This window comes from Triticum urartu, chromosome 2 (genome assembly GCF_003073215.2).
Source record: "Triticum urartu cultivar G1812 chromosome 2, Tu2.1, whole genome shotgun sequence".
Lineage (NCBI taxonomy): Eukaryota > Viridiplantae > Streptophyta > Magnoliopsida > Poales > Poaceae > Triticum > Triticum urartu.
Genome location: NC_053023.1, coordinates 734,190,677 through 734,334,855, shown reverse-complemented (window position 1 = coordinate 734,334,855; position 144,179 = coordinate 734,190,677). Strand labels below are relative to the sequence as shown.

Genomic DNA, 144,179 nt, shown 5'->3' with positions numbered 1-144,179 from the left:
AGCACACACATTTCGTAGGCCCAGTATAGCAAGTCTTAAACTAATAAAAGCATTGGGACATCAATTAAGCATTACGTTGTACATTACGAAACATATTAATTGGCAGTACTAACATGCACTTAAATCAACGGGCACTAACAGTACAACGCCATTTCAACAAGTCTTAGGTAGTACTCCCTTCGTTCCTAAATATTTGTCTTTTTAGAGATTTCAATAAGTGACTATATACGAAGCAAAATAAGTAAATGTACACTCTAAAATATGTCTACATACATATGTATGTTGTGGTCCATTTAAAATGTCTAGAAAGAAAAATATTTGAGAACGGAGGGAGTACTAAAGAAAACATCCAAACAGTCCAACGCAAATGCATCCTCGTGCTTCTTACACTTGGCCACCATCTCAATGTCATTGATGTTAAAGATGATCACCTTGAAGCTATCGGGAGTCAGCACCTTGAAGGTCGCAAGGTACCCGATCTTTAGCTGATGAGCTGCAGAGAAGAGGGCCCACTCTTTATAAGGGGTGAGCTTGTTGTTGACCACTCATACCATGATTCTACAAGCACAACCAGAGTTCATCATTAGCATGACTTCCGGAAGGATCGTGATAATGCACTTGGTGAAGTGAGTGGGCATTGAACCTTAGTTGAAACAACTCCGGCGTGTCACATATCATGTTAATATTCCCCAAGATAATCACAAATAGATGTTGTGCTCAGTTTAGAAGAACCTACGATTCAAACCGAGAGTGGGATGATTAATAACATTCATGATTCAAGCACTGCAAGAAATTGAAAATAGATAAAGTTTATAGTTCAACCAACGAGTCTTACCCATCTTGCGAGCATATGGGCGCTTCAACTTTCTAATTGGCCAATCGACTCCTAAAATCAGATAATAATCTTCGCTCTGTACCGAAAGCTAAGATTATACTATTGAGGCAAACACTGCCAATATATCCTTCTCCATGTGACCAAGTGTTGGATGTTTAGGAGAGTTCATCTTCCATCAAGAGAGGATATCAAAATTGCCAGCACGAGGGACTGGGGCATTGCCAGATAATGTCTCAAGTTTCGTAGTTAACACACTTGCAGAGCAAGCTCTAAGGTTCACATATCGATCCCAATTTGCCATTGCTTCATTACCATTACCATCCATATATACATTAGTTCCTGTTGTACAAGCTCTGGACTATTGTCATCCATTTGAGCATATTGATTGAACAACCCTTGGAACACCTGCATAACTCTCATAATCGTCCTTGATTCTACATCATCACCATATGCATGCTAGAAGCGAAATTCTAGTTATGTGCACTCAAAAATTAGAGATATCATCCATTTGGGAAAATTCTAAATTTTATTGAAGGAAATATGCCCTAGAGGCAATAATAAAGTTATTATTTATTTCCTTATATCATGATAAATGTTTATTATTCATGCTAGAATTGTATTAACCGGAAACATAATACATGTGTGAATACATAGACAAACAGAGTGTCACTAGTATGCCTCTACTAGACTAGCTCGTTAATCAAAGATGGTTATGTTTCCTAACCATGGACAAAGAGTTGTTATTTGATTAACGGGATCACATCATTAGGTGAATGATCTGATTGACATGACCCATTCCATTAGCTTAGCACCCGATCGTTTAGTATGTTGTTATTGCTTTCTTCATGACTTATACATGTTCCTATGACTATGAGATTATGCAACTCCCGTTTGCCGGAGGAACACTTTGTGTGCTACCAAACGTCACAACGTAACTGGGTGATTATAAAGGTGCTCTACAGGTGTCTCCAAAGGTACATGTTGGGTTGGCGTATTTCGAGATTAGGATTTGTCACTCCGATTGTCGGAGAGGTATCTCTGGGCCCTCTCGGTAATGCACATCACATAAGCCTTGCAAGCATTGCAACTAATGAGTTAGTTGTGAGATGATGTATTACGAAACGAGTAAAGAGACTTGCCGGTAACGAGATTGAACTAGGTATTGAGATACCGACGATCGAATCTCGGGCAAGTAACATACCGATGACAAAGGGAACAACGTATGTTGTTATGCGGTCTGACCGATAAAAGATCTTCGTAGAATATGTAGGAGCCAATATGAGCATCCAGGTTCCGCTATTGGTTATTGACCGGAGATGTGTCTCGGTCATGTCTACATTGTTCTCGAACCCATAGGGTCCGCACGCTTAAGGTTTTGATGACAGTTATATTATGAGTTTATGCATTTTGATGTACCGAAGTTTGTCCAGAGTCCCAGATGTGATCACGGACATGACAAGGAGTCTCGAAATGGTCAAGACATAAAGATTGATATATTGGAAGCCTATATTTGGATATCGGAAGTGTTCCAGGTGAAATCGGGATTTTACCGGAGTACCGGGAGGTTACCGGAACCCCCCGGGAGGTATATGGGCCTTAGTGGGCTTTAGTGGAAGAGAGGAGAGATGGCCAGGGCTGGGCCACGCGCCCCTCCCCCCCTAGTCCGAATAGGACAAGGAGAGGGGGCCGGCGCCCCCCTTCCTTCTCTCTCTCCTCTTTCCCCCCTCCCGAATCCTATTCCAACTAGGAAAGGGGGAATCCTACTCCCGGAGGGAGTAGGACTCCTCCTGGTGCGCCCTCTCCTGGCCGGCCGCACCCCGCCCCCCCCCCTTGATCCTTTTATATACGGAGGCAAGGGGCACCCCTAGACACACAAGTTGATCCACGTGATCATATTCTTAGCCGTGTGCGGTGCCCCCTTCCACCATAGTCCTCGATAATATTGTAGCGGTGCTTAGGTGAAGCCCTGCGACAGTAGTACATCAAGATCGTCACCACGCCGTCGTGCTGACGGAACTCTTCCCCGACACTTTGCTGGATCGGAGTCTGGGGATCGTCATCGAGCTGAACGTGTGCTAGAACTCGGAGGTGCCGTAGTTTCGGTGCTTGATCGGCTGGGCCGTGAAGACGTACGACTACATCAACCACGTTGTGCTAATGCTTCCGTTGTCGATCTACAAGGGTACGTAGATCACACTCTCCCCTCTCGTTGCTATGCATCACCATGATCTTGCGTGTGCGTAGGAAATTTTTTGAAATTACTACGTTCCCCAACAGTGGTATCAGAGCCTAGGTTTTATATGTTGATGTTATATGCACGAGTAGAACACAAATGAGTTGTGGGTGATATAAGTCATACTGCTTACCAGCATGTCATACTTTGGTTCGGCGGTATTGTTGGATGAAGCGGCCCGGACCGACATTACGCGTACGCTTACGCGAGACCGGTTCTCCTGACGTGCTTTGCACAAAGGTGGCTAGCGGGTGACAGTTTCTCCAACTTTAGTTGAACCGAGTGTGGCTACGCCCGGTCCTTGCGAAGGTTAAAATAGCACCAACTTGACAAACTATCGTTGTGGTTTTGATGTGTAGGTAAGATTGGTTCTTGCTTAAGCCCGTAGCAGCCACGTAAAACTTGCAACAACAAAGTAGAGGACGTCTAACTTGTTTTTCCAGGGCATGTTGTGATGTGATATGGTCAAGACATGATGCTAAATTTTATTGTATGAGATGATCATGTTTTGTAACCGAGTTATCGGCAACTGGCAGGAGCCATATGGTTGTCGCTTTATTGTATGCAATGCAATCGCACTGTAATGCTTTACTTTATCACTAAACGGTAGCGATAGTCGTGGAAGCATAAGATTGGCGAGACGACAACCATGCTACGATGGAGATCAAGGTATCGCGTCGGTGACGATGGTGATCACGACGGTGCTTCGAAGATGGAGATCACAAGCACAAGATGATGATGGCAGTATCATATCACTTATATTGATTGCATGTGATGTTTATCTTTTATGCATCTTATCTTGCTTTGATTGACGGTAGCATTATAAGATGATATCTCACTAATTATCAAGAAGTGTTCTCCCTGAGTATGCACCATTGCGAAAGTTCTTCGTGCTGAGACACCACGTGATGATCGGGTGTGATAGGCTCTACGTTCAAATACAACGGGTGCAAAACAGTTGCACACGCGGAATACTCAGGTTATACTTGACGAGCCAAGCATATACAGATATGGCCTCAGAACACGGGGACCGAAAGGTCGAGCGTGAATCATATAGTAGATATGATCAACATATTGATGTTCACCAATGAAACTACTCCATCTCACGTGATGATCGGACATGGTTTGGTTGATTTGGATCACGTAATCACTTAGAGGATTAGAGGGATGTCTATATAAGTGGGAGTTCTTAAATAATATGATTAGTTGAACCTAAATTTATCATGAACTTAGTACCTGATAGTATCTTGCTTATTTATGTTTGATTGTAGATAGATGGCCCGTGCTGTTGTTCCTTGAATTTTAATGCGTTCCTTGAGAAAGCAAAGTTGAAAGATGATGGTAGAAATTACACGGACTGGGTCCGTAACTTGAGGATTATCCTCATTGCTGCACAGAAGAATTATGTCCTGGAAGCACCGCTGGGTGCTAGGCCTGCTGCTGGAGCAACACCAGATGTTATGAACATCTAGCAGAGCAAAGCTGATGACTACTCGATAGTTCAGTGTGCCATGCTTTACGGCTTAGAATCGGGACTTCAACGACGTTTTGAACGTCATGGAGCATATGAGATGTTCCAGGAGTTGAAGTTAATATTTCAAGCAAATGCCCGGATTGAGAGATATGAAGTCTCCAATAAGTTCTATAGCTGCAAGATGGAGGAGAACAGTTCTGTCAGTGAGCATATACTCAAAATGTCTGGGTATAATAATCACTTGATTCAATTGGGAGTTAATCTTCCAGATGATTGTGTCATTGACAGAATTCTCCAATCACTGCCACCAAGCTACAAGAGCTTCGTGATGAACTATAATATGCAAGGGATGAATAAGACTATTCCCGAGCTCTTCGCAATGCTGAAAGCAGCGGAGGTAGAAATCAAGAAGGAGCATCAAGTGTTGATGGTCAACAAGACCACTAGTTTCAAGAAAAAGGGCAAAGGGAAGAAGAAGGGGAACTTTAAAAAGAATAGCAAGCAAGTTGCTGCTCAAGAGAAGAAACCCAAACCTAGACCTAAGCCTGAAACTGAGTGCTTCTACTGCAAGCAGACTGGTCACTGGAAGCGGAACTGCCTCAAGTATTTGGCAGATAAGAAGGATGGCAAGGTGAACAAAGGTATATGTGATATACATGTTATTGATGTGTACCTTACTAATGCTCGCAGTAGCACCTGGGTATTTGATACTGGTTCTGTTGCTAATATTTGCAACTTGAAACAGGGACTACGGATTAAGCAAAGATTGGCTAAGGACGAGGTGACGATGCGCGTGGGAAATGGTTCCAAAGTCGATGTGATCGCAGTCGGCATGCTACCTCTACATCTACCCTCGGGATTAATATTAGACCTGAATAATTGTTATTTGGTGCCAGCGTTAAGCATGAACATTATATCTGGATCTTGTTTAATGCGAGACGGTTATTCATTTAAATCAGAGAATAATGGTTGTTCTATTTATATGAGTAATATCTTTTATGGTCATGCACCCTTGAAGAGTGGTCTATTCTTATTGAATCTCGATAGTAGTAATACACATATTCATAATGTTGAAGCCAAAAGATGCAGAGTTGATAATGATAGTGCAACTTATTTGTGGCACTGCCATTTAGGTCATATCGGTATAAAACGCATGAAGAAACTCCATACTGATGGGCTTTTGGAACCACTTGATTATGAATCACTTGGTACTTGCGAACCGTGCCTTATGGGTAAGATGACAAAAACACCGTTCTCCGGTACTATGGAGAGAGCAACAGCTTTGTTAGAAATCATACATCCAGATGTATGTGGTCCGATGAATGTTGAGGCTCGTGGCGGATATCGTTATTTTCTCACCTTCACAGATGACTTAAGCAGATATGGGTATATCTACTTAATGAAACACAAGTCTGAAACGTTTGAAAAGTTCAAAGAATTTTAGAGTGAAGTTGAAAATCATCGTAACAAGAAAATAAAATTCCTACGATCTGATCGTGGAGGAGAATATTTGAGTGACGAGTTTGGTGTACATTTGAAACAATGTGGAAAAGTTTCGCAACTCAAGCCACCCGGAACACCACAGCGTAATGGTGTGTCCGAACGTCGTAATCGTACTTTACTAGATATGGTACGATCTATGATGTCTCTTACTGATTTACCGCTATCGTTTTGGGGATACGCTCTAGAGACGGCCGCATTCACGTTAAATAGGGCACCATCAAAATCCGTTGAGACGACGCCTTATGAACTATGGTTTGGTAAGAAACCAAAGTTGTCGTTTCTGAAAGTTTGGGGCTGCGATGCTTATGTGAAAAAGCTTCAACCTGATAAGCTCGAACCCAAATCGGAGAAATGTGTCTTCATAGGATATCCAAAGGAAACTATTGGATACACCTTCTATCACAGATCTGAAGGCAAGACTTTTGTTGCTAAATTCGGAAACTTTCTGGAGAAGGAGTTTCTCTCGAAAGAAGTGAGTGGGAGGAAAGTAGAACTTGACGAGGTAACTGTACCTACTCCCTTATTGGAAAGTAGTACATCACAGAAACCTGTTTCTGTGACACCTACACCAATTAGTGAGGAAGCTAATGATAATGATCATGAAACTTCAGAACAAGATACTACTGAACCTCGTAGATCAACCAGAGTGAGATCCGCGCCAGAGTGGTACGGTAATCCTGTTCTGGAAGTCATGCTACTAGATCATGATGAACCTACGAACTATGAAGAAGCGATGGTGAGCCCAGATTCCGCAAAATGGCTTGAAGCCATGAAATCTGAGATGGGATCGATGTATGAGAACAAAGTATGGACTTTGGTTGACTTGCCCAATGATCGGCAAGCAATTGAGAATGAATGGATCTTCAAGAAGAATACTGACGCTGACGGTAATATTACTGTCTACAAAGCTCGACTTGTCGCAAAAGGTTTTCGGCAAGTTCAAGGGATTGACTACGATGAGACCTTCTCACCCGTAGCGATGCTTAAGTATGTCCAAATCATGTTAGCAATTGCCGCATTTTATGATTATGAAATTTGGCAGATGGATGTCAAAACTACATTCCTGAATGGATTTCTGGAAGAAGAGTTGTATATGATGCAACCAGAAGGTTTTGTCGATCCAAAGGGAGCTAACAAAGTGTGCAAGCTCCAGTGGTCCATTTATGGACTGGTGCAAGCCTCTTGGAGTTGGAATAAACGCTTTGATAGTGTGATCAAAGCATTTGGTTTTATACTGACTTTTGGAGAAGCATGTATTTACAAGAAAGTGAGTGGGAGCTCTGTAGCATTTCTGATAAAGTATATGTGAATGACATATTGCTGATCGTTGAATCCGCTGCGCGTGGGGCACAGTTTGCCTCTCACTCCTCTCCCGCAACCACCTCTAGCTAGCCGCATCCTCCTCCTCCTCCTCCTCTCCCCGGCCGCCCTCTTCCTACGCCTCTAGCCTCCTCTTTCGGTGCTTGCCGTGATGTGAATTATGGCGTGGAAAGGTGCGCGGGCATGCTCTCCACAGGCTTTCTTGAACTGTGAACTCGCGGGGATGGGGATTCCCCCGGATTGTGGCGCTCCCGCCTTCTCTTCGGCCGCCTCCGCCTGTTGATGGTTCAAGAAAGCCCATGGAAACCATGCCCGCCTCCTGTGTCTCGGCTCTGCCCGGCGACGTGGGTTGCAGCTCTGTGTCTTTGCTCGCAGAATTTCGCGTCCGTTTTCCTGAATTATGCGTTTTTGCTCTGAATTCTGTGTTTGTCTGCTTGAATTATGAGTCTTTGGTCTGAATTCTGTGTCTGTTTACCTGGATTATGCGTTTTTTGCTCTGAATTTTCAGTCTGCTGGTCTGAATTGCGCGTCTGTGCTCTGAATTTTGAGTCCGCTGCCCTGAATTATACGTCTGCTGGCTTTGCCTGAATTGTGTGTCCGTGCTCTGAAATATGGGTCTGCTGGTCTGAATGATGCGTCTGTTCGTCTTAAGTACGCGCCTCTGCTTCGAATTATGTGTTTGTTCGCCTGAATTACGCGAGCTTGCTCTGAATTTTGCTCTTCTGCTTCTCAATTCAGGGAATTCTCTTGGCAGTCCTTCTCGAGCCATCAAACACGTGAATTCCGCCGTGCGGGGGTGGGTGCAGAATCGCGGCGTTAATTGCCTTGTCCCGTTGGAGCAAGTCCACGGCAGTCGCGCCAGGGATTTACCTGGCCTAAATTCGGCAACAGGATGGCCTGAATTCGGCCATCGTAAATGCTGCCTGCAGGTGCAGTTCAGTGAGAAGGATCTCCTCCCGTGGCAGTTTTGCCTTCTCCGGATCTTGTTTTCGGTCGCCTTGTTTTTCCCAATTGATGAGCTGAATTCTACCCTTTTACAGTTGCGTTTGGTCTGGACAATTTTCGTCTTTTCCCAATTCTGAATCGCTCATCCATCCACGCCCTGTTTATGGAAAATTCAGAACAAGAGCCCAATTGCCCATCCACGCTCTGCTTATGGAAAATTCAGAACACGAGCCGAATTGCACGTCCCCGGTGTGTTCATGGAAAATTCAGAACACAGGCATAATTGCCCGGTGTGTCCATGCAAGAGTTCTTCAGACCAGAGACGACGCCGCTGCTAAACGCTAAAGCAAGCCGAGAATTCAGATCTTTTTTATTTATTTTTTTGAAATTGAGAATTCAGATCAGGAATGGTGTCAAAAGGTTTGGCCGAAGCAGCCTTGAGAATTCTTCAGTGTTCTTTTTCCCTGACTGAAGCAATTTTCAGAATTTACCTGTGTGGGACTTGGAACTGCAGTTGAGGGCTCTCATGGTGGTTTGTTTCTGCATAATAACCGTCCCACATCTATCCCGCCTTAACTGCCTAACCAAACCGGCGCGTGTAATCACGGTGTTCAAAATTCAAAAACGGAGCACCTGTACAGTGACCTGACCCTGACTGGGTAGATCTGCTTGGTTTGCCGCCGTAGTAATCTCTGTCTCAACCTGGACCCTGACGGAATGACTGACAGCACTGCACTTGTCCACTCACCACAGCCGCACAAACGCAACAGTAGTCACCGGATCCCCCGTAGTATAACGCCGGCAGAATTCAGCATATGCTCTTCTCCATTCTTCTACTACTACTACTACTCACCGTATGCAGTAAGTAACTAATAACCGCGGAGCTCACGACAAAACCCCTTTCGGGGCGGCCTCACATCAGGTCCCCGTGGAAAGAAAGAAAGAAAGAAAGAAAGAAGCAAAGAGACAAACAGAAAGGCCGGCGTGCCCCCTTTGCCGTTGGACGGTGTTTGCTACCGCATTACGGCCATGGCCATGGGTCCTGTATTGCGTAGCTTAGGAAAATGACCGCTCCGTCGTAAAGGAGAGCCGTCGCCGTGGCCGTCAGCGTCAGGGAGCGCGGGCGGTGGGGCCGCACGGCCTCTGCCCTCCGTCGATGGATCGGCAGCAGGTGGAGACCAACCAAACCAAACCAAATCGCGCTGGTGCAGGCAGGCCGGCCGTAAAGTGGTCGATCCGGGCCGGCACGCACGCACCGGAAAGCTAGGCCAGCGAGCGAGCATAACCCCCACGTAAAAGTCGCCATGTGATCGATTGATTCCCCTGCAAAACATTCGGATTATCATCCCGTTTCACCTCGCCTGCGGCGCTCTGCTCTGCTCTCCTCTGCGTGCGCCTCTGCGGCGGCGGCGGCGTGCGGCACCCGACCCGACCCCCCGCGCGCGCGCCTGGAGGACGTAGTACGGCAGTGAGCAGGGCGCATACCGGCCGGCGTCTGTCAGTCCATGTGCATTGCAGTTTATTCAGGCTTTCGATCGTGCCGTCCTACCGCTGCATGCTTTGCGGTGCCATGGCATGGCATGGCAGAGATTGGGATCTGCATCTGCAAATCTGGCGCTGATCGGCGGAGATTTGGGAAGGGATTACGGCGGGTGGGTTATGCGGATCACATGACTTGGCAATGATGGATGGACGGGTGGAGAGGTTGTCCTGTCAGTCACGGCCTCGCCTGACCCACGCCGGGGCTGGTGCCGGTGCCGGTGCCGGTGCCGGGGCTGCGCAGATCCAGACCCTTCCTGCGGCCGTAGGGGACCAACCAGATCTCCCCGCGGACACAGGGCATATGAGATGAGATGTGACGGGATACTCCCCCGCCCCGCTCTACCACCTCTACTCTCCCCCTGCCTACGCGCCTAGTGCTGCCACGCATGCACGAATGGACCCCGAAAACCACGCCACTGGTACTACCTCCCTCCTGATTTATTGGTCTTTATTAATTTACGTGACAAAATTTGACCACAAATATAACTGCTCAAATGTTTATCATGTCACCAAAAATTACATCATTAAAAGTTATATTCAAATATAAATCCAATGATATAATTTTTATTGATACGCATGAATATTTTGTTAGTTAATTTATGGTCAAATTTGGGCATAGAAATCAGTGAGACCAATAAAGCAGGACGGAGGTAGTACAAACCAAATCAAAATTATTACTTTACTAACATTCGAGTTCACGTGGCGTGTTTGGCATGAGGCTCAACCAACTCCGCCAGATCCAAAAATCCTTCATTTGGTTGCCTTACCTGCATGAAAATTTCAGTCCGCACATAACTTAAAGCACCGCTCGGCCTGGCTCCAAAGCAACGGTTGAATCGGCGTTTTCCGTGAGCCAGACCTGAGCGATGCAAGCGACCGCACATGCTTGCACGCGACTTCCATGCCTTTGTCAATGGCGATAAGCCCTCTCCCACCGCCTTGGTCAATGGTGATAAGCCCTCTCTCCACGCCTTCGCAGGGATCGATGTAGGCATCGATTTACCCATCATTTGAACTTTGTGCATTGATTAAATGGAGAGATGTCGATTTAGGCATCAAAAACAGAGAGAGGTCGACCTAGACATCGATTTAGGGCGTGTTGGGTTAGTCCGTACAATGGGACTTGAAATGATTTCAACTAAAAGGGAGTTAAATCAATGGCAATCACCTTAATTAAGTCGCTCGATTTTCACTATGCGCCATGGTTCTGGAGGCACTTCCGGTGGCGGTAGCACTGACTCTGGTAGTCGTCAACCATCGACATCATTGTAGACTAGTCAGGCTCAAGAACCCTAGCCACCATATCAATTGCTTCGGTATTGCCAGCATCTACCATCTCGTCCTCCTGCTCCTCCTCCTCCTCCTCTAGGACAAATGTGGCCGATGCCACCGCAACGGCCGGCGTTGCTGCCACCTCTGAAATCCCCGGCCACCACTTTCAAAGTCCATGGTCGCTGCCGCCATCGGTGTACCCGACCGAAGTCTCCACCGGCGTCCCGGTCCCTGTACGCCGATTCTATGTTGGCCAGCCGACGCGAAGCGGTGACGCCATAGCCTCACCCCCATTTCGAACCCCAATCTAGAGTAATTTTTCTTCCTTGGTTGCTACTAACTTCTTAAGTAAATCATGTGTTAGGTTGGCTAGGTTTTCTTGATTTGGAGTGATATGTGTTCTTTATATGGAAGGAACTAGTTGATCTGGAAGCTAGATGTGTATGCTGCTTGAGCTGTCTCTAATATTGTGTAGGTCAATTCTAGTCTGCCCGTATGTTTCAATGCAAATGACAATCAGTAGTGGTACGTTATCCTTTCAGTGCAAATGATTCAATAAGTAGGAACTAGTGCTACTTGAGTTGTCTATAACACTATCCTGGTGAAGTATTTATTATTTGAATCAAAGAGGGGGAGCTTTGTTTCTGTGAAGTAGTAACTCTATTACACCTGCTACTTCCAACTTTCAAAGAGATTTGGTTGAAATACGTTGATATGTATTATAGCTGAGAATATTTATGATAATAAATGTTGGGGAACGTAGTAATTTCAAAAATTTTCCTACGCACACGCAAGATCATGGTGATGCATAGCAACGAGAGGGGAGAGTGTGATCTACGTACCCTTGTAGATCGACAACGGAAGCGTTAGCACAACGTGGTTGATGTAGTCATACGTCTTCACGGCCCGACTGTCGGTGTCAAAACCGGCGGATCTCGGGTAGGGGGTCCCGAACTGTGCGTCTAGGCCGGATGGTAACAGGAGACAGGGGACACTTTGTTTTACCCAGGTTCGGGGCCTCTCGATGGAGGTAAAACCCTACTCCTGATTGATTAATATTGATGATATGGGTAGTACAAGAGTAGATCTACCACGAGATCAAGGAGGCTAAACCCTAGAAGCTAGCCTATGGTATGATTGTGTATGGAGTTGATTCTCTACGGACTACAACCCTCCGGTTTATATAGACACCGGATAGGGTTAGGGTTACACAAAGTCGGTTACAATGGTAGGAGATCTTGAATATCCGCATCGCCAAGCTTGCCTTCCACGCCAAGGAAAGTCCCATCCGGACACGGGACGAAGTCTTCAGTCTTGTATCTTCATAGTCCAGGAGTCCGGCTGAAGGTATAGTCCGGCTACCCGAACACCCCCTAATCCAGGACTCCTCAGTAGCCCCCGAACCAGGCTTCAATGACGACGAGTCCGGCGCGCAAATTGTTCGGCATTGCAAGGCGGGTTCTTCTCCAAATCTTGTGTACCTGTAGGAATAATGTCCTATTCTTGTAATGTAGTGCTCCTCGGCTTCCATGCCCAATAATGGCCGTCTTCTACGTGTAAAGCAGATGTGAAAAACCGGGGCATTTTTACATTTACACCCCTGGCCGTATAAACGAGCCGCCTATTTAACGGGATGGGGACTTAGATCCAAATCACATCTCCTCCTTTCCGCGAGTGATCATCAGAGCGCTTCCAGCAAAGGTCTATTCCAACATGACCAGCCGTCGTAGCTCCTCCCCTCGCCCCTCCGGTCCCAAACCCGGGGACTGGGAGAGTTGTACCATCCCGCATAGCAAGTTAGCATCACTTCAAGCCCAGGGATTCCTCCCCCAGGCATGCATGGTCCCGGTCCAAGCCGGTCTCGCCACCTATAATGGCGGAAAACAAGCGGAGAGCACCCCCAATCCTTCTAGGGGAGAGCGGGTGTGCCTCGTCCCCTATCTATTAAGGGGACTGGGATTTCCAATTCACCCATTTCTCCGCGGGCTTCTGGAGTTTTACGGCCTCCAACTGCACAATCTCACGCCTGCCTCCGTGTTGCATATTGCGGGTTTCGCCGCCCTTTGCGAGCTATTTTTAGGCGTTGAGGCTCATTTCGCACTGTGGAAGAGGTTATTCTGCCTGGTGCCCCGTTCTCAAAAGGGGTCCATATACCAAGTGGGCAGAGCCGAAGTATGGCGCATCGCCGGGACCGGATACCTATCCGGAACCCCAAAGGAAGCGTCCGAGGACTGGCCTTCGGAATGGTTTTATATAGATGACGTCCCGCTACCGGACCCTATCCGGGTCGGTCTCCCTGAGTTCAATGGTGCTCCATTGAAGAAACGCTTGAGCCGGCGTGCGCAGAGCTCTCAGAGAGAAAGCGACAAAGACGTCCTTTACCTGATGGGCCAGATAAGACTGTTGGCTCATTCCGGACTAACCATGATTGGAGTCATGGCCGCATGCATTATGCGGGGGGTGCAGCCGCTTCAATACCGGGGCCACCCAATGTGGGAATTCAACGGGGAGGATGACACCACCCGTTATGGTCGTAAAGGGCCGGCCTCAGCTGCCGCTCTAGAAAAGATCTTATCCTCTTTGTACAAGGGAGAAAAGGAGGAATTCCTCCGCGTCAATCCGCGGGCCGGATTCAGTATGAACGATCCTCCAGGTTGGGTAAATGAACAATTGCGCTTGCCCTTTTGTTTTATACTCCCGTGGTTAGATAGGTAGTCTAACGACTTCAATGCAGGAACTGCGACAGGAGGTAAAAAATATCAGCAGCCGCCCTCCACAGCCCGAGGACCCAGAACGGTCCCTCGATCCGGACTCCAAAGAGGATCCGGACATATCGGTGGAGCTTATCGACGGGGTGTTCTATCAGCTAAGCAAGGACAATACCTTGGTAGCCATCACGGCTGATTACCCAGGGTTAATCCCGGCCTCCCAGGTGACGGAAACCGGAGTCTCATTCGCTTGAGAGGGATTACACTCTCATGTATTTCGGTGTTTCTGACGACAACCGCGTTTTGCAGGGGAGATTTCCACGGCAGGAGGCTGAACCTGCGGCGGCTAGCCAACGTAGGGCAAAAAGGAATGAAGTCCGGACTGAAATGCCGGCGCAAAGGTATAGTGCACCCTCTGCTTCCCTGGAGTTATTCTGTTAGGGTCATATTAACGTTCGTGCTATCTTCAGGACGAAGAGACCTCGCCGGACTACATCCGGAGAGGTTGCCAATCGCGCCTCCACCAGCCAGGCTCCAACGTCTGGCCAGGAAGTGGAGGCGAGTACAAGGCGCGCACCGGACGCTCCTCCGACAGAGGATGCGGACAGGCTGTCCGCCACAAATTCAGAAGTGGAGAGTGCCATGAACCACAGGCGTCGCCGGACAACTCTACGCGACGGTTGTTTCTCCCAAGAGGCTTTAGATGCCTTTAATTCGGGAGATGCGTACCTCCGTGCCGCTCAAAATGGTTTAGCCAGAGCTACGGAGCAGTATGTGAAAGACATACGGGTAAGAAAATTTTGGTTAAATATATATATATATATATATATATATATATATATATATATATATGCCAGTAGCCCCCGAGACTTGAAACAGTTAGAGCAACAGATTTAAGGATCATTGAATATGCAGGTTCTTATAGAGAAGAATACTGTACTGTCCCAGGAGCTGGAGAAGTGCATGGCCCAACTAGAGGCCGCACTAGCCGCAGCAGGGGAGCCCCGAGAGACCCCCTCAGGTAAAATACACTTTGAAAGATTAGTATTGTGCAGTGTGGGTGCAAATCTGACAAGTTAAATTGCAGATGGCGCCGGACTCGATCCGGACAAGCAACAACTCTTATGCCAGCTAAAGGCCGGTGAGAGTATGTTGACAAGGGTGAGGCGAGAGAAGAATGATCTTCAGGATGCCAACACCAAGCTGGATGTCGAACTTAAAGATGTTCGTGGCCAGCTGTCATACTCCACGAAGGAGAATCAGCGGCTTCGACGCGGCATTTTTAGTAAGTGCTTGAACGAACTTTTGAAAAAAAAGTTCGGCGAGGAAGTCGATTAACAGAGTAATGTCTGTAGGTATGCTCACAGGTCGTCCTGCAGAGGAGATGCCCGGTTCTACGGGTGACCTTCTTCCCGAACTCATGCAACTGCACGAGCGAATTCGGCAAGCGATGCGAGGTGTTGCCCAAGCCTTATGGCCTGCCCACTCCGTGCCCGAGAGCCTTGGATAGCTTGCGGAGAAGCTGAAGGGAGCTCGGCGGCGCTTCCGGTTGTGGAAGATATCGGCCTGACGACAAGGCGCTTGGGAGGCCTGGGCCATGGTGAAGACCCGTTTTACGAAGTCTGACCCGAACCACATGGCCGAGGTCGGACCAGTGGGGCCTGACGGGAAGGAGATCCCTGTGAGCTTAGTGTACGGCCAAGTAGAGTTGGCCGCAAAGTATTCCCAGCAGGACTATAAATTAGACAGCCTGTTAGATGGTATAGAAGAGGAATACAATCAGTCATAATGACTATGTAATTTTGAATTGACATGTGTAATGCCTTCTAGCCGGATTGTAGATCGTTTGTCGTTGCCGACCTTTTCGCTTCAACCTCGAGACCTGACGGTCTGGAGTGTGTAAGAATACCATATCGGTTATATAAGAGCAGTGGTATGCGTGGAGACCAGGCGTAGGGGTCATTAGTGCTTTATCAGACAAGTGCCCAACTAGTTATGTTATATTACATGGTTAGTAAGAAACATCTTCCAGAGAGAATAGTTCCGTTAGGGGTTCCTTTCGCTGGGAGGCATGCCCTAAAGTGCATGTCCGGACTACGTAAAAAGACGCAGAAAAAGCATCTGGGGGCGCATAAAATGGGTAAAAAGATCATCTTTTATCTCACCGACTGAATATTCCCTTAAGAACGCTAGCTTTCGGCTTCACCCAGTCTGAGGTACACATCCGGCTGATCCGGCAGTAACAATCGCAGAGGTGCTCCCTTTACCACCTAGCCGAACAATCGGGAACGTAGGGGTAAGCACAGGAGCCAGGCAACCCAGCTTGGCCAAAACTTAAGTCATATCGATGCATATAATGGTGAAGAAAAAGGTACATGCGGAAGTTTGACGCATGTGTTGGGCATGAAGCCCATATAAATAAGCCTCTGTTAAAGAAGCCCCCAGGTTTAATGAGCGCGAGTGGCGCATCACTTAGATGAGCCTTTAAGGGCGATAAAAGAAAAGAGGGGAAGGAGAGAAATGTAAGACAGAAAAATGCAAAAAATGGACAGAGGAAGGAGACGAACACAGAGTCCGGCGCTAGGCGTAGAATCTTCGGAGACGGGTGGCGTTCCATGGGTTCGGCTCGAGTCGGTTATCCGACGCATCTCGCAGGCGGTACGCCCCGCCAGTCAGGACTTGGTCGATTATGAATGGACCTTCCCACTTGGGCTTGAGTTTGTCCTTTTTCTTGTCCGACAGGCGTAGAACTAGTTCGCCGACGTTGTAATTTTTGGCCCGTACTTCTCTGCTTTGATATCTTTGAGCCTGCTGTTGATAGAATGCGGAACGGGCTTTTGCCACGTCGCGCTCCTCCTCCAAAGCGTCCAAACTGTCCCGCCGATCGAGCTCGGCTTCTCTTTCTTCGTACATGCGCACTCGAGGTGAGTCATGAATTATGTCGCAGGGCAGAACTGCCTCTGCGCCGTACACCATGAAGAATGGTGTGTATCCGGTGGTGCGATTCGGCGTGGTCCGCAGCCCCCAGAGTACGGAGTCGAGCTCCTCTACCCAGTGCGTATTAGATTCCTTAAGGGACCGCACTAGTCTGGGTTTAATGCCGCTCATGATAAGACCATTTGCACGTTCGACTTGGCCGTTGGTTTGTGGGTGATAGACGGAAGCATAATCGAGCTTGATGCCCATGTTTTTGCACCAGAGTTTTACCTCGTCGGCGGTAAAGTTTGTACCGTTATCGGTTATGATGCCGTGGAGGACGCCATAATGGTGTACAACCCCGGATATGAAGTCTATCACAGGTCCGGATTCGGCCATTTTAACAGGCTTGGCTTCTATCCATTTGGTGAATTTGTCCACCATGACCAATAAATATTTCTTTCTATCGGTCCCGCCTTTAAGGGGTCCGACCATGTCAAGCCCCCAGACCGCAAAAGGCCAGGTGATTGGTATAGTTTGGAGTGCGGTGGGTGGCATATGGCTTTGGTTGGCAAAAAGTTGGCAACCAGCGCATCGTTGGACTAAGTCCTGAGCGTCTGCCCAGGCCGTCGGCCAATAAAAGCCTGTACGGAAAGCCTTGCTAACAAGGGACCGAGCAGCGGCGTGGTGACCACCGAGTCCGGCATGAATTTCAGCCAAAAGGTTCCGCCCTTCCTCTTCGGAGATGCACCTTTGAAGGACTCCGATAGTGCTTTTCTTATAAAGCTCTCCCTCATGGACTCTGTAGGCTTTAGATCGCCGCACTATGCAGCGGGCCTCGTTTTGGTCCTCCGGGAGTTCCTGCCTAGCAAGGTAGGCTAGGAATGGTTCTGTCCACGGGGCGATGACCGCCATTATTACGTGGGCTGAAGGTGTAATTTTATTGGCAGAGCCTCCAATTGTGTCAGATTGTTCGTCGCCGAGTGGTGCGGCTGGGTCCGGGCTGTTATTTGCGGGTTCCCCCTCCCATGCTACAGATGGCTTGAATAATCTTTCCAAAAAGATGTTGGGGGGGGACTGCATCGCGTTTTGCTCCGATGCGTGCCAGGACGTCCGCTGCTTGATTATTTTCTCGGGCTATATGGTGAAACTCTAGCCCTTCGAACCGAGGTGACATTTTTAGGACGGCGTTGTGGTAAGCTGCCATTTTTGGGTCCTTGGCGTCGAAGTCGCCATTTATTTGGGATATCGCGAGGTTCGAATCCCCGCGTACCTCTAGGCATTGAATGCCCATGGATACTGCCATCCGGAGGCCATGTAGAAGGGCCTCGTATTCGGCTGCGTTGTTGGAGTCCGTGTACATAATTTGTAGTACATATTGGACTGTGTCTCCTGTGGGGGACGTCAGCACGACGCCAGCCCCCAGTCTGGCCAACATTTTGGAGCCGTCGAAATGCATGATCCAGTTTGAGTATGTGCCGTGCTCTTTAGGGAGTTCGGCCTCCGTCCATTCTGCGACGAAGTCGGCCAAAACTTGCGATTTGATAGCTCGCCGTGGCTTATAGGTTATATCGAACGGGAGGAGCTCGATGGCCCATTTCGCGATCCGGCCCGTTGCATCGCGGTTGTTGATAATATCGTTAAGTGGTACTTCCGAGGCTACTATTATGGAACACTCTTGAAAGTAGTGTCGTAGCTTTCGGGATGCCATGAATACCGCGTATGCAATTTTTTGATAATGCGGGTACCGTGATTTGGATGGAGTGAGGACAGTGGACACGTAGTAGACTAGCCTTTCAAGGGGGAATTTGTGTTCGTCCGTTTCCCGCTCGACAACGAGCACTGCGCTGACAACTTGATGTGTTGCTGCAATGTACAATAGCATTGGTTCGCCGGTGTTTGGCGCGGCCAGGACTGGGTTTGTTGCCAATGTGGCTTTTATTTCATCGAGTCCGGCCGTGGCGGCATCCGTCCACTCGAAGTGTTCGGTGCGCCGAAGGAGGCGATAAAGGGGCAGTGCCTTTTCTCCCAAGCGTGAGATGAAGCGGCTTAGAGCCGCCACGCATCCGGTTAATTTTTGTATTTGTTTGAGGTCCTTTGGGATATCCAATTGTGACAAAGCTCGGATCTTGGCTGGATTTGCTTCAATTCCTCTACCGGATACAATGAAGCCCAAGAGCTTTCCGGCTGGAACGCCGAAGACGCATTTTTCCGGGTTGAGCTTGATGTCGTATTTTCGGAGGTTATCGAATGTGAGCCTCAAGTCATCTACTAGAGATTCGACATATCTTGATTTGATGACCACATCATCCACATATGCCTCCACTGTTTTGCCGATCTGACTTGCCAGACATGTCTGGATCATGCGCTGATATGTTGCGCCGGCGTTTTTTAGCCCGAAGGGCATTGTGTTGAAGCAGAATGGGCTGTATGGTGTGATGAATGCTGTTGCAGCTTGGTCTGATTCTGCCATCTTGATTTGATGGTAACCGGAGTATGCATCGAGGAAACACAACGAATCGTGTCGTGCGGTGGCATCGATAATTTGATCGATACGGGGGAGGGGGAAGGGATCCTTTGGGCAAGCCTTGTTAAGGTCTTTAAAGTCGACACACAGGCGCCAGGATTTGTCTTTCTTTGGTACCATCACCAGGTTTCCTAGCCAGTCCGGATGTTTTATGTCTCTAATGAATCCGGCCTCCAATAGCTTGGCTAGCTCTTCTCCCATAGCCTATCTCTTAGGTTCGGAAAAACGCCGAAGGGCTTGTTTGACAGGTTTGAATCCTTTTAGGATATTTAAGCTGTGTTCGGCCAGCCTGCATGGGATCCCTGGCATGTCTGAAGGGTGCCAGGCGAAAATGTCCCAATTCTCTCGTAGGAACTCTCACAGTGCGGCGTCTACATCGGGGTTCAGTCGTGCCCCGATGGAAGCTGTTTTATTGGGGTCCGTTGGATGGACCTGGAATTTGATTATTTCGTTGGCTGGCTTGAAGGATGTGGATTTGGATCTTTTGTCGAGTATCACATCATCCCTGTTAACCGTGGAGCGCAGCATAGTCAGTTCCTCGGCCGCTAAGGCTTCGGATAATGCCTCAAGGGCTAATGCGGCCGTCTTGTTTTCGGCGGGAGTGCTATGTCCGGATCACTAGCTAGAGTGATAATTCCATTCGGCCCGGGCATCTTAAGCTTCATGTACCCATAATGGGGTATCGCTTGGAAGATTGTGAATGCTTCCCGCCCTAGTAAGGCGTGATGTCCGCTTTTAAATGGGGCCACCTGAAACGTGACTTCTTCAGACCTGTAATTATCCGGCTTGCCGAACACCACATCTAGTGTGATTTTTCCTATGCAGCGCGCTTCCCGATTGGGGATTATTCCTCTAAAGGTTGTGCTGCTTCGCTCAACGCGGTTCCAGTCTATTTCCATTTTTGAAGGATTTCCTCATAAATGAGGTTCAGTCCGCTGCCTCCATCCATGAGAACCTTGGTGAGGCAAAAGCCGTCCACTATGGGACTGAGGACCAATGCGGCTGGTGCTCGGGCTGTTCGGAATCTAGGTTCATCACTTGCGTTGAAGGTGATAGCAGTGTCGCTTCATGGATTTATTGTTGCAACTTGATAGACTTCGGTGAGGCTGCGGAGTGTTCTTTTTCGCATATTGTTTGATGCGAAAGTCTCGAAGACTGTGAGAACGGTACTGGTGTCCTCGGGCTGGCTTTCCGCGGCCTCCCGATTTAAGAGGTCCTCGCCAATTTTGGCTACCTGCCAGAGTATCCAACACGCTCTAAGGCTGTGAGTTGGTGTGGCGTCCTCTGTACTGTGAATTCTACAGGGTCCATCAAGCCACCTTTCCAGTACGGTTCCATGCCCTGTAGAGGGTTTTGGCTTTTTGCTATTTACTCCGGGTGTCTTATGATGATGCACCCTCTTAGTTCGGACGGATTATTATTCAAGGCCGGATTATCCCAAAATTTTATTTCGGTTTTCCAGGCACTTTCCATCGCATAGTACTTTTGTACTATGAACGCCAAGTCAGCGAAGCGTGTAATATCACGGCGACTTATGGCGTTAAGGATTCCCTCGTCCGTGCAATTACTGCAGAAGATTGATATTGCGTCTCCCTCGCGGCAATCCTTTATCCTGTTCATAACCAGGAGGAATCTGGCCTAGTAATGATGTACTGTTTCATCGGGCCTCTGCCTGACTTGGGAGAGATCGCTTATATTCGGGTGGGTGGGTGTTGTTGAATCTGAGACTTCACCCGATCCAAGATTCGGAGGCCAAAGGGTTTCCGAACTCTGAAGTTCGGATTCTTGGATGTTGTCCAGCGAGTCCGGCCCGTTGCCTGATCCTAAGCTCAGGTCTTGAGTTACATCCTCCTCTCCACGGGTATCCGGCTTGGAGGGGTCCGGAATTCGGACGTAGCTGGTCCTTAAAATAGATGAAGGGTCGCTGCACTGTGCCTCTACCACGGCAACGTGGTGGGTGACTTGGGGAGAGTTAATTTCTCTTAGATCGGGTTTAAGCCCAACCTGGTCGTAATCCGTAGCGACCGCCAGGGCGGCGATGCGATCCAAGAGCTCGTTTACAGAAGAGAGATCCATCGGATCTAGCTGCTCGACGAGCTCCGAGCTGACGTGTAGGTTGCTTTTGATGACCCGAGAGGTCACCGTCGGCGCAACAGCCGAACAGGCGGTCATGAGGAAACCACCTAGCCGGAGGGTTTGGCCGACAGCCAAGGCTCCCTTAGCAACGACGCCGTCTTTGAAGACGGGAGAAGGCATCCTTCCTGATTGTGACGGCACAGAGGAACTCTCAATGAAAGCACCAATGTCGGTGTCAAAACTGGCGGATCTCGGGTAGGGGGTCCCGAACTGTGCGTCTAGGCCGGATGGTAACAGGAGACAGGGGACACTTTGTTTTACCCAGGTTCGGGCCCTCTCGATGGAGGTAAAACCCTACTCCTCCTTGATTAATATTGATGATATGGGTAGTACAAGAGTAGATCTACCACGAGATCAAGGAGGCTAAACCCTAGAAGCTAGCCTATGGTATGATTGTGTATGGAGTTGATTCTCTACGGACTACAACCCTCTGGTTTATATAGACACCGGATAGGGTTAGGGTTACACAAAGTCGGTTACAATGGTAGGAGATCTTGAATATCCGCATCGCCAAGCTTGCCTTCCACGCCAAGGAAAGTCCCATCCGGACACGGGACGAAGTGTTCAATCTTGTATCTTCATAGTCCAGGAGTCCGGCTGAAGGTATAGTCCGGCTACCTGAACACCCCCTAATCCAGGACTCCCTCACCGACCGATCAAGCACCGAAACTACGTCACCTCCGAGTTCTAGCACACGTTCAGCTCGATGACGATCCCCAAACTCTGATCCAGCAAAGTGTCGGGGAAGAGTTCCGTCAGCACGACGGCGTGGTGACGATCTTGATGTATCTACCGTCGCAGGGCTTCGCCTAAGCACCGCTACAATATTATCGAGGATTATGGTGGAGGGGGGCACCGCACACGGCTAAAAGATCAAATGATCAATTGTTGTGTCTCTAGGGTGCCCCCTGCCCCCATATATAAAGGAGCAAGGGGGAGGTGTGGCCGGCCTAGAGGAGGAGCGCCAGGAGGAGTCCTACTCCTACCGGGAGTAGGACTCCCTCCCTTTTCCTTGTTGGACTAGGAGTTGAGGGGAAAAGAGGAGGGAGAGAGGAAGGAAAGGGGGGGCGCCACCCCCCTCTCCTTGTCCTATTCGGACTAGGGGGGAGGGGCACGCGGCCCTACCCTGGACGCCTCTCCTCTTCTCCACAAGGCCCACTATGGCCCATTAAGCCCCCGGGGGTTCCGGTAACCCCTCGGTACTCTGGTAAAATCACGATTTCACCCGGAACACTTCCGATATCCAAATATAGGCTTCCAATATATCAATCTTATGTCTCGACCATTTCGAGACTCCTCGTCATGTCCGTGATCACATCCGGGACTCCGAACAACCTTCGGTACATCAAAATCATAAACTCATAATATAACTGTCATCAAACCTTAAGCGTGCGGACCCTACGGGTTCGAGAACAATGTAGACATGACCGAGACACGTCTCCGGTCAATAACCAATAGCGGGACCTGGATGCCCATATTGGCTCCTACATATTCTACGAAGATCTTTATCGGTCAGACCGCATAACAACATACGTTGTTCCCTTTGTCATCGGTATGTTACTTGCCCGAGATTCGATCGTCGGTATCCAATACCTAGTTCAATCTCGTTACCGGCAAGTCTCTTTACTCGTTCCGTAATACATCATCTCACAACTAACTCATTAGTTGCAATGCTTGCAAGGCTTATGTGATGTGCATTACCGAGAGGGCCCAGAGATACCTCTCCGACAATCGGAGTGACAAATCCTAATCTCGAAATACGCCAACCCAACATGTACCTTTGGAGACACCTGTAGAGCACCTTTATAATCACCCAGTTACGTTGTGACGTTTGGTAGCACACAAAGTGTTCCTCCGGCAAACGGGAGTTGCATAATCTCATAGTCATAGGAACATGTATAAGTCATGAAGAAAGCAATAGCAACATACTAAACGATCGGGTGCTAAGCTAATGGAATGGGTCATGTCAATCAGATCATTCAACTAATGATGTGATCCCGTTAATCAAATAACAACTCTTTGTCATGGTTAGGAAACATAACCATCTTTGATTAACGAGCTAGTCAAGTAGAGGCATACTAGTGACACTCTGTTTGTCTATGTATTCACACATGTATTATGTTTCCGGTTAATACAATTCTAGCATGAATAATAAACATTTATCATGATATAAGGAAATAAATAATAACTTTATTATTGCCTCTAGGGCATATTTCCTTCAGTCTCCCACTTGCACTAGAGTCAATAATCTAGATTGCACAGTAATGATTCTAACACCCATGGAGCCTTGGTGCTGATCATGTTTTGCTCGTGGAAGAGGCTTAGTCAACGGGTCTGCAACATTCAGATCCGTATGTATCTTGCAAATCTCTATGTCTCCCACCTGGACTAGATCCCGGATGGAATTGAAGCGTCTTTTGATGTGCTTGGTTCTCTTGTGAAATCTGGATTCCTTTGCCAAGGCAATTGCACCAGTATTGTCACAAAAGATTTTCATTGGACCCGATGCACTAGGTATGACACCTAGATCGGATATGAACTCCTTCATCCAGACTCCTTCATTTGCTGCTTCCGAAGCAGCTATGTATTCCGCTTCACACGTAGATCCCGCCACGACGCTTTGTTTAGAACTGCACCAACTGACAGCTCCACCGTTTAATGTAAATACGTATCCGGTTTGCGATTTAGAATCGTCCGGATCAGTGTCAAAGCTCGCATCGACGTAACCATTTACGATTAGCTCTTTGTCACCTCCATAAACGAGAAACATATCCTTAGTCCTTTTCAGGTATTTCAGGATGTTCTTGACCGCTGTCCAGTGATCCACTCCTGGATTACTTTGGTACCTCCCTGCTAGACTTATAGCAAGGCACACATCAGGTCTGGTACACAGCATTGCATACATGATAGAGCCTATGGCTGAAGCATAGGGAACATCTTTCATTTTCTCTCTATCTTCTGCAGTGGTCGGGCATTGAGTCTGACTCAACTTCACACCTTGTAACACAGGCAAGAACCCTTTCTTTGCTTGATCCATTTTGAACTTCTTCAAAACTTTGTCAAGGTATGTGCTTTGTGAAAGTCCAATTAAGCGTCTTGATCTATCTCTATAGATCTTTATGCCTAATATGTAAGCAGCTTCACCGAGGTCTTTCATTGAAAAACTCTTATTCAAGTATCCCTTTATGCTATCCAGAAATTCTATATCATTTCCAATTAGTAATATGTCATCCACATATAATATCAGAAATGCTACAGAGCTCCCACTCACTTTCTTGTAAATACAGGCTTCTCCAAAAGTCTGTATAAAACCAAATGCTTTGATCACACTATCAAAGCGTTTATTCCAACTCCAAGAGGCTTGCACCAGTCCATAAATGGATCGCTGGAGCTTGCACACTTTGTTAGCTCCCTTTGGATCGACAAAACCTTCTGGTTGCATCATATACAACTCTTCTTCCAGAAATCCATTCAGGAATGCAGTTTTGACATCCATCTGCCAAATTTCATAATCATAAAATGCGGCAATTGCTAACATGATTCGGACAGACTTAAGCATCGCTACGGGTGAGAAGGTCTCATCGTAGTCAATCCCTTGAACTTGCCGAAAACCTTTTGCGACAAGTCGAGCTTTGTAGACAGTAATATTACCGTCAGCGTCAGTCTTCTTCTTGAAGATCCATTTATTCTCAATTGCTTGCCGATCATCGGGCAAGTCAACCAAAGTCCATACTTTGTTCTCATACATGGATCCCATCTCAGATTTCATGGCTTCAAGCCATTTTGCGGAATCTGGGCTCACCATCGCTTCTTCATAGTTCGTAGGTTCATCATGATCTAGTAGCATGACTTCCAGAACAGGATTACCGTACCACTCTGGCGCGGATCTCACTCTGGTTGATCTACGAGGTTCAGTAGTATCTTGTTCTGAAGTTTCATGATCATTATCATTAGCTTCCTCACTAATTGGTGTAGGTGTCACAGAAACAGGTTTCTGTGATGTACTACTTTCCAATAAGGGAGTAGGTACAGTTACCTCGTCAAGTTCTACTTTCCTCCCACTCACTTCTTTCGAGAGAAACTCCTTCTCCAGAAAGTTTCCGAATTTAGCAACAAAAGTCTTGCCTTCGGATCTGTGATAGAAGGTGTATCCAATAGTTTCCTTTGGATATCCTATGAAGACACATTTCTCCGATTTGGGTTCGAGCTTATCAGGTTGAAGCTTTTTCACATAAGCATCGCAGCCCCAAACTTTCAGAAACGACAACTTTGGTTTCTTGCCAAACCACAGTTCATAAGGCGTCGTCTCAACGGATTTTGATGGTGCCCTATTTAACGTGAATGCGGCCGTCTCTAGAGCGTATCCCCAAAACGATAGCGGTAAATCAGTAAGAGACATCATAGATCGTACCATATCTAGTAAAGTACGATTACGACGTTCGGACACACCATTACGCTGTGGTGTTCCGGGTGGCGTGAGTTGCGAAACTATTCCACATTGTTTCAAATGTACACCAAACTCGTAACTCAAATATTCTCCTCCACGATCAGATCGTAGGAATTTTATTTTCTTGTTACGATGATTTTCAACTTCACTCTAAAATTCTTTGAACTTTTCAAACGTTTCAGACTTGTGTTTCATTAAGTAGATATACCCATATCTGCTTAAGTCATCTGTGAAGGTGAGAAAATAACGATATCCGCCACGAGCCTCAACATTCATCGGACCACATACATCTGTATGTATGATTTCCAACAAATCTGTTGCTCTCTCCATAGTACCGGAGAACGGTGTTTTGTCATCTTACCCATAAGGCACGGTTCGCAAGTACCAAGTGATTCATAATCAAGTGGTTCCAAAAGTCCATCAGTATGGAGTTTCTTCATGCGTTTTATACCGATATGACCTAAATGGCAGTGCCACAAATAAGTTGCACTATCATTATCAACTCTGCATCTTTTGGCTTTCAACATTATGAATATGTGTATTACTATCGAGATTCAATAAAATAGACCACTCTTCAAGGGTGCATGACCATAAAAGATATTACTCATATAAATAGAACAACCATTATTCTCTGATTTAATGAATAACCGTCTCGCATCAAACAAGAATCCAGATATAATGTCATGCTTAACGCTGCACAAATACCAATTATTTAGGTCTAAATAATCCGAGGGGTAGATGTAGAGGTAGCGTGCCGACCGCGATCACATCGACTTTGGAACCGTTTCCCACGCGCATCGTCACCTCGTCCTTAGCCAATCTTCGCTTAATCCGTAGTCCCTGTTTCGAGTTGCAAATATTAGCAACAGAACCAGTATCAAATACCCAGGTGCTACTGCGAGCATTAGTAAGGTACACATCAATAACATGTATATCACATATACCTTTGTTCACCTTGCCATCCTTCTTATCCGCCAAATACTTGGGACAGTTCCGCTTCCAGTGACCAGTCTTCTTGCAGTAGAAGCACTCAGTTTCAGGCTTAGGTCCAGACTTAGGTTTCTTCTCTTGAGCAGCAACTTGTTTGCTATTCTTCTTGAAGTCCCCCTTCTTCTTCCCTTTGCCCTTTTTCTTGAAACTAGTAGTCTTGTTGACCATCAACACTTGATGCTCCTTCTTGATTTCTACCTCCGCAGCTTTCAGCATTGCGAAGAGCTCGGGAATAGTCTTATTCACCCCTTGCATATTATAGTTCATCATGAAGCTCTTGTAGCTTGGTGGCAGTGATTGGAGAATTCTGTCAATGACGCAATCATCTGGAAGATTAACTCCCATCTGAATCAAGTGATTATTATACCCAGACATTTTGAGTATATGCTCACTGACAGAACTGTTCTCCTCCATCTTGCAGCTATAGAACTTATTGGAGACTTCATATCTCTCAATCCGGGCATTTGATTGAAATATTAACTTCAACTCCTGGAACATCTCATATGCTCCATGACGTTCAAAACGTCGTTGAAGTCCTGGTTCTAAGCCGTAAAGCATGGCACATTGAACTATCGAGTAGTCATCAGCTTTGCTCTGCCAGACGTTCACAACATCTGGTGTTGCTCCAGCAGCAGGCCTGGCACCCAGCGGTGCTTCCAGGATGTAATTCTTCTGTGCAGCAATGAGGATAATCCTCAAGTTACGGACCCAGTCCGTGTAATTGCTACCATCATCTTTCAACTTTGCTTTCTCAAGGAACGCACTAAAATTCAACGGAACAACAACACGGGCCATTTATCTACAAACATACATAAACAAGCAAGATACTATCAGGTACTAAGTTCATGATAAATTTAGGTTCAATTAATCATATTACTTAAAGAACTCCCACTTAGATAGACATCCCTCTAATCCTCTAAGTGATCACGTGATCCAAATCAACTAAACCATGTCCGATCATCACGTGAGATGGAGTAGTTTCATTGGTGAACATCACTATGTTGATCATATCTACTATATGATTCACGATCGACCTTTCGGTCTTCGTGTTCCGAGGCCATATCTGTATATGCTTGGCTCGTCAAGTATAACCTGAGTATTCCGCGTGTGCAACTGTTTTGCACCCGTTGTATTTGAACGTAGAGCCTATCACACCCGATCATCACGTGGTGTCTCAGCACGAAGAACTTTCGCAACGGTGCATACTCAGGGAGAACACTCCTTGATAATTTAGTGAGAGATCATCTTATAATGCTACCGTCAATCAAAGCAAGATAAGATGCATAAAAGATAAACATCACATGCAATCAATATAAGTGATATGATATGGCCATCATCATCTTGTGCTTGTGATCTCCATCTTCGAAGCACCATCATGATCACCATCGTCACCGGCGCGACACCTTGATCTCCATCGTAGCATCGTTGTCGTCTTGCCAATCTTATGCTTCCACGACTATCGCTACCGCTTAGTGATAAAGTAAAGCATTACAGCGCGATTGCATTGCATACAATAAAGCGACAACCATATGGCTCCTGCCAGTTGTCGATAACTTGGTTACAAAACATGATCATCTCATACAATAAAATTTAGCATCATGTCTTGACCATATCACATCACAACATGCCCTGCAAAAACAAGTTAGATGTCCTCTACTTTGTTGTTGCATGTTTTACGTGGCTGCTACGGGCTTAAGCAAGAACCAATCTTACCTACGCATCAAAACCACAACGATAGTTTGTCAAGTTGGTGCTATTTTAACCTTCGCAAGGACCGGGCGTAGCCACACTTGGTTCAACTAAAGTTGGAGAAACTGTCACCCGCAAGCCACCTATGTGCAAAGCACGTCGGGAGAACCAGTCTCGCGTAAGCGTACGCGTAATGTCGGTCCGGGCCGCTTCATCCAACAATACCGCCGAACCAAAGTATGACATGCTGGTAAGCAGTATGACTTATATCGCCCACAACTCATTTGTGTTCTACTCGTGCATATAACATCAACATATAAAACCTAGGCTCGGATGCCACTGTTGGGTTTCGTAGTAATTTCAAAAACTTTCCTACGCTCACGCAAGATCATGGTGATGCATACCCTTGTAGATCGACAACGGAAGTGTTAACTTGGTTGATGTAGTCGTACGTCTTCACGGCCCAGCCGATCAAGCACCGAAACTACGGCACCTCCGAGTTCTAGCACACGTTCAGCTCGATGACGATCCCCGGACTCCGATCCAGCAAAGTGTCGGGGAAGAGTTCCGTCAGCACGACGGCGTGGTGACGATCTTGATGTACTACTTTCGCAGGGCTTCGCCTAAGCACCGCTATAATATTATCGAGGACTATGGTGGAAGGGGGCGCCGCACATGGCTAAGAGTATGATCACGTGGATCAACTTCTGTGTCTCTGGGGTTCCCCTGCCTCCGTAGATAAAGGATCAAGGGGGGGGGGTGCGGCCGGCCTAGGAGAGGCGCGCCAGGAGGAGTCCTACTCCCTCTGGGAGCAGGATTCCCCCCCAATCCTAGTTGGAATAGGATTCACGGAGGGGGAAAGAGAGAGAGGGGGGCCAGCCCCCTCTCCTTGTCCTATTCGGACCAAGGGAGGGGAGGGGCGCGCGGCCCATCTTGGGCTGCCCCTTCTCTTTTCCACTAAGGCCCACTAAGGCCCATATAGCTCCCGGGGGGTTCCGGTAACCTCCCGGTACTCCGGTAAAATCCCGATTTCACCCGGAACACTTCCGATATCCAAACATAGGCTTCCAATATATCAATCTTTATGTCTCGACCATTTCGAGACTCCTCATCATGTCCGTGATCACATCTGGGACTCCAAACAACCTTCGGTACATCAAAATGTATAAACTCATAATATAACTGTCATCGTAACCTTAAGCGTGCGGACCCTACGGGTTCGAGAACAATGTAGACATGACCGAGACACGTCTCCGGTCAATAACCAATAGAGGAACCTGGATGCTCATATTGGCTCCTACATATTCTACGAAGATCTTTTATCGGTCAGACCGCATAACAACATACGTTGTTCCCTTTGTCATCGGTATGTTACTTGCCCGAGATTCGATCGTCGGTATCCTGTACCTAGTTCAATCTCGTTACTGGCAAGTCTCTTTACTCGTTCTGTAATACGTCATCCCGCAACTAACTCATTAGTCGCAATGCTTGCAAGGCTTAAGTGATGCGCATTACCGAGAGGGCCCAGAGATACCTCTCCGACAATCGGAGTGACAAATCCTAATCTCGAAATACGCCAAGCGAACATGTACCTTTGGAGACACCTGTAGAGCTCCTTTATAATCACCCAGTTACGTTGTGACGTTTGGTAGCACACAAAGTGTTCCTCTGGCAAACGGGAGTTGCATAATCTCATAGTCATAGGAACATGTATAAGTCATGAAGAAAGCAATAGCAACATACTAAACGATCGGGTGCTAAGCTAATGGAATGGGTCATGTCAATCAGATCATTCAGCTAATGATGTGATCCCGTTTAATCAAATAACAACTCTTTGTCCATGGTTAGGAAACATAACCATCTTTGATTAACGAGCTAGTCAAGTAGAGGCATACTAGTGACACTCTGTTTTTCTATGTATTCACACATGTATTATGTTTCCGGTTAATACAATTCTAGCATGCATAATAAACATTTATCATGATACAAGGAAATAAATAATAACTTTATTATTGCCTATAGGGCATATTTCCTTCAGTCTCCCACTTGCACTAGAGTCAATAATCTAGTTCACATCGCCATGTGATTTAACATCAATAGTTCACATCACCATGTGATTAACACCCATAGTTCACATCGTCATGTGACCAATACCCAAAGGGTTTACTAGAGTCAATAATCTAGTTCACATCGCTATGTGATTAATACCCAAAGAGTACTAAGGTGTGATCATGTTTTGCTTGTGAGGGAAGTTTAGTCAACGGGTCTGCCACATTCAGATCCGTACGTATTTTGCAAATTTCTATGTCAACAATGCTCTGCACGGAGCTACTCTAGCTAATTGCTCCCACTTTCAATATGTATCCAGATTGAGACTTAGAGTCATCTGGATTAGTGTCAAAACTTGCATCGACGTAACCCTTTACGATGAACGTTTTGTCACCTCCATAATTGAGAAACATATCCTTATTCCACTAAGGATAATTTTGATAATGTCCAGTGATCTACTCCTAGATCACTATTGTACTCCCTTGCCAAACTCAGGGCAGGGTATACAATAGGTCTGGTACACAGCATGGCATACTTTATAGAACCTATGGCTGAGGCATAGGGAATGACTTTCATTCTCTCTCTATCTTCTGCCGTGGTCGGGTCTTGAGTCTTACTCAACTTCACACCTTGTAACACAGGCACGAACTCCTTTTTGACTGTTCCATTTTGAACTACTTCAAAATCTTGTCAAGGTATGTACTCATTGAAAAACTTATCAAGCGTCTTGATCTATCTCTATAGATCTTGATGCTCAATATGTAAGCATCTTCACCGAGGTCTTTCTTTGAATAAACTCCTTTCAAACATTTCTTTATGCTTTGCAGAATAATTCTACATGATCTTCGATCAACAATATGTCATAGATATACTTATCAGAAATGTTGTAGTGCTCCCACTCACTTTCTTGTAAATACAGGCTTCACCGCAAGTCTGTATAAAACTATATGCTTTGATCAACTTATCAAAGCATATATTCCAACTCCGAGATGCTTGCACCAGTCCATAGATGGATCGCTGGAGCTTGCATATTTTGTTAGTACCTTTAGGATTGACAAAACCTTCTGGTTGCATCATATACAACTCTTCTTTAATAAATCCTATTCAGGAATGCAGTTTTGTTTATCCATTTGCCAGATTTCATAAAATGCGACAATTGCTAACATGATTTGGACAGACTTAAGCATAGATACGAGTGAGAAATTCTCATCGTAGTCAACACCTTGAACTTGTCGAAAACCTTTTTGCGACAATTCTAGCTTTGTAGATAGTAACACTACTATCAGCGTCCGGCTTCCTCTTGAAGATCCATTTAATCTCAACGGCTCGCCGATCAATGGGCAAGTCAATCAAAGTGCATACTTTGTTCTCATACATGGATCTCATCTTAGATTTCATGGCCTCAAGCCATTTCACGGAATCTGGGCTCATCATCGCTTCCTCATAGTTCGTAGGCTCGTCATGGTCAAGTAACACGACCTCTAGAATAGGATTACCGTACCACTCTGGTGCAGATATCACTCTGGTTTACCTATGAGGTTCGGTAGTAACTTGATCTGAAGTTACATGATCATCATCATTAGCTTCCTCACTAATTGGTGTAGTAGTCACATGAACAGATTTCTGTGATGAACCACTTTCCAATAAGGTAGAAGGTACAATTACCTCATCAAGTTCTACTTTCCTCCCACTCACTTCTTTCGAGAGAAACTCCTTCTCTAGAAAGGATCCATTCTCAGCAATGAATATCTTGCCTTCAGATCTGTGATAGAAGGTCTACCCAACATTTTCTTTTGGGTATCCTATGAAGATTTACTTCTCCGATTTGGGTTCGAGCTTATCACGTTGAAACTTTTTCACATAAGCATCGCAGTCCCAAACTTTAAGAAATGACAGCTTAGGTTTCTCGCCAAACCACAATTCATACGGTGTGATCTCCACGGATTTAGATGGTGCCCTATTTAATGTGAATGTAGCTGTCTCTAATGCATAACCCCAAAACGATAGTGGTAAATCGGTAAGAGACATCATAGATCGCACCATATCTAATAAAGTACGGTTACGATGTTCGGACACACCATTACACTATGGTGTTCCAGGTGGCGTGAGGAGTGAAACTATTTCACATTGTTTTAACTGAAGGCCAAACTCGTAACTCAAATATTTTACTTCTGCGATCATATCGTAGGAACTTTTATTTTTGTTACGATGATTCTCCACTTCACTCTGAAATTCTTTGAACTTTTCAAATATTTCAGACTTGTGTTTCCTCAAGTAGATATACTCATATTTGCTCAAATCATCTGTGAACATCATAAAATAATGATACCTGCCGCGAGCCTCAATATTCATCGGAACACATACATTGATGTCTACTACACAACCTTCTTCTTGTAGACGTTGTTGGGCCTCCAAGTGTAGAGGTTTGTAGGACAGTAGCAAATTTCCCTCAAGTGGATGACCTAAGGTTTATCAATCCGTAGGAGGCGTAAGATGAAGATCGTCTCTCTCAAGCAACCCTGCAACCAAATAACAAAGAGTCTCTTGTGTCCCCAACACACCCAATACAATGGTAAATTGTATAGGTGCACTAGTTCGGCAAAGAGATGGTGATACAAGTGGTATATGGATAGTAGATAAAGGTTTTTGTAATCTGAAAATATAAAAACAGCAAGGTAACTAATGATAAAAGTGAGCATAAACGGTATTGCAATGCTAGGAAACAAGGCCTAGGGTTCATACTTTCACTAGTGCAAGTCCTCTCAAAAATAATAACATAATTGGATCACATAACTATCCCTCAACATGCAACAAAGAGTCACTCCAAAGTCACTAATAGCGGAGAACAAACGAAGAGATTATGGTAGGGTACGAAACCACCTCAAAGTTATTCTTTCCAATCAATCCGTTGGGCTATTCCTATAAGTGTCACAAACAGCCCTAGAGTTCGTACTAGAATAACACCTTAAGACACAAATCAACCAAAACCCTAATGTCACCTAGATACTCCAATTTCACCTCAAGTATCCGTGGGTATGATTATACAATATGCGTCACACAATCTCAGATTCATCTATTCAACCAACACAAAGGACCTCAAAGAGTGCCCCAAAGTTTCTACCGGAGAATCACGACGAAAACGTGTGCCAACCCCTATGCATAGGTCCCCAAGGTCACGAAACCCGCAAGTTGGTCACCAAAACATACATCAAGTGTATCACGTGGTATCCCATTGCCACCACAGATACGCACGGCAAGACATACATCAAGTGTTCTCAAGTCTTTAAAGACTCAACCCGATAAGATTACTTCAAGGCGAAAACTCAATTCATTACAAGAGAGAAGAGGGCGAGGAGAAACATAAGATCCAACTATAATAGCAAAGCTCGCGATACATCAAGATCATGCCAAATAAAGAACACGAGAGAGAGGGGGAGAGATCAAACACATAGCTACTGACACATACCCTCAGCCCCGAGGGAGAACTACTCCCTCCTTGTCACGGAGAGCACCGAGATGATGAAGATGGCTACCGGAGAAGGATTCCCCCTCCGGCAGGGTGCCGGAACGGGTCTAGATTGGCTTTCGGTGGCTACGGAGGCTTCTGGCGGCGAAACTCCCGATCTATTGTGCCCCCGGATGTTTTTAGGGTACATGGAGATATATAGGCAAAAGAAGTACGTCAGGGGGCCATGAGGGGCCCACGAGGGTGGAGGGCGCGCCCCCTGCCTTGTGGTCTCCTCGCAGGTCCCCCGACGTGCACTCCAAGTCTGCTTGGATTCTTTCCTTCCAAAAATGAGTTCCGTGAAGTCTCAGGTCAATTGAACACCGTTTGATTTTCCTTTTCTTCGAAACCCTAAAACAGGGTAAAAACAGAAACTGGCACTGGGCTCTGGGTTAATAGGTTAGTCCCAAAAATGATATAAAAAGGTGTATAATAAAGCCCATAAACATTCAAAATAGTAAATAATATAGCATGGAGCAATCAAAAATTATAGATACGTTGGAGACGTATCAGCATCCCCAAGCTTAATTCCTGCTCGTCCTCGAGTAGGTAAATGATAAAAGAAAGAATTTTTGATGCGGAGTGCTACTTGGCATAATTTCAATGTAATTCTTCTTAATTGTGGTATGAATATTCATATCCGAAAGATTGAAGACAAAAGTCCATATTGACATAAAAATGATAATACTTCAAGCATACTAACTAAGCAATTATGTCTTCTCAAAATAACATGGCCAAAGAAAGTTCATCCCTACAAAATCATATAGTTTAGTCATGCTCCATTTTCGTCACACAAGAATGCTCTCATCATGCACAACACCGTTGACAAGCCAAGCAATTGTTTCATACTCTAGTAATCTCAAACTTATAAACCTTCACGCAATACATGAGCCTGAGCCTGAGCCATGGATATAGCACTATGGGTGGAATAGAATAATGATAATGGAGGTTATGTGGAGAAGACAAAAAGGAGAAAGTAGCACTATAAATTATTGCAATTCCTAAAAGCATATGTTCCTCCCTCATAATAATTTTCAGTAGCATCATGAATGAATTCAACAATATAACCAACACCTAAAGCATTCTTTTCATGATCTACAAGCATAGAAAATTAACTACTCTCCACATAAGCAAGATTCTTCTCATTTGGAATAGTGGGAGTATCATAAGAGACTTGAATACTATAAATTATTTCCACATTAAAAGAGTAATGTTTAGAAAAAGGGTAATCATAATCATGACAAGTTTTATAAATATAATCATCACCACTTTTTATAGCATATGTATCATCACAATAATTATCATAAGTAGGAGGCATGTTATTATCATTATAAAGTTGCATATCAAAACTTGGGATACTAAAAATATCATCTTCATTAAGCGTAGCATCCCCAAGCTTGGGGAAAACATTAATAGTAGCAAATATATTCTCAAAAACATCATATTCATCAAACATAGCATCCCCAAGCTTGGGACTTTTCATATTATAAGCATAATCACTCTCATCATTAATAGTATGGATAGCACCAATAGTATAGCAATTATCATATTCTTCCAAGCAAGTGCCAAAAAGATTTTCAAGATCATAAGAAGTGTCATTATCTTCCCAATCATAATCATCACAACAAGCAATAGGCATAACGAGATCATCATCAAGTGTATCATTTTCATGAGGCACAACAATAATAGGAGCAACTTTATTTGGGAGAGATACCTTTTTACCTCTCTTCCCTTTTCTTTTCTTCTTCTTCACCACATCATGTGTGGGTTCAATCCTCTTTTTGGAGCTCCTTATTAATGAGATTGGTTGAATAGAGGGCTCCTCTTCGTTACCAGATTCACCATAAGAAATAATAGGAGAATATTGGGAAGTCCCTTCCCTTTCGTTAGCATTCTCTTCATCTTCTATTTTTTTCTTTTCTTTATGTAATTGGCAATATAAGGATTTTCAATGCAATTCACCGCGCAATACATATAAATTTCCTCTAGATCAAAATGAAGAACTTTATCAAGGGCAAATTTTGGAATATCCTTAGTTCTACGTTTAATTTCTTCATAACCCAAGAGCAAGCTAAGTTCATTATGATGTGCAAGGGAAATCAAGTCATCACAATTTTTGGACACGATACACTCATGAAAAAATTTGCATTGGGTACTAAAATGATCACGTTCATTGCAAAGGTCACAAGTAGGGCTAAGAAAAGATAAATTTTCAGCACATTCATCTAGCTCTTCTTGCAACAATTTGGTTTCTAAGTACTTATGCCTCTTGCAATATCTATCTTCCCTATTTGGTGTGTACTTGTTGAAGCAAATATGCCCTAGAGGGAATAATAAAGTTATTATTTATTTCCTTATATCATGATAAATGTTTATTATTCATGCTAGAATTGTATTAACCGGAAACATAATACATGTGTGAATACATAGACAAATAGAGTGTCACTAGTATGCCTCTACTTGACTAGCTCGTTAATCAAAGATGGTTATGTTTCCTAACCATGGACAAAGAGTTGTTATTTGATTAACGGGATCACATCATTAGGTGAATGATCTGATTGACATGACCCATTCCATTAGCTTAGCACCCGATCGTTTAGTATGTTGCTATTGCTTTCTTCATGACTTAACATGTTCCTATGACTATGAGATTATGCAACTCCCGTTTGCCAGAGGAACACTTTGTGTGCTACCAAACGTCACAACGTAACTGGGTGATTATAAAGGAGCTCTACAGGTGTCTCCAAAGGTACATGTTGGGTTGGCGTATTTCGAGATTAGGATTTGTCACTCCGATTGTCGGATAGGTATCTCTGGGCCCTCTCGGTAATGCACATCACTTAAGCCTTGCAAGCATTGCAACTAATGAGTTAGTTGTGGGATGATGTATTACAGAACGAGTAAAGAGACTTGCCGGAAACGAGATTGAACTAGGTAAAGGATACCGACGATCGGATCTCGGGCAAGTAACATACCGATGACAAAGGGAACAATGTATGTTGTTATGTGGTCTGACCGATATAAGATCTTCATAGAATATGTAGGAACCAACATGGGCATCCAGGTCCCGCTATTGGTTATTGACCGGAGACGTGTCTCGGTCATGTCTACATTGTTCTCGAACCCGTAGGGTCCGCACGCTTAAGGTTTCGATGACAGTTATATTATGAGTTTATGCGTTTTGATGTACCAAAGGTTGTTCGGAGTCCCGGATGTGATCATGGACATGACTATGAGTCTCGAAATGGTCGAGACATAAAGATTGATATATTGGAAGCCTATGTTTGGATATCGGAAGTGTTCCGGGTGAAATCGGGATTTTACCGGATTACCGGGGGGTTATCGGAACCCCCCCGGGAGGTATATGGGCCTTAGTGGGCCTTAGTGGAAGAGAGGAGAGGTGGCCAGAGATGGGCCGCGCGCCCCTCCCCCCCTTGGTCCGAATAGGACAAGGAGAGGGGGCCGCCCCCTTCCTCCTCTCTCTCCTCTTTCCCCCCCTCCGCGAATCCTATTCCAACTAGGAAAGGGGGGGGGGGAGTCCTACTCCCGGAGGGAGTAGGACTCCTCCTGGCGCGCCTCCTCTTGGCCGCCCCCCCTTTGAACCTTTATATACAGAGGCAAGGGGCACCCCTAAGGACAGAAGTTGATCCACGTGATCATATTCTTAGCCGTGTGCGGTGCCCCCTTCCACCATAGTCCTTGATAATATTGTAGCGGTGCTTAGGCGAAGCCCTGCGACAGTAGTACATCAAGATCGTCACCACGCCGTCGTGCTGACGGAACTCTTCCCCGACACTTTGCTGGATCAGAGTCCGGGGATCGTCATCGAGCTGAACGTGTGCTAGAACTCGGAGGTGCCGTAGTTTCGGTGCTTGATCGGTCGGGCCGTGAAGACGTACGACTACATCAACCAAGTTAACGCTTCCGTTGTCGATCTACAAGGGTACGTAGATCACATTCTCCCCTCTCGTTGCTATGCATCACCATGATCTTGCGTGTGCGTAGGAATTTTTTTGAAATTACTACGTTCCCCAACACTTGTAAACCCAGTCTACTCCACAAAAATTGACATGTTTATAGGGGGCATTTTCATCATAACTAGTGCAATCATCATTAGCATCATGGATATTCAAAGAATTCGTACTAACAACATTGCAGTCATGCTCATCATTCAAATATTTAGTGCCAAACATTTTAGAGATCTCTTCTTCTAGCACTTGAGCACAATTATCCTTTCCATCATACTCACGAAAGATATTAAAAATATGAAGCGTATGAGACAAACTCAATTCCATTTTTTTGTAGTTTTCTTTTATAAACTAAACTAGTGATAAAACAAGAAACTAAAAGACTCGATTGCAAGATCTAAAGATATACCTTCAAGCACTCACCTCCCCGGCAACGGCGCCAGAAAAGAGCTTGATGTCTACTACACAACCTTCTTCTTGTAGACGTTGTTGGGCCTCCTAGTGCAGAGGTTTGTAGGAAAGTAGCAAATTTCCCTCAAGTGGATGACCTAAGGTTTATCAATCCGTAGGAGGCGTAGGATGAAGATGGTCTCTCTCAAGCAACCCTGCAACCAAATAACAAAGAGTCTCTTGTGTCCCCAACACACCCAATACAATGGTAAATTGTATAGGTGCACTAGTTCGGCGAAGAGATGGTGATACAAGTGGTATATGGATAGTAGATAAAGGTTTTTGTAATCTGAAAATATAAAAACAGCAAGGTAACTAATGATAAAAGTGAGTGTAAATAGTATTGCAATGCTAGGAAACAAGGCCTAGGGTTCATAGTCTCACTAGTGCAAGTCCTCTCAACAATAATAACATAATTGGATCACATAACTATCCCTCAACATGCAACAAAGAGTCACTCCAAAGTCACTAATAGCGGAGAACAAACGAAGAGATTATGGTAGGGTACAAAACCACCTCAAATTTATTCTTTCCAGTCAATCCGTTGGGCTATTCCTATAAGTGTCACAAACAGCCCTAGAGTTCGTACTAGAATAACACCTTAAGACACAAATCAACCAAAACACTAATGTCACCTAGATACTCCAATGTGACCTCAAGTATCCGTGGGTATGATTATACAATATGCGCCACACAATCTCAGATTCATCTATTCAACCAACACAAAGGACCTCAAAGAGTGCCCCAAAGTTTCTACCGGAGAATCACGACGAAAACATGTGCCAACCCCTATGCATAGGTTCATGGGCGGAACCCGCAAGTTGATCAACAAAACATACATCAAGTGAATCACGTGGTATCCCATTGTCACCACAGATACGCACGGCAAGACATACATCAAGTGTTCTCAAGTCTTTAAAGACTCAATCCGATAAGATTACTTCAAGGGGAAAACTCAATTCATTACAAGAGAGAAGAGGGGGAGGAGAAACATAAGGTCCAACTATAATAGCAAAGCTCGCGATACATCAAGATCGTGCGAAATCAAGAACACGAGAAAGAGAGATCAAACACATAGCTAGTGGTACATACCCTCAGCCCCGAGGGAGAACTACTCCCTCCTCATCATGGAGAGCACCGGGATGATGAAGATGGCCACCGGAGAAGGATTCCCCCTCCGGCAGGGTGCCGGAACGGGTCTAGATTGGCTTTCGGTGGCTACGGAGGCTTCTGGCGACGGAACTCCCGATCTATTGTGCCCCCGGATGTTTTTAGGGTACATGGAGATATATAGGCGGAAGAAGTACGTCAGGGGGGCCATGAGGGGCCCACGAGGGTGGAGGGCGCTCCCAGGGGGGTGGGCGCGCCCCCTGCCTCGTGGCCTCCTCGCAGGTCCCCCAACATGCACTAGGTCTTCTGGGCTTCTTTCCTTCCAAAAATGAGTTCCGTGAAGTTATAGGTCAATTGGACTCCGTTTGATTTTCCTTTTCTTCGAAACCCTAAAACAGGGTAAAAACAGAAACTGGCACTGGGCTCTAGGTTAATAGGTTAGTCCAAAAAATGATATATAAAGTGTATAATAAAGCCCATAAACATTCAAAATAGTAAATAATATAGCATGGAGCAATCAAAAATTATAGATACGTTGGAGACGTATCATACATCAGTATGTATGATTTCCAACAAATCTGTTGCTCGCTCCATTGTTCCGGAGAACGGAGTCTTAGTCATCTTGCTCATGAGGCATGGTTCGCAAGCATCAACTGATTCATAATCAAGTGATTCCAAAATCCCATCAGCATGGAGTTTCTTCATGCGCTTTACACCAATATGACCTAAACGGCATTGCCACAAATAAGTTGCACTATCATTATTAACTTTGCTTCTTTTGGCTTCAATATTATGAAAATGTGTATCACCATGATCGAGATCCAACAAATCATTTTCATTGGGTGTATGACCATAGAAAGTTTTATTCATGTAAACAGAACAACAATTATTCTCTAACTTACATGAATAACCGTATTGCAATAAACATGATCCAATCATATTTATGCTCAACGCAAACACCAAATAACATTTATTTAGGTTCAACACTAATCCCGAAAGTATAGGGAGTGTGCGATGATGATCATATCAATCTTGGAACCACTTCCAACACACATCGTCACTTCACCCTTAACTAGTCTCTGTTCATTCTGCAACTCCCGTTTCGAGTTACTACTCTTAGCAACTGAACTAGTATCAAATACCGAGGGGTTGCTACGAACACTAGTAAGATACACATCAATAATCTATATATCAAATATACCTTTGTTCACTTTGCCATCCTTCTTATCCGCCAAATACTTGGGGCAGTTCTGCTTCTAGTGACCAGTCCCTTTGCAGTAGAAGCACTTAGTCTCAGGCTTAGGACCAGACTTGGGCTTCTTTACTTGAGCAAAAACTTGCTTGCCATTCTTCTTGAAGTTCCCTTTCTTTCCCTTTGCCCTTTTCTTGAAACTAGTGGTCTTGTTAATCATCAACATTTGATGCTCTTTCTTGATTTCTACCTTCATCGATTTCATCATCATGGAAAGCTCGGGAATCGTTTTCATCATCCCTTTCATACTATAGTTCATCATGAAGTTCTACTAACTTGGTGATGGTGACTAGAGAATTCTGTCAATCACTATTTTATCTGGAAGATTAACTCCCACTTGATTCAAGCGATTGTAGTACCCAGACAATCTGAGCACATGCTCACTGCTTGAGCTATTCTCCTCCATCTTTTAGCTATAGAACTTGTTGGAGACTTCATAGCTCTCAACTCGGGTATTTGCTTGAAATATTAACTTCAACTCCTGGAACATCTCATATGGCCCATGACGTTCAAAACGTCTTTGAAGTCCCGATTCTAAGCTGTTATGCATGGTGCACTAAACTATCAAGTAGTCATCATATTGAGCTAGCCAAACGTTCATAACGTCTGTATCTGCTCCTGCAATAGGTCTGTCACCTAGCAGTGCATCAAGGACATAATTCTTCTGTGCAGCAATCAGGATAAACCTCAGATCACGGATCCAATCCGCATCATTGCTACTAACATCTTTCAACTTAGTTTCTTCTAGGAACATATCAAAAATAAAACAGGGGAGCTTAACGCGAGCTATTGATCTACAACATAGATATTGTCGTGGCTTTGTCACGGCAGATGTCCTAGAGAAAGGACTTAGTTGTGGAGCCATCGCGACAGGTTAGCTTGAAGGGGTTAAAGCGGACACAGGGACGCAAGAGAGTTTATACTAGTTTGGCCCCTTCGATGAAGGTAAAAGCCTACGTCTAGTTGTGATGGAATTGATGGGGTTTCGATGACTAGGGAGCAAACAAGCTTCGCCTATGTCTCGAGTTGTTGTCTGTTGTCCTTGAACCGCCGCCGGGTCGTCCCCTTATATACACGGGTGACTCCTGTCGGCTTACAGAGTCCCAATACCGGCTCATAGATGTGTCCGGTTTGGTCTCTACTTATTCCTAACTTACAATACAAGTTAACTACTAACGCCGGTTTACGGCTACAGGCCTTGAACCAACCATGGGCCTTGAGCCCTCATCTGCCTTCTTGGGCTTTAACATACTTAACTACTGACGAAGTTAACCCGGCCCAGATAGGCCGGTTTACGCCCGGTAGTAATATCCCCAACATTAGGCCCCAGATTGATTTGAACGGGTTCATGTCAATCCTTTAACAAAAGCTTCATCTTCAACATCTTCTCATAAATTGGTAAACCGCCATGATGTCATCTTCTCTGATTGCTGTAAACTGGAGTGACGTCACCTGTCATAACGAAGCTATCCATTATGCTTCTTTGTTTAATAGATCTGCGGAAATTGAGGCGACAGCTCCGTTTTGTGGCCCCTTGATTGTCGCGCCTAACACTTATTCTTTCGCCTTATAAATAGGACTGAAGGGTCATTTCTTTTCTCCCCTTCATGCCTTTCTTCTTCGTCTTCCTCGCGTCGCCAGCCTCGGACCTCCGCCGCCGCCATCGACCTCTGCCTCAACCTTGGCCGCTGCATCAACCTGAGCGCACCGGAGCATCGCGGCAACCTTCCGCGTCTTCCTCAGCTCCGGTAAATCTTCTATCCTTTCCCCCGCAGATCTGACCTAGGGTTTCACAGTTCTTCAGTGTTCATCGTCTACCTCTTGCTCATACGATAGATCTTTAGATGACTCCGCAAATCTTTATTCTGTGCAATGGTAGTTGTTTACCCTTCGCCTTCACTTACACATCTCAAAACCATAGATCTGTATGTACGTCTTGCTCATTGATTCGGTACTGCTCCTTTTGGACCTCTGAATATTTATCTTTTTTCTGAACTTGCTTCAGATCCATCGCTGTAGAGAAATCTTACGAAATCTGTTTCTATAAACTTACTCATCTGCTTCAATGTTTAAACCAGGCGGTTTAACCTTGTAGAAAAAAATTGCCAAACCGGTATATACCATTAGTCCCCTTGTTGAACCGCCAGATGTTCTTGCTTCATAAAACTCCGGTTCAGATAGATCTGTCTCCGGTTTAACATTGCACATACCAATGTACCTTGATCAAATGCATTTTTGAACCAGGATCTTCTACCTTGTAGATTCCATCATGGCCAAGCAGGTATATGAGTGCAATTGGGTTCCTTCTCGTGTCACAGAGGCTCAGCTGGACGATCTAGTCCTGATCGACGCTTTAGGCAGTAAAGATACCATCCATTGGAGGGCCCCTGGCAAAGAATGCCCTCCCACTCCTCAAGAAGGAGAGGTTGTTGTTTTCGTAGATCACTTAGCTCGGGGCTTTAAGCCGCCCGGTTCTAAATTTTACCGGGATGTTTTGGCCGATTTCCAACTCCATCCACAAGACACTGGCCCCAATTCTGTTACAAATATGTGTCACTTCCAAGTGCTCTGTGAGGCGTTCTTTCAAGAGGAGCCCACAGTGGAATTGTTCAGAGACCTTTTCCATCTAAACCGTCGTACTGAGTTTACTGACGGCTCCAATACGGAGTTGGGTGGCGTGGCGATCCAGAAAAGGAAAGAGGTCACATACCCTCATGCCAAACTGCACAGCCACCCCAAAGAGTGGAATCAGACATGGTTCTATTGCAAAGACTCCTCCCCTACTGGTGAGAATCCCTTGCCTGGCTTTCGTCCGGAGCGGCTCAGCAATACACACCCTTTTCCGCAAAGATTGACTGCCCAGGAGAGAAGCAAATATGCTCCTCATCTGTCGAAGCTCAGAGCCTTTATGGCCAACGGTTTAACAGGGGTTGATCTCGCTCGCTGTTGGATATCATGGAGCATACTGCCCCTTAGTCAGCGCTCCGGTTTGATGTGCGAGTATACAGGCAGTGTTGATGACCCACTGCGACATTCCAAAATCCAGCTCACCGATGAAGAAATCACAGAGGCTGTGAATAAGATGCTGAATGAACCGGAACATATCTGTGCTAAAAACGGCCTGCTTCCCTTCTGTGCCACCAACAAACCGCCAGCTGTAAGACCTTGATTTTTCCTTTTGCTGAATCTGTTATTGATATATCTGGTCATTATTTAATATCAGTGTCTGTGTAATCAGGGCAATGATCCGTTTTGGAGCAAGAAATTGCCGCAGGAGAAACCAGAAAAACCGGACAAACCGGAAAGAGCAACCCGGCAAAAGACTAAAGCTGTAAAGAAGACTGCCCACAGGAAAAGAACTACTGCATCTTCTAATCCGGCCCCTGATGATGACGTGGATAATCCGGACCTTGAGGTAGAGCTTGACTCACTTGGCTTATTTTTCATGCGTCTTATTGATGATGATATTTGTCAGGATGATGCCGAAGCCAGCCACGCTGATGCTGCAGAGGTAATTATTCTCTCTTCCGATTCAGAACCTTTGCCTTCGCTAAAAATCCGTCAGGCAAACCGGAAAGTTATATTTTCTCATCCTCTTGCTTATTTGGATCCCAAATTTCTTATGAAGACCCAACAGCACGAAGCTCGTCGCACAACCCGGCACAGCGGCCAGGTAGTTACCTCCGCCGGTTTACCGAACAGTCCAGTTCGGAAACGCCGTTCAGAGGTCTCTAATTTGCTTGTTAGTGATTGTCCTAAAGCGGGCTGCTTTCGTCAACCTCTTAATCCATCTGACTCCAATTACCAGGTTACTTCCCACTCATCTTCTGGCGAGTCATCGGCTACTCAGCTGCCACCGCTCAAAACAGTGCTTGGGTAAGCTATACTTATTATGATATTTGCAGCACATCGCCTTAGAACATATGCTATATTTGATTTTGTTATTCTTTTCAGGGCCAAACCTAGGCCAAGCAAGAAGGCCCGCCTGGACAAAGCAGCCGAAGAAGATGTCGTTCTTGAGCCAGGCAAAACACCCGATCTTGAAGCGGCTATTCCTGAGGATATACCCAATGATCCACCGTAGCAAGACGATGATCTTATTGCTGAAGAGAGACCTACTGCTGCCTCAGGTCCTGTCAATCAGCCCACAGGCTCCATCCGGATTGAGAGATCCACCGGTCCAGCAAAACCTACTGACAAGCCAACAACCCCAGTGCAAACCGGCGATACTCAGGAGGATGAGGTTGTCATTACTGGCACTGGCCATACCGAGCCAAGCAATCCTGTTGCTTTGTCCAAACATTCTGCCAAGGAAGAATTTGCTGCCTTTGGTAAAGGCAAGTGGAATGTTGATCTGGCAACTTACGCCGCTCTGAACGCCCAAGAAATCCATTCCGGCTACCTGAACCGGCTGTATGCCAGCCGTGACTATGAAGCCAATCTGGTTAATATGATGAAGGATAAATACGAGGTAACTTCCATATGCTCTTTCCTGCTTGTATGCTTCAATACTTGCTGACTCTCCTAGCCCCCAAGGGCCGGTTTGTAATCTTCTTTCAAACCGGGACTTACTAATATAAATCTTAATACTTTGAAATTCGCCGATGTAGCCCCCAAGGGCCGGTTCAACTTAGCGTAGTTAAACCGGTACTTTAAGTAATTGAGATTGCCGCATCAGAATATATATACGAGCAAATAGCCATTAGCCCCCAAGTGCCAAGTTGAATACTTGTATTGATCTTGGGACTTTGTAAGCAATTGAAAGATGAAGATCGAATATGCATTAGCCCCCAAATGCTAAGTGCATAACTTGTTATGTGGTTGGTACTTCAATCCTTGTACTGTTTTGTTGAAGCATATAACTGTCTGCATGTAGGCGGAGCTGAAGACGAAAGAAAGCCAAGTCGCCAATCTCCAAGAAAACCTGAAAACCCAACAAGCTGAAACCTCCAAAGCAAAAGAGGAATTAGCCAACGCTTTAAGTGCCATGGAACAACTTAAGGAGAGCTCCAAGAAGAAGCGGGCGGATTGGGCCACTGAAAAGTCCGCTTTAATCAAACGAGCAGAGGATGCCGAGGCTGCACTAAAACCAGTGGCGGATGAACTGACCAGCATAAAGCGGCACGTGCATGCCATGACTACTGCTATCTTTGGTAAGTCAGTTTGACTTCTGAATTGGCTCTACTTTCTTACAGAGTTGCCGGTTTATTAACCCTTTATGGTATTTCAGGGACACGCATTGGTCACTTGGGGTCAGATGTGCGGAAGAAACTGAAAGCCGCCTATACATTGGTTGAACAATTGTATACTGGTGCCCAGCGGATCATCTGTACCGCATCCCATAACAAACCGGCGCCCACTTTGATTCAAGACACTCTGATGAAACTGTCGGTGCTTCCTGCCCGGGTTGAAGAGCTGAAGAAATCTGCTACTCGAACCGGTGCGATCAATGCCTTAATCCGGGCAAAAGCCTGGGTGCCGGATTTTGATCCTATTGAAGCGGCTCAGGGCTATCCCAGCTTGAAGGAAGATGGGTCAGAGTTTGGTGAAGCGGATCTGCGAGCAATAAACCGGGAGGTACGTCCGCTAGCTTGTCAATTGGCTGAAGAAGCAGACTTGTCTCATTATCAAGGCCAATATGACAATCAGAACAAGCGAATAGCTGCACCAATCCATGAATCGGAAAATCTGATTCCTCCAATCCGTAAGCATACTTACGCTCCCGATATTGACCCGTCATTGCTGATCCATGATGAAGCTGCTTTTCAAGCATTAATGGGAATCGACTGGACAACTGTTGATTTCCGGCCACTGGGTAGAGAAACGGAGGCTGAAGCGGCGCAGGATGACCCACAACCATCAGGCCAGGCTGGTGACCAAGCTTGAACCGGAAGCCGGTTTTAAAACTGCCTCTCCTTTGCGAAAAACAATGATATTATTATGGGCACCGTGTTGCCTTGTAATAGGCTAGCTGATACTTTTGATGTTGATATGCCTTCGTGCATAATTTGTTCTTCTTGTGGTGATGAACTTTCGAAAGCACTTTCTGCAATAAGAAACTCTTCAAGTGCCACCGCGGTTGTACCGCTAGGCGGAATATGATGTCTGCATATATGAAGTCAAAACATCCAATTTTTTTTAAGTATATAACCAAATTTTTGAGATACATAATACCTGCTATCATTGAGCGTGAAGTTGGCTTGGCCAATCTTGAAGCGGAGTTTTGCAAACCCACACTGTTGGAGGAGATAACAGCTCCTGTATATATATGACGCTGGCTTACCACGTAAACCGTGCCGGGTTATAATAAACACCGTGTTACTCCATAAGAGGATGTTAACAACAAGGATCAAACCGGGAAAATAGTCTCCGGATTGACGTGAACTGTGTTCCGTCAATTGATTGGTTGAAAACTTTGTCGGTTTAAAAAGAACGCAATAAAAAAGAAAAAAAGTATCTTGCAAAGAAAAATGCAAAGCAAAAGCAATGACAAAACCGTTTGCAAAAAAGGTTTATTTGAGCTGATCAAATGGCATTACCATGGCCGAACACGACCAAGCTCCCGTTAGGTGTAACTATGGTTCTAGTCAGCCAGGTCCCCAAATGAAACCGTGGCATTTATGCCGACCAAGTGGCATGGCAATGGTTCGGGTTCGACCAAGCCCCCAAGTGATTCTGTGGCCTTAGGCCGATCAAAAGGCATGAGTGGTTCAGACGCGACCAAGTCCCCAAGTGATCTGGTGGCTCTCGCCTATCAAGAGGTATGGTATTGGTTCGGACACGACCAAACCTCCAAGTGATATAACATGATGCTTTTAAAAAGCGAACTCAAGGGGTAAACCGGAGGCCGCTTTAGAACAACTTCGTGTAACCACACATGATGTAAAAGAACAGATACCCTGCTTTAGCTGAGGTTCCGGTTTATTATATTTAATCAGAATATATACATCGTTGTAATATGTACATAAGTAGAACCAATGGCTCAGGTATAATAAGGCCGAAGATGAGCTATGTTCCACGGCCTGTTGGTCTCCTCCTGTGATGTACGTGAGTCCTTATGCTCTCCAATATCGATCAGATAGTATGACCCGTTGTGCAGATTCTTGCTGACCACGAAAGGCCCCTCCCAAGGTGGGGATAACTTATGCATATCAGTCTGATCTTGGATGAGCCGAAGCACCAAATCTCCTTCCTGGAAGGTCCTGGTTCTGACTCGGCGACTGTGATAACGACGAAGATCCTGTTGGTAAATCACCGATTGGGCGGCTGCTATGTCACGCTCTTCATCCAACCAGTCCAAAGCATCTTGCCGAGCTGTCTCGTTGTCCGCTTCAATATAAGCCGTCACACGAGGTGAATCATGACGGATATCACTGGGGAGAACCGCCTCCGCTCCATAAACCATGAAGAACGGTGTGTATCCTGTTGACCTGTTGGGTGTTGTATTGATGCTCCATAACACAGACGGTAATTCTTCTACCCAACAACCCGGCGTTCTCTACAAAGGAACCATGAGCCGGGGCTTGATGCCTCTCAAGATCTCTTGATTAGCTCTTTCTGCTTGACCATTGGACTGTGGGTGTGCCACTGATGAAACGTCAAGCCGGATGTGCTCTCGTTCGCAGAACTCCTTCATGGCACCTTTGGACAAATTGGTACCATTATCTGTGATGATACTGTGTGGAAAGCCAAACCAGAAAATCACTTTTTTAATGAACTGAACCGCCGTGGCCGCATCACACTTGCTAACAGGTTCTGCCTCCACCCACTTTGTAAACTTGTCAACCGCCACCAGGAGGTGGGTCTTCTTATCTTTGGACCTTTTGAAAGGCCCAACCATATCCAGCCCCAAGTCGCAAACGGCCAAGTAATTGGAATCATTCTCAATTCTTGAGCTGGTACATGAGCATGTCTTGAGAACTTTTGGCAACCATCACATCGTCTGACCAGATCCTCTGCATCAGCATGAGCAGTTAACCAATAGAAGCCATGGTGAAATGCTTTAGCCACCAGAGATTTTGAACCGGCGTGGTGACCACAATCTCCTACGTGGATCCCACGCCAAATTTCCGGCCTTCTTCAGGAGACACACAGCGTTGAAATGCTCCTGACACACTACAATGATGCAACTCGCCGTTGATAATAGTCATGGACTTGGATCGCCGGATTATCTGTCTGGCCAGAGTCTCATCCTCTGGTAACTCACCCCAGTTCTTGTACGCCAGGTAGGGAAGCGTCCAATCCGGAATAACATGAAGAGCTGCCACCAATTGAGCTTCCAGATCAGGAATAGCCAAATCCGCTTCACCAGGGATCTTGACCGATGGGTTGTGCAGCACATCCAGAAAAACATTGGGCAGAACCGGTTTGCGCTGAGAGCCTAGCCGGCTTAAAGCGTCCGCCGCTTCATTTTTCCACCGGTCCACGTGGTCCACCTGATAGCCTTTGAAATGACCTGCAACAATATCCACCTCACGACGATATGCTGCCCTGAGTGGATCCTTGGAGTCCCAAGTGCCAGACACTTGCTGAGCCACGAGGTCTGAGTCACCGAAGCACTTAACTCGACCTAGATTCATCTCCTTAGCCATCCGGAGACCATGGAGCAAGGATTCATACTCAGCTGCATTGTTAGTACAAGGGAACATTAAGCGGAGAACATAACAAAACTTATCACCTCGTGGGGAAGTTAATACGACTCCAGCCCCCGAACCTTCCAATTGCCTGGATCCGTCAAAATGGATGGTCCAATATGTGTGATCCGGCTTTTCTTCAGGTGCTTGCATTTCCGTCCAATCATTGATAAAATCAACCAGTGCTTGAGACTTAATCGCCGTCCGAGGCACATACTTCAAATCATGTGGCCCAAGCTCTATAGCCCACTTGGCAATCCGGCCAGTTGCTTCCCGGTTCTGGATGATATCCCCCGAAGGGGCAGAACTGACCACCGTAATTGGATGCCCTTGGAAGTATTGTTTAAGCTTCCGGCTTGCCATAAAAACTCCATACACCAGCTTCTGCCAATGCGGATACCTTTGCTTGGATTCAATGAGCACCTCGCTGATATAATAGACCGGACGTTGAACCGGATGCTCCTTACCTGCCTCCTTTCGCTCCACCACGATAGCCACGCTGACCGCCCGAGCATTAGCAGCAACATATAGCAGTAACGGCTCCTTGTCAATGGGAGCGGCGAGCACAGGCAGATTGGCCAATTGCCGCTTTAAGTCCTCAAATGCTTCATCAGCAGCAGAACTCCAGACAAACTGATCTGTCTTCTTCAACATCTGATACAAAGGTATTGCCTTCTCACCAAGACGACTGATAAACCGGCTTAACGCGGCAATCCGGCCTGCCAGGCGTTGAACATCATTGATAAACTTTGGTTTAGCCAGGGAGGTGATGGCTGTGATCTTCTTCGGATTAGCCTCAATTCCCCTATTGGACACCAGGAAGCCTAATAACTTGCCCGCCGGTACACCAAAGACACACTTGTCCGGATCAAGCATCATCTTGTATGTCCTCAGGTTATCAAAAGTTTCCTTTAAATAACCAATCAGAGTCTCCTTCTCCCTGGATTTAACCACAATATCATCCACATAGGCGTGTACATTACGGCCAATCTGTTTGTGTAGACAATTTTGCACACAACGTTGATAAGTTGCCTGGGCACTCTTGAGCCCGAAGGGCATAGACACATAGCAGAAGGCTCCAAAGGGAGTTATAAATGTTGTCTTCTCCTGGTCCTTAACTGCCATTTTGATCTGATGATAGCCAGAATATGCACCCAAAAAACTTAAACGCTCACAACCCGCCGTAGCATCAATAATTTGATCAATACGGGGGAGGGCAAAAGGATCTGCTGGACAAGCTTTATTAAGATCTATGTAATCCACACACATGCGCCAGGTGCCGTTTTTCTTAAGCACCAGCACCGGATTGGCAAGCCACTCAGGGTGAAAAACTTCAACAATAACACCAGCTGCTAAGAGCCTGGCTACCTCTTCTCCAATTGCCTTGCGTCTTTCTTCATTAAACTGGCGGAGGAACTGTTTCACCGGTTTGTATTTAGGATCCACATTAAGGGTGTGCTCAGCGAGTTGCCTCAGTACACTTGGCATGTCAGAGGGCTTCCATGCAAAAATGTCCCGATTCTCATGGATGAACTCGATGAGCGCGCTTTCCTATTTCGGATCCAAATTAGCACTGATGCTGAACTGCTTGGACGAATCGCCAAGTACAAAGTCAACAAGCTTAGTTTCTGCTGCCGATTTGAACTTCAGGGCCGGATCATGATCCGTAGTTGGCTTCTTTAATGGAGTCATGTCCGCTGGATCAACATTGTCCTTATAATACTTCAGCTCCTCGGTGGCACAAACCGACTCTGCATGGGCCGCATCACCTTCCGTGAACCGTTATTGTCCCCTTGTGACCCGGCATCTTGAGCTGCAAATACACATAACAGGGTTGTGCCATAAACTTGGCGTAGGCCGGTCGCCCAAATAGGGCGTGATATGGACTTTAGATTTTCACCACTTCAAACATCAATGTCTCCGACCTGGAATCATGATCATCCCCAAAGGCCACTTCCAGAGCTATCTTACCAACAGGATATGCTGATCTGCCAGGCACTACACCGTGGAACACCGTATTAGACGGTTTAAGATTTTTATCTGTCAGTCCCATACGACGGAAGGTCTCATAGTACAAGATATTAATGCTACTACCTCCATCCATGAGCACCTTGGTGAACTTGTAACCTCCCACCTGAGGCGCGACCACCAGAGCCAACTGACCCGGATTATCGACTTGGGGAGGGTGATCCTCTCTGCTCCATATGATTGGCTGTTCAGACCAATGTAGATAACGGGGTACGGCCGGTTCAACAGAGTTGACCGCCTGCCTCTGAACCTTCCGGTCTCGCTTGTCCAAGCTAGTGGTGAAGACATGGTACTGCCCACTACTCAACTGCTTTGAGTTGCTCTGGTAACCTGACTGTTGCTGCTGTTGGTTGTAACCATCCTGGTTATTCTGACTATTTTGACCATTATGTCCGCCCAGATTACCATTAAATCCTGAACCGGAACTTCCTCCACCGTAACCCGGCCCGGATCCTGAGCCACTGCCAGATTCGTGATCATACCGGAAATTATTAGAATTCTTGAACTCCTGCATAATAAAGCAATCCTTCCAAAGGTGGTTTGCTGGCGCCTCCTTCGTCCCATGTCTTGGACAGGGCTGCCTTAGTAGATAGTTTAGGCGGTCTGGGTTAGGGTTGGGCGCCCCATTACGATTTTTCGGTTTACCCTTGCGTCTCTGGCCATTGTCCTATGCATTGGTATTAGCCACAAAGTCCATGTTACCATCCGCTTTACGCTTGCCTCCACCACCATTGCCTGCCCAGTGATGCTGCTGACCTTTGGAGTTGCTGTTCCTCTTTCCCTTCCCTGTCTTGTCATCATCAGATTCGGGATCCTTGGTACTATCAGAATCAGCATATTTCACTAAAGCGGCCATGAGGGTCCCCATGTCAGTGCAATGACGCTTCATCCGTCCCAACTTCAGCTTCAGGGGCCCAAACTGGCAGTTGCCTTCTAGGGTTAATACTACGGTGTCAGCGCTGATGCGGTCTAATGAGTGCAACACTTGTGAAACCCGGTGCACCCAATGAGTCGTTGATTCTCCTTCCTCCTAGACGCATGCAGCTAAGTCCACTATCGACATAGGCTACTTACATGTATCCTTGAAATTGCTGATAAACTGGGCTTGTAGTTGGGCCCATGAACTAATAGAATTAGCCGGCAAGCTTTTTAACCAAGTACGGGCCATTCCTTCAAGCATCATGGTGAAGTATTTCGCACACGCCGTGTCATCCACATCAAGCATCTCCATGGCCATCTCATAGCTCTCCACCCATGTCTCTGGAGGCTGATCAGCCGTGTAATTTGGTAGCTTGCGCGGGCCCTTGAAATCCTTGGGTAGGCGCACATTGCGTAAAGCGGGGATAAGGCAAGGCACCCCCCAAAGAACTAGAAGTAACACTAGGTTCGATCGAGATGGTTGGAAGAACCGGCGTGAGCTGCCGAGCCTGATGCTGTGTGGCTAACTCGGCCTCCCTGCGCGCTCGGGCCCGGTTCACCACTTCCTGAGCATTATCAGCACCACCCGTCGGGTTGTTGCCACGGGGTGCTCCACGTCGTTCGTTACTCGACACTGCCAGTTCATCCATATGTTTGCTATAGCTCCGGCTTGGACGGGGGGTCGAGTGGATCCGGTCGCGGCTGTACGAGTATGCTTCCTGTTGGACCAAAGCTGTCCTTAGAAGCTCCTTGACCCGTCGCGTCTCTACTGCCTGCGGTGAATCACCTTCAATTGGAATGGCCTCCAGCCGTGCAGCAGCGACAACGAGATTGTCCATTGGGTTGGAGTAGTGACCCGGAGGTGTTAAAACAGCCTGAGGTATAATGGTGTTTTGACGAGGCGGGTCCATCTGACGAGGCGGAACCGGTGCACCGGTCCCGGGAGCTTCCGCCCGGTTTCCCTCCAGCGGATTGCCAGTTCCTACCCCTGGAGTGTTGAAAAGGTCTCTGGCCTAAAAAACCGTAGGCAAACGGGATCGGTACTTCCTCCTCATGGCTTCCTGCGACGCACTCTGGTCCATCATGAGCCTGTAGGCTTGTGCGTCTAAAGTGGCCCGCTCTGTGGCCATCCTGGTGTCCTCAGCTGCCAGATCTGCCTTGGCCTGGGTGATCTGTTCCTTCACTTTTGCAATCTCGGCGTTGTGAACGCCCTGATCCGCCGGATTAGCCTCCGCCATAAGCACGGCCAATGCATCAAACAACTCTGATAGAACTTGAGCCAGCGGGCGCATAGGGCCTCCTGCCCCGGCAGCCGTCGCTGCTGCTGAACCGGAGGTTGTTGCCGCAGTGGTCAAAGAATGAAGCGCTGCTTGTGTGCCAGTCATGAATATTCCAACCCGGTTGGGCAGATCAGAGGGCTCCGGAATACTGTCGCCATCGGAACAGCCCCCAATCCGTCCGTCTTGTAGCTGATAAAGAGATTCGGTTTCTCCGGTCGATGACTCGTCATCAGAACAAACGACGGTATCGCCGCGAGATTCCGATCCATCCTCATAACTTCCTCCATGGATGACACCCACGAAGGCACGCTTCATGGCCGGTTTAACCCGGGCGGATCGCGCACGCTGAGCCGTCTCGACGAGGTCGGTGCAGATGTCCGGCTCAGGGCCCGGTTCACCGATCTTGCCAATGAAAACGTGAATGCCTCCAAAGGGGACCCGGTACCCGTACTCAATTGAGCCGGCCTCGGGCCCCCAGCCTGCGTCGTCGATGTAGAACTTGCCGCGACGACTCTTAGTCATCCGGCCTACAGCGTAGCCCTCAAGTCCTTCAAAGCGGCCCTCCAAGAACTGGAAACCATCGTGCGATAGCCCCACGGTGGGCGCCAACTGTCGTGGCTTTGTCACGGAAGATGTCCTAGAGAAAGGACTTACTCGTGGAGCCATCGCGACGGGTTAGCTTGAAGGGGTTAAAGCGGACACAGGGACGCAAGAGAGTTTATACTAGTTCGGCCCCTTCGATGAAGGTAAAAGCCTACGTCTAGTTGTGATGGAATTGATGGGGTTTCGATGACTAGGGAGCAAACAAGCTTCACCTATGTCTCGAGTTGTTGTATGTTGTCCTTGAACCGCCGCCGGGTCATCCCCTTATATACACGGGTGAATCCAGTCGGCTTACAGAGTCCCAATACCGGCTCATAGATGTGTCCGGTTTGGTCTCTACTTATTCCTAACTTACAATACAAGTTAACTACTAACGCCGGTTTACGGCTACAGGCCTTGAACTGATCATGGGCCTTGAGCCCTCATCTGCCTTCTTGGGCTTTAACATACTTAACTATTGACGAAGTTAACCCGGCCCAGATAGGCCGGTTTACGCCCAGTAGTAATATCCCCAACAGATATGCTAATACTTCCAGGACTAAGTTCATGATAAATTTAAGTTCAATAATCATATTACTTAAGAACTCCCACTTAGATAGATATCCCTCTAATCCTCTAAGTGATCACGAGATCCATATCAACTAAACCATGTCCGATCATCACGTGAGATGGAGTAGTTTCCATGGTGAACATCACTATGTTGATCATATCTACTATATGATTCACGCTCGACCTTTCGGTCTCCGTGTTCCGAGGCCATATCTGTTATATGCTAGGCTCGTCAAGTTTAACCTGAGTATTCCGCGTCACTACTAAGAAAAAGCCTAGTAGTAGCGCAGGTTAAAAGCTAGTAGTAGCGCGGGTGCCTGCGCTACTACTACGGCGCTACAGCTAACTAGTAGTAGTAGCGCGGTGCATCCCGCGCTACTACTACTAACTATCTGTAGCGTGTGACTGTGACCCGCGCTACTACTATTAATTTGAAAAACCAAAAAAAAATCTCGACCCCGTGCGTGCTGTCAATGGTGTCAATGGTTCGTTCGATGGCGCCGACGTCCATGGCGACGGGGCGTCGGCCGGCGGCGACGTGCACGTTGGCCGGGAGCAGGGAGATCTCGGCCATGACGCGCCTCGTGGAGGCCGCGGAGGCCAGCCCGGCATTGGCCGGGAGCTGGAGGACCTGGATCTTGGTGTCGTGCATGGGGAGCAGCACCTCGCGGCGGCCCTCGTGCTGTCGGAGGAGGAGGGGGATGGGTCAGCTAGGGTTCCGAATCAAATCGGAGAGGGGGGGAGGAGGAGGGCTGACCTGGAGCGAGAAGAAGACGATGAAGGCGGTGAGGAGGAGGATGCCGAGGTCATGCTTCCGCATCTTGGCGGCGGCGAGGAGCTCCGGCGACCTCCCACCAGAGGGATCTCGGAGAGGGAGGAAGGAAGAAAGCAGAGTGTACCAGCGGTGGCCACCGCTGGAGTACGAGGGAGAGAGGAGGAAAGTGAGAGAGGGGAAAAGTGAGGGAGAGAGGAGGGATTCGGCCGAGGATATGGGGATTTCACCTACCTCGTACTTAGTAGTAGCGAGGGGAATAAAACCGCACTACTACTATCAACTTAGTAGTAGCGCGGGCTTGTACCCCTCGCTACTACTATGGCATGTCCCGGGAGGGCACGGTAGAGACCGCTTAGTAGTAGTGCAGGTTAAAAACCCGTGCTACTAGTATCAACTTAGTAGTAGCGAGGGGTAAAAACCCGCGCTACTAGTAAGTAGCAGCAGCGAGGGTTATAAACCCGCGCTACTAGTAAGCGTCTGCCTATAAGTTTTTCCCTAGTAGTGCGTGTGCAACTGTTTTGCACCCGTTGTATTTGAACGTAGAGCCTATCACACCCGATCATCACGTGGTGTCTCAGCACAAAGAACTTTCGCAACGGTGCATACTCAGGGAGAACACTTATACTTTGATAATTTAGTAAGGGATCATCTTATAATGCTACCGTCAATCAAAGCAAGATAAGATGCATAAAAGATAAACATCACATGCAATCAATATAAGTGATATGATATGGCCATCATCATCTTGTGCTTGTGATCTCCATCTCCGAAGCACCATCATGATCACCATCGTCACCGACGCGACACCTTGATCTCCATCATAGCATCGTTGTCGTCTCACCAATCTTATGCTTCCACGACTATCGCTATCGCTTAGTGATAAAGTAAAGCATTACAGGGCGATTGTATTGCATACAATAAAGCGACAACCATATGGCTCCTGCCAGTTGCCGATAACTCCTTTACAAAACATGATCATCTCATGCAATATAGCATCACATCTTGACCATATCATATCACATCATGCCCTGCAAAAACAAGTTAGACGTCCTCTACTTTGTTGTTGCAAGTTTTACATGGCTGCTATAGGCTTAGCAAGAACCCTTCTTACCTACGCATCAAAACCACAACGATAGTTTGTCAAGTTGGTACTGTTTTAACCTTCGCAAGGACCGGTCGTAGCCACATTCGGTTCAACTAAAGTTGGAGAAACTGACACCCGCCAGCCACCTATGTGCAAAGCACGTCGGTAGAACCAGTCTCGCGTAAGCGTACGCGTAATGTCGGTCCGGGCCGCTTCATCCAACAATACCGCCGAACCAAAGTATGACATGCTAGTAAGCAGTATGACTTATATCGCCCACAACTCACTTGTGTTCTACTCGTGCATATAACATCAACGCATAAACCCAGGCTCGGATGCCACTGTTGGGGAATGTAGTAATTTCAAAAAATTTCATACGCACATGCAAGATCATGGTGATGCATAGCAACGAGTGGGGAGAGTGTTGTCCACGTACCCTCGTAGACAGTAAGCGGAAGCGTTAGCACAACGCGGTTGATGTAGTCGTATGTCTTCACGTTCCGACCGATCAAGTACCGAACGTACGGCACCTCCGAGTTCAGCACACGTTCAGCCCGATGACGTCCCTTGAACTCCGATCCAGCCGAGTGTTGAGGGAGAGTTTTGTCAGCACGATGGCGTGGTGACGATGTTGATGTTCTACTGACGCAGGGCTTCGCCTAAGCACCGCTACAGTATTTTCGAGGTGGACTATGGTGGAGGGGGGCACCGCACACGGCTAAGAGACGATCAACTTGATCAACTTGTGTATCTAGAGGTGCCCCTGCCCTTGTATATAAAGGAGAAAGGGGGGAGGCGGCCGGCCTAGGAGGAGGGCGCGCCAAGGCGGGAGTCCTACGCCAAGGGGGGAGTGCCACCGGGAGTAGGACTCCTCCTTTCCTTCTTGGAGTAGGAGTGAAGGAAAGAGGAGGAGAGGGAGAAGGAAAAGGGGGCTGCACCCCTTGTCCAATTCGGACCAGAGGGGGGGCGCAGGCCTCCTTCCTTTTGGCCTATCTCCTCTATTCCCGTATGGCCCAATAAGGCCCATATACTCCCCGACGAATTCCCGTAACTCTCCGGTACTCCTAAAAATACCAGAATCACTCGGAACCTTTCCGAGTCCGAATATAGTCGTCCAATATATCGATCTTTATGTCTCAACCATTTCGAGACTCCTCGTCATGTCGCCGATCTCATCCGGGACTCCGAACTCCTTCGGTACATCAAAATATATAAACTCACAATATAACTGTCATCGTAGCGTTAAGCGTGCGGACCCTACGGGTTCTAGAACTATGTAGACATGACCGAGACACGTCTCCGGTCAATAACCAATAGTGGAACCTGGATGCTCATATTGGCTCCTACATATTCTATGAAGATCTTTATTGGTCAGACCGCATAACAACATACGTTGTTCCCTTTGTCATCGGTATGTTACTTGCCCGAGATTCGATCGTTGGTATCTCAATACCTAGTTCAATCTCGTTACCGGCAAGTCTCTTTACTCGTTCCGTAATACATCATCCCGCAACTAACTCATTAGTCACATTGCTTGCAAGGCTTAGGTGATGTGCATTACAGAGAGGGCCCAGAGATACCTCTCCGACAATCGGAGTGACAAATCCTAATCCCGAAATACGCCAACCCAACAAGTACCTTCGGAGACGCCTGTAGAGCACCTTTATAATCACCCAGTTACGTTGTGACGTTTGGTAGCACACAAAGTGTTCCTCCGGTAAACGGGAGTTGCATAATCTCATAGTCATAGGAACATGTATAAGTCATGAAGAAAGCAATAGCAACAAACTAAATGATCAAGTGCTAAGATAACGGAATGGCTCAAGTCAATCACATCATTCTCCTAATGATGTGATCCCGTTAATCAAACGACAACTCATGTCTATGGTTAGGAAACATAATCATCTTTGATCAACGAGCTAGTCAAGTAGAGGCATACTAGTGACACTCTGTTTGTCTATGTATTCACACATGTATTATGTTTCCGGTTAATACAATTCTAGCATGAACAATAAACATTTATCATGACATAAGGAAATAAATAATAACTTTATTATTGCCTCTAGGGCATATTTCCTTCAGTCTCCCACTTGCACTAGAGTCAATACTCTAGTTCACATCGCCATATGATTTAACATCAATAGTTCACATCACCATGTGATTAACACCCATAGTTCACATCGTCATGTGGCCAACACCCAAAGTGTTCACTACAGTCAATAATCTAGTTCACGTCGCTATGTGATTAATACCCAAAGAGTACTAAGGTGTGATCATGTTTTGCTTGTGAGGGAAGTTTAGTCAACGGGTCTGCCACATTCAGATCCGTACGTATTTTGCAAATTTCTATGTCAATAATGCTCTACACGGAGCTACTCTAGCTAATTGCTCCCACTTTCAATATGTATCCAGATTGAGACTTAGAGTCATCTGGATCAGTGTCAAAACTTGCATCGACGTAACCCTTTACGATGAACCTTTTGTCACCTCCATAATCGAGAAACATATCCTTATTCCACTAAGGATAATTTTGACCAATGTCCAGTGATCTACTCCTAGATCACTATTGTACTCCCTTGCCAAACTCAGGGCAGGGTATACAATAGGTCTGGTACACAGCATGGCATACTTTATAGAACCTATGGCTGGACTTTCATTCTCTCTCTATCTTCTGCCGTGGTCGGGTTTTGAGTCTTACTCAACTTCACACCTTGTAACACAGGCAAGAACTCCTTTTTGATTGTTCCATTTTGAACTACTTCAAAATCTTGTCAAGGTATGTACTCATTGGAAAATTTATCAAGCGTCTTGATCTATCTCTATAGATCTTGATGCTCAATATGTAAGCAACTTCACCGAGGTCTTTCTTTGAAAAAACTCGTTTCAAACATTCCTTTATGCTTTGCAGAATAATTCTACATAATCTCCGATCAACAATATGTCATACATATACTTATCAGAAATGCTGTAGTGCTCCCACTCACTTTCTTGTAAATACAGGCTTCACCACAAGTCTGTATAAAACTATATGCTTTGATCAACTTATCAAAGCGTATATTCCAGCTCCGAGATGCTTGCACCAGTCCATAGATGGATCGCTGGAGCTTGCATATTTTGATAGTACCTTTAGGATTGACAAAACCTTCTGGTTGCATCATATACAACTCTTCTTTAATAAATCCTATTAAGGAATGCAGTTTTGTTTATCCATTTGCCAGATTTCATAAAATGCGGCAATTGCTAACATGATTCGGACAGACTTAAGCATAGATACGAGTGAGAAATTCTCATCGTGGTCAACACCTTGAACTTGTCGAAAACCTTTTTGCGACAATTCTAGCTTTGTAGATAGTAACACTACTATTAGCGTCTGGCTTCCTCTTGAAGATCCATTTAGTCTCAACGGCTCATCGATCAATGGGCAAGTCAATCAAAGTCGATACTTTGTTCTCATACATGGATCTCATCTCAGATTTCATGGCCTCAAGCCATTTCGCGGAATCTGGGCTCATCATTGCTTCCTCATAGTTTGTAGGCTCGTCATGGTCAAGTAACATGACCTCTAGAAAAGGATTACCGTACCACTCTAGTGCGGATATCACTCTGGTTTACCTACGAGGTTCAGTAGTAACTTGATCTGAAGTTACATGATCATCATCATTAGCTTCCTCACTAATTGGTGTAGTAGTCACAGGAACATATTTCTGTGATGAACTACTTTCCAATAAGGGAGAAGGTACAGTTACCTCATCAAGTTCTACTTTCCTCCCACTCACTTCTTTCGAGAGAAACTCCTTCTCTAGAAAGGATCCATTCTCAGCAATGAATATCTTGCCTTCGAATCTGTGATAGAAGGTGTACCCAACATTTTCTTTTGGGTATCCTATGAAGATTTACTTCTCCGATTTGGTTTCGAGCTTATCACGTTGAAACTTTTTCACATAAGCATCGCAGTCCCAAACTTTAAGAAATGACAGCTTAGGTTTCTCGCCAAACCATAGTTCATACGGTGTCATCTCCACGGATTTAGATGGTGCCCTATTTAATGTGAATGTAGATGTCTCTAATGCATAACCCCAAAACGATAGTGGTAAATCGGTAAGAGACATCATAGATCGCACCATATCTAATAAAGTACGGTTACGATGTTCAGACACACCATTACACTGTGGTGTTCCAGGTGGCGTGAGTAGTGAAACTATTTCACATTGTTTTAACTGAAGGCCAAACTCGTAACTCAAATATTTTACTTCTGCGATCATATCGTAGAAACTTTTATTTTTGTTACGATGATTCTCCACTTCACTCTGAAATTCTTTGAACTTTTCAAATATTTCAGACTTCTGTTTCATCAAGTAGATATACTCATATCTGCTCAACGATATCATACAAAGTTATCCTCTTCATACCCACAACATAGTTTTATTTCTCGTTGCTAGTTGGAAGCAAACGTTCGGTGTATGTAGAGTCATATCAGTGGCAGATAGAGCTTGAGAGAATATTGATCTTACCTTTAGCTCATTGTGGGTTCGACACTCCATACTTATCTCTTCCACCTTTAGAAATTGCTATGATGATTCCCTTCACTTGGGGATTATCAAGCTCTTTTCTGGCGCCGTCGCCGGGGGAGCAATAGCGTGGGGTTGATATTCTCGTGTGTGCTTGTTTGCTTTCTTCACTAAGTAGATTTTGTTTTTCCTTTTTGTTTCTTTTTAGTTGTGGATGAAACATAAATTTTTTTAAAAGAATGAAAATACAAAAAAAATATTACTTGCCTCTCATGCCTAAAAAGTTTTTCAAAAAGAGAAGTGATTGGAAAGTTATGCATTGAAGAAGTGAGGGTCGACCTTGAGCACTTGTGTTCATGCTCACGGAAACAATGTAGAATTTTTCATGGAAGTTTCTCTGTAAATAATTTTCCCCTTGTATATATCCATTGTATTATAAAAATAATGTGCCAAGCTTTGGTTTTAGGATGATTAGATTGCTTGTTTACTATGTGCAGAATAAAAACATAAACTTTGGCTGTAGCGCGTGATTTTACATTTTTTACTGGAAAGTCAAATGGGTCTGAAACTTTTTGCACATTACTTCTATATAAAATTTTCAAATTTATTTCATAATCATTGGAGTTACAGAAGTTTACTAAACCTCCAGATTACTACAGACTGTCTTGTTTTACACAGATTCTGTTTTCTATATGTTGTTTGCTTATTTTGATGAATCTATGAGTAGTATCGGAGGGTATGAACCATGGATGAGTTGGAATACAGTAGATATTACACCAATATGAATTTATAATGAGTTCACAACAGTACCTAAAGGTAGTCATTTGCTTTAACAAAGTTTTTGTTAAAGTTTTGTGTGGATGAAGTGTTCGAAGAACAAGGAGTTACCGATGTAAGAAGAATAAAGAGAGGCGAGACTTCAAGCTTGGGGATTCCCAAGGAACCCCAAGTAAATATTTCAAAGGATACTCAAGCATCTAAGCTTGGGTATGCCCCAGTTGGCATCCCATCTTTCTTCTTCAACAAATATCGGTATACCTCGGTTTTTGTTTTGTTCACATGATTTGTGTCCTTTGCGTTTTTCTTTTTCTTTAAGAACCATGCTAGTATGAGATGTATCTTCATCAATTTATAGAATACTTCATGAGCTTCACTTATATATTTTAAGTATGATCTTATAGAATTGCTCTTTGTGCTTTACTTAAATCTTTTGAGTATGGTTTTATAGAACTAGTTGACCCGTTGCGCCAAATGGCGCAGAGACCCGCTGAAGACATGTTTTTGATGAAAATAGTTTCATGCTGCAAGAACCGTTGCGCCAAATGGCGCAGAGACCCGCTAAAGCCATGTTGTCAATGAAAATAGTTTCATTTTGCAAGGACATGTTCGATATTGGTAGTAGAAAACCCATGTGTTAAATCATGTTATATTGAAAACATTTCATGTGCGCGATGAAAAGAAAATCATGGTTTAATTCGTTTAGTTTTGGCAAGTACATGTGGCAATAAATTTAATCTCCTTTAGTCAGGAAACACGGTGGCTTGTTGTTTATAATGAGATGTATATATATACACATTTTAATTTGGTAGCATAGAGTCCCATTTAAAAGAAAATCTATGTTTTACTTTGTTTAGTTGTGGGCAAGCACATATGGTAACAAATCTAATCGCTTTTAGCGGAAAAAAGTGGCTTATTATCTACAATGAGATGTATATACACATTATAATTTGGTAGCACAAAGTCCCATTCAAAATCATGGCCCGTTGAAAATATTTCCATTTTTCAGCAACTCTATGCTTTAGAAACTACACTCATTAATAGTTTAGATCTTAGTCACATTGGAAACCATATGGCATTAGTTATAATGTTTACAGAGACATAAACGTTGCATGCGGCAAGTAATAGAATCATCATCAGCTCTCACAATGTGGGTATGTCTCGGTTCTGCACCTACTCTAAACAAAAGGATCATAATAAATTGAGGCTAACCTATGTGCCTATGGTAAACAAAAGGAATGAATTGTAACCCTTTTAATATGAAAATTTAAGAAAGACTTCTCTTTCAAAATATATACATGAGCATGCAGTTATCTGAAAAGGTTAAGATGAAAAACAAGCATAGATATAGTTATACTAAAAAATAACCCCTTTGGTAGGCAATCCTTAGAGCATAGAATTCAATAGTAGACTCGGTTTTCTAATAAAAAAGTTCTTAGAAACCATTTAAGTTGTCTATTATTTGTTTTGTGTCTGGAGAGTTTTACTTTAATGTAGGTTGGTCATTGTTTGTTGGATTTCAAGTTAGCATTTCTTATAGGCACAAACACCTACTCCCTCTGTAACTAAATATAAGATGTTTTTGCAGTTCATCTTATATTTAGTTATATTAACAGTAGAGAATTCTTGCGTCATGACTCACAAACTTTTTTCAGACGGTAGAATAAAAGGCAATGCACATTATTGCAAGTAAGAAAGTAGACTCGTTGTGCCAAATGGCTCAAGTTACTCATTTCAACAAGGAGTTATTTGCATATAAAGGCCTACTTTGTCCTCCCATAATTTATATAGTACAATCTCACAGCAGGAGTGTAAATACATACTATGGTTGAACTATAATTTCATAACATAAAAATCAGCGAGTGGGCTAGTAGTAGATTACATTGACTCTATACGGCAAGCAATTTTTGTGCACTACCACTATCTAGACGACCAACTGGTCAGCGCTGGTGGTTCTTGTTCCACATGTAGTTCCCTTCTGCCATCTTCATGAGCATAGATCTTTTTCTTCTACTATGTTTTTGCAACAAATATACAAAGCATGGAAGAAACATAACATCAGCTTGAAGACCATATGTAACATAACACCAGCTTCTCTGAACTCCTCCATGCATCCAGTCTCCCATGTGTAAAGCAGTCACTTGGAAACATTCTGGATGATTAAGCATGGAGCTTTAGAAACATAACCTGGAGAATTATGTCAGCCATACATAGGTGAATTTACCAAATGTAGAGAATAAACATAATCATGCACATCTGTAACTTGTATATACACCAAAGAAAAGAACAACTCAATTATTTGACCGAAATTATCCATTCTAATAAACCACCAGTGTAATGCACTTTCAGATGTGATATAACATAATGAAGCATGTCAGCCATACATTGGTAAAGTTAACAAATGAAGAAAATTATCTTAATCATACACATCCTTAACATATATACACACTGAGAAAAGACACGGTTCAACTATGGGGCAGAAATTTATTTCTGATAACACCATTGGTCTAATGCACTTTCAGTTATGTGATATAATAATAATTTGGAATTTAGGATGAGCATATACCTTTTCCATGAGTGTTAAAAATACTGAATAAGCAGCTTGTTTGCTTCAAGCAACCCTTTTTCAGCTATGTAACTCTGAATTTCTAGCCATTAATTCAACCCTAGAGATGTAACATGGCTCCAATACAGAAATCACTAACATCTGTCATGATAGCTTTGTAAGTCTAAACAATTGCTCAGCTGAAAATTCTACAGGGCATAATAGATGCACCTTTTTCATACAATGTACATAAATTCAGTACAACGAAACAGATTTACTCTTTGAATGTAGTAGCTCTAACCAAGACATTGTAACTCATGGCCTGAAAGAAAATAGAACCTGGATAAGATCAAATCAACTGATAAGAGACTCATCTCCTTGTTTTTTTTGGCTGTCACCTGACTTACCTTGAAAAATGGAGCTCACCCACTTGATAGAAATTGTTTACCATATTATCTCTTAGCTCTCTCAGCTAACTGAAGCCTGAAATAAAATAATACTGAAAAAAATACAAAACATAGGCATACCCAATATCATCATCGGAAAGGAAATTCACCTTAATATTATTCTTTATCTCAGCAAATATATGACTAAAATGGCAACTGCAAAGAGGAGAAACAATTATTAGGAGCTCTTAGCTTAAAACTTATATGTGAAGTATATTAATCAGTATAACACAAAATATCGATAAACGTACACTATATTAGAACCTTTAACTTTCATAGCCATGTAAAATGTAATATTACTACAACTAGCTTAGTTAAAGTACTCGGTGGTGTCACACATGGCGAAGTGAAGATCATGTTTGGTAATTTCAGTATTCAGATACTAAAATGTTCAGATATGGTTCAAATTACGTGGACTATTTTTATTTTTATCACAAACAAAAGAACTCAAGCTAGGTCATAACATGGCTCCATAGAGTAAATCATCACATACAGGAGAGTGATCTAACATGTTCAGATATGGTTCAAACTTACGTGGGCTAATTTTGGTGTGTATATAGCTCAGATCACAAAATAAAATAAGTCAAGCTGGGTTGCAAAATGGCTCGAAATGAGTAAATAATCACATACATGAGAGTGATCTTGAATCTTGTGTTTCGTCTTCTGTACTTGACCCAGCTGAGGACGAAATATAACATGTCAGTACGATCACGAAGACATTTCAGTTAAGAACGCATCACTCAAACAAGACATGTGCAGCAAGGCTATCAAATACCCGAAACATCAGAGTAGAGAAGGCAAGGCACCCTTGCGTATTCACAAACAAAAATGGCTAGCAAGCTGTAACAGAGGGCCTGCTTCCCTTAGAACACCACAAAAAATATATCCATCCATTTTGGCTGCTTGGGTCAAATTAGGAACCAATGTATACCTTTTTTAAACTAAAAACTAACAAAATTCTTCGCACATGAACAACTAATTTTGAAAATACATGTTGTGCAAACATAATCAATTAAACAGGAAGGTATAGGTCCTTCACAGTAATGCTAACCTAAAGAACATGCTCTCCTGAGTGATATCTATTTAAAACAATAAAAAAATGGAAACAGAGCACATTGCATAAGCTTGCCGAGTTGCAGAGTTAGATGGAATTAGAGAGGGAGAGAGAGAGGAGTGAAAAGGGATTGGGTGAAACTCACCTTCACGTGTTGACATTAGCCAAGCTCGCCGTGGTCGACGCTCCACACCTATGAGCATTAACATCGAATTATTCACAATAATATCCTTCATTGATTGCCTTCTATTATTCAATGAGACATGGCGATAATACAAAGTAGAAACTGAAAACATGTAGGCTATGGGCAACTGTTTTTCAAGCTGAAGGTACATAAAAAATATGGAGCGCACAACATGGACCAAGTGGCGTGATGTGTTTTGATCTTCGAACATAGTCACAGTGGGAAATAAGAAAAGAAATCATAACATAAAGCACAAGATACTTCAGAAATGTAAAAGAACCAAGTCCACTGTGTCGAGATTTATTTGCATATCGAGACCCTTATTTTATACACAGGAGTCTAGATAACATTCAGTATAAGAGCAAGCTCACAGAAAAAACACTTGCATGCAAAGAAACGAATATTGCAGGGAAACATTTAAAAGTCCATCGGCCAATTAGAGCTCCAGAACAATCACCAAGGCCGACAACACAAAGAAATTGGAGTAGAAATCACCGTCGGTGTCAAAACCGGCGGATCTCGGGTAGGGGGTCCCGAACTGTGCGTCTAGGCCCGATGGTAACAGGAGGCAAGGGACACAAAGTTTTACCCAGGTTCGGGCCCTCTTGATGGAGGTAAAACCCTACGTCCTGCTTGATTAATATTGAAGATATGGGTGTTACAAGAGTAGATCTACCACGAGATCGGAGAGGCTAAACCCTAGAAGCTAGCCTATGGTATGATTGTATGTTGTGATTGTTGTCCTACGGACTAAAACCCTTCGGTTTATATAGACACCGGAGAAGGTTAGGGTTACACAAGGTCGGTTACAAAGGAGGAGATATCCATTTACGCATTGCCTAGCTTGCCTTCCACGCCAAGTAGAGTCCCATCCGGACACGAGACGAAGTCTTCAATCTTGTATCTTCATAGTCTAATAGTCCGGCCAATGGAGATAGTATGGCTGTCTGGAGACCCCCTAATCCAGGACTCCCACAGTAGCCCCTGAACCAGGCTTCAATGACGACGAGTCCGACGCGCGGTACTTGTAAGTGCATCTAGTGCCACCCCTAGTTGGTTTTGGAGTATTAACGACAAACCTAGTTGAGGGACTAATGTGTTTGTGAGAATTGCAGGATAACACAGGTAGAAGTCCCTCATTGATTCGGTTTTCCTACCAGAGATGACCCCTAAAAATGTATCAAGACATTGAAGTCAAAGGTGGTATATGAAGATATTCACATTGAAGAGTATGATAAGAGAAGACATCGCATGAAGCCTATGGAGCTCGAAGACTTAGATCTTTCGTAGTTCTTTTTCATCTTCTTTGTTGAGTCATAGGAACCACCGTACTGTTAAGTGGGGTCCAAGAGAACCAGTCAGAATGACTGAAGTGATGCCTAACCAAAACCTATGTCTTCGAGTGAAGACTATGAGAGCGAATCTTGTCCAGAGTCGGACAAGTCAGCTTTGCTTGTAGCCCAAGTAAAGTTGCTGTGTGAGTTTGAAATCTGACCGTTGGAACACGTGTCAGTTCCTTAGTGACCCAGGGTCATTTCGGACAAATCAGGTCGGGTTGCCTAGTGGCTATAAATAGCCCACCCCCTACAACCATAAATGGTTGGCTGCTCAGAGTTAGTGTACGGCTTTTGTCGTTTGAGAGCAACCCACCTCGAAGCCTTTGAGAGAGAATTCCTTGCGAGGATAAAGCCCTAACCACCCAGAGCCAAAGAGAATTGGGCATCACTTAAGTCTTCTTGTCTGTGTGATCTGAAGACTTATTACACTTGAGGACTGTGAATCCTCTAGCCGGTTAGGCGTCGCGTTCTGAGCATCCAAGAGACATTGTAGATTGCCGGTGAATGAAGTCTGTGAAGGTTTGGGAGTCTACCTTGAAGACTTACCAGAGTGATTGGGCGAGGTCTGTGTGACCTTAGCTCAAGGGGAATACAGTGAGGACTGAGTGTCCTGAGCTGCGTGTTCAGGACTGGGTGTCCGGGACTGTGTGTCCTCAGGTTTAAATACCTAGCCGCCCTAACCAGACGTACAGTTGTCACAGCAACTAGAACTGGTCCAACACATCATTGTCTTCAACGAGTCACTGGTTTCATCCTTCCCTTCTCTTTACGTACTGTTACTCCTTGTGAAGTCATTGTATGATTGCATTATCTTTTATCTTCACTGAGTGACTGCGTGTTCTGTTTGGCTTCATAATATCTTCCTACCTGATCCTTACTACATTGCTGCTATTAGTCATTGTGCTTTCAGTCTATTGAATACTTGACTATGGCTTGCCTAGTGTAGTCTACCTTCCGCTGCAGGGTAATAGGTTTATTTCTATCGTTTGTCTTCATAACTTCCATGTTTTGAAGACTTTCATAAAAATCGCCTATTCACCCCCCCTCTAGTCGATATAACGCACTTTCAGTTGGTATCAGAGCTAGGTACTCCCTTGTTCTATGTGATTCGGTTTAACCACCTGGAGATTTAGCTATGTCGACTGCAGGGATAATCAAAGTCTCCGTTGCGTGCCCCGTCTTCGATGGAACTAAATATCCCTACTGGAAGAATAAGATGCGCATGCATCTTGAAGCCATTAACGTCGACCTATGGTATGTCGTCAAGAACGGCGTTCCCAAGGCTGGAGAAGGTGTCACTTCTGCTGACGTCAAGAAGTTCGTTCAACTGGACTCTACTGCGAAGAATATCATCTGTGGTCATCTGACCAAAGGACAGTATGGCCACGTGAGTGCTTTGGAAACATCTAAGCTAGTCTTGGACTGGCTCTCCAAGCTCAACGAAGGTGTCTCAACCCAGAGAGATCAGAGAATCAGTGTCCTTCGCAATCTCTTCAACCGCTTCAAGAGAAATGACAATGAGAATGTCCAGCTCACATTTGATCGACTCACTGACATCACGAATGAGCTTCAAGCCCTTGGCGCTACTGAGATCACCAAGCATGAAGTCGTCAAGACACTACTGAGATCACTTGATAGTTCGTTTGACACCCTAGCCCTGATGATTCAAGAACGTCCTGATTTCAAGAAACTCGATCCGTCTGACATACTTGAGAGGCTCAACACACATGAGTTTCAGCTTTCTGAGAAAAGAGATATCTATGGTCCAAACTATGGGCGAACTCGTGCCTTGAAGGCAAAAGTTGTCTCCTCATCTGAAGAAGAATCTGACAGCAGTTCTGATGATCCTGAAGACATTGGAAGGGAACTTGCTATGCTTGTGAAGAAGTTCCAAAAATTCAGCAAGAAGAAAGGCTTCAGAAAGTCTTCCCGATCAAGCTCAAGGAATGATGAAGCTTCTGCTCATGACTACAAGAAGAAAACATGTCACAAGTGCAAGAAACCTGGCCACTTCATCTCTGAGTGTCCACAGTGGGACAATGAGAACAAAAAGAAGAAGAAGAAGAGCAAGGAATACGACTCTGACGACAAGAAGAAGAAGAAATACTCAAAGTCTTCTTCCAAATCTTCTTCAAAGTCTTCATCACTCAAGAAGAGCTCATCTGGCAAGGCATGTGCGTTTGTTGGCAAGGAAATGGATTCAGAGGAGGAGTCCACTTCTGAGGAGGCTACATCATACGTTGCAAGTCTGAGGAGGAGTCCAATTCTAGCGTCGCAATTCTGGCTACATCATACGTTGCCAAGTCCATCTTCAACACTGAAGACAATGACTTCATCACCGACACCGATGCAAATGACAAGGACTACTCCGCTCCTACCTACTGCTTCATGGCACGCGGTGCCAAGGTAAACACACGCACTACTCACTATCGAACATCTAGTGACGATGACTCTGATTGTGGTTCAAAACCCAGCTACAAAACACTTGCTAAAATTGCAACTGAACAACAGAAAGCCATGGGACATATTCAAAAACTGTTAGACAAAAGCGATGATCTGTAGGCGCTGAAATGACTCGATCTGAGTCCTTAATTGAAGACATAAAAAATCTTCACGTTAAGTATGAGGAACTTGAAAGTCGTCATGAAACGCTCTCAACAACTGATGAAAAGCTTTCCTATGATTATCTTCAAAGGAAGCAAGATCTTGAGAAATTGAGAGTGGCTCATGAAGATCTTCAAAAGGAAAATGAGTCACTTCACGCCAAACAGATCAGTTCCACTCAGGAAGGATTTGAACCACCATGTCTTAAATGCATTGAGCGTGATAATGCTACTACTGTTGCTGAATGTTCTACTGCTGCTACTGCTGCAATATCTTCAACTATTGATGTGGGAACTAACCCCTCTGTTGAGGATTCCACTTCTATTGCTGATGAGAGTGCTAGGTTGAAGACATTGCTTGAAATAGGGATGTACAAAAGTCTTAAAGGGCATCAGACACTATGTGATGTCCTCAAAAAGCAGATCTTGAACCGAAACCCGAGGAAAGAGGGTGTTGGGTTCATAAGGAAAATGAATGCTGATGGCTCTTACTGGAAACCTGAGCAGTACCCCAAAACCAAATGGGTTGCTGCAAAGGAATCTTCAGCAGATCTATCCAATCTATCTGGCTTCTCTTGTGCAAATCCCATTGTCATTGATGAATCCTTTGATGCAAACTATAAACTGTTTAAGAATCAGAATGGTGAAGTGTTTGCCAGGTACATTGGTACTAACTGCAGGAATGGACCGCCTATGAAGAAGATCTGGGTTCTGAAAAAGTGTCTGGAGAATCTTCCTATGAATGTTATCATGACACCACACGTGAAGAAGACAAACCTTAGACCACAGGCTTCATACGGTCCAAAGGCTTCATACAGACAGAGGACTCACCCGAGTCGCACTAACGCCAATGTTTTGCATGGAAACCATACTCAGGCCTATGAATATGAGCGCGGTTCATCAAACCGTCATGTTCATAAGACCAAGAACTATTCTGCTTATTCTTATGAGTATTATTGTCCGCCTGCAAGATATTTTGCTAGGGCTCCAAAGCCAAAGTTCTCAGATGCTGCACTTAGACTTATTGCTTCTAAGCCACCCTTGAAGTTGTGGGTGGCTAAGAAAGCTTAACTCTCTTTTGCAGGGAAAGGTCTCCAGCAGAAAACCAAAATCGTCTGACGCTATTGCTGGGGACCTTAAACATCTTGTAGGGCGCAAGATCAAATGCCCGAATGGTCTTACTATGTACTTCGTTCCTGAATCGCTTGCTACTCTCCCTATCAGTCCTAATCTGGATCTAAGCTTTCATAACCCACTGGTTCGTCAAATGTTTTTGCTTCACAATTCTCTTCGTGAAGCCTATCCCCCTAACTGCACTGTAGGGTACGACACTAGCGTCTTCAGAATGGATTATTGATAGTGGGTGTACCAACCACATGACTGGCAAAAGAAGCCTTCTTATGGACTCAACCTTACGTCCATCCGACAAGAGTCACATCACATTTGCTGACACTGGTAAAAGTAAGGTATTGGGTCTAGGTAGAGTTGCAATCTCAAAGGATCAACACATGGATAAAGTCATGCTTGTTGAATCCCTTGGCTTGAACTTAATGTCTGTCTCAATGCTTTGCGATTTGAACATGATCGTAATATTTGGAAAATATCGCTGCCTTGTACTAATGGAATCTGACAAGTCTCTAGTGTTTGAAGGGTATCGGAAAGATGATTTGTACGTGGTAGATTTTTCGGCAGGACCACAGCTTGCCGTATGTCTTCTAGGAAAGGCTTCAGAATGCTGGCTCTGGCATCGGAGACTAGGGCATGCTGGCATGAGGAACCTCCACACCCTTGCAAAGAAGAAGCATGTCATAGGCATCGAGGGCGTCAAGTTCAAGAAAGATCACTTATGCGGTGCCTGTGAAGCAGGGAAGATGACGAGAGCCAATGTCAGGTGTCAGGACCCCGATTCCAAGCCACATCGATCTAGCCGGTAACACCTCATATCACTTTGCGGCCTCACGCACGGTATCCCACGGGTGTCTCCTTACCATGGCCCGGGACCGTTTGCGCCTTTTGGCTCACGTATATGATAGTGTCGCTAGCATCCATATGACAGAGAACCCGGGCCGACATGGCTAGTCGTGAACCCAAAGCGGCACAGACCTATGGAGACAGGCATACATGAACCACATCGAGCATGTCGGTCATCAGCGAGTGATTCCGGGCTGTAGCACTGGGCTAACAGGACTCCGGGGAACCCGGGCTGTAGCAGGCTAGGCAGGACTCCGGAATCACCGCGTGACATTTCCCCGAAGGGACAGACATAGGAACGAAGTGAAACACATGCCGGCCAGTCAAGTGTCCTGAGCAGTAGTGCTGGGCTAGCAGGACTCCGGTGAACCGGGCTGTAGCGGACTACTATGGCTTGAAGCACTAGACTACATTTCCCCATAAGAGAGGCTGCCAAGGATAAACAACTAGATTGTCGGATCCCACACATACCAAGCATTTCAATCATACACACAATATGCTCGATATGTGTAAATACAACATGGCATCACAACAACTCTACGACTCAAGTATTTATTCATTAGGCTCCGAGGAGCCAAGCATTACAAACATGGGTCTCATGACCCCAACATACAGAGCATACCAGACAAAGCACATGCGGAAGCTTAACATGTCTGAGTACAGACATCTACAAATGACAAAGGTTGAGAAGCCTGACTATCTACCCGATCCTGCCGAGGGCACAAGATCAGTAGCTGAGGTAACAAGCTAAACGTCGAAGTCCACGTGGAACTACTAGCGAGACTGAAGTCTCTCTGCAAAACATAAATTAAGCAAACGTGAGTACAAATGTACCCAGCAAGACTTACATCAGAACTAACTACATATGCATCAGTATCAATAAAGGGGTGGTGGAGTTTAACTGCAGCAAGCCAGCTTTGACTCAGTGGCTAACCTGAACTACGACTGCAAGTAACTCTTTTGAGGTGGCGCACACGAGTCCACATATTCACCATATCAATACACCACTATGGATCCGCTCCCGTCTCCTACGAGAACGCCATCCATAGCACTCACGCTTATCTTGCGCATTTTAGAGTATCCACTTTCACTTGTCTATGAACTATGCAAGGGGTCCAAGTTTCCATATCCGAGGAATCCGGCTATTCGAATAGATAATGATAACCCTGCAGGGGTGTACTTCTTCACACACGCTCTCGCCACTTATCGCCCTGTACACGTCATGTACCTCGGCAACCTTCAAGCGGAAGCCGGGCGAGGGAGTCGGCCACGACCTGACTAACCACACAAGTCTCTCGTCCAGGTTTATCGCCTATTCGGGTTCCATCCGCAAGGAGATCCGGCCGGGGTGTCGCTCACGGCCCCAAACGATGTGACAGGGTTCCCAAGCCCACCATGGTGCCACTTGGTACACCGTGCCACTGTGCCTAGTCTGTCCCAAGCCCACCTGTACCGGGTGCCACTTGGTAGACTACTAACACTACCTACAAACACCCCACAATCAATTCCCTTATATAACTAAAGCATTTCTAGACTCAACTTCGACCAGTTTGGCTTGGTAATCCTACAGGCAGTCAGGCTCTGATACCAAAGCTGTCAGGACCCCGATTCCAAGCCACATCGATCTAGCCGGTAACACCTCATATCACTTTGCGGCCTCGCGCACGGTATCCCATGGGTGTCGCCTTACCATGGCCCGGGATCATTTGCGCCTTTTAGCTCACGTATATGATAGTGTCGCTAGCATCCATATGACAGAGAACCCGGGCCGACATGGCTAGTCATGAACCCAAAGCGGCACAAACCTATGGAGACAGGCATACATGAATCACATCGAGCATGTAGGTCATCAGCGAGTGATTCCGGGCTGTAGCACTGGGCTAACAGGACTCCGGGGAACCCGGGCTGTAGTAGGCTAGGCAGGACTCCGGAAGTCACCGCGTGACATTTCCCCGAAGGGACAGACACAGGAACGAACTGAAACACATGCCGGCCAGTCAAGTGTCCTGAGCAGTAGTGCTGGGCTAGCAGGACTCCGGTGAACCGGGCTGTAGCGGACTACTATGGCTCATGGAAGCACTAGACTACATTTCCCCATAAGAGAGGCTGCCAAGGATAAACAACTAGATTGTCGGATCCCACACATACCAAGCATTTCAATCATACACACAATATGCTCGATATGTGTAATTACAACATGGCATCACAACATAACTCTACGACTTAAGTATTTATTCATTAGGCTCTGAGGAGCGAGATATTACAAACATGGGTCTCATGACCCAACATTCAGAGCATACAAGTCAAAGCACACGCAGAAGCTTAACATGTCTAAGTACAGACATCTACAAATGAAAAAGGCTGAGAAGCCTGACTATCTACCAGATCCTGCCGAGGGCACAAGATCGTAGCTGAGGTAACAAGCTAAACGTCGAAGTCCACGTGGAACTACTAGCGAGACTGACATCTCTCTGCAAAACATAAATTAAGCAAATGTGAGTACAAATGTACCCAGCAAGACTTACATCAGAACCAACTACATATGCATCAGTATCAATAAGGGGTGGTGGAGTTTGACTGCAGCAAGCCAGCTTTGACTCAGTGGCTAACCTGAACTACGACTGCAAGTAACTCTTTTAAGGTGGCGCACACGAGTCCACATATTCACCATATCAATACACCACTATGGATCCGCTCCCGCCTTCCTACGAGAACACCATCCATAGCACTCACGCTTATCTTGCGCATTTTAGAGTATCCACTTTCACTTGTCTATGAACTATGCAAGGGGTCCAAGTTTCCATATCCGAGGAATCCGGCTATTCGAATAGATAATGATAACCCTGCAGGGGTGTACTTCTTCACACACGCTCTCACCACTTATCGCCCTGTACACGTCATGTACCTCGGCAACCTTCAAGCGGAAGCCGGGCGAGGGAGTCGGCCACGACCTGACTAACCACACAAGTCTCTAGTCCAGGTTTATCGCCTATTCGGGTTCCATCCGCAAGGAGATCCGGCCGGGGTGTCGCTCACGGCCCCAAACGATGTGAGCAGGGTTCCCAAGCCCACCAACTGGGTGCCACTTGGTAAACCGTGCCACTGTGCCTAGTCTGTCCCAAGCCCACCTGTACCGGGTGCCACTTGGTAGACTACTAACACTACCTACAAACACCAGAAACTAGTTGCAACTCCTGGACAGAGATCAAGTTGATTAATAAGTCGAGAGAGCTTGGAGCGCCCGGAGCCCAATGTGTGGTAGTAACTGTTCATGGATCACAAACACAGAACTCGGTTCCTGAGGACGGTTTCAATGAGACAACACACCATGTACTCCTACATGGCCTCTCACCGCTACCTTTACCAAATCGTGTTCACACACTTAGCTCTCAACAGTAGGACATGTTCACCACATTCCAATTCATCCCCGATGAATCAGACCTGACACAACTCTAAGCAATAGCAGGCATGACAAACAAGCATGAATGAGTAGGCACATCAGGGCTCAAACAACTCCTATTCATGCTAGTGGGTTTCATCTATTTACTGTGGCAATGACAGGTCATGCAGAGGAAAGGGGTTCAACTACCGCAGCATGTAACAGTTGAATCGTTGTTGTCCTAATGCAGTAAAAGAGAGCAGGAGCGAGAGAGTGGGATTGTATTGGAATGAACAAGGGGGTTTTGCTTGCCTCGCACTTCTGAAGATAGTATAGTTCTTCATCGGTGTCATCGATCTCATCGTCGAAACCACGTCTATCGAGAGGGGACGGTTACCGGCAAACAGAGAAGGACACCATCAATGCAATGCAACAATATGATGCATGAATGTGACATGGCAATATGCTGTTGGTTGAGCTAATGCAACAAGAAACCAGATTAAATGAAGTTGGTTTGAATACAAGATCCAAATTCAAACTCCATATGTGATTATTTAAATGCCATTACCATGTTTTCAGTTATACAGCAGGTATAACTTAATTTGTCATGCATGAAAATGGTACAGATGGATAGATTGCATTTTTCTGATCATTTTTCATATATAATTTATTTCATTTGGAGTTACGGTTGAATTTCTATGATTTTTAGAAGTTTTGGACAATTTCTGGAATTTCCTGAATTAAAATTAATCCAGAAAATGAGTTATGGCGTCAGCACTACGTCACTGTGACGTCAGCAGGTCAACTGAGCTGCCCCGGGTCAAACCTGACTAGTGGGGTCCAATGGTCAGTGTCTAACTAAACTAACCTAGTTTAATTAGCACTAACCTAGGTTAAACTAATTAAATTTAAACCTAAACTAGATTAATTAGCCGGGCGGGGCCCGCATGTCATAGACCAGTGGGTCAAACAGGGCCCACCCAGGTCAACTCGGTCAGCGGGGGGGGGGTGGGTCAAACCCCTGGCCAGCAGGGTCAAACCTGCCGGCGACTTGACGCCGGCGAGGCCGGTCGCGGCGGCGAGCCTCGGGTTTCTTGTTCCGACGACCAAAAGGGACGGCGGAGGCATCAGCGTGAAGCTGGGAGTGCCCCGCGTCTTTCTGTGCGGTTGGGACGGGTTGAGACGGCCCGAGCTCGCCGGGGCGAGGCTCGTGGCGGTGGCCGGAGTTCGGGCGAGGTCGGGGTTGGCGCTAGGGGGCACAGGAGGTCGAACGGGTGGGCGCGCCCGGCTCCTGGGAGAGTGCTAAGCACGGGGCAAAGCTCGGGCGTGGGTGGCGGCAGCTGTGGCCGTGGCGGCGATGAGGCACGGTGGCGGCGAGCTTTGGCCGCGATGGTTAGTGAGGCTTGAGGAGGAAATAGACGGCAGGGAGAGAGGGGTTTGGTAGAGGAGCTCACGGCGAGGTCGAAGCGGAGCTCAGCTGGCTCGGGGACGACCGGAAGGCGACGAATCCGTCGATGGAGTCCGGCGGCCGTGCTCGGGGAAGACGACTCGTGGCGGTGATGTGGGGCTCCTGCAGTGGCATGGCTCGGGGTGGAATAAGGAGGGGGTCGAGGCGGAGCTCTCGAGCACGTTGGATGGGCGAGGGAGGGCCGGTGGCCGTGGCAACAGCAAGCGGCGGCGACGGCGCGTTCGGGTGGCTGTGCGCGAGAGAAACAGAGGAGGGGAGAAGCACGAGAGAGAGAGAGTGAGGGAGTGGTCGGGGCTGCGTGGCGTCGCGAGGGAGGTCCAGGGCGACGAGGGGAAGCGGCAAGCAGGAGGTGGCCGGGGCGCGTGTGCGCGCACGGTGGCCACATGCCCATCGTCCTTCTGTCGTGAGGAAGACGACAGGGGGGAGGGACCAGTGGGCTGGGCTGGCCAGCTGGGCCAGCCAGGTAGGCTGCAGGTGAGCCGGGTAAGGCCCTTTCCTTTATTTCTGTTTGTTTCTATTTTCTATTTTGTTTAAAGTTTGTTTTGAGTTTGGTTTTCAAACCAAACCAATTTTTATGCTTCTGAAAATTAATATGTGGACTTAGGAAACTAGTTCTGAGCCACATGCAAACTTTCAAAATTATTGGGCTTATTTCTATTTTATAGTAAATATAAACCCAATTCAAATAGCTAGCGAAATAATTCAAAGGCCCAAGAATAATTATTTCTGTGATTCCAAAAATATTGGTTTGAGTTTTAGCTCTTGCCAATATTTTCAGAGATTAGCAGGAACATTTTGTTGGGCTCATTTGAAAATATTTTAATGTTGATCATTTTTAAAAGATTTCTGAGGCTTGAGAATTCCCTCAATTCAATTTCCTTGAATTTAAGATGATGCATGGATGCATATGCAATGACAAGCAAAGGCCAAAGCTAGGGCTGTGATAGCCAAACATCACTCGAAGACAATCATGACAACCACTCGAACCTTCGAACTGCCCCACATGGATCTTTTCGGTCCCACTCATTACTCAACTCTTACCACTACTGCTTGCCTCTATGGCTTTGTTATTGTTGATGATTATTCTAGATATACTCTGGTGCACATAATCCTCTACAAGACTGAAGTGCAGGATGTCTTCAGACGCTTCGCCAATCGAGCAATGAACAACTATGGCGCCAAGATAAAGCACATCAGAAGTGACAATGGCACTGAATTCAAGAATAATGGCCTTGATACATATCTTGATACCTTGGGCATCACACATGAATTCTCAGCCCCATACACGCCACAGCAGAATGGCGTCGTCGAACGCAAGAACAGAACACTCATTGAGATGGCCCGAACTATGCTTGATGAATGCAAGACTCCAAGAAAATTCTGGCCTGAAGCCATTGATACTACATGCCATACAATCAATCGTGTTTATCTTCACAAGCTTCTGAACAAGACATCTTATGAGCTCCTTACTGGCAAGAAGCCAAATGTCAGTTACTTCAGAGTATTTGGTGCCAGGTGCTGGATCAAGGATCCACATCACACTTCAAAATTTGCACCAAAAGCACATGAGGGTTTTATGCTTGGATATGGAAAGGATTCGCACTCCTACAGACTCTTCAATCTCTTTTATTATAAAGTGGTTGAAACAGTGGATGTGCGGTTTGATGAGACTAACGGTTCACAAAGAGGGCACCTCCCAAATATGCTAGATGAAGTTCCATCCAGCGAATCAATCAAGCTTATGGGAACCGGAGAAATCATACCCTCGAAGCTCAACCTGAAGAGGAACTTATCATCTCCGCACCTGATCAACCTGAAGACAATGCTCAGCCTGAAGACAATCCCACTAACAATGACAATGATCAGCAAGAGCAAAACCTTCGCCCTGTACATCCTCGTGTTTCCAATGAAGTGCAGATTGAGAGAATAATTGACAGCATCAATGCACCCGGTCCGCTCACTCGATCAAGGGCAACTCAGCTGGCAAATTTCTGTGGGCACTTCGCATTCGTCTCAATAATAGAACCCAAGAAAGTTGAAGAAGCCTTCATGGAACCTGAATGGATTCAAGCTATGCAAGAAGAGCTTCAACAGTTTGAGCTGAATAATGTATGGGAACTGGTTAAGCGTCCCGATCCTCGGAAGCACAACATAATAGGCACCAAATGGATATACCACAACAAGCAAGATGAGCATGGTCAAGTTGTCAGAAACAAAGCTCGTCTCGTTGCTCAAGGATATACTCAAGTGGAAGGCATTGACTTCGATGAAACATTTGCTCCTGTGGCTAGACTTGAAGCCATACGCATACTGCTGGCCTATGCCAAACATCACAACATACTTCTATATCAAATGGATGTGAAGAGCGCCTTTCTCAATGGAAGGATTGAAGAAGTGTATGTTGCACAACCGCCTGGCTTTGAAGATCCAAAACATCCTGACATGGTATACAAGCTCAACAAGGCACTATATGGCCTCAAACAAGCCCCTCAGGCCGGGTATGACACACTCAAATACTTCCTGAAGAGCAAAGGCTTCATACCTGGTTCCCTAGACCCCACTCTCTTCACGAAGACATATGATGGTGAACTGTTTGTGTGCCAAATATATGTGGATGACATTATCTTCGGCTGCACCAATCAGAAGTACAGTGAAGAGTTTGGATATATGATGCAAGAGCAATATCAGATGTCCATGATGGGAGAGCTGAAGTTCTTCCTCGGTCTCCAAATATGACAGCAACGCAACGGCATCTTCATATCTCAAGAGAAGTATCTCAAAGATTGTCTGAAGAAGTTCGGTATGCAAGACTGCAAAGGCTTCACGACGCCAATGCCAGCCAAGCATCATCTGGGTCCCGACGACAATGGTAAAGAGTTCGATCAAAAGGTATACCGCTCCATGATTGGTTCTTTGCTTTATCTATGTGCATCTAGGCCAGATATTATGCTTAGTGTTTGCATATGTGCTCGATTCCAAGCGACACCAAAGGAGTCGCATCACTTAGCTCTGAAGCGAATTCTTCGATATTTGGCTCACACCCCAACTCTAGGATTACGGTATCCAAAGGGCTCAGAGTTTGATCTGGTTGGATTCTCGGATGCTGATTATGCTGATGACAAAGTGGATCGCAAGTCTACATCAGGCACATGTCACTTTCTGGGACGATCACTTGTATGTTGGTCTTCAAAGAAGCAGAATTGTGTATCTCTCTCCACTGCTGAATCTGAATACATTGCTGCTGGATCTTGCTGCGCTCAGCTTCTGTGGATGAAGCAAACACTCAAGGACTATGGCATTCATCTGAAGCAAGTGCCACTCTACTGCGACAACGAAAGCGCCATCAAGATTGCCAACAACCCAGTTCAGCACTCGAAGACAAAGCACATTGAAATTCGTCATCACTTTCTCAGAGATCATGTTGTGAAGGAAGACATTGATATCATACACGTCAACACTGAAGAGCAATTGGCAGATATCTTCACCAAGCCCTTGGATGAGAAGAGATTTTGCAAGTTACGGTGTGAGCTAAATATCCTGGAATCCTAAAATGTCCTGTGATCAGGCACACATCCTAACACTTATGCATATTGATGACTTAGATGTGCAACACACGAAGTAAAGTATATCTTCAATCAATGAAGACATACATTCTAAGTGTGAATACATTAATGTGGAATTTGACTTCGGAGCGCCACGATAATTGTGCGCTGTGTCTGGGTCTAATACTTCCTATACAGTGGGTAACGCCACCACCAAATGTTCTGTTTGAAGTGTTTCACTCATGGCGTTACATTTGCTATGTCTTCACATTTGGTATTGGCTTCAATTTCAACATATCTTCATGATTATCTTCACTATGTTGACTATATATATATATATACTAGTGTTCTGTCCTCTACAGCATTCACTTATAGCTATGTCTTCTTGTTGAATCTTTTGAACTAAGTGAATGTGATCGGACCCTAACCTCTCTATGCTTTCTATCTCAAACTCTATCTCTCCAAATCATATGCATTCTACTGAAACTGTCGAAGGTCTTCTCTGCGTCCTTGTCAGCAGAAGATACAGAGACAACCATTAAGTCTGTTTTCAATGCTCATTCCTCCACCTGAAACCCGGAGAAGTGGGAACGACCACCCGACAATCCAGGCGTGCGTGGGACGTGGAACAAACCCCAATATGCTGCATGATGGCCACGTGTTCCTCAGATGCGAATCGCCAGGGGCACCTGTGTAATAACGCAGTGCCGCCCCTGTACCTATAAATACACACCTCACAGCAGTCATTATCTCTTCTTCCACTCTCGCACGAACCATAGCGCCACCGCTAGCCCTCGACGACGCCGGTGACGAAGCGCTTCGCTGCCGCAACCTCTCCGACGCCGTCTTCATGCCGACCGCGGACATCGCCTTCTCCGCCGTCGCCGTAGGTGTCCTCCGTCGCCAAGTTAGGGCACGGACGATCGAACTACTCGGCCTCCTCTTCCTCTCCGTCTAGCAGTTCTTCGTGTGGTAAATAAAACCTCCTTTTTACGGCCTCTTTGATCCTATAGCTTTATCACTTTCTACCACAAGCAGTTTCTACTCACACAAGTTGGATCTCTTTCATACTGTATCTCATAACATGCCTAGTATATTCACTTATGCTTCACAAAGTAGTTAGATTCCTCACTTGTACTGATCCGTGGATTCGTAAAAATCTGGAACCAACTCCTTATCTTTGAGTGAATGTCTTCGCACGATGAGGTCAATGTCTTCTAAACTGATTTATCTTCAAAATCTTTTGAGAATGCATATGACCTCTTCCCCTTCCCTCGCACCTTAATGCTATCACAGGTACATGTTCGTGGGAGAATCCCTTGGTTCTCATAGTCTGCATTCATTTGCAAAATTCTTACAGCATCATATAATTTCTCCCGAAGCCAGTTCCTGTTTGTCCAGCAAGCGAAAACCTTTGAAGCCTCTGAACATATTGAAGCCTTTCAGATTAAGGTTCATGGCTTCAGAAAAATCAGCAAGGAAGGGTGGCAGAAAGCATCGAGGAGAAACATCAAGTGATCTGCCCGATGACCTCTCAGAGCTGTACAAGACAGATCCTGAAGAGGATTACAATCAGCGCAAGACGCGAATCCAATGGATTCGACGCTATTGGGCAGAACAGTGGTTCAAGTACAGATTTGTGACCAAGGAATATGCTGAAAAGAATGCCATCAAGCGACCATGGGGAGACATCCTCTACAAAAATCTTCAACCCAGGACCAAAGATGAAGCCATTGAACAAGGCTTCTATCCCTGCATGGTCCGTGGACCACAGCCTGCGGATGCTGACCCATCATCTCTGCTATGGTGTCATGACGACAATCTGTTTAAGCACAACTTCCAGTTTGCCCAGAACTCAGCGAAGCAGAACAAGAAGACTTTGGGTTTAGATTTCAACCCCGGTCCCTCTGCTCCCCGTGCCGATGGAACTCACGAAGCTGAACCCAATCTTATTGGGCCCTTCTACAACCTTAAAGGTCTCATCACTCACATCGTGGTTCAAGGGACAGCCATGAATGAGCCTGCAGATGACGCTGAATCAGATGAAGCACCTGCAGCGCCGAAGCCAAAGAAGCTGAAGCAACCAAAAGCTTCAAAGCCGGCCTCTGCACCAAAAATCTCACGGGCGAAGCCACTGGCAACTGCACCTCTTGAAGACAGTGTGCAGTCTGAAGATTTGTCACGCATCTCCAAGCCCCAAACGGTCAAGATGCCTCTGCCACACACCGGCCAAGAGCTAACAGCTGCTGCCATTCTGCGCAATGATGCCATTGATCTGTCAAGTGATGAAGATCTTGCAGATGACGCTCTTGAGCAACTCATCAAGAGCAAAGAAGAAGCAGAAATCTTCAATGATCTGCCGCTCTTTGATGTAACAATCATCCACAACTTCATTGATGAGTGGTTTGACACGCCAAACATCAGCTTCGAAGATCTGCAACTACCCATTGGCCTCAGTGTCGCCTTTCATGGCGCCATTGCTTCAGAGCTAGCCCTCGCTCAACGCATCGTCGAACTGAAGCAAAAGATTGACTGTGAAAAGGCTCAGTTCAAGAAGCATATGGCCAAGCTCAGCGTGCAAGAGGTGAAAAACTTCAAGATTATGCTGCACGAGCTCAAAGAAGCCTTTCTTAAGAAACGCGCAGAAGCTCAGGGTTCTCGGGAGCGTATGAAGAGCCTAGCTGACAAGTGTGTGCAAGGCTACAACGAAGCTGAGAAGCGCAAGGCCCTTGGGCGTCTGGGCATTGATCCCAGGATGGCTGCTAAGCAGAAGAAGAAGCCCATTGTGGTCGAACCTCTCGCACCAAGGCAGGAAGCAGATCCCATTGTCTTTCCAACTAGAATGACTGGCTCGAAGCCAAAAGCCCGGTCAACCGCTTCAGAGCTGAAGAAGACAAGGACTGCTGAGGCTGAAGCCAGGAAGAGGAAACATCCTGAAGCTTCTCATACTGCCCCTCCAAGAAGAAGAGGAAGACCAAGAAAGAACGGGCTGCTTCCACAGAGCCTTTGATTGTTGAACCCATTTCCATGGTTCGTCCTGACGCTGAACGCCAACTGACAATCCATGAGCCTGCTTTCACAGAGGCTCATGAAGCTGAAGACTTTCCAACAGCTGATCCCATCGCTGCTGACGACATTGGTCACCATGATCATGTAGAAGATGGTGCAGTCCTTCCTCAGCCCGAGCACAGCGAACTCATCAGCATTGGTCGTCCTCTGACGCCAATTTCTCAGGATGCTTCATGGGCTAATCACCCACAAGAGGAAGAAGACTTTGAGGCCCAGCCAACTCCAACTACACAGGCGTCGCCTGCGTTGCGCAGGCTTCGCAAAGGACCAAGGCCTCCAGTCTCTGCGTCTGAAGGTGAAGCTGCTGAAGACATTCCAGTTGCATTAGCCGATGAAGAAGAAGTCCCACAAGCTGCTACTCCCCTGTCCCACCAAGAAGAGGTTCTCGAGGAGAACGTGGTTGTGACCGACCCTCCAGCTCATCAAGTGGAGGTTGAAAATCTTGAGGCTGCCACCACCAACACCAATGAAGCCACTGACGCTGCCATGGCTGAAGCTAATGTGGAGCCTTCCCCAACAAAAGCACCAGAAGTCAGCGAAGCCACTGATCCCACTGCTTCTGTTCCCGCGCCTGCTGCCGGTCCTCAGTTCGACTATCATGTTGAGCATAGGCCTCAGGTACAGAAGCCAATCCCAAGATTGCCCAGGTTCCCAGGTCCTGCATCAGCACCTGGATACTTCAATATCAATGGCTTCAAAGAAGACAACACATTCTTCAATAGCTCCAGGAACCCCTACTCAAGGGAAAGAATATCATCTGATCGGTTCTGGAGCTATCCGCAGCGAAGCTATTACTCCTGCATTCTTTACAATCAAGGTCGCATCTTCCCACACAAGTGTCTTGACATTGAAGCAATAGCTGGTCTGCCCTGTCTGGAAGAAGCTCTGGATTGCTTCACAGAAGTTGGGTTGCTGCCGTTCGTCACTGACCAAGAGCATTGGAATGAAGAGTTGCTGCTCCAATTCTATGCCACACTTCACATCCGCGGGTATAACAGAGATCCGATGACTTGGATCCTAGAGTGGATGACAGGAAACGTTCATCACGAAGCCAAAGCCTTTGACATCATTGAGCTCACTGGTCTACCCACTCCCGGCGATCTCTACGAATCTGGCTGTCAACTTCACAGTGAAGCTGTGGAGAGCATCTTTCAGAAGTCTGAACCTAACATGAGTCAGATGCTCGGTATGATGAAGCCATTACCCCAAGATGCTGCATATCCCAAAGAGTTCTTTGTTGAAGACCTAGAGTATCTGCCAAGGACTATTTATCACATCATAAGGCGAACTCTCTGGCCCATCAAAGGGCACTCTCCACATGCCAAGCTGGAAGGTGCAATGAAGACTTTGGTCTTCTATATTCTTCATGGAAAATGCTTCAATGCACAGGACTTCTTCATTCACCAACTTGCTGCATCAGGCTCTGATCTGTTTGGCTTGAAGTTCTACCCCCCATGGGTAATGCGGCTGATCAAACTTCACTCCGCTATCTCATATCAGCCATCTGCTCGCAATCATCGGATTTTTCTGCCTGATGTGGATATGTCTATTGAAGCCATCTATCCTGAGCCTGCCAAGGAACCTCTAAGTCTTCAAAATGCAGAGCATCAAAGTTTTTCTTAGAACATTGAAGGAGTTGAAGCAGTCACTCGTGTGTATCCTTTGGCTGGCACTACACGTGCACCGCATCCTGCTCTCAATGAAGCCACTGACAGTACAACTGCCCCACGACCCAAGAAGCGCACTCGTGTTCTCAATGACCGAGAGCTTCTTGTGGCTCTTCATCAGAAACAGGATAGGCATCATGACTGGCTGAAGCATCAAATGCAAAGCCTCTTGGTGGATGTTAATCGCATTCGCAATCTTGCCACCAAGAATGCCTTTGTTGCTCATGAAACCTCTCGACGCACATGGAAAGGGCTGACGCTGATGTGTTCTGAAGATGATCTTCAAGAGGATGGCTTCTCTGAGCGCTTCAAGTTTGACTCCACACCTCCTCGAAGGGCAGTGCTGCGACGAACTCCATCTCTTGAAGACTCTGAGTTCTCTTCCTCTGCTGCAACTATAAATGCCAGAGTGATCGAGGATGACGACGATGCTACTTCACCGCCGCCTCCTTCAGCACGCTTCAACACTGCTCCAAGCTCTTCTGCACCGCCGAACATCACCGACGACCCTGCTGCTTCACCTACTCTTCATGGGAACGAGTAGATGCTCTATGTCTTCAAACCTTTTTGGTCCTTACTGACAAAAGCGGGAGAAGCATATGAGTTTGATAGTCTTCAAGCGGGTCCATATGGGCGGGTGCTTCATATTTTGCTTCGTGTTTACAACTCTCGTTTTGATACATTTGGTTCTTTGAGTTGTAACACTTAAACTCGATGGTCGTCTGCTACTTATTTGCCATTTTGTGATGCGATGACAAATTCCGCATGTGCGACGATAAATTTCGCACTTAGATCATTTTGCAGACGTCCATTTTCCATTATGCATGTCATTATCTTCACATACCTTCACATGCATAGTGGATTGTCATCATAAGTTGAAGAGGATCTCCACAAGCACAACCTGCCATGTGCATTTGCATTCCAAAAGCAAATTACTTATATGCACATCTTCAGGGGGAGCCCTTGCAACTTATGAAGACAATTCCTTATCCTTTACAGTTTCACATATTATATTCCCCGTTGAAAACTTCAACTAGTTTTCATCAATCACCAAAAAGGGGGAGATTGTAAGTGCATCTAGTGCCACCCCTAGTTGGTTTTGGAGTATTGATGACAAACCTAGTTGAGGGACTAATGTGTTTGTGAGAATTGCAGGATAACACAGGTAGAAGTCCCTCATTGATTCGGTTTTCCTACCAGAGATGACCCCTAAAAATGTATGAAGACATTGAAGTCAAAGGTGGTATATGAAGATATTCACATTGAAGACTATGACAAAAAAAGACACTTTATGAAGCCTATGGAGCTCGAAGACTTAGATCTATCGTAGTTCTTTTTCTTTTGTGTTGAGTCATAGGAACCACCGTACTGTTAAGTGGGGTCCAGGAGAACCAGTTAGAATGACTGAAGTGATGCCTAAACCAAAAACCTATGTCTTCGAGTGAAGACAATGGGAGCGAATCTTGTCCAGAGCCGGACAAGTCAGCTTTGCTTGTAGCCCAAGTAAAGTTGCCATGAGAGTTTGAAATCTGACCATTGAGACACGTGTCAGTTCCTTAGTGACCCAGGGTCATTTCAGACAAATCAGGTCGGGTTGCCTAGTGGCTATAAATAGCCCACCCCCTACAACCATAAACGGTTGGCTGCTCAGAGTTAGTGTACGGCTTTTGTCGTTTGAGAGGAACCCACCTCGAAGCCTTTGAGAGAGAATTCCTTGCGAGGATAAAGCCTTAACAACCCAGAGCCAAAGAGAATTGGGCATCAGTTAAGTCTTCTTGTCTGTGTGATCTGAAGACTTATTACACTTGAGGACTGTGAATCCTCCAGCCGGTTAGGCGTCGCGTTCTGAGCATCCAAGAGACATTGTGGATTGCCGGTGAATGAAGTCTGTGAAGGTTTGGGAGTCTACCTTGAAGACTTACCAGAGTGATTGGGCGAGGTCTGTGTGACCTTAGCTCAAGGGGAATACGGTGAAGACTGGGTGTCCTGAGCTGCGTGTTCAGGACTGGGTGTCCGGACTGTGTGTCCTCAGGTTTAAATACCTAGCCGCCCTAACCAGACGTACAGTTGTCACAGCAACTGGAACTGGTCCAACACATCATTGTCTTCAACGAGTCACTGGTTTCATCCTTCCCTTCTCTTTACGTACTGTTACTCCTTGTGAAGTCATTGTATGATTGCACTATCTTTTATCTTCACTGAGTGACTGCGTGTTCTGTTTGGCTTCATAATATCTTCCTACCTGATCCTTACTACATTGCTGCTATTAGTCATTGTGATTTCACTCTATTGAATACTTGACTATGGCTTGCCTAGTGTAGTCTACCTTCCGCTGCAGGGTAATAGGTTTATTTCTATTGTTTGTCTTCATAACTTCCACGTTTTGAACACTTTCATAAAAATCGCCTATTCACCCCCCCCCTCTAGTCGATATAACGCACTTTCAGTATTGTCTTCGGCATTACAAGGCGGGTTCCTTCTCCGAATACATGACAGAAGAAGTCGAATATGAGGATAGTGTCCGACCCTGCAAAATAAATTCCACATTCCACCGCAGAGAGAATAACGTTTTCGCAGATCTAATTTGCTGGCTTGTTTTGGTAGCATGACATTACGTCATGGCCCGGTGATTATTCGAACCGTTTCTTTTAACCAGCTCCACACATAACGCGAGGCGGTTTCGTGACACGTCTTGCCGAAGCAGAGATCGTGTTCCCCCAATTACGGGATTCTCATTAATACGGTCATGGGTAACCTAACCGTGTCTAGGACTCCTAGATTATAGGCAAGTCCTAAACGGATACGGAGAGGACGCTTGATATTCACCCTCTTTATAAAGGGACGAGGTTTTCGCTTTTTCTCTCTCGTGCTCAATCGAACCCTTCCTCTGCCTCGAGTTCTAACACCCAAAGCCCAGGTTAGGTGCTCCTGATCTTCAATCATGTCCGGATCCAGCCTTCAAGGCCGATGGATGCCCTCCTCCGTGACGGAAGAGGACATCAAGAAGTTGAGGGAGGCCAGATACCTGACCGCCGTGGTTTCACATCGGCTGCCTGCTCGAGGGCAGGTCGTCCCTACTCCCGAACCCAACGAGAACGTTGTGTTCGTCTCCCACTTCCTCCGAGGTCTAGGCCTCACTCTGGATCCTTTCGTCAGGGGCTTGATGTTCTATTACGGGCTAGATTTCCACGATCTAGCTCCGGACTCCTTTCTCCACATCATGACATTTATTGTCGTGTGTGAGGCCTTCCTCCGTGTGACCCCTCACTTCGGCCTGTGGCTCAAGACCTTTGAAGTACAACCGAAGATGATCGAGGGGCAACATGCAGCGTGCGGAGGTGCATCAATAGGCAAGATGGCAGGAGCTCCATGGCCGAAAGGTTCCTTTCCAGAGGTGTCCGAATTATGGCAACGGGAGTGGTCTTATGTCACGGCTCCCAGAAGTGCCAAGTGGGCGGCTGCCCCCGCTTTCTGCCCGGGCCCGCCACCACAACTGATGTCATGGATTAGCAGGGGTCTGAGTTGGGGTCCAACCAAGGATGTGCCTATACTGCAACGCCGCATCCGAGATCTCTTCGAGGGAGATTTTGATTTGGTTGCGGTAATACAAGTTATGCTGGTTCGTCAAGTCCAGCATTGCAAACGCCGGCCCCTGCGCTTGTGGGAGTTCAACCCAGAGGGACCTCGTGCCATTGAAAGTTTCCTTGGCCTGACGTGTAGCGACCAGACCTCAAACGGTCTAATCTCTGTGCTCTGGTGTCATCCCTGGATCAGTAATGCTGACACCACACAGTACTCGGAGGATTTATAGCAGAGTAGCAATCACACACTTATTACATCGAGTGTCTCAAAAGAGAACTTATTACAATAAATATGGCTTAAGGTCATCTAATAACGATAACAACGGAAGGCTTGGAAGATAAGTGAGTCCATCAAATCCAACGGCATCACTAAGTATAGAACCACGACCTAAAACTCCTTAATCGTCGTCTGAAAAGTCTGCAACATTAACGTTGCAGCCCGAAATGGGTCAGCACATGGAATATGCTGTCAAGGTAACACATAGAGAGTAATGGAATGAAACAGCTATACTACATGCATATTTGGCTGGTGGAAAGCTCTATGGTTACAATTTTGCGAAAAGCTAATTTTTCCCTACTACAAAGGAATAAATTTAATTACTATCATGGTGGTTGTTAAACATTGAGAATGGTTGACAGTATTCTCAATCCCAATTAAGCATCATCATTAAACATAACCCAACAAAATTAATTTAGAGTAACATGTTGAGATTCACATGATAATCCAGGTACTAGATACTCAAGATGTCCATAACCGGGGACACGGCTAACCATGATTAGTTTAGTACACTCTGCAGAGGTTTGCGCACTTTTCCCCATAGGACTCGATCGCCTCCGTTTGGTTTCTCGCACTACAGGATGTTTGAGAAGACGGATGACCGAGACATAGTCTTTCAGAAGCGCTAGCACCTTACGATCGGGTAGACCGTACCACCTACATCCCCTACATCTGCTAGTCTACCACTGTAAGAGCTCGCACGACTTAGTCAACTATGCAAGAGCCCATAATAGCTTGTGGCTGCACACGGAAGTTTCTAGTATGAATAGTCTCATGATCCCTTTGAGCCTGGGTGGCGGTCCAGAAGAAAACAGGCAAGTTCTGGAATACCCAGGTGCCTCAATCCACCCAGATGTGTGTTTAAGTTGCCACCTTAGATAAACCATTAATTAACAATCTCACATCTGTCATGGATATCACTCACCCAATCCACGTCTACTAGCATAGCATGGCAAAATAAGCAAACATAGAAGTAACTCCCAAAGGTTTGACAACAATAGGTAATAGGTACACCTCATCTACTTCCCATCCCACAATTTAATTAGATCCTAATCATGCAATGTGTGAGGATTGATTTGATGCAATAAAACTGGGTAGTAGAAAAGGTATGATCAAAGTGTTACTTGCCTTGCTGATGATCCACGAAACCTAACGATTCGAAGTAACAGGCGGCGCACTCCGGGTACTCTATCGCAGACAAACAAACAAGCATACAATAAGTACTCATCTAATGCATAGGTAAAACGCAAATAAGAGATCTAACCAGAAGGTTCATCTTAAGAACTCCGGTTTGCAAAAAGAATCAAATCGAACGAATCAGCGAAAGTCAAACGGCGAAAGAAAACAACTTCGTTCTAGAAATCTAGATCTAAGGCAAATTTTACAGTAGCAAAATCTTGTTTAAGTTGGTTAATCGGATAGAGGGTTTCGAGACGAATCTCTAGGCGCTGGAATCGCCTGATTTCGATAAACGAGCGAAAAGTTATACTAAAACGAAAATCGGATCAGGAATCGCGATCAGAAAAATCGCAGATTTAATCCGAGAAAAAGAAAAACGACAAACGCTCGCTAGAACGAACGAACGGACGAACGCTTGCTATTTAAATAAACCGGAAAAACCGATCTATTTAAAAAACCAAAACTAAAAAACCCGGCAAAAACCAATCTTTTTTTTAAAGGACGGCACGGAAAACGAGGCGCGGCGAACCTTGGCGGCGGGATCCGGCGGCAGCGGCGGCGGCTTGGGGCGGATTAGGGTTTCCCCCCCGGGGGCTGGGCCTCGGCTTATAAAGCCCTGCCGGGCCAGTGTCCAGGTCGGACACGGCCCGTTAAGTCGGTTCGCATTTTTTTTAAATTATTCCGCTCGGAAGAAAAATAAAAAGAAATACTAAACGGACTCCAAAAATTCCGAAATAAATTTTCTCGGGCTTATAAAATCAAGCCGCACAAGGTGAACATTTATTTGGGACCTAAAAGCAACTTTGAAAACACACATTTTTCCTAAATTCAAATAGAACACCGAAAAACTCCGAAATAAAATCTTATTTGATTTTATTATTAAATCCTCAATATTTCTTTATTTTGGGAAAGTCATTTTATTCCCTCTCTCATATTTTTGTAATAGAAATAATTGATGATAAAATAAATAAAATCAAATGATCCTATTCTCAAAATTTGAGAAAACTCAAATATGAAAATAACGAAATCCCCAACTCTCTCCGTGGGTCATTGAGTTGCGTAGAATTTCAAGGATCAACCAAAAACAAAATAAAATATGATATGCATGATGATCTAATGTATAACATTCCAAATTGAAAATTTGGGATGTTACAAACCTACCCCCCTTAAGATGAATCTCGCCCTCGAGATTCGGGTTGGCTAGAAAATAGGTGAGGGTGGTCCTTGAGTAAATCTTCCTCTCGTTCCCAAGTGGCTTCATCCTCTGTGTGGTTGCTCCACTGAACTTTGCAAAACTTTATAACCTTGTTGCGGGTAACTCGGCTGGCAAACTCGAGGATCTTAATTGGTTTCTCCTCGTAGGTCAAATTGTTATCCAACTGAATAGTTTCCAAAGGCATTGTGTCTCTCAACGGTATATCAGCCATCTCCGCATGACATCTCTTCAACTGGGAAACGTGGAATACATCATGAACTCCTGACAATCCTTCGGGCAATTCCAACTTGTAGGCCACTTCTCCCATATGCTCCAAAACTCGATATGGTCCTACAAATCGTGGCGCTAACTTCCCTTTAACTCCAAAAAGCTTTGTTCCCCGAAGTGGAGATACTCGAAGATAAGCTCTATCTCTGACTTCGTAAACTATCTCCTTTCGTTTAGAATCTGCATAACTCTTCTGTCTGGACTGGGCTACCTTGAGCCTATCATGAATCAACTTCACCTTCTGTTCAGACTCTTTAATCAAGTCAGGTCCAAACAACTGGCGGTCTCCAACTTCGCCCATGACAATGGTGTCCTGCACCTCCTTCCGTACAAAGCTTCGAAAGGGGCCATCTTTATACTGGTTTGATAACTGTTGTTGTAAGAAAACTCTGCATATGGAAAATTATCGTCCCAACTAGATCCATAATCTAGCGCACAAGCTCTCAGCATATCCTCCAAAATCTGATTGACTCTCTCAGTCTGTCCATCTGTTTGTGGATGAAAAGCTGTACTGAATTCTAGCCTGGTACCCAAAGTTTCCTGCAACTGCTTACAGAACTTTGAGGTAAACTGGGTTCCTCTATCTGATATGATACTCCTTGGAACTCCATGCAGACATACGATCCTGGTCATGTATATCTTTGCCAACTTAGCACTGGTGTAAGTGGTCTTTACTGGGATGAAATGAGCTACTTTCGTCAATCGATCGACTACAACCCAAATCGAGTCATAGCCTGAACGAGTCCTGGGCAATCCCATGATAAAATCCATGCCTAGCTTATCCCACTTCCATTCGGGTATTGGCAATGGTTGTAACAATCCGGCTGGCTTCTGATGCTCTGCCTTTACTCTCCGACATACATCACAAACTGCTACATACTCCGCGATATCCTTCTTCATTCCGGTCCACCAGAAAATATCCTTCAAATCCAAATACATCTTAGTATTTCCTGGGTGAATTGAATACGGTGAGTCATGTGCCTCTTGCAAAATCAACTTCCTGATCTCCGGGTCATTGGGCACGTAAACGCGGTCTTCAAACCATAGGGTGTCGTGCTCATCCTCACGAAATCCTTTAGCTTTTTCTTTGCTCAGTTTCTCCTTTATAGCGGCAATCTCTTTGTCAGCTTTCTGAGCTTCTCTGATTCTATCCATCAAAGTTGACTGAATCTCCAATGCTGCTACGTAGCCTCTCGGAACTATTTCCAAACATAGTTCACGAAGATTTTCTGCTAACTCCTTGGGTATTTCTCCCGTCATTAACGTATTGACATGGCTCTTACGGCTTAATGCGTCAGCTACTACATTAGCCTTTCTGGGATGATAATGCAATTTCATATCATAATCCTTGATAAGCTCCAACCATCTCCTTTGTCTGAGGTTTAACTCCTTCTATATGAAAATGTACTTCAAACTCTTATGATCCGTGTACACCTCACAATGATTTCCAATGAGAAAATGTCTCCATGTCTTCAATGCATGCACTACGGCTGCTAACTCCAAATCATGCGTGGCATAATTCAACTCATGGGGCTTCAGTTGTCTTGAGGCATATGAAACAACTCTCCCTTCCTGTATAAGCACTGCTCCAAGTCCCCGACGTGAAGCGTCGCAATACACCTCATAATCTTTGGTCTGGTCTGGTAAAATCAACACTGGTGAGGTAACAAACGTTTCTTCAACTCCTGGAAACTAGCCTCACATTCCTCTGTCCATATGAACTTGGTATCGTTCTTTAACAACTCAGTCATAGGCTTTGCAATCTTTGAGAAATTCTCAATAAATCTCCGGTAGTATCCTGCGAGTCCAAGAAAACTCCGGATCTCTCCAACTGTTGTTGGGGCTTCCCACTAGGTCACGGTTTCAACTTTAGCGGGATCTACTGCTATACCTTCTCCAGATATAACATGTCCGAGGAATCCTACTTCCTTCAACCAAAACTCACATTTGCTGAACTTGGCATATAATTGATGTTCTCTGAGCTTTCCAAGTACCAAACGCAAATGCTCCTTATGCTCCTCTTCATTCTTCGAATAAACCAGGATATCATCAATGAACACTACGATGAACTTATCCAAGAACTCCATAAACACTTTGTTCATCATGTTCATAAAATAGGCAGGTGCGTTAGTCAGACCAAATGACATAACGGTATACTCATACAGCCCATACCTGGTGGTAAAAGCTGTCTTAGGAATATCCTGTTCTCGAATCTTCAACTGGTGGTATCCTGATCGCAAATCGATCTTGGAGAATACCTTAGCTCCTTGCAATCGATCAAACAGATCATTGATCATTGGTAGTGGGTATTTGTTCTTGATCGTTACTTCATTCAATCCTCGATAGTCAACAACCATCCTTAACGATCCATCCTTCTTCTCCACTAGTAGTACTGGCGATCCCCAAGCCGAAGAACTTGGGCGAATATATCCTTTATCCAGTAACTCCTTAATCTGCTTCTTAATTTCCACCAAATCCTTTGCTGGCATCCTATAAGGTCTCTTTGATATTGGCCCTGTGCCTGGCAATAGCTCAATCAAAAACTCAATATCTCTATCCTGTGGCATGCCTGGCAACTCTTCTGCAAATACATCGGGAAAATCCCTTACCATTGGTACTTCCTCCTGCACAACTCCTGTTAGGCAATTTACTTGAGTCCTCTTTGGCACATGCCGGGATACATACTTGATCCTTCTCCCTTCTGGGGTAGTAAGCAAAATTGACTTACTAGCACACTCAATATTCCCTTCATACTTTGATAACCAATCCATGCCTAATATCACATCCAATCCTTGAGATTCCAATACTATTAGGTCTGAGGGAAAAACATAGTTACCAATCCTTAATGGTAACCGATCACACCATAGACTAGCCACATACTCTGCTCCGGGCGAGGTTACTAACATGGGTGACCTAAGGGCTTGGGTTGATAGGTTATACTTATCCACAAATCCCCTTGAGATGTATGAATACGATGCACCAGTATCAAAAAGAACGAGTGCAGTAAATGACTTAACCAAAAACTTACCTATTACTGCATCGGGCTGAGCTTCAACCTCCTCCACGCTAACGTGGTTCACCTGTCCCCTGTTGAAAGGGTACGGCTTCTTCCCAGAACTTCCATTGCCATTTTGGCCTTCAGGACATTCATTGGCATAATGTCCGGTCTTCTGACACTTAAAACAAGTGACTTGGCTCAGGTCCTTCTTGGCTGGGGTTGAGGGGTTGGTGCGGTTCTGGCTGTTGCTTCCTCCATTGCCATTTCCATTCTTGGTGCCATTGTGATTGTGCGAGCTACCTCCTCCCGGTCTAGGGGTAAAACGTGGCTTCTGCTGAGCTCCTGAATTGTACTTCCCTTGTCCATACATCCTCTTGCGATTCTCAATTTGTTGTTGCTTCCCTTCAATCATAAGAGCACGATCTACCAACTCCTGGTAGTTGTTGAAGGTTGCTACCATCAACTGCATGCTCAACTCATCATTCAGTCCTTCTAGAAACTTCTCCTGCTTAGCTGCATCCGTAGCGACGTCATCTGGGGCATAACGTGCTAGCTTACTAAATTCCTCCACATACTGGCCAACTGTCCGTCCTCCTTGGCGCAAGTTGCAAAACTCACGCTTCTTCATGGCCATAGCTCCTGCTGAAACATGTGTAGTATGAAAAGCCTGCTGAAACTGGTCCCATGTGATAGTGTCAACTGGGAAAGTGGCTGTGAAATTCTCCCACCATGATGCTGCGGGTCCTTCTAACTGATGTGCGGCAAACTTCACCTTCTCCGCATCTGTGCATCCTGCTGTGGTCAACTCCCTAGCTGTCTTGCGGAGCCAATCATCTGCTACTATTGGCTCGGTGCTACTGGGAAACACCGGCGGATTCATCCTAAGAAAACGGGCTAAGTGGTCAACAAGTGGTGGTGGTGGTGGTGGGTTGTTGTTGTTGTTCCCCTGATTCTGATTCTGGACTAGCAACTGCATCAGTGTGTTCTGCTGCTGGATCAACTGGGTGAGCTCCGGTGGAAAGGCAAATCCGGGGTCACGTCTCGGAGGCATCTGAGGGTTTAGAAAAGATGAGATATAAGAATAGAGGGGGTCTAAAGAGAAAACACTACCCATATGCTCATGAGGCAAAAGCAAACAATTCACTTGAATCAATCAAACAAGGGCATACAATTGATCTATCTATCATAAAACTGCTCGGACTACTATATTTACATGGTGGACTACTACTACTAATGAGGTGGTCTACTAGAAATATTCTTCGGTCGTTGACTCCATAATATCTGCTGCAGCTTCATCAACATAGTCATCATCGCTACCATCTGGATCTGAATCGGTGCTGTTGATGATGATGTACTCTTCCGGGCTAATCTCATGGGGTTCTTCGTCTTCATCTACTGGCGTAGGGTCTCCCATAAATATTCCAATTTTCTTGATTAGGTCGTCATTCTTCTCCACCAATACTTCAATTTCCTCTTCATAATCTTCACGTGTAGCCTTGAGTTCTTCCTCCAGTTCCTTGATTCTAGTCTTAGCCTTCTTCAGATCTATCATGTCGGCGCACATCTGGTTCTCCTGTCGTCGAATGTGCTGGTTTAACTCCTGGATCAAAGCTGCGATTGATCTATCCTTCCTAGTGCTGATCATCTCCCAGTGCTCATCTCGGCGCCCACAAATCTGGTAGATAGTATCCTTGAGATCCTTGCGGTAGACTTCTCCAATGCGTCCCATGGCGATGTGAGCTGCCATGCTCTTTCCTAGACTCCAAGTTGGTGCATCAAAAGAAAACTCTATGGGCTCAGTGACTGGCATGAACATCCTTCCTGGAACTTGAACTTGAATCATCTAGCGCTCTTCTTCAGGTAAAGTGGCGTTGTAGGTTCCATGAAGCTTGGTACTCCTATGTTCAGGTATCTAGTGACTTCCTTCAAGTGACGTCCAAAGGGTGTATCTTCATCCGGTTGTGTGAACTTGTTCCTTGCATCCGCCATCCTAAAGAGTAGAAAAGATGAGAGGTCAAAAGAGAAGAGAATGAATAGTGATCTAGGTCTTTAGCTTAGTGGTCGTGTCCTACAGTCAGTGTGTGCTCTGATACCATCTCTGTAGCGACCAGACCTCAAACGGTCTGATCTCTGTGCTCCGGTGTCATCCCTCGATCAGTAATGCTGACACCACACAGTACTCGGAGGATTTATAGCAGAGTAGCAATCACACACTTATTACATCGAGTGTCTCAAAAGAGAACTTATTACAATAAATATGGCTTAAGGCCATCTAATAACGATAACAGCGGAAGGCTTGGAAGATAAATGAGTTCATCAACTCCAACGACATCACTGAGTATAGAACCACGACCTAAAACTCCTTAATCGTCATCTGAAAAGTCTTCAACATTAACGTTGCAGCCCGAAACGGGTCAGCACATGGAATATGCTGGCAAGGTAACACATAGAGAGTAATGGAATGAAACAACTATACTACATGCATATTTGGCTGGTGGAAAGCTCTATGGTTACAGTTTTGCGAAAAGCCAATTTTTCCCTACTACAAAGGAATAAATTTAATTACTATCATGGTGGTTGTTAAACATTGAGAATGGTTGACAGTATTCTCAATCCCAATTAAGCATCATCATTAAACATAACCCGACAAAATTAATTTAGAGTAACATGTTGAGATTCACATGATAATCCAGGTACTAGATACTCAAGATGTCCATAACCGGGGACACGGCTAACCATGATTAGTTTATTACACTCTACAGAGGTTTGCGCACTTTTCCCCACAGGACTCGATCGCCTCCGTTTGGTTTCTCGCACTACAGGACGTTTGAGAAGACGGATGACCGAGACATAGTCTTTCAGAAGCGCTAGCACCTTACGATCGGGTAGACCGTACCACCTACATCCCCTACATCTGCTAGTCTACCACTGTAAGAGTTCGCATGACTTAGTCAACTATGCTAGAGCCCATAATAGCTTGTGGCTGCATACAGAAGTTTCTAGTATGAATAGTCTCATGATCCCTTTGAGCCTGGGTGGCAGTCCAGAAGAAAACAGGCAAGTCCTGGAATACCCAGGTGCCTCAATCCACCCAGATCTGTGTTTAAGTTACCACCTTAGATAAACCATTAATTAACAATCTCACATCTGTCATGGATATCACTCACCCAATCCACGTCTACTAGCATAGCATGGCAAAATAAGCAAACGTAGAAGTAACTCCCAAAGGTTTGACAACAACAGGTAATAGGTACTACCTCATCTACTTCCCATCCCACAATTTAATTAGATCCTAATCATGCAATGTGTGAGGATTGATCTGATGCAATAAAACTGGGTAGTAGAAAAGGTATGATCAAAGTGTTACTTGCCTTGCTGATGATCCACGAAACCTAACGATTCGAAGTAACAGGCGGCGCACTCCGGGTACTCTATCACAGACAAACAAACAAGCATACAATAAGTACTCATCTAATGCACAGGTAAAACGCAAATAAGAGATCTAACCAGAAGGTTCATCTTAAGAACTCCGGTTTGCAAAAAGAATCAAATCGAACGAAGCAACGAAAGTCAAACGGCGAAAGAAAACAACTTCGTTCTAGAAATCTGGATCGAAGGCAAATTTTACAGTAGAAAAATCTTGTTTAAGTTGGTTAATCGGATAGAGGGTTTCGAGACGAATCTCTAGGCGCTGGAATCGCCTGATTTCGATAAACGAGCGAAAAGTTATACTAAAACGAAAATCGGATCAGGAATCGCGATCAGAAAAATCGCAGATTTAATCCGAGAAAAAGAAAAACGAAAAACGCTCGCTAGAACGAACGAACGGACGAACGCTCGCTATTTAAATAAACCGGAAAAACCGATCTATTTTAAAAAAACCAAAACTAAAAAAAACCGACAAAAACCGATCTTTTTTTAATCGACGACACGGAAAACGAGGCGCGGCGAACCTCGGCGGCGGGATCCGGCGGCGGCGGTGGCGGCTTGGGGAGGCTTGGGGCGGATTAGCCCCCCCCCCCCCGGGGGCTGGGCCTCGGCTTATAAAGCCCTCCCGGGCCAGTGTCCGGGTCGGACACGGCCCGTTAAGTCGGTTCGCATTTTTTTTAAATTATTCCGCTCGGAAGAAAAATAAAAAGAAATACCAAACGGACTTCAAAAATTCCGAAATAAATTTTCAAGGGCTTCTAAAATCAAGCCGCACAAGGTGAACATTTATTTGGGACCTAAAAGCAACTTTGAAAAATGCACATTTTTCCTAAATTCAAATAAAACACCGAAAAACTCCAAAATAAAATCTTATTTGATTTTATTATTAAATCCTCAATATTTCTTTATTTTGGGAAAGTCATTTTATTCCCTATCTCATATTTTTGTAATAGAAATAATTGATGATAAAATAAATAAAATTAAATGATCCTATTCTCAAAATTTGAGAAAACTCAAATATGAAAATAACGAAATCCCCAACTCTCTCCGTGGGTCATTGAGTTGTGTAGAATTTCTAGGATCAACCAAAAAGCAAAATAAAATATGATATGCATGATGATCTAATGTATAACATTCCAAATTGAAAATTTGGGATGTTACATGACGCACGAGGAGATGTACAAGTCATTCTTCGGACCTCAAGTGGAATGTCCGGATATCACCGAGGACGTGGGCCTGTGCAGTAACCGCGCCGCCGAACAAGTAAGAAATCCTCTAGCCGAACACGCTGTCTTTTATTCGAAGTTATTTCTGAGAGTTTGCTTTTTGACGAGGACTGGCTAACAAAGGCGAAGATGATTCAGTGTTTGGCCCCCCTCCCTGAGGGTTTGGAAAATCCGGTGTTGGAGAAGATACCGAGGGAGATAATATGGGCGGACGCGGGCCCCCATTGCTATCCGCTCCAACCGAGGGAACGAGCGTCTCCACGAAGGAGGACGATCGGGGGAGGAAAATGACTGCCTCCGAGGATCCGGAAGCCAAAGCCTCCAAACGGGAGAAGAAGTCTCCCACTGAGGGTCCTGCCTTGGGGGGTGCTTTTGCCGCACAGAGTCCGCGGGGGGATCAGCCCTCCAACGAGTCGTAAGTGATCCAAAATATTTTAATAGTAAGGGTATGCCATCTTTTTCCTCTGAGAAAATAACCACCGCATATATCTTGTAGTTCGGGCCTCAGCCCCTCTCAGATGAGCTCGTCTTCGGGGGATCTTCTTCCAGAGATGATGGAGAGCGAAACGCCTCCCACGGACTCCTCCACTCCAGAAGCGGGCGACTCCGAAGTGTCGTCGCAGAGGGCCTCTCTAGATCCGGTGAGGCTAGAAGATAATCCCGTAGACCCCCAAAGTCCCTAGTGTCCGGCTCCCGAAGAAATCATACGAAAGAGTCCGGCACCATCTGGTGTGCGGTCGGACGTTCTGAGGGAGTTGGTGGGGCGAGCGGCTATCTTAGAAGAGCACCATACGCTGATGGGTACGGTGATGGAGAGAATCTCGTCCGCTGAAAGCGGATTACATGAAGCCTTTATGAGTCTATTGACAGGCTTTGAGGTATGTGAGATAATATGTGATAGTACTGCACATGTTAGGTGTGCCCTGTGTAGATAGTAGCCCCTGAGACTCTGGTTGTCGTCGAGAATGGCGACGAAAAGAGGATCATATTCCCAGGCAATAACCAAACTGCCTCTATGTGCAGGTGGTGGAAGCTCCGGTGGCTAGCCGGACTAGTGAGGTTGCCCAATTAAAACGACAACTGGATGCGGCAGACGCCGACATCGAGCTTGTTAATAAGAGGCTTGACGAGGCACAGGGTAAGTGTTATTATCCGGTGAACGCCACATAGTAAGAGTAGCATAATGCCAGTATCTTTAATATGTTGTGACTGCAGATGGAGCTGCCACCGTGGAAGCCTTGCAGGCGGAACTTGCCCGAGCCAAGGAACAAGCGAGGATAAGTAATGCGGCTGCTTTGAAGGCAGCCGAAGAGTTGAAAGCCGAGAAGGCCGCACATTGCGAGAGCCAGGAGAAGATGGCCAAGATGGCCGTAGAATTAAAAGACACTGCCGACCGTTGCCGGTTCCTTGAAAAAGAAAACCGAGCGAAGGCAACGGACCTTGAGAAGGCCGCGGCGGCGGACAAAGACGCCCGTTCTGCTATGAGAGTGAAGAAGGAGGAGCTGCGGGAAGCCGGGGATATTGCGGCTGGGAAACCCTTCATGTTACGGAGGAAGTTCGGAGATCCTCGGTATGCCCCTCTGGATCGGCTGTGGAGTTCGGCAGATGCGTATATGGATTTGGCGGCGAGCGCTGCCGATGCGGCCAAGTACTTCCAAGGTCAGACAGATCGTGAAGCGGACAAGCTGTTCTGGACGCAATCCCATGTTCCAGAGCGTCCGCTTTCATTGACTGACCAATTAGCCGAATGGGCCGAACTGAATAGGTTGTCCGGACTCGCCATGAGGTCTGTTGTGGATCAGCTATGGCCGGAAAGACCAAACCCGAATAGCTATTTCAGCTTAGTGCAGCAGTTCCTTGATGCGGTGCCGCGCATTAATGCGATGAAGAGGTCGGCGTGCATAGAAGGCTCGTGGATGGCCCTTGCCCGTGTTAAAGCATACTGGGCGGAGATGGACGCTACCACTGTTGCGGCGCAGGGATCGGCCATAGGTCGGGTGGCTGCCGAGCACTATTTCGAGGAGGTTCTCGAGGGTGCTCGTTTGATAGAGGCCGAGTGCTCGAAAAATATTATGTTTGAGTGATATGTATTTTCATTGTAAGCACAATGCTTTTATGAATTTTTTAGAAGGTTATTTTTATACTTTTGCCTGAAAGTAGTATGATGCCTCCTGTGCGGCCGTTTATGTATACCTATGTATAACCTGAAAGATTGCAGCCGTCGGCTTCAACCCCCACGCATAAAATGCGGGGGTGTTCGCAAAAAACGCATGTTCACACTTAACCCAACGTCTTGTTCCTATTAAGGAGGTGATAGCATAGCGAGCGAGGCAATCGGACTATAATGCTTTAACACTTTCACTTAGCCATAGGAGTTTGACAGTGGGGCTACTAGATAGCCCCTGGTGGCTCCGCACTCTCTCGATCACGGGGTGCGTACATGCCTGGCCGGGAAACGGCCCTTCGTTAAGGCGGAGGAATTCTAACATTCCGATAGGTCACCGAGTGGTTGACCAGTCTCACGCTATATCATGACAGTCAGTTTTCGGCTTTCTCTACTGAGGTGCTCGTCCGGATGAACCAGTGCACAATCGTAGTAGTTCTCCTGGTGCTACCTTAGCCGGTAAAGCGGAACATAAGGCACCAAAACACAGGAGCCGGGCAAACCCAACATTTGACCAAAGACAATGATTCGGAGCTGATGCATATAAGGCCAAACTCGCGACGCCGAACACTCCCTAAGGTATTCGGTCTTTATGGTATAAGACGGGCCTAAATAGTGCCCTCCGTAAGAAGCCCCTTGTGTCCAGGTACGTGCATTATTCTGACGTGGCCACATGCCAAGACGCCAGCATCCTTCTAAACTGTGTTGAGAATTCGGTGGATATGTATCAACAAGAGACAGTAAAAAAGGTTTACGTAGGGTCTTAATCTAAAAAGAATCCTTGGAGCGGGCTGCTGCACGTCTGCGCCTGTGTCTCCGTTGTGCCGTATCCTGGACGGGTGTAGCACGATGGTTATCTGTAAAAGAGAGGAGCTTAGGTGAAAAAGCTGTCGTGCAAAAAGATAGTTTTTTAAAGAAATCATGTATAATTCAAGGTAAGTAAGAATTGCTGCTTGTCTGCGCACGTTCAGCCCCTTGTATTTGTAATAGGGGTGTGATCATTGATCCGGTAAAGATTGCATATAGCTGCACCGGACTCGTCTAACCGTGTCCGAGGTCGTGACGACCTGCTAAATGCTTTAGTTGGTGAGGCCGTTTTTAGTGTGCGGCTGCCAGGGCAGCCGCACGCTCTTCGGCGCGCAGAGATCGCTTAATAGTTCCGTTCACTGTAATGATGCCACGTGGACTGGGCATCTTGAGTGTGAGGGAAGCATAGTGTGGTATTGCGTTAAAGCGAGCGAAAGCTTCGCGTCCGAGTAGTGCTTGATAGCCACTTTGAAACGGAGCAATGTGGAAGGTCAAATGTTCGCTACGGAAGTTATCGGGGAAGCCAAATATAACTTTTAGTAACAGGGAGCCCGTGCAATGAGCCCCTGGGCCTGGCGTTACTCCTTTAAAGGTAATATTGCTATGGCAATTTTTTGTTGGGTCTATCCCCATTTCGCGGATTGTATCCTGGTATATCAGGTTTAGACTGCTGCCACCGTCCATCAGGACTCGTGTGAAGTGGTATCCGTCAATTATTGGTTCTAATACCAGGGCAGCCCATCCTGCACGCCGGACACTTGCTGAGTAATCACGATGGTCGAAAGTGATCGGTTGAGACGACCAGTGGCAGGACTCCGCGGTGATAGGCCTTCGGGCTTATTTTTCTGGGAGTGTCGTTTTGTTTCTTCCATTGATCACATGTAACACGTTTACTTTTTTGACTTCTGGTGGAAATTTCTTTTGTTCCCCAGTGTCTTCCTTGAGAGGCTCGTCCTCATCTTCGCTTGGTGTATCCTCCCCCTTGCGTACGGCGTTGAGCTTGCCGGACTGCTTGAAGACCCAACATTCTCTGTGGGTATGATTGGCTAGTTTGCCAGGGGTGCTATGGACCTGACATATTTGGTCCAGAATTTTGTTTAGGCTGGACAGTTCGTCTCTGGCGCCTTTAGGGGGTGGCTTTTGCTGACCTGGCCGAGAGCTTTTGAATCTGGCGTTTACTGCCGTGCTCTTTGTGCTATCTCTTTTATTCCAGTGTTTGTTATTGCTGTTGCGCCGTGATTTCCCATTTCCATCTCTAACTTCAGATGTACTGGGGTCGCTAGAGCTGCATCAGGCTAGCCAGCTGTCTTCACCCGTGCAAAAGCGGGTCATGAGGCTTGTTAATGCTGCCATTGTTCTCGGTTTTTCTTGGCCGAGGTGTCAGGCAAGCCATTCGTCATGGACGCTGTGCTTAAAAGCTGTCAAGGCTTCGACGTCCGGGCAGTCGACAATTTGGTTCTTTTTAGTAAGAAACCTGTTCCAAAGCTTTCGGGCTGACTCTCCGGGCTGTTGAGTTATATGACTCAAATCATCCGTATCCGGAGGTCGGACATAAGTCCCTTGAAAGTTTGCTCGAAAAGCGTCTTCGGGCTCTGCCCAGCTTCCAATGGAGTTTTCGGGGAGGCCTTTAAGCCAATGACGACCTGGCCCTTTGAGTTTGAGTGGGAAATACCTGATGGCGTGGAGATCATCTCCTCGAGCCATATGGATGTGGAGGATATAGTCCTCGATCCAGACCCCAGGGTCTGTTGTTCCGTCGTATGCCTCTATGTTTACAGGTTTGAATCCCTCTGGAAATTAATGATCCAGCACCTCATCGGTGAAACATAGGGGGTGTGCGGCACCCCTGTATCTGGGTGTACCGCGTTGTTCGGATGTTTGTTGTGTTATATCGTATGCTGGGGCGCGCTTGCGTGGTCCATAGATGGATCTGGTTGCGTTGTCCTTTTGGTGCAAGCCCTAGCGTGAATAGCGTATTGTTTTTTTGGTGGCATTGTTTGCCGCTCTATGTTTGCCGTGAGGTCGTCTATCCGGCCAGGTGGCTGTTTTGATTTTTTGTTGTGAGGGGTCTGAGGCCTCCTCATCGAATTCAGGTAGCAACTTCCGCTTTGGGTAGCTCTTGGTGGGGCGATTGTCGCCGTACTTCGCTGCTGTGTTGAGTACTTTACTCCATCTGATTTGGAGTGTGTCCTGCGCAGCCTTGAGCCTTTGCTGCTGCTTTTTGAGACTCCTCGCGGTGGCAACAAGCCTTTGATGGGCATTCTGCTGCTCCGGGTGCCTGTCCGGCGTTGTGTCGTCCGGACTATTATCTTTGACTGAATTGGTTTGTTCGGTTTGATTCTCCGTATTGATGTGGTCCGGCAGTGGTACTCCCTGCTCCAACGCTGGGTCTGTGTTTGAAGGATGAAGGAAATATGCCCTAGAGGCGATAATAAAGTTATTATTTATTTCCTTATATCATGATAAATGTTTATTATTCATGCTAGAATTGTATTAACCGGAAACATAATTCATGTGTGAATACATAGACAAACATAGTGTCACTAGTACGCCTCTACTTGACTAGCTCGTTGATCAAAGATGGTTATGTTTCCTAACCATAGACATGTGTTGTCATTTGATTAATGGGATCACATCATCAGGAGAATGATGTGATTGACATGACCCATTCCATTAGCTTAGCACCCGATCGTTTAGTATGTTGCTATTGCTTTCTTCATACTTATACATGTTCCTATGACTATGAGATTATGCAACTCCCGTTTGCCGAGGAACACTTTGTGTGCTACCAAACGTCACAACATAACTGAGGTGATTATAAAGGAGCTCTACAGGTGTCTCCAAAGGTAAATGTTGGGTTGGCGTATTTTCGAGAATTAGGATTTGTCACTCCGATTGTCGGAGAGGTATCTCTGGGCCCTCTCGGTAATGCACATCACATAAGCCCTGCAAAGCATTGCAACTAATGAGTTAGTTGCGAGATGATGTATTACGAAACGAGTAAAGAGACTTGCCGGTAACGAGATTGAACTAGGTATTGAGATACCGACGATCGAATCTCAGGCAAGTAACATACCGATGACAAAGGGAACAACGTATGTTGTTATGCGGTCTGACCGATAAAGATCTTCGTAGAATATGTAGGAGCCAATACGAGCATCCAGGTTCCGCTATTGGTTATTGACCGGAGACGTGTCTCGGTCATGTCTACATTGTTCTCGAACCCGTAGGGTCCGCACGCTTAAGGTTTCGATGACAGTTATATTATGAGTTTATGAGTTTTGATGTACCGAAGTTAGTTCGGAGTCCCAGATGTGATCACAGACATAACGAGGAGTCTCGAAATGGTCGAGACATAAAGATTGATATATTGGAGGCTATATTCGGACCGGAAGTGTTCGGGTGATCGGAGAAAACCGGAGAGCCGGAGGGTTACCGAACCCTACCGGGAGAAGTAATGGGCCATATGGGCCTTAGTGGAGAGAGAAAGGGCAGCCAGGGTGGGCCGCGCGCCTCCCCCCCTGGTCCGAATTGGACTAGGAGAAGGGGTGGCGGCGCCCCCCTTTCCTTCTCCCTCCCCACTTCCTTCCCCCTCCTAGTAGGAGTCCTACTCCTACTAGGAGGAGGACTCCTCCTGGCGCGCCATAGGGCCGGCCGGCCTCCTCCCCTTGCTCCTTTATATACGGCGGTAGGGGGCACCCCTAGACACACAAGTTATCCACGTGATCGTATTCTTAGCCGTGTGCGGTGCCCCCTTCCACCATAATCCTCGATAATATTGTAGCGGTGCTTAGGCGAAGCCCTGTGACGGTAGTACATCAAGATCGTCACCACGCCGTCGTGCTGACGGAACTCTTCCCCGACACTTTGCTGGATCGAAGTCCGGGGATCGTCATCGAGCTGAACATGTGCTAAAACTCGGAGGTGCCGTAGTTTCGGAGCTTGATCGGTCGGGCCATGAAGACGTACGACTACATCAACCCGGGAACAAGGCAGGGGGGTCTCCGGGCTGTCCACGAGGCAGGGGGCGCGCCTTGGGGGGTGGGCGCGCCCCCCTGAAGGAAATATGCCCTAGAGGCAATAATAAAGTTATTATTTATTTCCTTATATCATGATAAAAGTTTATTATTCATGCTAGAATTGTATTAACTGGAAACATAATACATGTGTGAATACATAGACAAACAGAGTGTCACTAGTATGCCTCTATTTAACTAGCTCGTTAATCAAAGATGGTTATGTTTCCTAACCATGGACAAAGAGTTGTTATTTGATTAAACGGGATCACATCATTAGTTGAATGAGCTGATTGACATGACCCATTCCATTAGCTTAGCACCCGATCGTTTAGTATGTTGCTATTGCTTTCTTCATGACTTATACATGTTCCTATGACTATGAGATTATGCAACTCCCATTTGCCAGAGGAACACTTTGTGTGCTACCAAACGTCACAACGTAACTGGGTGATTATAAAGGAGCTCTACAGGTGTCTCCAAAGGTACATGTTCGCTTGGCGTATTTCGAGATTAGGATTTGTCACTCCGATTGTCGGATAGGTATCTCTGGGCCCTCTCGGTAATGCACATCACATAAGCCTTGCAAGCATTGCAACTAATGAGTTAGTTGCGAGATGATGTATTACGAAACGAGTAAAGAGACTTGCCGGTAACGAGATTGAACTAGGTATTGAGATACCGACGATCGAATCTCAGGCAAGTAACATACCGATGACAAAGGGAACAACGTATGTTGTTATGCGGTCTGACCGATAAAGATCTTCGTAGAATATGTAGGAGCCAATACGAGCATCCAGGTTCCGCTATTGGTTATTGACCGGAGACGTGTCTCGGTCATGTCTACATTGTTCTCGAACCCGTAGGGTCCGCACGCTTAAGGTTTCGATGACAGTTATATTATGAGTTTATGAGTTTTGATGTACCGATGTTAGTTCGGAGTCCCAGATGTGATCACAGACATAACGAGGAGTCTCGAAATGGTCGAGACATAAAGATTGATATATTGGACGGCTATATTCGGACACCGGAAGTGTTCCGGGTGATTTCGGAGAAAACCGAAGAGCCGGAGGGTTACCGGAACCCTACCGGGAGAAGTAATGGGCCATATGGGCCTTAGTGGAGAGAGAGAAGGGCAGCCAGGGTGGGCCGCGCGCCTCCTCCCCCCTGGTCCGAATTGGACTAGGAGAAGGGGGTGGCGCCCCCCTTTCCTTCTCCCTCCCCACTTCCTTCCCCCTCCTAGTAGGAGTCCTACTCCTACTAGGAGGAGGACTCCTCCTTGGCGCGCCATAGGGCCGGCCGGCCTCCTCCCCTTGCTCCTTTATATACGGCGGCAGGGGGCACCCCTAGACACACAAGTTAATCCACGTGATCGTATTCTTAGCCGTGTGCGGTGCCCCCTTCCACCATAATCCTCGATAATATTGTAGCGGTGCTTAGGCGAAGCCCTGTGACGGTAGTACATCAAGATCGTCACCACGCCGTCGTGCTGACGGAACTCTTCCCCGACACTTTGCTGGATCGAAGTCCGGGGATCGTCATCGAGCTGAACATGTGCTAAAACTCGGAGGTGCCGTAGTTTCGGAGCTTGATCGGTCGGGCCATGAAGACGTACGACTACATCAACCGCGTTGTGCTAACGCTTCCGCTGTCGGTTTACAAGGGTACGTAGATCGCACTCTCCCCTCTCGTTGCTATGCATCACCATGATCTTGCGTGTGCGTAGGAATTTTTTTGAAATTACTACGTTGCCCAACAGTGGTATCCGAGCCTAGGTTTTATGTGTTGATGTTATATGCACGAGTAGAACACAAGTGAGTTGTGGGCGATATAAGTCATACTGCTTACCAGCATGTCATACTTTGGTTCGGCGGTATTGTTGGACGAAGCAGCCCGGACCGACATTACGCGTAAGCTTACGCGAGACCGGTTCTCCCGACGTCCTTTGCACAAAGGTTGCTAGCGGGTGACAGTTTCTCCAACTTTAGTTAAACCGAGTGTGGCTACGCCCGGTCCTCGCGAAGGTTAAAACAGCACCAACTTGACAAACTATCGTTGTGGTTTTGATGCGTAGGTAAGATTGGTTCTTGCTTAAGCCCGTAGCAGCCACGTAAAACTTGCAACAACAAAGTAGAGGACGTCTAACTTGTTTTTGCAGGGCATGTTGTCATGTGATATGGTCAAGACATGATGCTAAAATTTTATTGTATGAGATGATCATGTTTTGTAACCAAGTTATCGACAACTGGCAGGAGCCATATGGTTGTTGCTTTATTGTATGCAATGCAATTGCGCTGTAATGCTTTACTTTATCACTAAGCGGTAGCGATAGTCATGGAAGCATAAGATTGGCGAGACGACAACGATGCTACGATGATGATCAAGGTGTCGCGCCGGTGACGATGGTGATCACGATGGTGTTTCGAAGATGGAGATCACAAGCACAAGATGATAATGGCCATATCATATCACTTATATTGATTGCATGTGATGTTTATCTTTTATACATCTTATCTTGCTTTGATTGACGGTAGCATTTTAAGATGATCTCTCACTAATTATCAAGAAGTGTTCTCCCTGAGTATGCACCGTTGCGAAAGTTCTTCGTGCTGAGACACCACATGATGATCGGGTGTGATAGGCTCTACGTTCAAATACAACGGGTGCAAAATAGTTGCACATGTGGAATACTCAGGTTATACTTGACGAGCCAAGCATATACAGATATGGCCTCGGAACACGGAGACCGAAAGGTCGAGCGTGAATCATATAGTAGATATGATCAACATAGTGATGTTCACCAATGAAACTGCTCCATCTCACGTGATGATCGGACATGGTTTAGTTGATTTGGATCATGTGATCACTTAGAGGATTAGAGGGATGTCTATCTAAGTGGGAGTTCTTAAGTAATATGATTAATTGAACTTAAATTTATCATGAACTTAGTCCTGGTAGTATTTTGCAAATTATGTTGTAGATCAATAGCTTGCGTTGTTGCTTCCTTTTGTTTATTTTGATATGTTCCTAGAGAAAATTGTGTTGAAAGATATTAGTAGCAATGATGCAGATTGGATCCGTGATCTGAGGTTTATCCTCATTGCTGCACAGAAGAATTATGTCCTTGATGCACCGCTAGGTGACAGACCTATTGCAGGAGCAGATGCAGATGTTGTGAACGTTTGGCTAGCTCAATATGATGACTACTTGATAGTTTAGTGCACCATGCTTAACAGCTTAGAATCGGGACTTCAAAGACGTTTTGAACGTCATGGACCATATGAGATGTTCCAGGAGTTGAAGTTAATATTTCAAGAAAATACCCGAGTTGAGAGATATGAAGTCTCCAACAAGTTCTATAGCTAAAAGATGGAGGAGAATCGCTCAACTAGTGAGCATGTGCTCAGATTGTGTGGGTACTACAATCACTTGAATCAAGTGGGAGTTAATCTTCCAGATAAAATAGTGATTGACAGAATTCTCTAGTCACCATCACCAAGTTAGTAGAACTTCATGATGAACTATGATATGCAAGGGATAACGGAAACGATTCCCAAGCTCTTCGTAATGCTGAAATCGACGAAGGTAGAAATCAAGAAAAACATCAAGTGTTGATGGTTGACAAGACCACTAGTTTCAAGAAAAGGGCAAAGCGGAGAAAGGGAACTTCAAGAAGAATGGCAAGCAAGTTGCTTCTCAAGTGAAGAGGCCCAAGTCTGGACCTAAGCCTGAGACTAAGTGCTTCTACTGCAAAGGAACTGGTCACTGGAAGCGGAACTACCCCAAGTATTTGGCGGATAAGAAGGATGGCAAAGTGAACAAAGGTATATTTGATATACAGATTATTGATGTGTATTTTACTAGTGTTCATAGAAACCCCTCGGTATTTGATACTGGTTCAGTTGCTAAGAGTAGTAACTCGAAACGGGAGTTGCAGAATGAACAGAAACTAGTTAAGGGTGAAGTGACGATGTGTGTTGGAAGTAGTTCCAAGATTGATATGATCATCATCGCACACTCCCTATACTTTCGGGATTAGTGTTGAACCTAAATAAGTGTTATTTGGTGTTTGCGTTGAGCATGAATATGATTTGATCATGTTTATTGCAATACGGTTATTCATTTAAGTTAGAGAATAATTGTTGTTCTGTTTACATGAATAAAACCTTCTATGGTTATACACCCAATGAAATTGGTTTGTTGGATCTCGATAGTGATACACATATTCATAATATTGAAGCCAAAAGATGCAAAGTTAATAATGATAGTGCAAACTTATTTGTGGCACTGCCGTTTGGTCATATTGGTGTAAAGCGCATGAAGAAACTCTGCTGCTAATGGGCTTTTGGAATCACTTGATTATGAATTAGTTGATGCTTGCGAACCATGCCTCATGGGCAAGATGACTAAGACTCCGTTCTCCGGAACAATGGAGCGAGCAACTGACTTATTGGAAATTGAATACAGTGCGTTATATCGACTAGAAGGGGGGTGAATAGGTGATTTTTATGAAAGTCTTCAAAACGTGGAAGTTATGAAGACAAACAGTAGAGATATGCCTATCACTATGCAGCGGAAGTTAGATTACACTAGGCAAGCCATGGTCAAGTATTCAATAGAGTGAAAGCACAATGACAAGTAGCTGCAGTGTAATAAGGATCAGGTAGGAAGAAGTTATGAAGCCAAACAAATCATACAGTTACGTTGTGAAGACAAAAGATATAGCAAGCATGCAATGGCTTCACAATGAGTAACAGTAAGTAAAAGGAAGTGAAGATGAAACCAGTGACTCGTTGAAGACAATGATGTGTTGGACCAGTTCCAGTTGCTGTGACAACTGTACGTCTGGTTGGAGCGGCTAGGTATTTAAACCTTAGGACACACAGTCCCGGACACCCAGTCCTGAACACGCAGCTCAGGACACCAAGTCCTCACCGTATTCTCCTTGAGCTAAGGTCACATAGTCCTCGCCCAATCACTCTGGTAAGTCTTCAAGGTAGACTCCCAAACCTTCACAGACTTCGTTCACTGGCAATCCACAATGTCTCTTGGATGCTCAGAACGCGACGCCTAACCGTCTGGAGGATGCACAGTCCTCAAGTGTAATAAGTCTTCAGATCACACAGACAAGAAGACTTAAGTGATGCCCATTACTCTGGCTCTGGGTGGTTAGGGCTTTTCTCCTCGCTAGGAATTTTCTCTCAAAGGCTTCGAGGTGGGTTGCTCTCAAACGACAAAAGCCGTGCACTGAAATCTGAGCAGCCAACCGTTTATGGTTGTAGGGGGTGGGCTATTTATAGCCACTTGGCAACCCGACCTGATTTGTCCGAAATGACCCTGGGTCACTAAGGAACTGACACGTGTCTCAACGGTCAGATTTCAAACTCTCATGGCAACTTTACTTGGGCTACAAGCAAAGCTGACTTGTCCGGCTCTGGACAAGATTCGCTCTCATTCTTCACTCGAAGACATAGGTTTTTGGTTTAGGCATCACTTCAGTCATTCTGACTGGTTCTCTTGGACCCCACTTAACAGTACGGTGGTTCCTATGACTCAACAAAGAAGAAAAAGAACTACGAAAGATCTAAGTCTTCGAGCTCCATAGGCTTCATGCGATGTCTTCTCTTGTCATAGTCTTCAATGTGAATATCTTCATATACCACCTTTGACTTCAATGTCTTCATACATTTTTAGGGGTCATCTCTGGTAGTAAAACCGAATCAATGAGGGACTTCTACCTGTGTTATCCTGCAATTCTCACAAACACATTAGTCCCTCAACTAGGTTTGTCGTCAATACTCCAAAACCAACTAGGGGTGGCACTAGATGCACTTCAATCTCCCCCTTTTTGGTGATTGATGACAAACTAGTTGAAGTTTTCAACGGGGAATATAGTCTGTGAATTGTAAAGGATAAGGAATTGTCTTCATAAGTTGCAAGGGCTCCCCCTGAAGATGTGCATATAAGTTAATTTGCTTTGGAATGCAAATGCACATGGCAGGTTGTACTTGTGGAGATCCACTTCAGCTTATGATGACAATCCACTATGCATGTGAAAGTATATGAAGATAATGACATGCATAATGGAAAATGGACGTCTGCAGAATGAGATAAGTGCGGAATTTATCGTCGCACATGCGGAATTTATCTTCGCAAAACAGGGTGGCAAACAAGTAGCAGACGACCATCTGGTTTAAGTGTTACAACTCATAAGAACCAAATGTAGCAAAAACGAGAGTTGTAAGCACGAAGCAAAATATAAGCACCCGCCCATATGAACCCGCTTGAAGACTATCAACTCATATGCTTCTCCCCCTTTTGTCAGTGAGGACCAAAAAGGTTGAAGACATAGAGTGTCTACTCGTTCCCAGAGCAGCAGGGTCGTTGGAGGTGTTTGGCGGTGCAGAAGAGCTTGGAGGTGCTGAAGCAGGTGGCGGTGATGTAGCATCGTCTTCTTCATCAATGATTCTGGCAGTGACTGTGGCAGCAGATGAAGAAAACTCAGAGTCTTCAAGTGATGGTGTGTTCGCATCACAGCCCTTCTAGGAGGTGTGGTGTCAAACTTGAATCGCTCAGTGAAGCCATCCTCTTCAAGTTCAGCTTCAGTACACATCATTGATAGCCCTTTCCATGTACGACGACAGGTTTCATGGGTAACGAAAGCATTCTTGGTGGCAAGATTTCGAAGACGATTAACATCCACCAAGAGGCTTTTCATCTGACGCTTTAGCCAGTCATGATGCCTATCTTGTTTTTGATGAAGGGCCACAAGAAGCTCTCGGTCATTGAGAACACGAGCGCGCTTCTTGGGTCTTGAAGCAGTTGCACTGTCAGTGGCTTCAGTTGAAGCAGGGTGTGGCGCACGTGTAGTGCCAGCCAAAGGATACACCCTGGAGATGGCTTCAACACCTTCATCGTTCTGAGTGAAGCTCTGGTGTTCTGCATTCTGAAGACTCAAAGGTTGCTTGGCAGGCTCAGGATATATAGCTTCAGCAGAGGTATCCACATCTGGCAAGAAGATCCGATGGTTGCGGGCTGAGGGCTGATATGAGATCGCAGAGTGAAGCTTGATCAGTCTCATTACCCAAGGAGCATAGAACTTCAAACCAAGTAAATCTGAGCCTGATGCAGCAAGTTGGCGTATGAAGAAGTCCTGTGCGTTGAAGCATTTGCCATGAAGGATACAAAATATCAGAGTCTTCATTGCACCCTCGATCTTGGCATTTGGAGAGTGCCCTTTGATAGGCCAGAGAGTCCGCCGGATAATGTGATAGATGGTTCTGGGCAGGTACTCAAAGTCTTCAACGAAGAACTCTGTTGGATAAGGAGCATCGTGGGGCAATGGCTTCATCATGGAGAGCATCTGACTCATATTCGGTTCAGGCCTCTGGAATATGCTCTCAAGAGCTTCAGTGTGTAGTGGACAGCCTTCCTCGAAGAATTCGCCAGGAGTGGGCAGGCCGGTGAGCTCAATGATATCAAATGCATTGGCTTCGTGATGGACATTGCCGGTCATCCACTCCAGGGCCCAAGTCTTCGGATCTCTGTTGTATCCTTTGATGTGGAGGGTGGCATAGAATTGCAGCAGAAGCTCTTCATTCCAGTGCTCTTCATCAGTTACAAACTGCAGCAGACCCACTTGCTTGAAGCAATCCAACGCTTCCTCTAAACAGGGCAGACCAGCAATGGCTTCAACATCAAGGCGCTTGTGCGGGAAGATGCGACCTTGGTTGTATAGGATGCATGAATAGTAGCTGCGCTGAGGATAGCTCCAGAACCTATCTGATGAAATCCTTTCCCTTGAATAGGGGTTCTTGGAGCTGTTGAAGAACGTATTATCTGCCTTGAAGCTATTGATGTTAAAGGAGCCAGGTGCTGATGCAGGACCTGGGAACCTCGGCAGCCTTGGGACTGGCTTCTGGACATGAGGCCTGTGCTCAACATGGTAATCAAATTGAGGACCTGCAGCAGACTCAGGAACAGAAGTGTCTGGATCAGTAGCTTCGCTGTCTTCTGAAGCTTTTGGTGGGGAGGGCTCCACATTGGCTTCAGTGTTGGTTGTGGCAGCCTCAATATTTTCAGCCTCCACTTGACTAGCTGGAGGGGTCAGACTTAGGCACGTTCTCCCTGGAGAACTGCTTCATGGTGTAGCGGGGAGTAGGATGTGGTACTTCTTCATTTTCTTGGGCTGATGCCGGAATGTCTTCAGCATAGACCTGAGGCCTGGACCTTTGCGAAGCCTGCCGGAATGCAGAACGACGCCTGGGGTTGGTGTGGGCTGTCCTCATGTCTTCTTCCTCTTGAGGGCGATCCGCCATGAGCATATTGTGCAATGGCGTGAGGACGACCAATGGCTAATGAGTTCGCTGTGTTCATACTGAGGAAGGCTGCAATCATCTTGTACATTGTCCTGATGAAATGTCTTCTAGCAGCGATGGGGGTCGGCTGCTGGTATGTCTTCAGCTTCAGGAGGCTCTGTGGAAGCAGGCTCATGAACTGTCAGTTGTCGTTCTGCGTCAGGATAGACGACAGAAAGGGGTTCAACCATCAGGGGCTCTGTGGGAGCAGCCCGAGCTTTCTTGATCTTTCGCTTCTTCTAAGTGGGGGCAGAAGGAGAGGCTTCAGAGTGTTTCCACTTCCTGGCTTCAGCCTCTGCAGTTCGCGTCTTCTTGAGCTCTGAAGCGGTTGACCGGCTCTTTGGCTTCGAGCCAGTCGTTGCAGTTGGGAAGACAATTGGAACTCCTTCTTTCCTTTGTGCCTCTGGTTCAGCCATAGCAGGCTTCTTCTTCTTCGCGGCCATCTTGGGGTCGATGCCAGGACGCCCAAGTGCCTTGCGCTTCTCGGCCTCATTGTAGGCCTGCACACATCTGTCTGCCAGAGTCTTCATTCGCTCCCGCGAACCTTGAGCTTCTGCACGCTTCTTCAGAAAGTTTTCCTTTAGTTCGTGCAACATGATCTTGATGCTCTTCACTCTTTTACGCTGAGCTTGGCCATATTCTCTTGAACTGAGCCTTTTCATGATCAATTTTCTGCTTCACGTTCAACAATGCGCTGGGCAATGGCAAGTTCTGAAGCAATAGCACCTTGGAAGGCGACGCTTAGGCCAAACGGGCAGCTGCAGATCTTCGAAGCTGATGTTTGGTGTGGCAAACCATTCGTTGATGAAGTTGTGGATGATGGCGACATCAAAGAGAGGCAAATTGTTGAAGATTTCAGCTTCTTCTTTGCTCTTGATGAGCTGCTCGAGAGCGTCATCTCCAAGATCTTCATCACTTGACAGATCAATGGCTTCGCTGCGCAGAATGTCAGCAGCTGTGAGCTCTTTGCCGGTGTGTGGCTGAGGCATCTTGGCCTTCTAGGGCTTGGAGACGCGGGATACGTCTTCAGACTGCACACTGTCTTCAGGAGGTGCAGTTGCCAATGGCTTCGCCCTTGAGATTTTTGGTGAAGGGGCCGGCTTTGAAGCTTTTGGCTTCTTCGACTGCTTTGGCTTCGGTACAGCAGGAGCTTCATCAGACTCAGAGTCAGCTGAGGGTCATTCACGGCAGTCCCTTGGACTAAGATGCGGGTGATGAGGCCCTCAAGGTTGGCATACGGACCGATGATATTGGGTTCTGCGTCGCGTGTGCCATCTGCCCTTGGTGCTGAGGGACCAGGGTTGAAGTCTAACCCAAATTTCTTCTTGTCTGCTTCGCTGATTGTTGGGCAAACTGGAAGTTGCGCTTGAACAGATTGTCGTCACGACACCAGAGTAGTGACGACGGATGCATCATCAGGCTGTGGTCCTCGGACCATGCATGGGTAGAAGCCTTGAGCAATGGCTTCATCTCTGGTCCTGGGTATGAGATTCTTGTAAAGATGTCCCCACGGTCTCTTGATGGCACTTTTCTCAGCATATTCCTGGGTTACAAATTGGTATTTGAACCATTGTTCTGCCCAATAGCGTCGAATCCATTGGATTCGGGTCTTGCGCTGACCATAATTCTCTTCAGGATCTGTTTTATACATTTCTGCCAGATCATCAGGTAGATCTTTGGATGTTCCTTCACGTCACTGTCTGCCCCCCTTCCTTGCTGCTGTTTCTGAAGCCATAAACTTTAACTTGAAAGGCTTCAAGATGTTCAAAGGCTTCAAAGTCTTTTTCTTGCTGGACCAACAGGAACTGGCTTCAGGAGAATTTATGTGATGCTGTAGGAATTCTGCAAATGAATGCAGACTATGAGAACCAAAGGATTCTCCCGGACATGTACCTGTGACAGCATTAAGGTGCGAGGGAAGGGGAAGAGGTCATATGCATTCTCAGAAGGTTTTGAAGATTAATCAAGTTTAGAAGACATTGACCTCATCGTGCGAAGACATTCACTCATAGATAAGAAGTTGGTTCCAGATTTTTACGAACCCACAGATCAGTACAAGTGAGGAATCTAACTACTTCATGAAGCACAAGTGAATATACTAGGCATGTTATGAGATGCAGATTGAGATATCTAACTTGTGTGAAGAGAAACTTCTTATGGTAGAAAGTGACAGAACCATGAGATCAAAAGGGGCTGTAAAAAGAAGTTTTATTTACCACACTTGGAACTGCTAGACGGAGTGGGAGATGATGCCGAGCAGTTCAATCCTCCGTGCCCTAACTTGGCGATGGAAGACACCTACGGCGACGGCGGAGAGGACGATGTCCGCGATCGGTGTGAAGACGGCGTCGGAGAGCTTGTGGCAGCGAAGCGCTTCGTCGCCGGCGTCTTCGAGAGCTAGCGGTGGCGCTAGGGTTCGTGCGAGGGTGGAAGAAGGAGATAATGATCGCGGTAAGTGTGAATTTATGGGCACAGGGGCGGCACTGTGCTATTACTCAGGTGCCCCTGGCGATTCGCATCTGAGGAACGTGGCCATCATGCGGTATTTTGGGGGCAGTTCCACGTCCCACGCACGCCTGGATTGTTGGGTGGTCGTTCCTACTTCTCCGGATTTCATGTGGATAAATGAGCATTGAAAACGGACTTAAATGTTGTCTCTGTGTCTTCTGCTGACAAGGACACAGAGAAGACATTCGACAGTTTCAATAGAATGCATATGACTTGGAGAGACAGAGTTTGAGATAGAAAGCATAGAGAGATTAGGGTCCGATCACATTCACTTAGTTCAAAAAGATTCAACCAAGAAGACATAGATATAACTGAATGCTGTAGAGGACAGAACACTAGTATATATATATATATATATCTATACAATCAACGTAGTGAAGATAATCATGAAGACATGTTCGAAGCCAAACCAAATGTGAAGACATTGTAAGGTAATGCCATGAGAGAAACACTTCAGAATAGAACGTTTGGTGGTGGCGTTACCCACCGTATAGGAAGTATTAGACCCAGACACGGCGCACAATTATCGTGGCGCTCCGAAGTCAAATTCCACATTAATGTATTCACACTTAGAATGTATGTCTTCATTAATTGAAGATATACTTCACTTCGTGTGTTGCACATCTAAGTCATCAACATGCATAAGGGTTAGGATGTGTGCCTGATCACAGGACATTTGAGGATTCCAGGATATTTAGCTCACACCGTAACTTGCAAAACCTCTTCTCATCCAAGGGCTTGGTGAAGATATCTGCCAATTGCTCTTCAGTGTTGACGTGTATGATATCAATGTCTTCCTTCACAACATGATCTCTGAGAAAGTGATGACGAATTTCAATGTGCTTTGTCTTCGAGTGCTGAACTGGGTTGTTGGCAATCTTGATGGCGCTTTCGTTGTCGCGGTAAAGTGGCACTTGCTTCAGATGAATGCCATAGTCCTTGAGTGTTAGCTTCATCCACAGAAGCTGAGCACAGCAAGATCCAGCAGCAATGTATTCAGATTCAGCAGTGGAGAGAGATATATAGTTCTGCTTCTTTGAAGACCAACATACAAGTGATCGTCCCAGAAAGTGACATGTGCCTGATGTAGACTTGCGATCAACTTTGTCACCAGCATAATCAGCATCCGAGAATCCAACCAAATCAAACTCTGAGCCCTTTGGATACCATAATCCTAGAGTTGGGGGGTGAGCCAAATATCGAAGAATTCGCTTCACGGCTAAGTGATGCGACTCCTTTGGTGCCGCTTGAAATCGAGCACACATGCAAACACTAAGCATAATATCTGGCCTAGATGCACATAAATAAAGTAAAGAACCAATCATGGAGCGGTATACCTTTTGATCGAACTCTTTACCATTTGCGTCAGGACCCAGATGATGTTTGGCTGGCATTGGTGTTGTGAAGCCTTTGCAGTCTTCCATACCAAACTTCTTCAGGCAATCTTTGAGATACTTATCTTGAGATATGAAGATGCCATTGCGTTGTTGTCGTATTTGAAGACCAGGGAAGAACTTTAGCTCCCCCATCATGGACATCTGATATTGCTCTTGCATCATGTATCCAAACTCTTCACTGTACTTCTGATTTGTGCAGCCGAAGATAATGTCATCCACATATATTTGGCACACAAACAGTTCACCATCATATGTCTTCGTGAAAAGAGTGGGACCTAGGGAACCAGGTATGAAGCCTTTGCTCTTCAGGAAGTATTTGAGTGTGTCATACCAGGCCCTAGGGGCTTGTTTGAGGCCATACAGTGCCTTGTTGAGCTTGTATACCATGTCAGGATGTTTTGGATTTTCAAAGCCAGGCGGTTGTGCAACATACACTTCTTCTTCAATCTTGCCATTGAGAAAGGCACTCTTCACATCCATTTGATATAGAAGTATGTTATGATGATTTGCATAGGCCAGCAGTATGCGTATGGCTTCAAGCCTAGCCACAGGAGCAAACGTTTCATCGAAGTCAATGCCTTCCACTTGAGTATATCCTTGAGCAACGAGACGAGCTTTGTTTCTGACAACTTGACCATGCTCATCTTGCTTGTTGCGGTATATCCATTTGGTGCCTATTATGTTGTGCTTCCGTGGATCAGGACGCTTAACCAGTTCCCATACATTATTCAGCTCAAACTGTTGAAGCTCTTCTTGCATAGCTTGAATCCATTCAGGTTCCATGAAGGCTTCTTCAACTTTCTTGGGTTCTGATATTGAGATGAATGCGAAGTGCCCACAGAAATTTGCTAGCTGAGTTTCCCTTGAACGAGTGAGTGGACCAGGTGCATTGATGCTATCAATTATTCTTTCAATTTGCACTTCATTGGCAACACGAGGATGTACAGGTCGAAGATTTTGCTCTTGCTGATATGTGTTGTTGTTGTTGGGAGGAATGTCTTCAGGCTGAGCATTGTCTTCATGTTGATCAGGTGCTGAGATGATAAGTTCTTCTTCAGCATGAGCTTCAGAAGGTATAATCTCTCCAGTTCCCATTAGCTTGATTGATTCACTCGCTGGAATTTCATCTAGCACATTTGGCAGTTGCTCTCTTTGTGAACCATTTGTCTCATCGAACCGCACATCCACTGTTTCAACCACTTTGTAATGAAAGAGATTGAAGACTCTGTAGGAGTGCGAATCCTTTCCATATCCAAGCATAAAACCCTCATGTGCTTTTGGTGCAAACTTTGAGGTGTGGTGTGGGTCCTTGATCCAGCACCTTGCGCCAAATGCTCTGAAGTAACTGACATTTGGCTTCTTGCCAGTTAGGAGTTCATAAGATGTCTTGTTCAGAAGCTTGTGAAGATAAACACGATTGATTGTATGGCATGCAGTGTCAATGGCTTCAGTCTAGAATTTTCTTGGAGTCTTGTATTCATCTAGCATCGTTCTGGCCATCCCAATGAGTGTTCTGTTCTTGCGTTCGACGACGCCATTCTGCTGTGGCGTGTACAGAGCTGAGAATTCATGTGTGATGCCCAAGGTATCAAGATATGTATCAAGTCCAGTGTTCTTGAATTCAGTGCCATTGTCACTTCTGATGTGCTTTATCTTGGCGCCAAACTTGATCATAGCACGATTGGCGAAGCGTCTGAAGACATCCTGCACTTCAGTCTTGTAAAGAATTATGTGCACCCAAGTATATCTAGAATAATCATCAACAATAACGAAGCCATAGAGGCAAGCAGTAGTAGTAAAAGTTGAGTAGTGAGTGGGACCAAAAAGATCCATGTGAAGCAGTTCGAAGGGTCGAGTAGTGGTCATGATTGTCTTCGAGGGATGTTTTGCCCTCGTCATCTTCCCTGCTTCACAGGCACCGCATAAGTGATCTTTCTTGAACTTGATGCCCTCGATGCCTATGACATGCTTCTTCTTCGCAAGGGTGTGGAGGTTCCTCATGCCAGCATGCCCAAGCCTCCGATGCCAAAGCCAGCATTCTGAGGCTTTTGCAAGAAGACATACTGCAAGTTGTGGCCCTGCTGAGAAATCTACCACATACAAATCATCTTTCCGATACCCTTCAAACACTAGAGACTTGTCAGATTCCATTAGTACCAGGCAACGATATTTTCCAAATATTACGACCATGTTCAAATCGCAAAGCATTGAGACAGACATTAAGTTGAAACCAAGGGATTCAACAAGCATGACTTTATCCATGTGTTGATCCTTTGAGATTGCAACTCTACCTAGACCCAATACCTTACTTTTACCAGTGTCAGCAAATGTGATGTGGCTCTTGTCAGATGGACGTAAGGTTGAGTCCATAAGAAGGCTTCTTTTGCCAGTCATGTGATTTGTACACCCACTGTCAATAATCCATTCTGAAGACTTTGAAGACGCTGGTGTCGTACCCTACAGTGCAGTTAGGGGGATAGGCTTCACGAAGAGAATTGTGAAGCAAAAACATTTGACGAACCAGTGGGTTATGAAAACTTAGATCCAGATTAGGACTAATAGGGAGAGTAGCATGCGATTCAGGAACAAAGTACATAATGATGCCATTCGGGCATTTTTATCTTGCGCCCTACAAGACTTTTAAGGTCCCCAGCAATAGCATCAGAAGATTTTGGTTTTCTGCTGGAGACCTTTCCCTGCAAAAGAGAGTTAAGCCTTCTTAACCACCCACATCTTCAAGGGTGGCTTAGAAGCAATAAGTCTAAGTGCAGCATCTGAAAATTTTGGCTTTGAAGCCTTAGCAAACAGTCTTGCAGGTGGACAATAGTACTCATAAGAATAAGCAGAATAATTTTTGGTCATATGAACATGACGGTTTGATGAACCGCTCTCATATTCATATGCCTGAGTATGGTTTCCCTGCAAAACATTTGCGTTAGTGTGACTCAGGTGAGTCCTCTGTTTGTATGAAGCCTTTGGACCGTATGAAGCCTTTGGTCTGAGGTTTGTCTTCTTCAAGTGAGGTGTCATGAAGACATTCACAGGAAGATTTTCCAGACACTTTTTCGAAACCCAGATCTTCTTCATAGGCGGTCCATTTCTGCAGTTAGTACCAATGTACCTGGCAAACACTTCACCATTCTAATTCTTAAACAGTTTATAGTTTGCATCAAAGGATTCATCAATGATAATGGGGTTAGCACAAGTGAAGCCAGATAAATTGGATGGATCTGCTGAAGGTTCCTTTGCAGCAACCCATGTGGTTTTGGGGTACTGCTTAGGTTTCCAGTAAGAGCCATCTGCATTTATTTTCCTTACGAACCCAACACCCTCTTTCCTAGGGTTTTGGTTCAGAATCTGCTTCTTGAGGACATCACATAATGTCTGATGTCCTTTAAGACTTTTGTACATCCCTGTTTCAAGCAATGTCTTCAACCTAGCATTCTCATCAGCAATAGAAGTGGTATCCTCAGCAGAGGGGTTATTTACCACATCAACAGTTGAAGATATTGCAACAGCAGTAGCAGTGGAACATTCAGCAACAGAAGTAGCATTATCACGCTCAATGCATTTAAGACATGGTGGTTCAAATCCTTCCTGAGCGGAACTGATCTGTTCGGCGCGAAGTGACTCGTTTTCCTTTTGAAGATCTTCATGAGCCGCTCTCAATTTCTCAAGTTCTTGCTTCCTTTGAAGATAATCATAGGAAAGCTTTTCATCAGTTGTTGAGAGAGTATCATGACGATCTTCAAGTTCCTGATACTTAACGTGAAGATTTTTTATGTCTTCAATTAAGGATTCAGATCGAGTCATTTCAGCACCCAACAGATCATCGCTTCTGTCTAACAGTTTTTGAATATGTTCCATGGCTTTCTATTGTTCAGTTGCAATTTTAGCAAATGTTTTGTAACTGGGTTTTGAATCACAATCAGAGTCATCGTCACTAGATGTTTGATAGTGAGTAGTGCGTTTGTTTACCTTGGCACCGCGTGCCATGAAGCAGTAGGTAGGAGTGGAGTAGTCCTTGTCATTTGCATCGGTGTCGGTGATGAAGTCATTGTCTTCAGTGTTGAAGATGGACTTGGCGACGTATGCTGTAGCCAGACTTGCAATGCCAGAATCAGACTCCTCCTCAGACTCCACCTCTGCCTCCTCAGAAGCGGACTCCTCCTCTGAATCCATTTCCTTGCCAACAAACGCACGTGCCTTGCCAGATGAGCTCTTCTTGTGTGATGAAGACTTTGAGGAAGACTTGGAAGAAGACTTTGTGTATTTCTTCTTCTTCTTGTCGTCAGAGTCATATTCCTTGCTCTTCTTCTTCTTTCTGTTCTCATTCTCCCACTGTGGACACTCAGAGATGAAGTGTCCAGTTTTCTTGCACTTGTGGCATGTTTTCTTCTTGTAGTCATGAGCAGAAGCTTCATCATTCCTTGAGCTTGATCGTGAAGACTTTCTGAAGCCTTTATTCTTGGTGAATTTTTGGAACTTCTTCACTAGGATTGCAAGTTCCCTTCCAATGTCTTCAGGATCATCAGAACTGCTGTCAGATTCTTCTTCAGATGAGGAAACAGCTTTTGCCTTCAAGGCATGAGTTCGCCCATAGTTTGGACCGTAGATATCTCTTTTCTCAGAAAGCTGAAACTCATGTGTGTTGAGCCTCTCAAGTGTGTCAGATGGATCGAGTGTCTTGAAATCAGGACGTTCTTGAATCATCAGGGCTAGGATGTCAAACGAACTATCAAGTGATCTCAGCAGCGTCTTGACGACTTCATGTTTGGTGATCTCAATAGCGCCGAGGGCTTGAAGCTCATTTGTGATGTCAGTGAGTCGATCAAATGTGTGCTGGACATTCTCATTGTAATTTCGCTTGAAGCGGTTGAAGAGGTTGCGAAGGACACTGATTCTCTGATCTCTCTGGGTTGAGATGCCTTCATTGACCTTGGAGAGCCAGTCCCAGACCAGCTTGGATGTCTTCAAAGAACTCACACGACCATACCGTCCTTTGGTCAGATGACCACAGATGATGTTCTTGGCAGTAGAGTCCAGTTGAACGAATTTCTTGACATCAGCAGCAGTGACACCTTCTACAGCCTTGGGAACGCCGTTCTCGACGACATACCATAGGTCGATGTCAATGGCTTCAAGATGCATACGCATCTTATTCTTCCAGTAGGGATATTCAGTTCCATCGAAGACGGGGCACGCAGCGGAGACTTTAATTATCCCTGCAGTCGACATAGCTAAAACTCCAGGTGGTTAAACCGAATCACACAGAACAAGGGAGCACCTTGCTCTGATACCAATTGAAAGTGCGTTATATCGACTAGAAGGGGGGTGAATAGGCGATTTTTATGAATGTCTTCAAAACGTGGAAGTTATGAAGACAAACAGTAGAGATATGCCTATCACTATGCAGCGGAAGTTAGATTACACTAGGCAAGCCATGGTCAAGTATTCAATAGAGTGAAAGAACAATGACAAGTACCTGCAGTGTAATAAGGATCAGGTAGGAAGAAGTTATGAAGCCAAACAAATCATACAGTTACGTTGTGAAGACAAAAGATATAGCAAGCATGCAATGGCTTCACAATGAGTAACAGTAAGTAAAAGGAAGTGAAGATGAAACCAGTGACTCGTTGAAGACAATGATGTGTTGGACCAGTTCTAGTTGCTGTGACAACTGTATGTCTGGTTGGAGCGGCTAGGTATTTAAACCTTAGGACACACAGTCCCGGACACCCAGTCCTGAACACGCAGCTCAGGACACCAAGTCCTCACCGTATTCTCCTTGAGCTAAGGTCACATAGTCCTCGCCCAATCACTCTGGTAAGTCTTGAAGGTAGACTCCCAAACCTTCACAAACTTCGTTCACTGGCAATCCACAATGTCTCTTGGATGCTCAGAACGCGACGCCTAACCGTCTGGAGGATGCACAGTCCTCAAGTGTAATAAGTCTTCAGATCACTCAGACAAGAAGACTTAAGTGATGCCCAATTTACTCTGGCTCTGGGTGGTTAGGGCTTTTCTCCTCGCTAGGAATTTTCTCTCAAAGGCTTCGAGGTGGGTTGCTCTCAAACGACAAAAGCCGTGCACTGAAATCTGAGCAGCCAACCGTTTATGGTTGTAGGGGGTGGGCTATTTATAGCCACTTGGCAACCCGACCTGATTTGTCCGAAATGACCCTGGGTCACTAAGGAACTGACACGTGTCTCAATGGTCAGAGATTTCAAACTCTCATGGCAACTTTACTTGGGCTACAAGCAAAGCTGACTTGTCCGGCTCTGGACAAGATTCGCTCTCATTGTCTTCACACGAAGACATAGGTTTTTGGTTTAGGCATCACTTCAGTCATTCTAACTGGTTCTCCTGGACCCCACTTAACAGTACGGTGGTTCCTATGACTCAACACAAAAGAAAAAGAACTATGATAGATCTAAGTCTTCGAGCTCCATAGGCTTCATAAAGTGTCTTTTTTTGTCATAGTCTTCAATGTGAATATCTTCATATGCACCTTTGACTTCAATGTCTTCATACATTTTTAGGGGTCATCTCTGGTAGTAAAACCGGATCAATGAGGGACTTCTACCTGTGTTATCCTGCAATTCTCACAAACACATTAGTCCCTCAACTAGGTTTGTCGTCAATACTCCAAAACCAACTAGGGGTGGCACTAGATGCACTTACAGAAATAATACATACTGATGTATGCGATCCGATGAGTGTTAAGGCTCGCGGCGGGTATCATTATTTTCTAACCTTCACAGATGATTTGAGCAGATATGGGTATATCTACTTGATGAAACATAAGTCTGAAACATTTGAAAAGTTCAAAGAATTTCAGAGTGAAGTGGAAAATCATCGTGACAAGAAAATAAAGTTTCTACGATCTAATCGCAGAGACGAATATTTGAGTTACGAGTTTGGTCTTCAATTAAAACAATGTGGAATAGTTTCACAAACTCATGCCACCTGGAACACCACAGCATAATGGTGTGTCCGAACGTCATAACCGTACTTATATTGGATATAGTACAATCTATGATGTTTCTTACCGATTTACCAATATCGTTTTGGGATCATGCATTAGAGACAGCTGCATTCACGTTAAAAAGGGGCACCATCTAAGTCCGTTGAGACGACACATTCTGAACTGTGGTTTGGCAAGAAACCAAAATTGTCGTTTCTTAAAGTTTGGGATTGTGATGCCTATATGAAAAAGTTTCATCCTGATAAGCTCAAACCCAAATCGGAGAAATACGTCTTCATAGGATACCCAAAGGAGACTGTTGGGTACACCTTCTATCACAGATCCGAAGGCAAGACATTCGTTGCTAAGAATGGATCCTTTCTAGAGAAGGAGTTTCTCTTAAAAGAAGTGAGTGGGAGGAAAGTAGAACTTGATAAGGTAATTGTACCTTCTCCCTTATTGGAAAGTAGTTCATCATAGAAATCTGTTCCTGTGACTACTACACCAATTAGTGAGGAAGCTAATGATGATGATCATGTAACTTCAGATCAAGTTACTACCGAATCTCGTAGGTTAACCAGAGTGAGATCCGCACCAGAGTGGTACGGTAATCTTGTTCTGGAGGTCATTCTACTTGACCATGACGAACCTACGAACTATGAGGAAGCGATGATGAGCCCAGATTCCACAAAATTGCTTGAGGCCATGAAATCTGAGATAGGATCCATGTATGAGAACAAACTATGGACTTTGGTTGACTTGCCCGATGTTCGACAAGCCATTGAGATTAAATAGATCTTCAAGAGGAAGACGGACGCTGATAGTAGTGTTACTATCTACAAAGCTAGAATTGTCGCAAAAGGTTTTCGACAAGTTCAAGGTGTTGACTACGATGAGAGTTTCTCACTCGTATCTATGCTTAAGTCTGTCCGAATCATGTTAGCAATTGCCGCATTTTATGAAATCTGGTAAATGGATAAACAAAACTTTAGTCCTTAATGGATTTATTGTATATGATGCAACCAGAAGGTTTTTTCAATCCTAAAGGTGCTAACAAAATATACAAGCTCCAGCGATCCATCTATGGACTGGTGCAAGCATCTCAGAGTTGGAATATACGCTTTGATAAGTTGATCAAAGCATATAGTTTTATACAGACTTGCGGTGAAGCATGTATTTACAAGAAAGTGAGTGGGAGCACTACAGCATTTCTGATAAGTATATGTGAATGACATATTGTTGATCGAAGATAATGTAGAATTATTCTGCAAAGCATAAAGGAGTGTTTGAAAGGAGTTTTTCAAAGAAAGACCTCGGTGAAGCTGCTTACATATTGAGCATCAAGATCTATAGAGATAGATCAAGACGCTTGATAAGTTTTCCAATGAGTACATACCTTGACAAAATTTTGAAGTAGTTCAAAATGGAACAGTCAAAGAAAGAGTTCTTGCCTGTGTTGCAAGGTGTGAAATTGAGTAAGACTCAAAGCCTGACCACGACAGAAGATAGAAAGAGAATGAAAGTCATTCCCTATGCCTCAGCCATAGATTCTATAAAGTATGCCATGTTGTGTACCAAATCTGTTGTATAGCCTACACTGTGTTAAGCAAGGGAATACAATAGTGATCTAGGAAGTAGATCACTGGACAGCGGTCAAAATTATCCTTAGTGAAATAAGGATATGTTTCTCGATTATGGACATAACAAAAAGGTTCATCGTAAAGGGTTACGTCGATGCAAGTTTTGACACTAATCCAGATGACTCTAAGTCTCAATCTGGATACATATTGAAAGTGGGAGCAATTAGCTAGAGTAGCTCCGTGCAGAAGCATTGTTGACATAGAAATTTGCAAAATACATACAGATCTGAATGTGGCAGACCCGTTGACTAAACTTCTCTCACAAGCAAAACATGATCACACCTTAGTACTCTTTGGGTGTTAATCGCATAGCGATGTGAACTAGATTACTGAATCTAGTAAACCCTTTGGGTGTTGGTCACATGGCGATGTGAAATATGGGTGTTAATCACATAATGATGTGGACTATTGATGTTAATCACATGGTGATGTGATCTTGATTATTGACTCTAGTGCAAGTGGGAGACTGAAGGAAATATGCCCTAGAGGCAATAATAAAGTTATTATTTATTTCCTTATATCATGATAAATGTTTATTATTCATGCTAGAATTGTATTAACCGGAAACATAATACATGTGTGAATACATAGACAAACATAGTGTCACTAGTATGCCTCTACTTGACTAGCTCGTTGATCAAAGATGGTTATGTTTCCTAACCATAGACATGTGTTGTCATTTGATTAACGGGATCATATCATTAGGAGAATGATGTGATTGACATGACTCATTCCATTAGCTTAGCACCCGATCGTTTAGTATGTTGCTATTGCTTTCTTCATGACTTATACATGTTCCTATGACTATGAGATTATGCAACTCCCGTTTGCCAGAGGAACACTTTGTGTGCTACCAAACGTCACAACGTAACTGGGTGATTATAAAGGAGCTCTACAGGTGTCTCCGAAGGTAAATGTTGGGTTGGCGTATTTCGAGATTAGGATTTGTCACTCCGATTGTCGGAGAGGTATCTCTGGGCCCTCTCGGTAATGCACGTCACATAAGCCTTGCAAGCATTGCAACTAATGAGTTAGTTGCTAGATGATGTATTACAAAACGAGTAAAGAGACTTGCCGGTAACGAGATTGAACTAGGTATTGAGATACCGACGATCGAATCTCAGGCAAGTAACATACCGATGACAAAGGGAACAACGTATGTTGTTATGCGGTCTGACCGATAAAGATCTTCGTAGAATATGTAGGAGCCAATATGAGCATCCAGGTTCCGCTATTGGTTATTGACCGGAGACGTGTCTTGGTCATGTCTACATTGTTCTCGAACCCGTAGGGTCCGCACGCTTAAGGTTTCAATGATAGTTATATTATGAGTTTATGAGTTTTGATGTACGGAAGTTAGTTCGGAGTCCCGGATGTGATCACGGACATAACGAGGAGTCTCGAAATGGTCGAGAAATAAAGATTGATATATTGGACGGCTATATTCGGACACCGGAAGTGTTCCGGGTGATTTCGGAGAAAATCGGAGAGCCGGAGGGTTACCGGAACCCTACCGGGAGAAGTAATGGGCCATATGGGCCTTAGTGGAGAGAGAGAAGGGCAGCCAGGGTGGGCCGCGCGCCTCCTCCCCCCTGGTCCGAATTGGACTAGGAGAAGGGGGGCGGCGCCCCCCTTTCCTTCTCCCTCCCCACTTCCTTCCCCCTCCTAGTAGGAGTCCTACTCCTACTAGGAGGAGGACTCCTCCTTGGCGCGCCATAGGGCCGGCCAGCCTCCTCCCCTTGCTCCTTTATATACAGGGGCAGGGGGCACCCCTAGACACACTAGTTGATCCACGTGATCGTATTCTTAGCCGTGTGCGGTGCCCCCTTCCACCATAATCCTCGATAATATTATAGCGGTGCTTAGGCGAAGCCCTGTGACGGTAGTACATCCAGATCGTCACCACGCCGTCGTGCTGACGGAACTCTTCCCCGACACTTTGCTGGATCGGAGTCCGGGGATCGTCACCGAGCTGAATGTGTGCTAAAACTCGGAGGTGCCATAGTTTCGGTGCTTGATCGGTCGGGCCGTGAAGACGTACGACTACATCAACCGCGTTGTGCTAACGCTTCCGCTGTTGGTCTATAAGGGTACGTAGATCGCACTCTCCCCTCTCGTTGCTATGCATCACCATGATCTTGCGTGTGCGTAGGAAATTTTTTGAAATTACTACGTTCCCCAACAGTGTTATCGTTATTTCTGGCGAGGCGTGATTTGGGGCGGCGCTTGCGCCGCGCCGCCGCTTTGACTGCTTCACGAGGGAATAAGCCTTCGGTGCGTCCTTCCGTTCCTCGTCGTATTTTGGTGTGTCCACCATGTATACGTCATATGATGAAGTGGACGTCCAGCGCCCTCTGGGCGGTGGTTCCTCTTCGCCTCCCGCATCGTTGTCCATACCGTCGATGTCTTCGGAGTCGAAGTCGAGCATGTCGGTTGAGTCATCGACAGTGGCTATTAAGTGGGTGGTGGGTGGGCATCGAATTTCTTCGTCGTCCACATCCCAATCCTGTTGGCCATAATACGGCCAGGGCTCTCCTGACAAAGAGAGAGACCTTAGTGAATTCAGAATGTCGCCGAAGGGCGAGTGCTGAAAGATATTCGCGGCGGTGAATTTCATGATGGGCGCCCAATCAGATTCGATTGGCAGGGGCGCGGATGGTTCGGGGTCCGGAAGAGAGTCCGGCACCTTGGAGTCACGGGCTGCACGGAGATTTATGATGGTGTTCGGCTTGATCGCCGTTGAGACTGCAACCCCTAAGGCGGTGTCTGACCACCCGTCCTCGATTGGCGCAGTTGGCTCCGAACTAAGGGTCGGAGCTGATGCGGGCGCGGCTTTTGGGGTACTGTTCGGCGGTAGAGCTAGGTCATACCCATCGCGACAGTGGGGCGCGCCCGGCTGCGGCTCGAATCCGTCGAAGATCAAGTCTCCGCGGATGTCGGTCATGTAGTTCGAACTTCCAAATCTGACCTGATGGCCAGGGGCATAGCTTTCAATCTACTCCAGATGGCCAAGCGAATTAGCCTGCAGTGCAAAGCCGCCGAATACGAAGATCTGTCCGGGGAGAAAAGTCTCACCCTGGACCGCATCGCTATCGATGATAGTAGGAGCCATCAAGCCTAACGGCGACAACACAGAGGAACTCTCAATGAAAGCACCAATGTCGGTGTCAAAACCGACGGATCTCGGGTAGGGGGTCCCGAACTGTGCGTCTAGGCCGGATGGTAACAGGAGGCAAGGGACACGAAGTTTTACCCAGGTTCGTGCCCTCTTGATGGAGGTAAAACCCTACGTCCTGCTTGATTAATATTGAAGATATGGGTGTTACAAGAGTAGATCTACCACGAGATCAGAGAGGCTAAACCCTAGAAGCTAGCCTATGGTATGATTGTATGTTGTGATTGTTGTCCTACGGACTAAAACCCTTCGGTTTATATAGACACCGGAAAGGGTTAGGGTTACACAAGGTCGGTTACAAAGGAGGAGATATCCATATATGTATTGCCTAGCTTGCCTTCCACGCCAAGTAGAGTCCCATCCGGACACGAGACGAAGTCTTCAATCTTGTATCTTCATAGTCTAACAGTCCGGCTAATGGAGATAGTCCGGCTGTCCGGAGACCCCCTAATCCAGGACTCCCACAATCACCATGTCTGAAGTTGATGCAGATTAGATGCTCTATGATGCATATAGCCAGCCGCGAAAGCCGACGGAAAGATCCCACCTTTTTCACAAGTTTCCTGAAATAATTCATCACATAAGATGATTACTTTTATCAAGATTGATTCCCTGCTTCTGTGAACAAAAGAGAACTAACATCCAGGTTATAATGGGTATGGATATTATTATTTTGAACTTCTAGAAAGTACATTTTGCACCAATTTGAATAAAAATACAGGGGCCACAAGTGTGTTCCTTGGGAGATTATCGAGATTCACCGTGTAGCTAAGATAATTACTTCATCACTGAATTATGGACAACAAACATGCCAGGACGTACAAAAACACATTTCTGACAACACATCTCTTCAAACATAGAACTTTATATAGCAATCAACACCATTACAGCAAAAGTATCGAGGAGTAGTCACGGTGTTAAATCAATATTTATAATAGTAAAATACAATAACTTTCCTTTATCGGTAAGTTCAAAGAAACATGGTTATGTAGAAATATTGAGAACATCAGGATGAAAAGCAGAGGCAGAAACAAAAACCTTGGCCAGTGAAATAAGCGCCTTCTCCTTAAGTTCATCTACAGGAACCATATTCAGAGCTGCTTCCTGTCGCACCGGATCCTCATACTACATACAAAATGAGCGTCAGAGGACAAGGATCAGAAATAAGCACAATATTAGGGAATGATTTGCAATTGAAAATATCCAATTACATTCACATACCTTCAGAACCTGGCACATGTATAACTCTTTCTCTGAACACCTCTCCTCCATCACTTTGTATGTCGTACTATTGCAGTAGAACCTGGCACATTGCATGCTGTACAGTCGGAGGTTTGTAAGCAAATTAACACACAATTAAATGAGTGATAGGGCAGGACCAGATAGAACATTCAATCCTTAAACTTATACTCAATAAACTGGAAGAGAAACACATCATGTTACATGTGTGTAGCCAAGTATAGTTGAAAGCAAACTTGATATAACTCGGTATAAAGTTGAACCATACAACTTCACATATTCAATAAACTGGAAGAGAAATGCATCATGTTGCAGATATAACTCGATATGAAGTTGAACCATACAACTTAACATATTCAATAAACTGGAAGAGAAATGCATCATGTTGCAGGTGTAGCCAAGTACAGTTGAAAGAGAACTTGATATAATTCTGTAAGGTTGAAAGTATAAAACTTCATGCAAGGTAAAGCAAGCCAAATCAGATGGGAAATGAGGGCAACGACATGCACCTGGAGCAAGACAGCGCACAATCTCGTGTTGTTGCTCTTTGAAATAGAGAACAATTTATTATCAACTAAAACCAGTCCAGTAGATGAACAATAAGATAGAGCAGCTCAGATGCATCAATAATTTACCTACATTTATGAATCAATTTTTATGAAACAAACCATGGTTTATTTGCAGACCAATGCAACATAGAAAGAATGAAATAAAACTGAATCAAGCTTACATTCTCCCTGTCATTGGCCGCCTCCCCTCCCATGCAGCCACACCCCAGATCCGGAACATTAAAATGATCAGCAGACCAAGCACCATGATAGCACACACATAAACGATAATACACATGTACCTAGGAAATAGAGCAGCTAACCTTGACGAGGAGAACAAAGATGGAATAGATCATAGAACCTGCTAAACAAACGAGAATGATCTGGTCAGAGCACAACCATGGTACAATACATATAGAAGCAAAAGAACATTGCACAAATAAAGGACCAAAGCTGGTCATGTAGAATCTACGGAGGTGGCAGTTAGATTCTGGCACAAGAGAGGGATTTCATCGCCTCCAGCTTGAGCTTGGCTGCGGGCTGTCTTACATTGCGTCCGACTCAAAGGCAAGGTGAGGAGGCAGGGGAGGGGGGCAAAAGGGATGGGAGAAGGACCTGCGAGAGCGACGACGTCGTCCTTGCCTGCCTTGTAGGAGACGACGCTTCTGGAAACTCATGCGTTGCGCTCACCGGCGCTCGCTGTTGCCCAGCCGACGAGTCTCCCCCAACCTCCGACCCCACCCACATCCGCCGCTCCTTCAACCCATGCTGCTTCCGCCCGCAGCCGCCGTGCCCATCATGGCATGCGGTCCTGCCCCCTCTTCCTCGGCCAGCTCTCATGGCTTCCATGGCGTTGTCAACCTGGGATGTCCGATGCATCATGGTCATCATCGCGCCGTCCTCTTCGATCTATGGCGGCAGCGAGGATGCCGGATATGAGGTGGAGGACGAGCGGCACAAGCGGGACCGCGTGGGGCGAGGAGGAGGAAGAGAGGGAGAAGAGGAGGCGGCGGAGCCCAGGCATGCTCGGGGTGGAGCACGGCAGGATGGAGGCGGCCGTGGGATTGGGGAAAGGGGTCTAGGGTTCCACGACCCACTAGAAGCATGACGCGCGCGAGGAGAGGATTGGCCAAAATCCTTTTGCACCTGCGTGATGTTTCACCCAGTCGATAGATGCCAGAAATGAGCCCACCAGTCATACCCTAGAAAAACTTACCAACAGGTGAATATTAGATTTACCAGAGTTGAAGATCTGACGGCCCAAACTCAGAATGAGGATGATCCGACGGTCAGGAATGCATGACATTGGGGGATCACCGTGGGAGTGAGTTGGCTAGCTTCTGTTTTGTTTTAAATGCTTCATGAGCTTCACTTATATATTTTGAGCTTGGATATTGGTTAGTCTATATTAATTGTAGAAAGCTCCATGAACTTCACTTATATCTTTTGGAGTATGAACAATACCATCATTTAAAATGGGTTTGGAAGAGTGTCAACTTTAGGAATTAGTGATCCCACTATCTTGGAGGGTGTTGAATCTTAGTGTGATACTAGACCATAGTGGCGCGCGTTGCCGCGCCCGTCAGTTTTTTCTATAAAATGATAGGAATTTCTATAAATATATTAAGACATGAACCATAAAAGTAAATTTGCATTAAGACCAATAAATATCTCCAGTAATTATTTTTTGTGGGCGATTAAATATCTCAGTAATTAAACATATAAAATTAGTTGATACTGAGCGAAATAGTGCAAAGTCGGTTCGAGCCTTGTGGGTATTTAGTTAGGACTGTCCATGGATAAATGTTTGATTTTTGTTATGCATCCTACCCGCCACCTTGTTAGCCTTTAACTCCAGGTGCATACGGCCTCGCAACATGCTCCAACTTACCCATTTGTAAAAAAGCACACCATTATAGTATTTCCCTACTATTTTTTCTTGTATTTAAGCATTTACAGAGCTGTAATATATTTTCTTAATAGCACAGATTAACACCTCTTGAAGAATCAACAATCCAAACAATATACCAGTTTAGGGGGTATTCCTAAATTATGAACGCAAAATTTTAGGATGATTCTTAGTCTTCACACCATGTATATTCATAGTAACTCACCACAAATACTTCACTCCATATATATTCAGATAACTTTACTCCATATTCAGATAATTCACATGACACAAATTTTGAGTATATGGCACGACATTTGATAAGACAGTTGGTGAGTGCAAGTCTGTTTCATCAACCAATGCTACCTGCAGATTTTCAACCTTACACGAGGTAAAAGATATGGACCAAACATATAATTATTGGCAGTTGGATTCCTTACCCCTAATCAACCATTAGTTGGAAAGCCTATAGAAAAAAAACACTGGGGCAGAGAGGAAAGTAATTTGATAAATTTGGAAGAAAAATATAATTCTGTCACTACATAGTTAATGATTTCTGTTGTGAGAATCCTTTTTTGCTTATAGTTTCAGCTATTTGTTCTGCTATAGATAGGAAAGTAGAAAAGGCACCTCAAGTTTCAGATTGTCCCAAACTTATGCAAGTTATGCAACAAGATATCTTCCTGCAAAAAAAAGCAACAAGATATTACACTTTTTGTGTATATATAAAGTCAGGATAAATAATTAAGAAGGAAATATACCTTATAAGGTTTGTTCACAATTACCATCAAGAAGGTCGCTGAGTTTCCTTCTGCTCACATAACACCCTGAAACAATTCTTCTAGAGCCCTATAATTTTTTCCACAGACGTAAACCACCCACAGTTGGTCTCATGGCTGACAGGCTATTGGCAAATAGAGGATCCGAAGAAAACAGTAAGGACTTTTGAGCCATTGAATCCAACACCCTGCAGTAATATAATCAAATCTCGACTGGAATTAGTACGGCAAGATATAGCCTCGTGCATGATATTATACTCCACATCAAGAAAATGGTGAATCAAGGAGAAGTTGATGTATATGCCAAGTAGAGTAGGAAAAATTATAATGCCTTGTTCATCACACTGCCAAAACATTATGAAAAGTAAGAATCTTCCTATCTTTTTAGATCGAACATAATTAAGCTTAGTCTCAATCATTGATCAGAAATTCAGAAGTGATGTGAGATTCTCACGTGACAGAAAAAAGGTTGTCGTGGGACAAATCAAGAAACCTATTATCCCAGTTTTAAATCAATCCAGAAGTAAATCAAGCAACAACGGACTGACCTTGTTTGAGGATGCAACCAGGACGGTACCACCGTCCGTTGCACATAGAGAAGGATATCGTAGGCAAAAAGGAGTGTGCCGGCGGCAGACAACAATGTTGGAGCAGATGATGCCAGCTTGCAGCCTTGGAGTGAATCCAAGCTGCAAAGCCAATGGAGGCCGGGAAAGTCGTCGAGCGTCAGGACCAGGAAAGGCATGAGGAATCACGAATTCAAAATCTAAGTAGAGAAATTACATATAATGAACCAAAGAATATAAATAGGCTTATACGAAGTAAGGAGAACATAGGGAATCAGGCCACTAATTGATGCACCACCATCGAACTTGACCAGGGAACAGACCGGCGACACAATCAAATCATACAGGAAAGGGGGACTGTCGGGAGACGAAGTATATATACACACCTCCATTAATTGTCGTAGGCGAGTGGCGCACATCACCCGCGATGAATTCTCCATTGAACTGACAATTGATTGGCTCACGAACAGTCCACCACTGCTTCGCCTGATCGCATCTACCTGCGTAGGATGGTTCGCTGCGTCTGCGTGACAGGCAAGGCCGCGTGATCGCATCGCCAAGCTTGGCTCGCGGTCGCTATGCGGGTCTTCATTCATGTCCACCGTACATCACCATGCCAGGGTTGCGGCCGAGCGAGCGTAATAAGGGTCGTGTAGAGGCCTGTTCTTTTCCTCTTTTTTTAGGCAAACCCGCGGCCTGTTCTTTTCCTCTCGCTACGGATAAGGGTCGTGTAGAGGATGGGAAGTTGGCCAAGTAGGCCCAAAATAACATCAGTGGCCCAAAATTCTCACCGGAGTAGCGTCCCAGTACGGACAGCGGCCCACGCGGGATTAAAAGCCAGTCGGACGGCCAAAAATGCGTACAAGTGATGATCCAACGGTCTCAAACGCAGATAGCCTGGGATGGCCGGAAAAGTGTTCGGTTATAATGTTTCTAAATTCATGAAAGTGGATTTGGAAGATTGTCAACTTTAGCTAGTAGTGATTCCACTATTTCGGAAGAGGTTCCAATTGAGTATGAGAACAAAGTTTCTATCCATGTTGCTATTGAAAGTTATTTTGAGGGAGGAAGACATGCTTGTAGGAGTTGCAATAATATCAAGTTTCCTCTCTAAGTGCTTAAAGTTTTGAAGTTATACTTGTTTCGCCTTCCTATGCTAGTTGATTGTTGTTCTTATAAATTGTGTGCTCACAAAATCCCTAGTCATAGGAAGTGGATTAGATTTAAATATGCTAGCCATATTCTTCATGATGCTCCCTTTATGTTTCAATTCTTATCTTTTATGTGAGCATCATTGAAATCATCATGCCTAGCTAAAAGACATTAAAGAAAAGCGCTTGTTGGGAGACAACCCAATATTTACCCTTACTGTTTTTGTGTGTTTACATGATTAAGCTACTGTAGTAATCATGTTTTATAGATTTTCTTTCAATAAAGTGCCATGTAAGACCTTTGGGAAGACTTGGGTGAAAGTTAATGTGATCTTGCTGTAAAAAACAGAAACTTTGCGCTCACGAGATTAGCTACCATTTTTTACAGAAGAGTGCTTTGGTGATGATTCTTTTCGCAGAGGATTAATAGACAAATTCCTCATGTCCACCAATTTATTTCATAATTTTTTGAGTAGCAGAAGTATGGTTAGTGTTCAGATTATTACAGACTGTTCTGTTTCTAACAGATTCTGTTTTCATTGCATAGTTTGCTTGTTTTCTAGTTTCTATGACTTATATTTCTCAATATAAATGGTAGAAATGATATGGTACAGTAGGCATTGTGTGAGAACAATTATGAGCCTTGTCTTTGACAATACCAAAGTGAATGGTTTACTCTTTATCATACTAACATATCTCACAAAGTTCCATTAAGTGTTGTGTGATTGCAGTTTTCAAGCTTTGGGTGAGATATCGATATGAGGAAAATAAGGAGTGGAAAGACCGTAAGCTTGGGGATGCCCAAGGTACCCCAAGTTAATATTCAAGGAAGACTCAAGCGCCTAAGCTTGGGGATGCCCCGGAAGGCATCCCCTCTTTCGTCTTCAAAACTATCGGTATACCTTACTCGTAGTTATATTTTTATTCGTCACATGATATGTGTTTTGCTTGGAGCCTATTTTCAATTTTACTTGCTGATTTAATAAAATCATTGGATCTGAATGATTAAATGAAAAAGAATCCTCCCATGGCTAGTTAATTATTTGACTACTCAGTGTCCTTCACTATTATCTTTTGGAGTAGTTTGCCATTCACTCACGTGCTTCACGTATATCCTATGAGTAAATGGTTGAATAATTGAAATATCATAAATCTAAATTTATATATGCTTCATATGCTTACACCATGGGGAGTAATGACTTCACATAGAATAAGTATAGGTAGTAAACTTTTTGAAAGTTAGCAAACATAGAATTGGTCATTTGAACAATTCATGAAAGAATATTGAAGGAAGAGAGATTTCACATATAAATATAATATCTTGGACATCTTTTGCAATTGTGAGCACTCATTAAAATATGACATGCTAAAAGGTTAATGTCGGATAAGGAAGACAACGTAATGGGTTATGTTTTCTTATATCCGAAATAAAGTATATTGTCTTGGATCATCCAACATGTTGAGCTTGCTTTTCCCCCTCATGCTAGCCAAACTCTTTGCACCAAGTAGAGATACTACTTGTGCTTCCAAACATTCCGTAAACCAGTTTTGCCATGAGAGTCCATCATACCTACCTATGGATTGAGTAAGATCCTTCAAGTAAGTTCATCGGTGCATGCAATAAAAATTGCTTTCTAAATATGTATGATCTATTAATGTGGATAAAATAAGCTTTATACGATCGTGTGATGCGGAAGAAATAAAAGCGACGGACTGCATAATAAAGGTCCATATCACAAGTGGCAATATAAAGTGACGTTCTTTTGCATTAAGATTTTGTGCATCCAACCATAGAAGTGCATGGCAACCTCTGCTTCCCTCTGCGAAGGGCCTATCTTTTACTTTTATCTTCTACCATTATGCAAGAGTCATGGTGATCTTCACCTTTCCTTTTTACATTTTATCCTTTGGCAAGCATAATATGTTGGAAAGATCCTGGTATAAATGGCTAATTGGATGTGAGTTTTCATGAACTATTATTGTTGACATTACCCTTGAGGTAAAACGTTGGGAGGCAAAACTATAAGCTCCTATCTTTCTCTGTGTCCGATCAAAACTTTGAACCCATAAATATCACGTGAGTGTCAGCAATTGTGAAAGACTAAATGATAGTTGAGTATGTGGAGTTTGCTAAATCAAAGCTCTGACATAGACACTTCCTGAAAATAAGATGAATTGCAATTGTTTGATGACTGAGAATATAGTTTGTTAGTTTCAAGAGAGTTTATGATCTATACTTTAACATGTGAATAGCTTGTTACTTGATCATGAAAAGTTTTATGAAAATGAGCTACTGTTATGATATATAATGATGCTAGAAAAAGTGATTGGAACTATCATTGATGAAACTTATGCACTTGCTAGCATTCACACTTTTCATAAATTATTTGTTTTATCATTTACCTACTCGAGGACGAGCAGGAATTAAGCTTGGGGATGCTGATATGCCTCCAACGTATCTATAATTTATGAAGTATTCATGCTATTATATGATCAACCTTGGATGTTTTATATGCATTTATATGCTATTTTATATGGTTTTTGGGACTAACCTATTAACCTAGAGCCCAGTGCCAGTTTCTATTTTTTCTTGTTTTAGAGTATCGCAGAAAAGGAAAACCAAACGGAGTCCATTTGACCTGAAACTTGACGGAGCTTATTTTTGGACCAGAAGAAGGCCAGGAAGTAAAATTACCGAGCCAGAAGAGTCTCGTGGACATCACGGAGACCCCCCTGCCTTGTTCCCGACTCCAACACCTCTCATATATACCCAAACTTCCAGAAAGAAACCTAGATCGGGAGTTCCGCCGCCAGAAGCCTCTTTAGCCACGAGAAATCAATCTAGGCCCTCTCTGGCGCCCTGCCAGAGGGGGCCATCATCACCGGTGGCCATGGAGGAGGATCCCGGAGGGGCCATCATCGCCATGAAGGCCAAGGACCAGAGGGAGAACCTTTCCCCATCTAGGGAGAGGCCATGGAGGAGGAAGCACAAGGGGGAGAACCTCTCCTCCTCTCCCTTGGTGGCACCAGAGTGCCATCGGGAGGGGAATCATCACCGTGGTGATCGTCTTCATCAACACCGCCATCATCATCACCATCCTCATCTCTTTTACGCGGTCCACTCTCCCGCACCCCGCTGTAATCCCTACTTGAACATGGTGCTTTATGCTACATATTATGATCCAATGATGTGTTGCCATCCTATGATGTTTTGAGTAGATATCTTTTGTCCTTGGGTTGATTGATGATATAGATTGGTATGAGTTGTATGTTTTACTTTGATGCTGTCCTATGGTGCCCTCCGTGTCGCGCAAGCGTGAGGGGTTCCCGCTATAGGGTGTTGCAATACGTTCATGATTCACTTATAGTGGGTTGGTGAGTGACTGAAACACAAATCCGAGTAAGGGGGTTGTTGCGTATGGGAATGAAGAGGACTTGATGCTTTAATGCTATGGTTGGGTTTTACCTTAATGATCTTTAGTAGTTGCGGATGCTTGCTAGAGTTCCAATCATAAGTGCATATGATCCAAGTAGAGAAAGTATGTTAGCTTATGCCTCTCCCTCATATGAAACTGCAATAGTGATTACCGGTCTTGTTAACAATTGCCTAGGACAATTCCGCACCCCGATCCACCATTATTTCGCACTCGCTATTTATAATATTTAGTAATATATTCTAACCTTATGATAACAGCACCTACTTTTATATTTTAGCTCTCTGATATCATACAAAGTTATCCTCTTCATACCCACAACATAGTTTTATTTCTCGTTGCTAGTTGGAAGCAAACGTTCGGTGTACGTAGAGTCGTATCAGTGGCAGATAGGGCTTGAGAGAATATTGATCTTACCTTTAGCTCCTTGTGGGTTTGAAACTCCATACTTATCACTTCCACCTTTGGAAATTGCTACGATGATTCCCTGCACTTGGGGATTATCAGGTATCTGGTATGGACTTTTTTTCATCTCGTACTATAAAACAATGGTTATTTTACAGTTCGATGTCTTCTGCGGGATCTAAGAGCATCTCTAGCAGACCCTGTATAATGCCCTGACCCGCAAAATAACCGCTAAAATACGAGTCCGGCAGAAAATACTGCCCGATCAGACCCCGCAAATGCGTCCGGCCCGTAAATTTTTTTGAGGGGCGCGGTAAAATCCCATTTCCAACGCATGAAAACGCAGGTTTTCCCCTCGACCCTTCCCCTCGACCCGACGGTGCCCTGTATCCTAGAAAAGCGGTTGGCGGCGGGGGGGGGGGGGGCATTTTAACCCGCGCCCATCCCCCACCCCGTTCCGCAGCCGCCCGCCATTGGTTCCACCGGGTCGCCGCCAGCGATTTCGGCCAAATCTGTGGACGGAATCACGCCGCAGGGACAGGGGCGGAGCTTTGTTGGGGCTAAACTGGGCCATGGCCCGCCCAGGTTTTTCACAATTTTTATACCTATACGCGATGCTTCGTAACTGTTGTACGATGGATCGATCGGTCGCCAATCCAAGCCGCCATGTTACGTGCGCACACATCACGAGCAGAGTTCGGCAGCCGGCCAGGACTCGTGTCGATAGCCAGCCTCCACCAGCTTCGACCTCCCAGATCGGATGATCTCCTCACTGCTAAACGCATGCTTCCTGCTGCTTGCGCTATGGCTCCGCCCGCCTCCACGCCATCGGTATCCTGTCATTGTACCGCCCAAATGCCTCTGATCCCTGCCTTCGCTGACCGTTGTAGCCTGCTCGCTACCAACCAGTACCGTCCGTCTGCTGCCAACGCTGAGCACCGTGTCGCTGGATAATTTCCAATTATCTCGGGGTAGTGGATTTATGCTATCCATTGATTGAACTGAGTATAAGTAATGCATTTCATTATCAATTCATATGTGAAAATAGAAGATAAAGATCTATTTTCTCTTGGTGAATCAGCAGGTTGCTCGTATCTAACAAAATACTTTTTGTTAAGTGCATTTTAGTGTACCCCCACAAAAAAGTGCATTTTAGTGTAAGAAGATCACTGAAACAAGGCGTGATAATGTAAATATTAGTATCTTTCCCGTAACTTTTTTTGTTAACATATAGGATGACAATTCAATGAGAACAAAAGCTATTGAGTATTCACAAATGCCTAAAAAATTGTGATCTTCTTTAGTCTGGCCCGCCCAACTTTTCCTTTGAAGCTCCGCCACTGCGCAGGGATGCCCTCACCCCGTTCCACCTAGCTGCTTCACCGGCTCCCCGGGTTCCACCACCCCTAGTCGCCGTCATCGCCCCGGGATCCACCGCCGGTGAGTACTTGTGCTTTTGGGATGCGCTATGCATAGTTGGCTCATACAGCGTTCATATTTGTGAATTTAGATGGATTTGAGCCTTGTGAGAGGTTTTTGCTCGAGGATTCGCCCAATCCGGATGACTCGGAAGTTGAGACGCTGCTTGTGAACCATCGGCAGCAGATGTTGGTGATGGCCCTCGCCGTGAAGGAGCACAAAGATGAGAACCGAAAGAGACGGCGAGGATCGACCGTCGGCCGTCTTTGCATTCCTCGAAATCAACATCTCGGAAACGAGATGTTGATGCAAGACTACTTCACCAACAATCCAATATATCCACCTCACCTCTTTCAGAGAAGGTACTGAATGCGCCGATCCCTCTTTGTAAAAGGAGTGCAAGCTTGCGAGGCCAATTGTTGGTATTTTACTCAAAGAAGAAATGCCACGGGCTTGAAGGGATTTAGTGCATATCAAAAAATCTCGGCAGCTATGCGGGTAATTGCATACGGCATTCCGGCTGACTATGCCTATGAGTACCTTCGCATTGATGAAGATACTACGATTGAGTCAGTGCATAGGTTTACCTAAGTGATCATCCGTGTCTCTGGTCCTGAATATTTTCGGAACCCTACGGGGAAGACACAAAAAATTTGATGGCGTCAAATGAGAGAAGAGGTAGGCCTGGCATGCTAGGAAGCATTGATTGTATGCATTGGACTTGGAAAAATTGCCCGAAGGCATGGCAGGGAATGTATTGTGGCAAGTCTCATGATGCAACAATTGTGCTAGAGGTTGTAACATCCGAGGATTTATTGATTTGGCATTGCTTTTTTTGGTACGCCAGGTACTCTGAATGATATCAATGTGTTGCAATAGTCTCATTTGTTTGCTAGGCTTGCTAGTGGTGATGCTTCTGCTCGCAACTACACTATTAATGAGCATGAATACACAACGGGGTACTATCTTGTAGATGGTATCTACCCTTCTTGGTGCATATTTGTCAAGAGCATCTAAGAACCCCAAACTAGGAAACAATATGAATTTTCAAAGGTACAAGAGGCAGCCCAAAAAGATATAGAAAGAGCATTCGTGGTTTTCCAATTTAGGTTTGTCATTGTCCGTGGTCCTGCTCATTTTTGGGACAAGCGATCCTTGAAAAACATCATGACATGTTGTGTTATTCTTCACAATATGATTCTCGAAGATGAGAGAGGCATGAACTTGGAGTTCTTCTACGACAATTTGAGTAGCCGTGTCGAACCAGCTAGAGACCCTAACCGCATTAGAGCATTTCTTCAGATCTACCGGGAGATTAAAAATGCAAATACTTACTTTCAGCTTCAGAAGGATCTTATTGAGCACCATTGGCAAAGGGCTGGGCAGTAACACATTCCATTTTTGCATTCATTTCATTTACTTCATGTGTGATTTGTATTCGAGACAAGTTATGTATTGAATTATTTAGTTTGCTTCAGTGATTTAAATAATTATTGTAATTTGGATGATTGTTGTATTATAATATTGACATTTTATCTCATATTGTATTGTAATTCTGAATATGTGGCACATGTGTAAAATTCGATAAAAACCCATCTGAATTGCGGGCCGGAGCAGTCGCCGGCCGAGCAGACCCCGCTCTGCCGGCGACCGCTCCGGTCCGCAAAAGCGCTCTTCCGTGAACTTTAAACGAGTTTTGCAGGTCGACGATATACGGAGTCTGATAAAGATGCTCTAAGCTAGAGATGCTCTAGGAAATGATATACTGCGAATATCACCCTCCCGTGTTGATGCGTGAGAACCATCCCTGCTGCAGCACTGCACGACACATCTTTTCCATTTCCTCTGCTCAAATCGTTCGATGTGGAATTGTGGATGCAACTTTTTGTTCTATGATCTTTGTGGATGCAAATTAGTCTTTGAGGCCACCCTTGAGGCCCGAGCAACAGCTGAGGTACTCTTGGAGGGTACAGGGGCGGGGAACGGGCACTAGGTTCAGCTCCGGTCTGCCTTTCAGTGGGCTGCCTTCGATCAACGCCTGAGGCAGGGTCTGATTGTCCGTGGTGAACTGGAACGGCGGATCCATGGTCTTGTCTGCCAAGTAGCGCACGCCGACCAGAGGACAGCAGACGCCGGCCGCCCCCGGGTACACGGCGTTCCCCGCAACGCACGGGAACGTGCTGGCGGAGACGGAGAAGCACGCCACCTCCCCGACGATCGAACACGGCGCGGTGGCAGCCGACGTCGCCCACCGG

General features: G+C 45.4%; 1 long non-coding RNA gene across 1 annotated transcript; it reads right to left on the bottom strand.

Moving 5' to 3' along the window:
- Nucleotides 1-64,442: 64,442 nt before the first annotated feature.
- LOC125534499 lies at nucleotides 64,443-131,052 on the bottom strand. Its single transcript, XR_007294499.1, has 4 exons — nucleotides 130,967-131,052; nucleotides 66,217-66,264; nucleotides 65,648-65,695; nucleotides 64,443-65,054 (listed from the first exon to the last, which is right to left on the bottom strand). It is a non-coding gene; the product is annotated as an uncharacterized LOC125534499 (long non-coding RNA).
- Between the last annotated feature and the right edge of the window lie 13,127 nt (nucleotides 131,053-144,179).